The sequence below is a fragment of the Melospiza georgiana genome, chromosome 28 (genome assembly GCF_028018845.1).
Source record: "Melospiza georgiana isolate bMelGeo1 chromosome 28, bMelGeo1.pri, whole genome shotgun sequence".
Taxonomy (NCBI): domain Eukaryota; kingdom Metazoa; phylum Chordata; class Aves; order Passeriformes; family Passerellidae; genus Melospiza; species Melospiza georgiana.
In genome coordinates this window covers 399,536-531,067 of record NC_080457.1, presented here as the reverse complement: position 1 = coordinate 531,067, position 131,532 = coordinate 399,536, and the positions used below count along the sequence as shown (strand labels likewise).

Sequence of the window (131,532 nt, the reverse complement as noted above, 5' to 3'; positions counted from 1 at the left end):
CTTTATCCCAAACTATTCTGGGACTTTCTGAGGAGATTTTGAAGGAGAATCCTAAAACTTCTCAATCCTCTTCACAGGAGGACAGGATTGAAGCCTTTTCCATGGATTTTTATGGGAATATTTAAGGACTTTTAAGTAGGGATACTTGGGAATATTTAGTATTATTTAGATCGGGATATTTGGGAATATTTAGGGATATTTAAATCAGGATATTCAGCAATATTTAGGGATATTTAAATTGGGATACTTAGGAAAATTTAGGAATATTTAAAAATGAATACTTAAGGATATTTTATTAAGGGCATTCAGGAATATTTAGGAATATTTATAATGGGATATTTGGGGGTATTTAAGCTGGGATATTTAGAGATATTTAGGAATATTTCTGTAGTAATATTAGGGAATATTTAGGGACATTCACAAACATTTGGGGATATTTAAATACAGATATTTTGAGATATTTAAGGACATTTATACAGGGATATTTGGGAATATTTAGGAATATTTAGGAATATTTAGGAATATTTAAATCAGGATTTTTAACATTTATTTGGGAAAACCCCAAATCCAGCAGTGGGAAACAGAAGCAGATCCGAGATCTCCCTCTTCCCTTTTATCCTGAGCTCCGCATCCTCTTTTCCCCTTTATTTCCAGGATTCTCCCGGAATTCTCCCAGGAATCCGGGGGCTGTGTGAAAGAGGAGCTGTCCCTTTTTCCCAGGATGAATTCCCGGCGCCCGGGGCAGGGTCAGGGATGCTTCAGGGATCCGTTTTCCAAGGGAAAAAAATGGGAATGCTGTAAAAAAGGACGGATGGTGCCGGTGTCCGTCGGGCGAGGTCATTCCGCGGTCAAATCCAGGCCATTCCCGCCTGGAGTTCACGGCCTCGGCTTTTATTGGGAATTCTAGGAAGGATTGGGAAGGCTGCGGGTTTTCCCTTGGCAACTGCACGGGGCTGGAGCTCCCAGCGCGGCTTTGGGGGGATTTGGGAATGCTGGGGAGGGTTTTAAGGGAAAATCTGTCAAATCTGTGGAAATGGGAAGGGAACAACAAAAAGGGTTCAGTTTGGGGCAGGGAGAGGGATTTTCTAACCCCCATCCCACAGGATTTTCCAGCCCTGATCCCACAGGAATGATTAATTCCCATTAAAAATAACCAAGGAATAAATCCAGTAAAAACCTGGAAAATTCCAGCTTTTCCTCTTCTTTTCCAGAGGAAGTTTGAAGGGAAAGGGTTTTATGGGAAAGGTGAACACAGGGAGAAATCTCATCCCGGATTTGGGAAAGGAGGCGGATTTGGGGTGGGAAAAACCCAGGATTTTGTTTTCTGGGAAGAGCTGGAGTGGGGTTTTCCTGTAATTCTGCTATCTTCAGGATTTGGGATTCTAAAGGTGCCGGGGTCCTTGGGAGTTCTTAAACCTTTGGGATTCTGAAGCTCCCAAGATCCTCAGGAATTCCTGAACCTTCAGGATTTGGGATTTCCCAAGATTGTTGGGAATTCTTAAACCCTCGGGATTTGGGATTCTGAAGATGCTGGGATCCTCAGGAATTCTTGAACCCTCAGGATTTGGGATTCTCTCCCTAAAAATTCCGTATATTTTTTGCATCCCTGCTTCAGGATACGGAATTTCCTGCTCATTTTTCCCTCTTCCCATCCCTGCATCCCTCAATCCCAGTGCTATAAATGTTTCTCCCAGGTCTATCCCAGCAATTTTGATGCTGTTGGATCCCACTTGGGAGTTTTCCTGGAATTCCCGAGCTCTGGATTCTCCTCCCGACTCATCCCTCTGGATTGGGATTGGGAAAGACCAATCCTGGGTCTGGGCTGAATCCCTGGGAAAGGCTTTTCCCGGTTTTCCCCTGCCTCCGGAATGGGCAGGGAAAAACCAAATCCTGAAGAGAAGTCTGGGGATGAATTCCCGGTTTCCCAGCTAAGGGGAGAGAAGGGTCAGGAATTCCAGGCTGGGATCCGGCACCGGGAACACCGGGAAAAGCCCCGGGAGAGGGGGAGGAGGCAACGCAGATCCCAAAAGCACGGCAGGAGCAGGGAATGCCATCCCTGGGAATTCCCATTCCTGGGAACGAGGGTCCGAGGAGGGATCAGGGAGTTATTCCCAAGGTTTTTAATTTCCTTGGAATGTCAGAGCAGGAATGGCTTTTCCTGCAGGATTTCTCCCTGTGGATCCTTGGATTTGTGGGGTTTTCCAAGGGGGCCTTTGGAAAAACAGAAGAATTCTGGAATGGGAGGGAATTGGAGGCTCCGCTTGGAATTTTCGAGGCGCAATCCCTGATCCATCATTTTCTGCGAATGCAATGAAGCCGTGGCACATCCAATTCTCATTCCAGGATTTTCTCAGGGATTGGCTCCATCCCTGCCCCGCTGAGGGATTTTTTGGTGTCAGTGTATCCATGGAAGGGGAGAATTCCCGGTGTTTTTTGGGGGGTTCATTCCCGGCCCTTCTCCTCTTCCCACTTTGGAGATTTCCAGCTGGGAATGTTCTCCGGGAAATGGCGACACTGCCCCCTGCCTGCGGAGCCGGGAGGGACCGGGATACGGGATTTGGGATATGGGATTTGGGATAAGGGATGTGGGATACGGGATTTGGGATATGGGACTGGGATAGAGGATTTGGGATAAGGGATTTGGGATAAGGGATGTGGGATACAAGATTTGGGATACGGGATTTGGGATATGGGACTGGGATAGAGGATTTGGGATAAGGGATTTGGGATAAGGGATGTGGGATACAGGATTTGGGATACGGGATTTGGGATATGGGACTGGGATAGAGGATTTGGGATAAGGGATTTGGGATATGGGATGTGGGATATGGAATTTGGGATACGGGATTTGGGATACGGGATTTGGGATATGGGACTGGGATAGAGGATTTGGGATAAGGGATTTGGGATTTGGGATCTGGGATTTTTCGCTGGGAAGGGAATGGGCTGGGAAGGGAATAAGGAAGTGCTCAAATTCCAAGCACGGAATGAGCCGGGAATTTTTCAGCACCTGGAATTTCTTGGATCCTCCAGGCTTTAAAAAAAAAAAGGAATTTCTGGGATAAAGTTTTGCTTCCCTGCTCCAAACCCTCTGGAAAAGGTGGATCTGGGATAATCCCAGGGATCAGTGTGTTATTGGAAATTCAGGGAGCTTGGAATACGACCCAAATAATTCCAAGGAGAATTTGGAGTGGCATCTGATCCTATGGAAAATCCAGGATGGATGGGACGTGGGAAAAATGTGGGATAAGGGGATTTAACATCCAGAAAAATCCGAGGTTTCAGTATTTTAATTTTGGAATATTCGGGATGAGGCTGCAATCCCCGGGAGCATCAGATCCCGGGAATTTGGGGAGTGAGGATGGGCTGGAGATGGAGATCCTGTTTCTCTTTGGAAATGGCAGGGAAAAGCAGCTCCTGTTGCAATCCCAAGGCTGGGAAATAATTAGGGAATAGTGCAAAAAATGCAGGATTTGAAGTGGGAAAACCAACCTGGAACACTGATTGATTGATTGACTGATTAATTAATTAATTAATTCCGAGCTCTGCTCCCAGTTAACACCTCCAGAATTAATGGAGTCGCACGGGAGCGGGAATCACCGGGATAATTTTATTAGGAATAATCAGCAATGCATAACATCTTCAACTCCCTATCAACATTCCTGATTTTTCCACCCACACCACCTCCCATTCTGCACCTGAACATGGGAACAACTCCTGGATTTTCCCACCATTTTTCCATAATTTTCCCACCATTTTTCCACCTTACTCCAGGTGGAAAAAGCCGCCATTCCCGAAAATCCGGAGTTGGTTTTCTGAGCAGGGAAGGATTTCCACGGAGTGGGACCCAGGAATCCAACACATTTTCGATTCCCTATCAACATTCCCAATTTTTCCACCGACACCTCCCATTCTGCACCTGCACATGGGAACAACTCCTGGATTTTCCCACCATTTTTGCACCATTTTTCCACCATTTCCTCCCATTTTTCCAGGTGGAAAAAGCCACTATTCCCGAAAACCCGGCGTTGTTTTTCCGGGCGGGGGAGGATTTCCACGGAGCCCGGATCGTCGGAGCTAATTAGCGGAATGGCCCCATTATTTATCCAGGGACACGGAGTCCAATAATTGCTATTGCAGCTCGGAAGCGGCTCCGGGATATTAATTCCCGATTTTTCCTGTCAGCTCCGTACAGTAAAACTTCCAAATGGGCCCCCGAAGGTGCAGAAGCTCATTTTAATCCTCCTTTTTCTTTGGAATTGGCAGAATCTCCTTCCATAAAAGCCGGAAAAAAAGCGGGAGAACGGATAATATTTTGCTCCGAAGGAAGCCGTTAGAAAATCTTATTATTTTTCCACTCCCTGACCTTTTCCCGGCTTTCCGCTGGAGGAAAAGTTGCCTCGGATTTGGGGGTTGTGCTGTGGTGAAGATTTTTGGGGGGGAATCCAGGGAATGGGTCGGGTTCATTCCCTCTGGAAGCGGGGAAAGGATGGATTGGTGTCCCATGGAAAAGATTTTGGGTGGTTCCCATGGCACGGAAGATTTTGGGATTTGCTTTTCCCAGGATTTCTTGCCGTTTGTCCCATTGCATTTCCCATCCCTGTACCTCATTCCCATGACATGGAAGACTTTGGGATTTGCTTTTCCTGGGATTTCTCGGAGTTTTCCCCATTTAATTTCCCATCCCAGCACTCCAGGAAGATTCCCAAGGGATTCTCTGCTCTTTGGGGCTGGATTTTGGGTGGGAATTTGGGGTTTTCCTCACCCAAATTCCTGAAGGATTCTCCACTGGCTGTGCCTGGATTTTGGGTGGGAATTTGGGGTTTTCCTCACCCAAATTCCTGAAGGATTCTCCACTGGCTGTGCCTGGATTTTGGGTGGGAATGAGGGTGGGAATGAGCGGCTTTTCCCACCCACATTCCCAAGGAATTTTCCCCTTGCTGTGCCCAAACTTTGGGTGGTTTGATCTTTTTTTCCCAACCAGGATTTTCCAGAGAATCCTGGCTGATCCTTGAATGAAAACCCTGGGAACAGCACCAGGAATTCCCTTAAAATTCACCTGATTTAAACCAACCCCAAATCCCGGAACTCCCACAATTCCCCCCAGGAAAAATAGTGGGAAAAAGGTGATTCCTGGCTGAGCCCAATCCTGAAAATTCCTTGGTGGGCCGGGGAGGCTCCGACGGAAGAAATAAAGGCGGGAAGATCCCGTTTTCTCGGGGAAACTCGTAAAGTCGGTCGGAATCCGACATAAACCACAATTTACACCCGGCATTTATCCTGGAAATTGCGGTTCCGTGCGGCTCACGCAGGCGGATAAATCAAATTTTATGGGATTCTGCGGAGTTCTTCCAGGGAAACGGAAATTTAGTGGGATTTGAAGGCTTGGGAAAACAGGGGCCGTTCATCCTGGGAAACATCAGCTCCCACATGGAGAAGGATAAAAATCCATCCCTCGGGATTGGAGCTTTTCCTTAAAAAATGGCTTGGTTAAACATTCGAAGGATGAGCCTGGAAAAATTCCCAGGTTTTTTTGGTGTGTTCCTGGTTTGGGGTGGGAAAACTGGGCCTCAGTCTCCCCAAATAAAGGGATTTATGGATGATTCCCAGGTTCCTGTGTTCCTGCAATTTGGGAAATAGCTGGAGCACCCCAAATCCCAGATTTCAGCTCAATTCCTCCTCCAAATTCCCCATTTTTATCTCAGATCCCTCTAAATCCTAGCTAAAACCATTCCGGGACATCCATTCCCTGGGCAGGACAGGAAAAACCTTTGGAAAACTCTTGGAAGCGGAGGCTGCTTTCCCTAATTAATGCCAGCTTGTCATTAATCAATTGTTGATAATTAGGAGCTTTAATTAATCCCAGGATTTTGGGATTCCTGCTGCAAATATTCCAGAGGTTTTCCCGGGATGGGATCCAGGGGCTGCTCCAGCTTTTCCTGGTTTTTTGGGCGGGAATGGGATTTTTAGGGAAGGGGCTGTTCCCGTTCCCAATAAAAACAAGGATGGAGCCAAAGGCTCGGAATTTGCTCAGGGAAGGAGGAAACGTTCCCAGCTCTGGAATTTCCATGGGATGGGCCCGGATTTAGGGCCGGAGGCTCCGGTGGCACTTCCTTCCCTTTGGGGTGGGATTCCAGGCTGCTCCCAGGGCAGGAAGGAAGGAAGGAAGGAAGGAAGGGAGGAGATCCCGGTGGGATCCGTGGGCACCGGGAACGCCCCCGGATCCGAGGTTGCTGGGTCTGGAAAAGCCAGCTCCGGGATATTTGTGTGGGATTTTTTTACCCTCTCTTTTTCCCGGTTTTCCGTGGTTTTATCCATGGATCAATGGTCTGAGCCCACTCTGGTGGAAGGGGGTTGGAAGGAGATCCCTGAGGATTCCCAGTTCCTGGAATTCTGGAATTCCGGGCTTGGGGGTCACTCCCATTCCGATCCCATTCCGTGATTCCATGGATCCTCAAGGATCATGGATCTTTCCAAAGCAATCCTCCCGTGGAGCCAAAGATATTCCTGCTCCCTTTTCCCAAGGAAAAGAGCTGGATCAGGCTGGATCATTCCCATCCTAATTCCTGGAATACCAGGGAAAAATTCCAGATGTTTTCCGAGGATAATCAGGCCCTTCCCAGGAGGAGCTCTCCGGTGTTATCCCGGTTTTCCAGAAGGAGAAAACCCATCATTGGAGAGATAAATTGGATTTTCCAGCTTTTCCCGGGATCCAGCACCAGGCAGGGACATTCCCCATCCTTTGGGGTGATATCCTGGACATTTTCATTGGGAATTGGGATGACAGGACAGAGAGGATGTGTTCCAAGTGGGAAAGGAGGAGTTCAGGTGGGATTTTGGGATTCCCTGGCTCCCTGGAATTCTCGCAGGCCGCATTGGAGCACCGTGGGATAATGGGAATTGTCCCTGCACGCGGAATGGGATGGGAACAGGATGGGATTTAAGGCCCTTCCATCCCAAACCATTCCACCATCCCCTATTTGGGATTTTCCCTGATTTTCCAGCAGAACACCGCGGAGAAAACCAGCACGGATTTCTGGGAGCAGGTGGAGTTCTCCCCCTCTCCCCCCTCAGCTCCAGGACAATATTCCATCAATATTTGCTCGGGGAAATGAGGAGGTGCCGAAAGAGCCCCGGAGCAGCCGGAAAAGCTCCGGGAGGAGCAATGCAAACACACCTGGAGCGGGGATGGATCCGCGCCCGTCGCCACGGCGATAATCGGGATCCTCCGGGATGGCGGGAGCCGCTCCAGAGTGGGAAAGGGATAAACCCTGATGGACGCTGGGCAGGCCTGGGGCTGGGGTTTGGGGCTGGTTGTAGGGTTGGTTTTAGGATTTTGGACACGCTAGGGCTACTTTGAGCTTTTCCAAAGTGGGAAAGGGATAAATCCTGCCAAATGCTGGGATCCAAGGTGGTTTTAGGGCCGGTTTTAGGGCTGGTTTTAGGGTTTTGGGAATCTTGGGGTCACTGGGAGATTTTCCAAAGTGAAAAAGGGATAAATCTTGATGGAAGCTGGGCAGGTCCAGGCTGGGTTTAGGGCTGGTTTTAGGGCTGGTTTTGGGGCTGGTTTTGGGGCTGGTTTTGGGCTGGTTGTAGGGTTTTGTGGATCGTGAGGTCACTGTGAGCTTTTCCAAAGTGGAAAAGGGATAAATCCTGCTGGATGCTGAGATCCAAGATGGTTTTAGGGCTGGTTTTAGGACTGGTTTTAAGGTTGTTTTTGGGGCTGGTTTTACGGCTGGTTTTGAGGTTTATATCACCTTGAGGTCACTGGGAGGATTTCCAAAGTAAAAAAGGGATAAATCCTGCTGGATACTGAGATCCAAGATGGTTTTTGGGCTGGTTTTAAGCCTGATTTCGGGGCTGGTTTTAGGGCTGTTTTTACAGCTGATTTGGGGATTTTTGACACCTTGGGACCACCAGGAGCTTTTCCAAAGTGAAAAAGGGATAAATCCTGCTAGATGCAGGGATCCAAGATGGTTTTAGGGCTGGTTTTGGGGCTGGTTTTAGGGCTGATTGTAGGGCTGATTTCAGGGTTTATGACACCTTGGGGTCACTGGGAGCTTTTCCGAAGCAGGACTGGACAAGTCCTGCTGTACTGAGCAGGTTTGGGGTGATTTTAAGCCCGGCTTTAGGATCCCGAGCCCATCCCCTCCCCGCGGCCGCGCTCCGCATTCCCCGGCAGCCGCGAATCCCCGGGATAAAAAATGGGAAGCGTTTAAATGGTGAATGGGTTTCATGTTCCTGTCAGCGCCGAGGGTTTGTTCCCGTTTATAAACTCATCCGTTTGGAATGACATCGGTTTTATGGGAGCCATCAGCCCTGGGTGACGGCGTTCCCGTGTTCCACCATTACTGCCCGATTGGATTTGCAGTAAAGAACGGGAATGGGAATCGTAAATCTCCCGCCAGGAGATTTAGGGCTCCTGGAAGGGGGAATGGAGCCGTTCCCAGCGCTCCTGGAAGGGGGAACGGAGCTGATCCCGGTGTTCCTGAGGGGTGGAGGGGTGGGAAGGGGTGGGAGGTGGGTGTAGGGCAGGGAGAGGTTTGATCCCACTCTGAAATTCCACAAAAAAATGGGGGAAATGGGGAAGAGAACACGGTTTAATTCTGTTCCTTAAAATTCCACCAGAAACGGGGAAAGTGTGGAACAGAAGAACACTCTGGGAGGGAAAATCCTGCTCTGGCTTGGGGTGGGAATGTGGGTGGCAGGCAGAGGTTTGATCCCACTCTGAAATTCCACAAAAAATGGGAGAAATGGGGAGCAGAAGAAAATCCCAGGAGGGAAGATCCTGCCCTGGCTCGGGTGGGGCTGGGATGTGTCAATGCCAAACTTTGGATCCGTAGGCAAAGGGATGAAGGAGCTGGAAACCCACGGGAATGGCCCTGGAATAGCCCTGGAATGGCCCATTCCAGCTTTCCCCTCTCCAGGTTTCCAAAGGAATTTTAGGAATTCTCCATGGTCACTGGTCCTTCCTTGAGTATTCCAGGAAAACTCAGGATGGCTCTGCAGGCATTTCCAAGTGCTGCCCTTTGCTTTGCCCCAGCTCATTCCCACCAATCCAGGAATTCCTGTTGTGTATTCCCAGAGTTTTCCACGCCTCGGGAATGCCATCCCAATCCCTGGAAATACCATGGATTCCTTATCCACCCTTCCCATCCTCCCTCTCCCATCGCTTCATTGTCCTCGTGTTTTCCAAGGATGTTTTTGGGATTTGACGGCACTTGGCGGATTCCTCGTTCCTGGAGATCCCTCAATCCATGCAGGACCCTCCCGGTGTGGAATTCCAGCCCCTCTGGAAGCAAATCCAGCATTTTTTAACCCAGCATCAGCACAAAGACTCCCCCTGCTCCGTGGATTTTTTTTCCCCTCTTTCTCTTTTCCTTAATTCACTGCCCAGCGAGTTCCTGATTGACTCCGGCACCAATTAAAGGAAAATTTAATGGGAGAATGGATGAACTCCCGGAGCTTTCCCAGCCATCCATCACTTTTTTATAGCAGGAGCCGGGAAGGAGCTCAGAACTTCCCGCTGGGAATGGGATAATGAGGAGGGCACGGAGAGGATTCCCGGGGATTGCCGGGATGCTGCTCCAGGCTGGGATTCACCGCCTTGATCCCGGTGTTCCAGGCACTCCAGAGACCCCCAGGGAGGCTGGAAAATGTTGGGATCATGGGGTGGATCCCGGAAACCATCCCGGATCCGTCTGGTTCCGGAGTGAGGTGGAAGCGTTGGCTCCGTGTTCCCCCATTCCATAAATCCCAGGGATCCACGTGTCCCAGACGTGCTCCAGGCTGGGATCTCCTGTCCCAGTCCTGGCTCCCAGCAGCTGGAATGGGAGCTGGGATCGCGGGATGGATCCCAGGAACCATCCCGGATCTGTCTCATCCCGGTTCTGAGGTGGGATCGAGGATTTGGCTCTCCTGGTGTTCGCCCATTCCATAAATCCCAGGAATCCCAGGAATCCAGGCAGGGAGATGGGGGCAGCAGTGGTGACACCACCAAGGCCCTGGCAGGACATCGGGAATTCTGTCCCAGTGGGAATCCTCTCCCAGTCTGGGACTTTGTGGGGATGAATTTGTCTTTTCAAGGGTCAGGAGGGGCGTGGGGCTCCCAAAATCCCATCCTGGAGATTTGGATCTCCCAAAATCCTGTCCTGGAGATTTGGGGCTCCCAAAATCCCATCCTGGAGATTTGGATCTCCCAAAATCCTGTCCTGGAGATTTGGGGCTCCCAAAACCCCATCCTGGAGATTTGGATCTCCCAAAATCCCATCCTGGAGATTTGGAATTCCCAAAATCCCATCCCAGAACCCCGAGGCTCTCAAAATCTCATCCCAGAGATTTGGGGCTCCCAAAATCCCATCCTGGAGATTTGGGATTCCCAAAATCCCATCCCGGAACCCCAAGGCTCCCAAAATCTCATCCTGGAGATTTGGGATTCCCAAAATCCCATCCTGGAACCCCGAGGCTCCCAAAATCTCATCCCGGAGATTTGGGGCTCCCAAAATCCCATCCTGGAGATTTGGAACTCCCAAAATCTCCATCTCAGACCTGTGGGAATCTCTGGGATTCCCAAAATCCCATCCTGGAACTCTGGGGCTCCCAAAAACCCATCCTGGAGATTTGGGGCTCCCAAAATCCCATCCCAGAGCAGAGCCAGGCCCTTCCCATCCCCACCCAAATCCTGCTTCCCATCCCGGCAGGATTTGATCCAGAGGCAGCAGGAAAGGGAAAAACCCCGTAAAAAACCCTGTAAAAAACTGTGAGGAAATGGAAACCAGCCCAGGTCCCATTTTTCAGCCGTAACTCCATAATAAAAATAACGGGATAATGATTTTTTTTTTTTTTTTTTGGTTTTCTGGGATGATATTAAAGGCCGGGATATCGATCCCACATTTGCCGGGCCTCGGATGGAGCCGCGGGTTTTGACGGAGAGAGCAATAAAATCCTCACTTTCCCAATTTCCCATAAACGTCAGCTCCGCGTTACAAATTCCCGGTGATGTTCCCGTCCCTCCCTTCCCAGGGAATGGGGGAACGGGGGAACGGCCCCGAGGGGAAAGTTTGGGAGCAGATCCGGGCTGGGAAGGGGCTGCGCTCCCATGGGATCCCGTTCCTGCGGTTCTGTTCTCTCCCAAATCCCTGGAATTTGGGGTAAGGGCTCAATGTCTGCCCTGGATCCTGGAGCCCTGATCCCACCTGGATTTCGGAGTCCTGGAGCTCTCTTTAAACCCAAATTTTGGGATAAGGCCTCAATGTCCCCCTTGGATCCTGGAGTCCGGATCCCACCTGGATTTTGGGGTCCTGGAACCCTGATCCCACCAGGATTTAGGGATAAGGTCCCATGACCCCCCTGGATCCCAAAATCCTGATCCAGCTGGGATTTTGGGGTCCTGTAATCCTGATCCCACCTGGAATTTGGGCCCTGGGACCCTGGTCCAACTGGGATTTTGGGATGGGGGCTGAATATTCCCCTGGATCCCAAGCTCTGATCCCCCCTGGATTTTGGGTTACCAGAGCCCTGATCCCACCTGGATTTTGGGATCCCAGAGCCCAGATCCAACTGGGATTTTGGGCTCCTAGAGCCCTGATTCCACCTGGATTTTGGGCTCCAGATCTCTGATCCCACCTGAATTTTGGGGTCTGGACCTCTGATCTCACCAGGGTTCCTACCCAACGTTCCCCAATCCCCGTTTGGAGCTTTCCTCCCGACCCCCCACGTCCCGGATTTACGGCTCTGCGGGAACCCGAGCTGCCATAAAAAGCCGTTCCCTGTTTTTCCGGCCCCGCCATCCGTTATCCGCTGTCATTCCCAGTGCTCCCAGAGGCGGACGCGGCCGCAGCGATCGATGTTTTGTTTTATCTCCCTTTTTTTCCCAATAATTTTTTTAATCATTTCTCCCGCGGATAAATAATTCCCGGGAAAGCCGCGCTCAGCACTTTTGGAGAGGGGGGGAAAAGTGATGAGGTCAGGAGAGGGAGAGGGAGGGAGAGGGGCTGGAGCTTCCCACGGGGTTCCCAGCGGGAATGGGGCATGGAGAGGGCACCCCAAAAATGGGAAATGGGGTTTGGGGGGACTGGGGTGGGATGGGATCAATGGGATGGGATGGGATGGGATGGGATGGGATGGGATGGGATGGGATGGGATGGGATGGGATGGGATGGGATGGGAAAAGGGACAGGGATGGGGACAGGGACCTGTCAACCCCCATCCACTTCCTGTGGAATTCCCAGCAGGAATTGGACACGGAGCTGTCACCCCAAAAATGAGAAAAGGGTTTTGGGAAGACTGGGATGGGATGCGATCAATGGGATTGGGATCAATGGGATGGGAAAAGAGACAGAAAATGGGACGGGAACCTGCCAACCCCCATCTGCTTCCCATGGAATTCCTAAAGGGAATGGGGCATGGAACTGCCACCCTGAAATGGGGCAAAAAGGGTTTGGAGTGTCTGGGATGGGGACAGGGATGAGGAAAAGGACAGGGACAGGGACAGGGACCTGCCAACCTCCTCTCTGCTTCCTTTGGAATTCCCAGCAGGAATTGGAGATGGAATTGCCACCCTAAAACTGGGGAAAAGTGGGGGTCTGGACCCCCCTGGGCCAGGGGATTTTAGGGATCAGTACAGCCCCTTTTAGGGATAGGAAATTTGGGATTTGGGATCCCAGCCGGGGTTCCCAGCCCCTTTTTGGGGTGGGAAATTTGGGAATTGGGATCCCAGCCCCCCGCTGCCGCTCCCGCCGGGGCCGCTCCCTCTCCCGGCTCCAATCCTGAGCTTCTGCTGCTTCCTTGTGGCAAAATCTTGGAATGACACGGCCTTTCCCTGAGTTCCTGGCCCGGGACGCGACCCCAAACCCCGGGAGAATCCCTCGGGAGCAGCTCCAGGGTTGGGATCTCCAGCCCTGGAATCCCGGGAGGGAAATCCTTCAGCCGGGTCCACCCCTGCGCTGACCTTTGGCGGCTCCTGGAGAATTCCAAGTGGGAATTGTGCTGGCCAGCCCTTCCGAGAGGCCGTAAATATTCCCGGGAAGGTGATGGAGGTGCTTGATTTTCCTGGGATACGTTTTTAAAGAGCTGGGATGTAACCCCGGAGTGCCCATGGGAATTCCCGGGATATTAATGGCACGAAGGTTCTTTCATTCCCTTCCTTTTATTCCTGAATTTATGCTCAGGATTAAAGGTGGAATTCCCACATCTGTGACACCCTCAACTCCCCAGAATTTAGGATTTTCCCTGGGATTGCTGCCCCTGTTGGGAATCAGGAAAAGGAGGTGGCTGGGTGGCAGGATCCCACCGGGATTTGGGATTTACTCCCAAGGTTCAGCATCCCAAATTCTGTTTATCCATGGCCGGGGGAGCTTCATCCCTCTGGGGTTGACCCAGATGGAAAAAAGGGATGGGATGGATGAGGGCTGTGACTGAAGAAAAAGGGGAAACTTCTGGAAAACCAGGAATGAGCGGCTCCAGTTTGATCTCCAGGTGCCCCAGATCAGCTTTGCCATGGGGAGATTGGGAATAAATCCCAGCAGGAATGGGGCTCATCCCTCCCATTCCCTCTCTCTCCTCCACTGGTTCCATTTGGGGCTGCGGGTTCCTGGAGGGGCTCAGGACCCTGTGGAAAACCGGGAATGAGTGGGAAGAGCGGGACCAGTTTGATCTCCAGGTGTCCCATATCAGCTTTCCAAGGGGGAATTAGGGAACAAATCCTGGCAGGAATTGAGGTCACTCCTCCCTCCCTCCTCCTTTGGGGCCGGGAGGTCCTCAGAGGGGCTTGGGACCCTCTGGAAAACCGGGAATGTTGGGGGAAAGCAGCACTGGGAGTTTGATCTCCAGCTGCCCCACATCAGCTTTTCCAAGGGGAAATTAGGGAACAAATTCCAGCGGGAATGGGGGTGGGGTCTCCCTCCCTCCCTCCCACCGGAGCCGGAGCCGTGGGGTGAAAGCTGAAAGTTGAAGAGTCCAAAGCCGTCAATCCCGACTTTCAGCCGGCGCTGGGAAAGGGAAATATTTGGATAAGGCGCGATCCGGAGCTGCCGCTGTTTACAAATCCCGATCCCACATCAAACGCGGCTCCCTTTGGGAAGCGCTTCCCTCTCTCCCGGCTCCTTTTGGGAGCTGTCACGGGAATTATTTGATGTTTCCCTCTCTCCTTTGTTTGTTTACGTTCATTAAAGCCGGGAGAATCCATCAAATCCTTGGCTGCGGTCACCGCGGAGCGCGCGCGGCCGCAGGTGCGGAGCGGCCGGCGATGATGGAGGATCCATTTATCCCGCGGGGCGTGTGGAGGGAATGACACATTCCCGATAAATCCAGCCCCGTTCCCGCCCTCCTGCCTTCCCCCGGCCCTGATGGATGGGTTCCTTATCGGGAACACGGAAAAGCCGCGGTCGAGCCCCGGCCGCGCTTCCCGGCCGGATGCGGGGGCTGATCCCGGCGTTCCGCGGGTTCCCGGGATGAGCCGGGATTTATGGAAGCCGTTCCCCAGCCCTGCTAAACGTCATCTTGGGCAGAATCCCAAAAAATGCTGGATCCCCCCTGGATTTGCCCTGCTGCGGGGAGTTTTCCCAAGTTTCTTGCCTCTGGAATTCCCAAATTTGTTGCCTACGGAATTGCGGAGATTTGTGTCTCCGGAATTCCCAAGTTTGCCGCCTCTGGAATTCCTGAGTTTGCTGTGCCTAAAATTCCCACATTTGTCGCCACTGGAATTCCCCAGTTTTCCCAGAATTCCAAACTTTTTCCCAAGTTCGCTGCCTGCAGAATTCCCAAGTTTTCTGCGTACGGAATGAGGCCTCCAAGGCCATTCCCAGGAAAATGAGGCCTCCAAGGCCATTCCCTAGAAAATGGGGCTTCCAAGGCCTCACCATTCCCGGGAAAGCGAGGCCTCCAAGGCCATTCCCGGGAAAGCGAGGCCTCCAAGGCCATTCCCGGGAAAGCGAGGCCTCCAAGGCCATTCCCGGGGAAATGAGGCCGTCGGGCTAACGAGGAATGGTCGGAGCACACCTGAACGCTCCGGTGGAGCCGGAGCAAAAGTCGGGATTTACGGAGTCCCCGCGCGGACAGGAAAGGACGGGAAGTTTATCATGGATTAGGGAATTAATGGGGATGGATTCCCGCCCGCTGATGGATGGGGTGGGCGCTCCATTAGGGAATGATTTAGGATTTTCCGGCTCATTGTGGATCAGGGAGGGCTCGGCCGGGCAGGGCCGGGGTCGGAATGTTGGGATTGGGGAAGGATTGGGGAACAGGGGAGGAATTCCAGGGATTTTCAAGTTATGGATCAGTATGTTTATATTTTTATATTTTTATCTCCATATTTTTTACTTTTATGTGCATTTATTACGAGACAATTTAGGATGGAAAGGATCCTAAAGCTCATCCAGGGTCACCTCCCACTATCCTAGGATTCCCAGGTTTTTCGGATGAGCTGGGAATGGCAGAGCCCTTCCAGGCTCCGGGATGAGATTCCATGGGCAGATCCTCCATGGGAATTGGGTTTTCCATGTCCACAACCCAACCAGATTCCAGGGAGAAAGGGCAGCTCCATCCTCATCCCGCTGAATCCCAGAATTCCAAGACCCTGTTCCCTATTCCCAATGATGGGAATATCAGCAGGATTGGGATAAATTGGGATTTACACCCCAAACGTTTCTTCCCCAAAGGAAGAGGCTGGAAACCTTGGAATGTGGGGATGGGAATGGCAAATTCCAAGATTTTCCTTTGCTCTGCTCCCTGCAGGCCTGGAGGAGATCCCACGGCCCTTCCAGGATTCCGGGAATATTTTGAAGCAAGGATACCTGGAGAAGAGATCCCGAGGTAAAAGCAGGAATTCCAGGAGAAGATCCGGGGCTGCCATCTGAGAATTTGGGAAAATCCCCAATTTCCAGCCTAAAAAACCCCAGGAAAAATCAGGAAATCCACGGATTTCCACCGGCAGGAGCTTCCAGGTTTTCCAATGCCTTGCTCGGCTCATTCCCTTTTCCAGAGCATCCAAATTAAATCCTGGAATTAAATTAAGCCCAGCCCAGGCCTGGAGGGCAAAACTAATGAGGAGAAAAAGCCGGGAAAAGCTCCAGGGATTCAGGATCATCCCACATTTAATGCGGAGATAAGAGCCGGGCTTGGAATCAGCCTCGGCCTTATCTCCCTTTTCCCGTGAAAGCCACAAATTATTCCCTTCCCTAATGGGATTTTCTCGGGAATTATTGATGGGGAGAGGCAGAAACAGCTCCTGGCTTTTCCCTGAGCTCAGCTCGGAGTTGGGCCTGGCTTAACTCCCGCTAATTTCTGATTTAACGACATTTCCCAGAGATTTAACCCCAAACACGTTCCCTGGCTGCAGCGAATCCATGAGAAACACATCCCAAAGGAATAAAATGGAGCCTTTTCCCTGCTTTTCCTCATTTTTCCTGACTTTTCGCATCTTTCCCTATTTTTTCCTGTTTTCCAGAGCCCAGCTTTTTCGGCTCAGACTGGCACAAGCGCTGGTGCGTCCTCACCCAACGGAATTTCCTCTACTACGCCAACGAGAAAAGTGAGAGGGGAAAGAATTCCCAACTTTTGGGTGGAAAAGTGGGATCTGACCATGGAAAACTGCAATTCCCAGCTCCTGGATGGGGAAATCCCAGCTGGATTTGGGGTTTTCTCCATTGGAGCAAAGAGAAGTTTCTGGCCATTCCCCTCTCCCAGAATTTTCCAGCCATTTCCCTTTCCCGGATTTTCTGGACATTCTCCTTCCCTGGAATTTTCCAGCTGTGTGCCTCAGTTTCCCTCCATGGATAAACCCCCCTGAGCTGCATCCAGGGGTGGAAAAAAAGCCGGAAAATCCCAATTTTTGCCCAATTCCCTTTTCCCAGGCAAGCAGCCCAAAGGCTCCTTTCCCATCGAGCGCTACCAGGCCCACCTGGATCCCCAGCTCCGGAAAGATTCCCGGAAAAAATGCTGCTTCCAGCTGTTCTGTCCCGGAAAACGCTCCTACGAGGTGGGGAATGGTGGGAAAATGGGAATTCTGGGGGGGAAAATGGGAATTCTGGGGGGAAATGGGAATTTCAGGGGAAAAAATGAAAATTTTCTGGGGGAAAATGGGAGCTTGGGGGGAGGCAAATGGGAATTTTGATGGAAAAATGGGAATTTGGGGGTTGAAACAGGAACAGCGGGGGAGAAATGGGAATGGGTTTCCATGGATTTCCATGGATTAGACCTGACAGCTTTCCTGGGACAGCCTGGCTAGGGCTTCCATGGATTTCTGTGGGTTTTCATGGGTTTCCATTGATTTCCATGAGTTTTCATGGAATTACATCGATTTCTATGGATTAGGTTTTCCAGCTTTCCTGGGATATTCTGGCTGTGCTCCGCTCCCACTTGGAGCCAGGAGATAAATCCCAGGAATGGCTTTTCCCGGTGGCCTGGGGTTGGGAATGGCGGATCCCTGTCCCCTCATCCCAAATCCCAGATCCCAGATCCCAGATCCCAAATCCCAGATCCCAAATCCCAGATCCCAGATCCCGGGATAACAGATTCTCCCGGCAGTTCGCAGCTCCGAGCCCGGCCGAGGCCCAGGATTGGGTGGAGCAGATCCGGTTCCTCCTCAGGGGTGAGTCTGGAGCCGTTCCCGGTTTTTTGGTTTTTGGGATCTTTGGGAAGCATTTTCCCACCTGGATCGGGGCTTTCCGTCCTCCCATGTCCGGATTTGCAGGGGTTGCTCCAGCTGGAGGCAGAGAAAATTCCAGAAACCCTCTGGAACCCTCTGGAATTTTCCAGAACCCCTGGCTGTGTCCCTTCAGGATTCATCCCTGAATTTGGGGTTATTTCCTGGGATTTTCCATATTTCCTTGGGTTTTTCCATCTTTCCTTGGTTTTTCCTTTGTTTTTTTGTTCGTTCTCAGGTGCAGGATTTGGATCCTGATCCCACCCCTCTGGAATCGGGAGAATTCCCACTTTTCCATCCCTTTTCCCCTCTTTCCCGGCAGACCTGAGCTCCCTGACCATTCCCTGCGATGAGGATGAGGAGGAGGAGGAGGAGGAAGAGCTCTCCAAGGACCGGGACAGCTCCGATTCCATGAACAATTCCCAGAATTCCACCCTGAACCCCGAGGAACAGGAGCTGGAAGACGAAGACATCTACGAGGTGATGCCAGGTGAGATCCCAAATTCCCAACTTTTCCTTGGAAAAATGTGAGGAAACCTCAGCCGGTTTGCGCCGGTGCCATTCCAATATCTCCGCTTTTAACCCACCCAAAATTCCAAGGTTTTATCCCATTTCTTTATTACGAACTTTTGATGGACCTCCCAAATCCAAAACTTGTTTTTCTGGGAATTTTGGATCTGGGGATTCTGCTGGAGCAGCCCTCAGAGTTTTCATGGATTTTCATGAGGTTTCAGAGATTCCCATTATTTTCCATTAATTTCCATGGGTTTTCATGGTTTTCCATGGACATCCATGAATTTCCATGGATTGGCCTTCCCAGCTCCCCTGGGATAACCCAACTCTTCATCTTGGGAACTTTTGGGATCTTCCTCCATCCCAAACCCCCCAAAACCCCTGGAAAATCCCCAATCCCATCCTCCCTCCACCTCCTTCTCCCTCCTTTACCTCCTGACCAAAAACCACGGAAAAAAAACCCGGGAGACGGGAATAAAAAAACCGGGAAAAGCCACGGAGAGATAATTTCCTCGGCGTTAATGAAGTTTTACAAAAACAGACGCGGCCGAGGCCAAATAAAATTTCACAGGTGATAAATTTTTCCAATTTCCCGGGAAGGATTCGATGGGAATGTTAAATCAGGAGTGAAGGTGTCCGTTCGGAAGCGCCGAGCGCTGCCGGGGAATTTTATCGACTGGAAAATTGAATCAAATTGCTCCATTAAAAACTCGGCTCCGCAGAGATTCCAAAGCTTCCCGGGATGCGCCGGCGGCTCCGGACCCCCGGGATGAGGATCCCAAAAGTGGGGTGGGAGGGAGAAGCGGAATTTTCCAAAGTTTTCCAGCTTCTCGCTTTGATTCCGTCCTGGAGAATCCAAGTGTTGGGTGGAGTTGGGAAGGCAGAGCTTCACTTCCAGGCCTGATTCCAGTAAAACCCTTGGATCCATTGGATTTGATTCCAGGAAAACATTTTGATCCATCCAATTTGCTTCCAGGAAAACCCTTGGATCCATCAGATTTGACTCCAGGAAAACCCCTGGATCCATCGGATTTGATTCCAGGAAAACCCCAGGATGGTGGGGAGGGTCTTCTCCATCTCCATGGATCCCATTCCTGAATTTCCCAGCTGCAAATCCTCCAGGAATGTGCCTGGGAACGGGACAAGGAGCAGGCAGGGATGTCTGTGGGAAGGGAAATGGGTTTTCCATGGATGAGGATGGAAATTTGGGATGCTCTGCCCAGCTCCACTCCCTTCCCATTTTTCCAGGCCTTCCCAGCCCCTCTGGAATCCACCTTTTCCCCGGGATCATTCCTTCCTTTCCATCCTTTCCTCCCTAATTCCTCCTTCCTCCCTCTCATTCCCAGCCTGGAATTTCCCCTCTGGAATTTCCTCTTCCTCTCTTCCTGCAGGAATTCACAGATTTGTTTTTCCCAGTGCCCACAACAATTCCGGTTTCCCATGAAAATCTTCCCCGATACTTCCTCTCCCCACCATCAATCTGGGAATTTTTTATTCCCAGGATTCTCTCGGAGCCCTGGGCCTGCCGCAGCTGCCCAATTCCCGGATTTTCCCTGATTTTCCCTCTGCTTTTCCCGGATTTTCCCACTGTTTTTTCCCTCCACAGATGAGGAGCTGCCTCCGCCATTCCCGGAGGATGAGGAGGATTTCGGGAGCGAGGAGGGTAAGGTCCCAATCCAAAGGATTCCCAGGATATGGATGGGGGGAATATTTTGGGATTTTGGCCACTTTGGAGCACCCTGGGCTGCGGAAAATGTGGAGAACAGGAAAATTCCTGGGATTTGACTCCTCCCACTGGTGGAATTCCACTTGGGAAGACTCTTCCTGATGGGATGAGGAGACATCTCCCAAAATTCCTGGGATAAAGGAGGTGTTTGGGATTTTTTAAGTGGGATTTTTATCCCTAAAAAGCCAGGGAGGGATCCCACAGGAATTTTGGGATCCAAACCCCCAGAATTCCATCAGATATTCCAGGGATGCTTTCAACGCCCTCCTGTCCCTCTGGGGAGCAGGAGAGGAGCTGGGATGAGAATTCCTGGGAAAGGAATCCCTGGAAAACAGGGACCAAACTCTTTGGGGAGCACCAATCCCTCAGCCAGCCAGTCCGTGATGGAATTCCATGGAATTCCCAACATTTCCCAACCTCAACATTCAACATTCCTGATGGATTTGGGGCCTTTCCCATCCCAGAGAAGCTCCAGGAGAACTTTCAGCTCTGGAATCACCTCCATGATCCTGCGCCTATAAATCCCTCACCAACCTGACACTTTTTTCCCTTTTTCCCAGAAAATTCCGACTGGGATTATTCCAATTACTACCAGGGATTGTGGGATTGCCACGGGGACAATCCCGACGAGCTCTCCTTCCAACGGGGCGACATCATCCACATCCTCAGCAAGGTAGGAGCCGGAATTTTTGGGGAATTTTTGGGAATTTTTTTGGAATTTGGTTCTTTTCCCATATTATTTCCCATTTCCAATGGGGTGACTTTATCCGCATCCTCAGGGAGAGAGGAGCAGGAATTTTTTTGGATCCAAGCTCATTTTCAAGGCCAAAAGGTGCCAAAATCACCCAAAATTAAGATTTAAAAGTAAATTAATGACGTCACGAGAGGGAGTTATTAGTTTCACTGGGTTTTACTGGGTTTTATTGGGTTTTACTGGTTTTTACTGGGACTGGGGGCTATTTGGGCCTTGCTTTGGGGTTGGAGGAGCAGCTTCCCCTCCTGATCCTGCACCCAGCTCTGGAAACCTGCAAATTCCCCATTTTTGGGGATTCCCAATTTGGGAATCTGGGGAATTGCCCGTGCTGGGATCTTCCCAGGCCGTGTTCATCCAGGGGTGAGGAGAAGGAGGAGGAGGAGGAGGAGGAGGAGGAGAAGGAGGAGGAGGAGGAGGAGGAGGAGGAGGAGGAGGAGGAGGAGGAGGAGGAGGGAAAAGGTTGGGAATGTTCACTCAGCTGCGCCTTAATTTCCTTTTCAATCTTGTCCCAATTAATTTCACGGAATTAATCTCGCGGCGCCCGCTGGCTCCGACCACGGAATAGCGGCTCCTATAAAATCCCATCTGGCGCCTTCCCGGCCTGGCATTCCCGGGAAATCTGGGCCCCGGGAGTGGAATGGGTTCAGGGAATGGTGGAATTGCCGAGGCTGGATCTGGGCGTGATCCCCAGTGTGGAAACTGGCCCTGTCCCGGTGTTCCTTGGGCAATTCCAGGGAAATCGGGCCCTGTTTGATGCCAGGAATCCCGGGAATGCTGATCCCAAGGGATCCTGGATGTGGGAGGTGCAGGGTGACAACCCCAGAGGTGCCAACGGCTCTTTCCAAAAATCCCTGTCAGGAGAGAACACTGGGAATTCACTTGGGAAAAGGGAAGAGTCATTCCCATCCCCAATTCCCATCCCCAATTCCCATCCCCAATTCCCATCCCCAATTCCCATCTCTGGAAGAGTCCAAGGCCAGGCTGGGCTGGGATAGCAGGAGGGATCCCAGACCATGGCAGGGCTGGGAATGGGATGGGGTTTGAGCTCCTTCCCTCCCACCTCATCCCGGAATTCCATAATCCCAACAAAACTCCGTTCCCATATCCCCATTCCCGGCCCTGCTCCCTTTTTCCTGTCCCAGTGGTTCCTCCTCCGGGATAATTGTGGGAATGTGGGATCCGTTCATTCCCTCCATCCCTGCGGGTAGAACCGGGATCCGTTCATTCCCTCCATCCCTGCCGCAAAACCGGGATCCGTTCATTCCCTCCATCCCTGCCTAAACTGGGATCCGTTAATTCCCCCCATCCCTGCCGGTAAAACCGGGATCCGTTCATTCCCTCCATCCCTGCCCTAAAACCGGGATCCGTTCATTCCCTCCATCCCTGCCGCAAAACCGGGATCCGTTCATTCCCTCCATCCCTGCCTAAACCGGGATTCGTTCATTTCCTCCATCCCTGCCTAAACCGGGATCCGTTCATTCCCTCCATCCCTGCCGGTAGAACCGGGAGAGGGAAGCGCCGGCAGAGCATTCCCGCTCCCCGCGGCTGCCGAAGGCGCGGGGTGACATCTAGTGGCATTTTCCGTGGATTTGGGGACGGGACCGGCTCTGAGCTCCCTCCCCGCTCCGTCCCCGGAGGCGGAGCGGGATGAGCTCGGCCCGGGCTCAGCTGCGCCCGGTGCCCGCAATGGTCCCGCTGGGAACGGCGGCAGCGCCGGGATGGCGGCAGCTGGGAGGCAGCGGTCACCACTCGGTCACCACTCGGTCACCCCCCGGTCACCCCCCGGTCACCCACCGGTCACCTCCTGGTCACCTCTCAATCACCCCTTGGTCACTCCTGGTCACCCCGGTCACCTCTGGACACCCCTGGTTACCCCTGGTCACCCCCAATCATCCCCTGGTCACCCTTGGTCACCCCCTGGTAGCCCCTTGGTCACCCCTCAATCACCTCTCGGTCACCCCCTTGGTCACCCCTCGATCAACCCTTGGTCATCCCTTGGTCACCTCTGCTCACCTCCAGAGGTGATCCCCTGGTCACACTTGGTCATCCCTTGGTCACCCCTTGGTCACCCCCTGGTTGTCCCCTTGTCACCCCTAAGTCACTCTATGGTCGCCCCTCGATCAACCCTGGTCACTTCCAGACACCCCTTGGTCACCCCCCGGTGATCCCCTGGTCACCCTTGGTCATCCCCGGTCACCCCCGGTCACCTCTGGTCACTTCCAGTCACCCCTGGTCACCCCTGATGACCCCCTGGTCACTTTTGGTCACCTCTGGTCACTCCTGGTCACTCCTGGGTCAGGGACAGGGACAAGGACAGGGATGGGTTTGGGGACAGGGACAGGGACGAGGCTGATCCCAAACCGTGCCCAGCCCTCAGGGCCTCCCCTGCGCATCCCCAAATCTGCATCCCGGATTTTCCTCATCCTCAGGAATGAACCCTGCGCGTTCCTGATCCCAAATCCCGAATTTTCCTCATCCTCAGGAATGAACCCTGTGCATCCCTGATCCCAAATCCCGAATTTTCCTCATCCTCAGGAATGAACCCTGCGCATCCCTGATCCCAAATCCCGAATTTTCCTCATCCTCAGGAATGAACCCTGCGCGTATCCCTGATCCCAAATCCCGAATTTTCCTCACTCGGGGCCTCACCCGCGCATTTCCGATCCTGAATCCCAAATTTCCCCCTGTCCATCCTCACCTGCCCATCCCTGATCTCCATCCCAAATTTCCCCTATCCGCAGGGAATCACCTGCACGTTCCCAGTGCTCCATCCCAAATTTCGGTGCTCCATCCCAAATTCTGGTTCTTCATCCCAAATCCCAGATGCTCCAACCCAAATTTCGGTGCTCCATCCCAAATTTTGGTGTTTTATCCCAAGTTTCGGTGCTCCGTCCCAAATCCCAGATGTTCCATCCCAAATTTCCCCCCTCCGCAGGGATTCACCCGCCCATTCCCGGGATAAACCCCCCAGGAGAAGCCGGAATTCCATCCCCGTTCCCAGGAATTCCGGGATAAACTCGGGTCCGTTCCTCATCCCGTAAATCCCGGGAATGCCGAGGCCGTCGGGGCTGGAATTCCCAGGAATTCCGGGATAAACTCGGGTCCGTTCCTCATCCCGTAAATCCCGGGAATGCTGAGGCCGTCGGGGCTGGAATTCCCAGGAATTCTGGGATGTTCCCAAATTTCCTTGGGAATTCACCACTGGGAATCCCAAAGGGTCCTGGAAAACCGGGAGGGATCTGGGATCAGCGCCTCGGGAATTTCCTGGGATGAGCCCCGGGTGGGAAAATGAATTCATTTAATAAATGTCATAAATTTAATTAATGAATGGAATGAAAGGTCTAATTAATAAATAGGGTAATTAATAAATTCTATATTAATTCTTAATTATTAAATAAGGAGGTGGGTTAATGATAAATTAATAAAAATCTGGGAAAGAAACTACTTATAAATTAATAAATAATCAGGTAAAATTAATGTCAATCAATTAATAAATAATCAGGTAAACTAACGTTAATTAATTGACAAAAACGGAAATAAATTGATTATAAATTAATAAATTAACAAGGAAACAAACAGGTAAATTAATGTTAATTAATTAATAAACAGCTATTTAAATCCAATATAAATAAATACATAAAGAGGTAAACAAACAGATAAATAAATGTTAATTGATTCATTGTCAATCACTAAATAAACAGGTAAATAAACAGGTACATGAACCCATTAATTAATTATTAATTCATTATAAATTAGTAAATAAACATGTAAACAAAGAGGTCAATAAATGTTAATTCATTATAAATTACTAAACAAACAGGTAAACAGAGAGGTAAATTCATGTTCATCAATAATAAAAATTAATTCAAGAATAATTATTAATAATAAATAAAATTTAAAAGTAAGAAAATTGCTATTAAAATAATGACAAATAATATTTTAATTTAATAAATTGTACTATTAATAAATAAACAGGCAAATAAAACAAATTCATGGATCCCCGCATTAAAACCAGGATTTTTCTCTGGGGTTTGTTCTGGGGCTCAGCAGAAATTCGGGGTTCGGGAGCGGGGGAGGCTCCGGGGGCTCTTCCCAGCCTGGAAATTCCCGGATTTTCCTGGAATCTGGGAATTCCATTCACTCCTGGATGTGCTCCACAGAACGGGGGATTTTCCATTGCTTTTCTGTTTTTCATTTAATATTTTATATCTAATGTCTTGTATTTTGTACTTTATAATTTCTATCTTATATTTTAAAACTTAAATTTTAGTTTTACTTTTTCATTTTTTTGTACTTTACATTTTACGTTTTATATTTTGCATTTGATATTTGAATTTTTATATTTTATTTTTAAATTTCACATTTTAAATTTGACATTTTAATTTTTATATTTTATCTTTTACATATTTTAAATATATTTTTTATATTTTCTGTTTTATTGCTTATACTTTATTTTTTACATTTTTTAATCTTATTTTTATATGCTATACTTTGCTCCTTTTTTACATTTTATATTTTCTTTGTTATATTTTTAATTTTACGTTTTATACTTTATAATTTAAAAATTTTTATAATTTTTATATTATATTGTAATTTTTGCACTTTCTATTTTCTATTTTCCACTCGCTGTACTATCTCCATTCCATCCATCCGCACCCACCCCTGCCGGCAGATTCGGGAATTTTTCCATGGAAAACCGCGGGAAAAACAGAGAAACTGCGGGGATAAAAAACCAATCCCCGAACATCCCAGAAATCCCAGAACATCCCCGAAATCCCGGAACTGACCCCAAATCCCGGCGGGAATTCCGCTCATTCCGGACATTCCCGGGCTCCGCTCCCCCCCTCTGGAATCCGTGGAATTCCCGGAATTCCCGAGCCCTTCCCGCAGATCCCGAAAAAAATCCCGAGTTTAAAACGATCCCCCCCAAAAAAAAAAAACCAAAAAAACCCAAAACAAAACAAAAAAGGAGTGGTGGGAAATCCGGGATGGGGGGAGCCCGGATTTGGGGGGAAAACGGGAATTTCCCGGTTCCAAATCCCGCTGATCCCACCGGGGTTGACCCCCAGGGTCCCTCCCCTTTTTCCCCACATCCCCAAATTCCCAACCCTGAAGGAAAAATCCCCGAAATTCCCAACCCTGAAGGAAAAATCCTGGAATTCCCAATTCCAGGGGATTTGGGATCGCCCAATAACCGGGATCAGGAATCCTGCTGGAAAAGGAAGCGGTTGGGATGGGATTGGGATTGGGATTGGGAACTGGATTGGGTTGAAAATCTAGGAAAAAAGGGGCGGTTCAGAAATTCCCTATAAATTTGTGACGTGTCCGCGTCCCCTTCCCCAATCCCCCTCCAGGGTTGTCCCCAAATCCCCTTTCCCTGCCCCAAATCCAGGGAATTTCAGGGAACAATCGCGGTGGCTTTTGGAGCGGGAAGCGACGCCGGGGTTTTGTCTGGAAAGCGATTTTTGATGGGATTTTAATGGGATTTTAATGGGATTTTTGGATCGGATTTTTAAACGGAAATTTAATAGGACTTTTAAAGTGGGATTTCAAATCTGATATTTAAATGGGATTTTGGATCTGATTTTTGATCCGGTTTTATTTCGGATCCATCCCGGAACCGGCACTTGCCACTCCCAAATCCGCACCCCACTCCCTTTTTGGGGGATTTGGGATTCGGGGTTCGGGATGGATGCGGAATTATCCCAAACCCTCCCTCAGCTCCGACCTCCTCCGGCCGCGACTCTAAAGCCGAAAATCATCGGCCTCAGAGCAAATTTCGGAACCGGAGGAGCGTGCTATAAACCAAATAAAAATCACTCCCTTTCGCTTTTTTATTTCATTTAATTTCTTTTTTTTTTCCCTCTTTTTTTCCCCCCTCCCCCCGCTGGGATAGGCGGGAAAGGTTCATTTTTTTTTTTTTCCCTCCCTCCCTCCCTCACAACTCTGCCATTAACTCGAGTCGGGAAGTTTTTCCCCGTGAAAAACGGCCAATTTTGGTGTTGTTCTCCCCGCTCGGCAGCGGCGTTATTAAAATGCTAATTTAAGAGCGGAAAAAAAAAAAAAAAAAAAAAAAAAAAAAAAAAAAAAAAAAAAAAACCACTGAAAAAAAGGGAAAAAAAAAAAAAAAAAAAAAAAAAAAAAAGCCGGAGCTAAATATCTGGCGGTGCCGCAGCCTAATTGCAGCCCATAATGAGCTCTGGAAATGCGAGTGCCCCCGACACACGGAGAGCATCAACAGCCGCCGACACCTCATTAGCGGCCGCCTTCATTAATTCTGCCGGCCCCGCGCTGACCCCGCCGGGGGCCGGGGGGCGCAGGTGGAGCCGCCCGAGCGGCCCCGGGGACCGGCGGCGGGGCCGCTCCGGTTGCCGCGGCAACGCGGGGGATGCGGCAGAGCCCGAGCGCTCCTCGGGGCGCCCGGGCCGCGCTGCCGAGCGCGGGGTTCAGAGCGGTGCGGCGGGGAGGTGCGAGCGCCGGTTATGGGGCGCTTCACCCCGATTCGGGAGAGATTCACCCCGATTCGGGAGTGTTTCACCCCGATTCGGGAGCGTTTCACCCCGATTCCTGCATCCCTGAACCTCCAAATCCCCCAGTTCAGCGCCGGTGCTGCCGGGGAGGTGCGAGCGCCGGTTACGGGGTGTTTGACGCCGATTATGGGGTGTTTCAACCCGATTCGGGAGAGATTCACCCCGATTCCTGCATCCCTGAACCTCCAAATCCCCCAGTTCAGCGCCGGTGGGGCGGGGAGGTGCGAGCGCCGGTTATGGGGTGCTTCACACCATTCTGGGGTGTTTCACCCCGATTTCGGCACATTTCACCCCGATTCCTGCATCCTTGAACCTCCAAATCCCCCAGTTCAGCGCCGCCACTCCTGGAGAGGTGAAAGCCCCAATTCTGGGGTGTTTCACCCCGATTCCAGAGTGTTTCGCCCCGATTCTGGCACATTTCCCCCCAGTTCCAGCACATTTCCCACCAATTCCTGCATCCCTGAAGCTCCCAATCCCCAAGTTCATCACCACCACCCCGGGAGAGGTGAAAGCCCCGATTCTGGAGTGTTCCCCCCAATTCTGGTGCATTCACCCCAATTCTGGCACGTTTAGCCCCCAATTCCTGCATCCCTGAAACTCCAAATCCCATGGATCCCGCACATCCCCCTGCTCTCTGCTCATCCCTGCACCCCCAAACCCTCCCTGCACCCCCGGCTCCTCCTGAACCCCAAAAATTGCTGAATCCTGAGCACCCCCCCAATTCCTGCACCCCTGAACCCCCAAATCTGGCATTCCTGCCCCCCCCAGATCGTCCTGGACCCAAAACATTCCTGAATTCTGAGTATTCCCCACAATCCCGATATCTCTGAACCCCCAAACCTTCCCTGCACCCCCAGCTCCTCCTGAACCCCAAACATTCCTGTATCCAGAGCACTCCCCAATTCCTGCACCCCTGAACCTCCAAATCCAACATTTCTGCATCCCCCCGGCTCCTCCTGAACCCCAAAATTCCCGAATCCTGAGCATCCCCCAGTCCCTGCACCCCCGAACCCCCAAACCCAACATCCCTGCACCCCCAAACCCTCCCAGCCACTCCCTGCAGATTTTTATTTCCATTTTTTCCTCACTCCCTCCCTCCGTCCCCCTGCAATCCTGAGCGCTGCTCAGGCCCCCAAATCCCCGGGAATCCCGGCCGAGCCGCGGCCCTGCCCTCCCGCTGCCCTCGCCGTGCCCCCCGTTCCGCCGTGCACTCCAGATGAACCGGCGCGGCGGCGGCAATGGCCCTTGAAGCGCGCCGGGGAGGTGATTTAGGAGAATATTAAAGGCGATGCGGAGCTGCGGCGGCGCCTCTCTCGGGGCGAGCGGCAGGAGCGCGCGGCACAGATGGGCCCGGCAGATGAAACATTTCCGTCACATCGTCCCCCAGCCGCGCTCGCCGCCGCCTCGGGCTCCGCGCCGCGCCATAAAGAGCAGCCCCGCGCTTCCCGGGCCTGGGACGGGGATCCGGGATGGAGCCTGGGCCTGGTGTCACCTCAGTGTCACCTCAGTGTCACCCTGGGGTCCCTCGGGCAGGGCGGGCTGGCGGCAGGGCTGTGGTTGGGTGTTTTTATGGGGAATCGTTAATTGGATAAATCCTGGGGCTCTGGTTTGGTGTTTTTATAGGGAATGGTTAATTGGATAAATCCTGGATCTTTGGGACGTGTGGGTTCTGATGGGCTGGGATGGGACACGTGGATCCTGGTGGGATTGGATGTGGAGACCCCAGTGAGATGGGACAGATCGTGATGGGATTGGACATGGTGACCCTGTTGGGATGGGATGGAACCTGTTGGGATGGGACACACGGATCCTGCTGGGATTGGATGCAGAGACCCCATTGGGATGGGACATCTGAACCCTGTTGGGATGGGACATGGAGACCCCATTGGGATGGGACACCTGGACCCTTTTGGGGTCAGACAGATCCTGGTGGGATTGGACATGGAGACACCGTAGGGATGGGATGGATCCTGGTGGGATGGGACACCAAGACCCCGTTGGGATGGGACACCGAGACCCCGTTGGGATGGGATGGATCCTGGTGGGATTGGGCAGATCTTGGTGGGATGGGATTCCCAGTTTGGGGATTCCTGGGATGGGTAGGACAGACTCGGGCTGACCTCAAATCCCATTCCCAGCCATTCCAAATCCCATTCCCAGGAATTCCAGTGACCCCAAATCCATTCCCAGCCCTGAAAGACTCCCAGATTCCCAATTTCCCCGTTCCTGCTGATTCCTGGGAACAGAGAAGAGGCTGCTCCACTTCCCAGTTGTTCCCAGTGCTCCCAGTGCCCCCCACACCACTCCCGGGATCCCTTTCCCCACCCATCCCCTCCTTTCCAATCCTTCCCATAAAACCCCCCAAAATTCCCATAAAACCCCCCAAAATTCCCTCCCCGCCCAACGCAGCAGAGCCCTCATTAAGCCCTAATTAACCAGACCGCAACAAAACCCCATCCTCCTCTTCCTCCTCCTCCTCCTCGCGCTCCCCCAATCCCAGGAATTCCAGCGGGCCGGGAAGGAGCGGAGCAGGGTTCAGGCGGCTCCGCCGTGCCAGGGCTCGGCGTTAATGATTTAATAAAAATTAGCATAATTAACGAACATCTGCACGAGGCGGCGCGGGGCAATTTGGCAGCGCCAGCCGAGGCGCGAGCGCCGCTGCCGCGAGTTTTTAATGCGCTTTTAATTCTTCCTGCGCCGCGCGGGGGGAACGCTGCAGCTGGGCTGGGGAGGGTCTGGGGGCTGTGCCGACCCCGAAATCCCGGGGTTTGGGGAAATTCAGGCTGGATTTGGGGAAATCCGGGCTGGATTTAGGGCCAGGTTTAGCCCCAGATTCGGCAGAGAAGGAATTGGGTTGTTTTAAAATTGGGATTTCCGAACGGCGCAGTCTGTGGGGTTTTAGGGATAAATTCGGATTTTAGGGATCAATTTGGGGGTTTTTTTCCATCCCCTCAGATGCTGGAAAATCCTGGGATTTAGGGAAATTTGGGATTTAGGGAAATTTAGGATTTAGGCCCGGGTTTAGCCCCAGATTCAGAGAAGGAATTGCATGGTTTTAAAATCGGGGTTGGGATTGTAGAACGGCCCAGCCTGCGGGGGTTTGGGGATAAATTTGGATTTTAGGGGAATATTTGGGGTTTAGGGATCAATTTGGGGGTTTTTTCCATCCCCTCAGATGCTGGAAAATCCCAGAATTTAGGCCCAGGTTTATCCTAAGATTTATCCCGAGATTCAGTAGAGAAGGAATTGGTTTAAAATTGGTTAAAATTGGTTAAAATTGGGATTGCTTTGAAATTGGCATTGTGGAGCAGCCAAGGTGCAGTACAGCCTGCGAGGTTTCAGGGATAAATTCAGATTTTAGGGATAAATTTGGATTTTAGGATTAAATTTGGGTTTTTTACCCCTCTGGCACAAACCCCAAATCGTGACCCAGGGGATTTGGGGTAGTTTTGTGGGATTTGAGGGTTATTTGGTAGGATTTGGGGGTTTTGGTGGGATCTGGGGTATTTTCTGTGGGATTTTGGGTATTTTTGCAGGATTTTGATCGGTTTTTTTGTAGGATTTGGGGTATTTCTGTGGGATCTGGGGTATTTTCTGTGGGATTTGGGGTGAGATCCCCCAGGAAGAGCCTGACCGCAGTGCTGGTCCCACAGGAGTACCCCGGGTACGGGTGGTGGGTCGGGGAGCTCGGCCGGGACATCGGGATCGTCCCAAAGGAATTCCTGGTGCCCGCCTTCGACCTGGAGCCGTGACCGGGACAGGAACAGGTGAGGGGCGCGGGGTCGGCTCTGGGGCGAGGGGTCAGGCGTGAGATTTGGGGTCTGCGGTCAGGTGTGGGGTTTGTGGTGCACGGCTTGGAGTTTGGGGTGCGCGGTTTGGAATTTGGGGTCATGTTTTGGGTTTGGGATTTGGGATTTGGGGTGTGGGGTTGGGGGTTCAGGATTTGGGGTTTGGGGTCAGGTTTGGGGTTTGGGGTCAAGTTTGGGGTGTGTGGTTTGGGGTTGGGGGCTTGGGGTCAGGTTTTGGGTTTGGGATTTGGGATCAGGTTTGGGGTTTGGGGTCAGGTTTGGGGTGCAGGGTTTCAGTTTGGGGTCATGTTTTGGATTTGGGATTTGGGATTTGGGTTGTAGGGTCATGTTTGGGATTTGGGGTTTGGGGTTTGGGGTCAGGTTTGAGATTTGGGGTGTGAGGTTTGGGGTGTGGGGTTTGGGGTTTGGAATTTGGGGTCATGTTTGGGCGCTGGGGTTTGGGGTTTGAGATATGGGGTTTGGGGTTGCGGTCAGGTTTGGGGATTTTGGGTCAGGTTTTGGGTTTCTGATCAGGTTTGGGGGTTTGGGATGTGGGATTTGGGATGCCTGATGTGGGTTTGGAGTTTGGGATTTGGGGCCCCAGGTCCATCCCCAGGTGTCCGTGGTGTCCTTATGTCCATCCCCCATTTTCCCTGGAGCAGGTGGGACCGGGAATGGCAGCGTGGGGACAAGGCCACCCACGGCATTCCCTGGATCACACAAATCCCACAAATCCCACAAATCCCATGGGATTCCCACAGCAGAGCCACACACGGAGGACCCAGCGCTGGCACCGAGCGGATTTATCCCAGAAATCCCTCCCGGAGCCACTCCACGGGGAAACTGAGGCACGCATCCTGCTTTTCCCAAAAACCCCAGATCCCCTGGAGATCTCCCGCTCTTGTTATCCTGCTTCTCCTGGGTCAGTCCCAAATGCCCTGGAGATCCCAAATCCAGGTGTTCCCCATTCCCAAATCCAGGTGTTTTCCCTCAATAAATCCCTTTTTACTCTCCAAATTTGGCTGCTCCAGGAATGGTGAGGAATTCTCTGGAATGGTTGGGAATGATCTGGAATGATCAGGAATGGTCGGGAATGGCCCCTTTGCTGTCAGGGTGAACCCAGTGCATCCTCCTCCTGGTTTTTTCCTGTTTTTTTCTGTTTTTTCCTGGTTTTTCCTGGTTTTTCCTGCTTTTCCCGCTCTCTCTCCCCTCCCGCACTGATGGTGGCGGGGCCCTGCCGGCCCCAGTCCCTCCGGAATTCCCAAATTTCGCTCGGATCCCTCTGGAATTCGGCTCCGATCCCTCTGGAGCGGATCCCTGGATTGGGATCAGATCCCTGGATTCAGAACGGATCCACAGCACCCGGGTGGATCCCTGGATTCCGATCCGATCCCGGCCACATCCGTGCCATGGCAGCGCCACGCTCATGAATATTAATGAACGTTGTGAATATTAATGAGGGGACCAGCCAATCACAGCCATTCCCGCTGCCCCCAAGGGATTCCAAACATTGCTGGGCCTTCCCTGGCGCCAAAACCTCCCCAAAATTCGCCCCTGGGGTGAGGAATTTCCGAATTCCCAAATCCCGAAATTCCCGGCACTTCTCCACCCCCCCGAGCCCGGCAGAACCCAGAAAATCTCCACTTCCGTTTTGAGTTCTATTCATTTCTTTTTATTTTTATTTAATTTTTATTTCCTGCCCACACCAAGTGCTGAGGGAGGGGAAGACACCAAAGCCACCCGAGCTGCTCCTGCTTCCCCAAAAATCCCTGGAGCAGCCCCAGAGGGAAGGGGGACACGAATCCCAGCCCCAAATTCCGTTCCTCCCTTTTCCCGGTGGGAAGCTCGGCTCAGATCGTCCCAGTTTGGGAATTCCAGAGGGATCTGAGCCCAGTTTGGGAATTCCAGAGGCATTTGAACCGAGCCTGGGGATTCCAGAGGGATCTGGGCAGGAGCAGAGTGAGGAAAACCCTGCTGGGAATATCAGGAATGTGCTGGGGAGGAGCTCGGCCGTGGCTGGGGCCGCATTCCCAGTGCTCCCAGTGCTCCCAGTGCGGCCATCCCAGTGGCGCTGATCCCTCTCCCAGCGAGGGCTGCGGGGCCTGGGGGTGTCCTGAGGGGTCACTCAGTGTCCAGGTGGGAATTTCGGGAATCCCAGGCTCTCCTTAGAGGTCACTCCATGTCCAGTTGGACGCTCTGGGCTGTCCAGAGGGGTCACTCCATGTCCAGTTGGACACTCGGGGCTGTCCAGAGGGGTCACTCCATGTCCAGTTGGACACTCTGGGCTGTCCAGAGGGGTCACTTGGTGTCCGGCCGGACGCTCGGGGCTCTCCGGCCGTGTCTCGTCCATGCCCAGGTCACCCCAGTAGGGGAAGCTCTCCAGGCAGCCCTGGGCGCTGCCCAGGCTGGCACAGCTGGGAAACAGAGCAGGGAAAGGGAATGACCCAGGGAATATCAGGATTTTTTGGGCACAGCTTCACCCCAGCTGGAAAAGGGGGGATATTCCCATCCCAGGGACACTCCAGCTCTCCTGCCTGGGCTCCTGTGCCCTGGGATCCACAGGGAGGAGCCGGGGCTGTCCCGGGCTGCTCTCCCCCTGTCCCGTGTCCTTTTCCCACCACAGTCCCAGCTCGGAGCAGGTCCCTCCCCTTACCTGGCTGTCCCTCCCCTTACCTGGCTGTCCCTCCCCTCTCCATGCCGGTCCCTGCCCTCACCTGGCCGGGCCCAGCCCCGCGCCGTCGCTGTCCCCGCGCTGTCCCCAGGCGGGCCCGGCCATGGCGTAGTGCAGGATGGCCTCGGTGACCGAGTGGGGGCCCCGGCCCTGCACGCAGGCCTCGATGGCGGGCACGGGCAGCTGGCTCTGCAGGAACAGGTGCAGGCGGCTGTCGGAGAGCAGCACCGCGCTCTGCACCACCCTGGGGACAGCGACAGGACAGGGACAGGTCACCTCTGCTGGCACCCCGCAGGGACAGGGTCACCTCTGCTGGCACCTCCCACCCTGGGCACACAGCGACAGGTCACCTCTGCTGGCACCTTGTCACCTCCCAGCCTGGGCACACAGACAGGAAGGACAGCAGGGACACCAGGGGGGCAGGAGTGGCACAGGAGGGACAGCAGGGACGCCAGGGGGACAGAAATGGGACAGGAAGGACAGCAGGGACACCAGAGGGACACCAGGGACAGCAGGGACGGTCACCAGGGCCACCACCCAGCCCTCCCTGCTGCCACCTCCTGGCCACCCCCGAGCACTGCACCCTCCCCAAATCCCATCCCCTAAACCCCAAATATCCCAAATACCAAATAACCCCAAACCCCAAGTATCCCAAAGCTCAAACCATCTCGAATCCTAAACCACAAATCCCAAATATCCCAAACCCCAAACCATCCCAAACTCCAAACCCCAAATAACAATCCCAAACCCGAAACAACCCCAAATATCCCAACCGTGCCCACCTCTCCAGGAAGTGCTGCAGCCCCTGCCGGCGCCTCTCGATGAACTCATCCGTGCTGCCCACGAAAAACGCGGATTTCCCCGGCAGCTCCGGCACCGGCCTGGAAAAGCCGGGGTGAAACTTTGGGATGGGCCCTGTGGGGACCCCAGACCCCGTGGGCTCGGGGTGGGAGCCCAGAGCCCCCCGGTTCAGGTGGGACCCCAGAGCCCTTACACCAGGCCGGCGTTGCGCTGGAGCTGCCGCCGCAGCCACACGAACTCCCGGTAGCGGCGCCGCACGCACGAGGTCTTGGCGGTGAAGGCCCTGCTGTTGGTCTGGGAGAGACCAATGGGACGGGAGAGATCCCTCAGGGATCATCGGAGGGATCCTCAGGGATCATGGGAGGGATTCTTGGGAATTATCCCTGGGAGGGATCCCTGGGAGATCACTGGGAATGGTCCCTGAGGATCCCTGGGAGAGATCCCATTGAGAGATCCCTGGGAATGGTCCCCAAGAGGGATCCCCAGGAATGACCCTGGGAGGAATCCCTGGGAACGGTCCCTGGGAGAGATCCCCGGGTGGGATCCCTGGGAATCGAGGGCTGAGGGGTCCAGGATGGGGATGATGCCCCTGGGATTGATCCCTGGGAGTTATCCCTGGGATCAAGGGGCTGGATCTCAGCCACCGAGGGTTCCAGGATGGGAATTATCCATGGGAATTACCTGGGGATCGAGGGGCTGGATCTGGCCTGGACAGAGGAGCCAGGATGGGAATCATCCGTGGGATCAAGGGCCAGGATCTCAGTCCCTGCGGGATCCCCTCGATGCTGGATCCAGGAACCAACCCAGGGCAGGATCCCGAGGATTCCCACCCCCTCCATTCCCCCTCAGGACATTCCCACCCCAGAGCCCGTTCCCGGGGCTCTCCCCACTCCCAGCTCACGTGCAGGAAGATCTTGTAATCCACGTAGGAGTTCCAGGAGCCCTCGTTCTGCACGCGCGGATCCTGCACCCGCACCGTGGTCAGCTCCTGCGGGGGAACGGGGTCGGGGATTCCAACTGAGCCCTGCTTCCCTGGGATGGCACTGGGAACAGGGATCCACCCGTTCCTGCTGTCCTGGAACGGGACTGGGGGCTCTGGGACCAGGGATCCACCCCATTCCTGCTTTTCCAGCTTCCCGGGAATGGCACAGACAGCTCCAGACATTCCCATCCCCGCTTTCCCAGGCATTCCCACTCCCATCCCCAGTTTTCCCAGGCATTCCCATTCCCGCTGGCCCCACCCAGGACTCGGCCCCACGCTCTCCCAGGAATTATCCAACGGAGATGGAATTCCCAAGAATCCCGGGGTTTGGGAATAACCCAGGGCTGCTCCTCACTTCCTCTCGGTTCTCCAACATCCTAGAGCCAGAGCCCAGCGGGAAACATCTGGGAAAGGGAAAAAAACATAAAAGGGGTTTAGAGAAATCCTTTCTGTGGGTTTTCCACGGATCCTGCATCCCCCAGAATTCCGGGATACTGCAGGTTTTTGGGAAGAATGGAAATCCCTGGAATTTGGGGAAAGCCTCAGTTTAAGGTGCTCTGGGATTCCCAGTCTGGGGTTATTTCCCTCAGATTCGGGATTTTCCAAGGATCTGCTGCCTCTCACCTGCCCAGGATTGGGGTTCAAGGAGAGAATTCCAGGGAAATTCCTCATTTCCAGGGAAATGCCTGCCAGGGAAAGTGCCCATTGTTATCGCAGGCTCCTTATCTTCTATCCTGACCCGCCCCTGAAAACCTTTCCCAACCCTCTGGAGCAGCAGGAATCCTCACTCCCACCCAGAGCCAGAAAAACGGGAATGAACCCCAGTTATTCCCGATTTTCCCTGCAATGGGTGAATTCCTGAGGATCTTCATAAACCCCACTTATTCCCCGTTTTCCTTGCACACACTACAACATTGGAAATTAGGTTTTCGGGATTTTTTTTTTTCAGGATCTTTTGCCTCGCGGGGAAGGAGAGGATTCCTCATACCGCCCCATTGCCCCTTCTCGGGGATGTCCCAAAACCAGGAAAAGCCGGAAAAACGGGAATGAATCCCGGTTATTCCCTTCCCACGCTTGTAAAACACCGCGGGGGGAATTCCCGAGGCTGTTTCGCCTTTTCAGGGAAGGAGAAGATTCCCCGGGACGGGGACCGGAGCCGGCCCCGGCCCCAGCCCTGCTCCGGGCCGGGAGAGGCCGCGGAACGGGGGCGAGGCCCGGCCCAGCGCCGCCGCCGCCTCCCGGGGGTTTGGGGACACCGGGACCGCCCGAGGGGACACCGGGAGGCCCCAGGGGACACCGGGACCCCCAAATGCGCGCCCTCCCCTCAGGGCCCCCTCACCTCGCACAGCCCGCGGCACCTTAAAGCGGCGGAGGCCAGCGCGCGGATTTATAGCGCGGGCGGTGCCGGAACTTCCGGTGCGGGGTGTGCTGGGAGTTGTAGTCAGGACGGGCCTCTGGTGGCGGGTGCCGCCCCCGCCCTGGCACGAGGAGGGGCTGGAGCAGCTGAGGGATGTGGGAATGTTTATCCTGGAGAAAAGAGGGAACGGGAGGGACCTTCTGGATCTCCACGAGTCCCTGACGGACGGGGCAACCGTGGGGTCAGGCTCTGCTTCCAGAGGATGGGGACAGGAGGAGAGGGAATGGCCTCAGGCTGGGCATCAGCAGGAATTTCTCCGTGGAAATGGGGAAACAACCGTGGCACAGCTGCCCAGGGCGGCGCTGGAGTCCCCATCCCCAGAGGAATGGTTGGGCTTGGTGATGTCAGAGGGCTTTTCCAGCCCGAGCGATTCCAAGATTCCCTAAATAAGATTATTTATGGAACCCCTAAACAGGACCCGTCCCTGGGCACTGGCACAGGTTGGGCACAGCCCACTGGAGGTGGCACTCGGGGCTCTGACCTGAGGGACAAAGGCGCTTTTGGGTCACGGCTTGAACTCAAAGACTTTCTCCCCGTTGATGACTTTATTTAATTAACAACGAGCAGATCGGAGAGGCCTGATCACCCCTGACTACACCTCCCATCAAGTCCCGCGAGCCCTGCGGACTACACCTCCCATCGCACCTCGCGCGTACGCAGGGCGGCCTCTCTCCGCTGACTACACCTCCCATCACACCTCGCGCCCCTCAACGGAACGCAGCGCGGCTCGGCGGCGGCGCGGACTACAGCTCCCGGCGTGCCCCGCGCGGGCACGGCGCAGGCGGGGTGCGCGCGGCGGGCAGCGGCGCTGGCCGGGCTCTTTTGTTCAGGGCGGCGGACGGAGCGCGGCCAGGCCCGGGCCCCCCCCCGACCCCCGAGCGCGCCCCCCGCGCCCCTTCCCTCGGACACCGGCGGCGGGGCTGTGCAAGGTCAGCGGGGAACCCGCACCGGCCGCGGGGGGGGCGCGGCGGCCACCGGCGGCGTGGGGGGGTCGGGGGTGAGGGGGGGCGGGGCGGCCGTGGGGGAGGGGAGGGGGGGAAAGGGGGGCTGGGGGGGAGAGGAGTGGGGGGGGGGGGTTGGGGAGGGGAGAGGGGATGGGGTCAGTGAGGGGGTTTGGGGCTGGGGTCAGTGTAGGGATGGATTTGGGGCGATGGGATTAGTGTAGGGATGGATTTGGGGTGATGGAGAGGAGATTTGGGGCTGGGGTCAGTGTAGGGATGGATTTGGGGTGATGGAGAGGAGATTTGGGGCTGGGGTCAGTGTAGGGATGGATTTGGGGTGATGGAGAGGAGATTTGGGGATGGAGTCAGTGCAAGGGTGGATTTGGGGCTAGGGTCAGTGTAGGGAGGAATTTGGGGCTGGGGTCGGTGTAGGGAGGGATTTTGGGGTGCGGGGATGGTCAGGAGAAGGGATGGGAGAAGATTGAGGGGGGATTTGGGGATCAGTGCAGGGACGGATTCTGGGTGATGGGGAAGGGGTCAGTGATGGGCTTTGATTTGTGAGGGAAAAAAACTGAAATTTGTGGAGGAAAAAGGGGGAATTGTGAGGGGGAAAAAAAAAGCGGGATTAGCGAGGGGAAAAGTGGAGCTTGGCACGGGGAAAAACTGGAATTTGTGAGGGGAAAAAATTGGGATTTGTGGAGGAAAAGGGGGAATTTGTGAGGGGAAAAGTGCCATTTGTGAGGGGAAAAGTGCCATTTGTGAGAGAAAAACCTGGGATTTGTGAGGGGAAAAGTGCCATTTGTGAGGGGAAACGTGCCATTTGTGAGGGAAAGACCTGGGATTTTTGGAGGAAAAGGGGGATTTGTGAGGGGAAAGTTGAATTTTCGAGGGGAAAACCTGGGATTTGTGAGGGGGAAAGCGTGGTTTTGGGGCACGGGGCTTTAAAAACCCCTTGTTATGAGGGGCAGGGTCCGGATGGGGAGCGGGAGCTTTTGGCGGGAAACGGGAAAAATCCCGGGAATGCGGGCTCGGAACGGGAATCCGGAGCAGGAGCTGTTTTGGGGTGAATCTGCGGGATTTTGGGAGCTGGGAAAGGTTTTTCGGGTATCTGTGTGTGTGTCCGGAGAAGGAGCTGGGAAAGGTTTTCCCCGGGAAAAATCGGGTTTGGAATCGGGGTTGTCCCGGGAGTGTTCCCTGGGGGAGTTTTGGGTGGGAGAAAAGGGGATTTGGGGCTGAAGAAAAGGGGATTTTGGGGGCGAGGAAAAGGGAATTTTGGGGTGAGGAAAAGGGAATTTTGGGGTGAGGAAAAGGGAATTTGTGGTGGGAGAAAAGGGGATTTTGGGGGTGAGGGAAAGGGGATTTTGGGGGCTGAAAAAAAGGAGTTCTCCCTGGAACGTGAATGGGGGGACGCCAGGGATGGGTTTGGGAGCAGCTCCATGTGTTCCCGTAGAACTGAGGGATTCCAGGATAAAAGTTGGGATTGTGGCGAGATAATCCTGGGATTTGCTGTGGAAGAGGCTGGAAATGTGGGAAGGGAATAGGGAGGGATAATCCCCAAATTCCTCAGGAAATTGAGAGGGGAGGGTCGGGCTCCTGGAATCCATGGAATTCAGCTGGGAAGTGCTGGTCCTGCCGCTGGGAATGGGCTTGGAATGCAGCCCTTGGGAATCTGGGAGAAAGAGATCCCAAAAATGCCCCAAAATGTCCAGAATCCGGGCTTTTCCCACCTCTGGATCCAGAGTTTTTCCAGCTCGGAATCCAGGGATGTCCTGGCTCCGAATCCAGAATATTCCCAGCTCCAAATCCAGAATATTCCAAGCCAGCGCTGGGTGGGATTTCAGGAGTTTTTGATTCTCCCAACAGCTCTGGGATGAAGGGCTGGATGAATATCCCAGAGCATCCGTGATCCCGGCTTTTTTTTCCCCTGTTTCTGGTGGGAATATCCCAGTGTTGCCAGTGGGGTGGGGAGAAAAAATCCTGGCAAATCCCAGTGTGCCAGGGTGGGAGTATCCCAGTGTTCTGAAGGAAAATCCCAGTGTTCCCAAGGGTTTCCTATCCCAGGGAAAATCCCAGTGTTCCCAAGCAAAATCCCAGTGTTCCCAGGGAAAATCCCAGTGTTCCCAAGGAGCTCCAGCAGGGCAAGAAGAGAGGAACCTGGGTGGAAAAATCCCAAGAAAAATCCCGGTGTTCCCAGGGAAAATCCCAGTGTTCCCAAGGGTTTCCCATCCCAGGGAAAATCCCAGTGTTCCCAAATAAAATCCCAGTGTTCCCAAGCAGAATCCCAGTGTTCCCAATGAAAATCCCAGTGTTCCCAAGGAGCTCCAGCAGGGCAAGAAGAGAGGAACCTGGGTGGAAAAATGCCAAGAAAAATCACAGTGTTCCCAGGGAAAATCCCAGTGTTCCCAAGGATTTCCTATCCCAGGGAAAATTCCAGTGTTCCCAAATAAAATCCCAATGTTCCCAAGCAAAATCCCAGTGTTCCCAATGAAAATCCCAGTGTTCCCAAGGAGCTCCAGCAGGGCAAGAAGAGAGGAACCTGGGTGGAACAGTACCAAGAAAAATCCCAGTGTTCCCAGGGAAAATCCCAGTGTTCCCAGGGAAAATCCCAGTGTTCCCAGGGATTTCCTATTCCAGGGAATATCCCAGTGTTCCCAATGAAAATCCCAGTGTTCCCAAGGAGCTCCAGCAGGGCAGGGAGAGGAAATCCCAGTTGTGCCAGGGTGGGAAATCCCATTCCAGCCTGGAAACAGCTCCTGGAGGATTCCCCATCAATCCCAGTGCCCCCTGGCTCATCCCAAACTCCACGCCCACATTCCCAGCACCCCAGTGACCTCAGATCCCGGGTATTTTCCCCCCCTGCAGCAGCCCGGGAAAGCGGAGAAGCTGGCCAGCACAATGGGAAAGAAGCAGAACAAGAAGAAGGTGGAGGAGGTGCTGGAGGAGGAGGAGGAGGAGTACGTGGTGGAGAAGGTGCTGGACCGGCGCGTGGTCAAGGGCAAGGTGGAATACCTGCTCAAGTGGAAGGGCTTCTCCGAGTGAGTCATTCCCGAGGGATCCGGCGCTGGAATGGGGCTGGGGGCTTCTCCTGCCTGCGGGTGGTGGGAAAAGGGGAAAATCCCCGGTGGTCCCAAAAAAAAAACACGCTGGTGTTCCCACAAAAATCGTGTTGTTCCCAAGGATTTCCCATCCCAGGGAGAGCAGGGAGAAAAAAAAAACATGTGGGAAATCTCAGCGTTCCCAAGGAAAATCCCGGTGTTCACAAAGAACTCAGCCAGAGCAGGGAGAGAAAATCCTGCATGGGGAAATCCCGGTGTTCCTAAGTATTTCCCATCCTAGGCAGAGAAAATCTTGGAAAATCCCGGTGTTCCCAAGGAAAATCCCGGTGTTCCCAAGGGTTTCCCGCGCCAAACAGGGAGGAGGAGAAAATCCTCTTAAATCTCTATGCTAGGGTGGGAAATCCCATTCCCACCTGGAAACAGATCCTGGAGAGATTTCCCCCCTCAACCTCAGTGTGGGACCCAAGGAATTGAAGGAATTCTGTCCTGATAAGGGAATTTCCTCCCTTTCCTCCAAGCTCTGAATCCAGAGTTTTCCCAGCCAGTGCTGGATGGATTTTTGGGAATTTTTGATTCCCTGAGCAGCTGTGGGAGCTGAGAAAAACTGTGGGGTGAAGAGGTGGATCAATATCCCAGAGTGTCCACGATCCAGCAAAGGGAATGTCCACGGGGAGGTCGGGATTTGGGATTCCCACCTGGATCAGCCCAAACATCCCAACGGTGCCACAGCCGGGGTTTTCCGGGCTGGGAAAAGCAGGAAAATGAGGGATTTGTGTTTGCTGGCAGCGAGGACAACACGTGGGAGCCCGAGGAGAACCTGGACTGCCCGGATCTGATCGCCGAGTTCCTGCAGTCGCAGAAAACCGCGCACGAGAGCGAGAAATCCGAGGGCAGCAAGCGCAAGGCCGAGTCCGACACGGAGGACAAGGGCGAGGAGAGCAAACCAAAGAAGAAGAAGGAGGAGGTGAGGCCGGAGCGGGGTCCTGGCACAAGGGGTCCAAGGAAAATCCATGGAAAAGCCGTTCCAAGGGGAGTTTTCAAGGAATGGTTGGGAAGGTGGAAGGAGGGGATGGCTGAGCTTGACTTGGCCAGTTCCCCAGCTTGGGTTCCCAGTCTGATCCCAGTTTGGGTTCCCAGTTTAGGTTCCCAGTTTGGGTTCCCAGTCTGTTCCCAGTTTGGGTTCCCAGTTTGGTTTCCCAGTCTATTCCCAGTTTGGTTTCCCAGTCTGTTCCCAGTTTAGGTTCCCAGTCTGGGTTCCCAGTTTGGGTTCCCAGTCTGGTTTCCCAGTCTGTTCCCAGTTTAGGTTCCCAGTTTGGGTTCCCAGTTTTGTTTCCCAGTCTGGTCCCAGTTTAACCAGTTCCCAGTGTCCTGTCCCCCCATCCCTCATCCCAGTCCCTCTCCAGCTCTCCCTGTGTCCTTCCCTTCTCCAGCTGGGCATTCCCAGCTCTCCTGGAGCCCTGGGACCATCCCCACATCCCCGGAATCCCGGCCTGATCCTCCCCGCCCATCCCAGAGCCGGCAATGTCACTCTGGGAATTCACAAATGGAATTTTTTTTCCCTTTTTCCCCTTTCCCAGTCGGAGAAACCGCGCGGCTTCGCCCGGGGCTTCGAGCCGGAGCGGATCATCGGGGCCACGGACTCCAGCGGGGAGCTGATGTTCCTGATGAAGTGGTGAGGGCTCCAGGGGACCCTCCATCCACGGGATCGGGGATTGTGTGGGGTCAGGGACTGTCCCTCTGTGCTCCTGGAGAGGCTGGAGCGTGGCCAGGGAAGGGCTTGGAGCTGCAGGAGCGGGAATGTTGGTCCTGGAGAAAGCAGGGATCAGGAGGGACCTTCTGGATCTGCACAGGAGGGGACATCAGGCTCTGATCCCAGGGAAGGGTTTGGGGTTGGGGTTGGGGTTAAGGTCAGGCTTTGGGGTCAGGGGTCCATGGGTCATCCTGAGCCCCTCGGGAATTCCATTCCCCTTCTGGGCCCTGATTTTTCCCATTCCTTCCTTTCTCCCCTCCCTGACTTCTCTCTCCTTTTGCATCCCAAGAAGCATTTGGACAAGGCTGACCTGGTGCCTGCCAAGGGTCAGGGTTAGGGGTCAGAGTTTAGGGTCAGGGTTTAGGATCAGTGTTTGGGGTTAGGGTTAGGGGTCTGTGGGATATCAGGAGAGTCCCATTCTCCTGTTCCCTCCCTGACTCTCCTTTCCCCCTGTAGGAAGAACTCTGGCCCACCTGGTGCCCACCAAGGGTCAGGGTTTAGGATCAGTTTAGGGTCAGGGTTTGGGGTCAGGACCAAGGTTTAGGATCAGGGTTAGGGGTCTGTGGGATATCAGGACAGTTCCATTCTCCTCTCCTGTCCCCTCGCAGGAAGAACTCTGACGAGGCCGACCTGGTGCCCGCCAAGGAGGCCAACATCAAGTGCCCGCAGGTGGTGATCTCGTTCTACGAGGAGAGGTTGACATGGCACTCGTACCCCTCAGAGGACGATGACAAGAAGGAGGACAAGAACTAAGCCCCGCTGGCCCCGCTCCGGGCGGCTCTGGGGGATTTTTTTGGGAAGAAGATCGGAACTTGAGCGGGCTGTGAGCACAGGAGGGGTTTGGAGGTGCCCTGAAGAGCCCCCCCAGGCCGGGCCCTGTGCCCTGCAGCCGCTCCTCTGCTCCTGCCGTGCCCACATTCCCACAGGATCCCCTGGGATTGCAGATCCCGCTGGGATGGGGGGAGGCAGAGCCAGGGGAGATGGAGGCTGGGGTGGGTGGGAGTGTGGGGTGGGGAGGGGTCTCAGAGCAGGGGGAGCGGAGGCAAAGCCCCTTCCATGAAGGACTGGCCGGGCTGGGGCTGCGGCTGGCATTGGGATTGGGGATGCAGATGGATCCTGCTCCCCCCCAGAGCCCATCCCACAGCCCAGCCCTGGTCCCAATAGTGTTAACTCTGCATTTCTAAGGCGTAGCATGTGTGTAGGTCTTTTGATTCGGATTCTTATTTTCCTTTTTTTTTTTCCCCCTTTGTTACCTTTTTTTTTTTTTTTTTTTTTTTCTTGGCTATTTCCTGGTGTTATCCTTTGGGAAGGAAGGGAGGGATTTTGGGGGGAATTCAATCATTTTTAATCAAGGAGGGAAATGAGGTCTGGTGATGACATTCCCAGATTCTTTCCATATTTTGGGGTTGTTTTTTTTTTTTTCTTTTTTTAAAAAAAACCTGAATTCAGTTTTTTTTTCTAAAAATAAAACCTGAATTCAGCAAAGAAAATCAATGGATTTAAAAAAAAAAAAAAAAACTAAGGGAGAAAGGGAGAAGATCCCAGAATTGCTGCCAGACCTGGGGACAGAGACACTGAAACTGTGAAAGTCCAAAATCTCCGGAGTTGATCCTCGAGCGATTTTTAGGGGGAACTTTTGGGGGAAAATGGGGAGGGAATTTTTGGGGCGGGAGGGGACAAAGGGGAGACTTTGTGAAAATGCAACTTTGTGATTCTGTATCGTCCTGCAGCAGAACTGCCACTCCTGACACGTGCATTGTATGGGGAGGGATGGACTTTAACCCTTTATTGCCTTTTTAACCCTTTTTTTTTTTCCCATTCTAAGGTGCTATTTCTCCAAATTAGGGGGGAAACACCCCCCCAAAAAAAAGAGATTTCCTGAATTTCTGACCACTCCTTCTTTTTCCCACTCTGGATTTTCCTGCCCAGCCAGCAGGGAGGGAATGTGGGAGGGAGAGGAACCAACAGCAGCACAAGCAGAAATCCAGTCAATCCCAATTTCCCCCCAAAACGGGGCTGGGGGCTGCTTTCCCAGAACCTCAAGGGGGTTTTGATTTTTGAAATCAGATTTATTTCCCAAATCCTGAACTATTTAAGTGACTCCAGGGGTGGGATCTCGACGTGCATTGTACAAACCTTTTTTATGAGCATGTGTTTGGGTTCCTGTGCAAAAATCCGTGTGCAAATGTAAAAGTTCGTGTTTGGATTTTAACTTCATACCGAGCTCTGTCCAGTTTTTATTTTGGTTTTTTTTTTGTTTTGTTTTGTTTTGACATTTTTTTTTGTCTCAATAAAATTTTAGATTTATAATCCTGATTTTAATAATTTTTTTTTTAAATATTGTTTTTGAATAGTTTTTTTTTTTTAATGGTTTCTTTACCTTGCTGCCTTTCCTCCAGCGATGAGTGCCCATCAGGTAGAGCAGGCCGCGGAGGGAAGGTGAGCCCTGAGCCAGGTTAGAGCTTTGCAGAAGGTTCTGGAGCAGGTTCTGGAGCAGGTTCTGGGCTCGTTCTGGCCTCCAGCTGCAGAGGAGAGCCCTGGGCCTGCCGGGGAGCACGGAGTGGGTAAGTGACCCCCAGTTCCTTCCCTTGTCTGCAGCGCGGGGCTGGGAGGGACCCACGGATGGAGGGGATGGAATCGGGGAGCTGAGGGCTGCAGGAGGAGGAGGAGGAGGAGGAAGATGGTGGTGGTGGTTCCTGGAGGAGAAGGATTGGGAGTTATTGGTGGAGGAAGAGGAGGGTTCTTGGATGAGGGTCGTGGTTCTGGAGGAGGAGGATGGTGGCTCCTGGAGGAGGAAGAGGAAGGTTCCTGGAGGAGGAGGATGGTGGCTCCTGGAAGAGGAAGGTTCCTGGAGGAGAAGGATGGTGGCTCCTGGAAGAGGAAGAGGAAGGTTCCTGGAGGAGGAAGAGGAAGGTTCCTGGAGGAGGAAGAGGAAGGTTCCTGGAGGAGGAAGGTTCTTGGAGGGCGAGGAGGGGGAATGGTTCTTGGATGAAGATGATGGCTCCTGGAGGAAAGGCCTTGGAGGATGACGATGGTTCTTGAGAACGATGATGGTTCCTGGATGAGGATGGTGGCTCCTGGAGGAGGAAGAGGAGGAAGGTTCTTTGAGGACAAGGAGGGGGAATGGTTCTTGGATGAAGATGATGGCTCCTGGAGGAGGGGTCTTGGAGGATGATGATGATGGTTCTTGGGAAGGATGAAGGTTCCTGGAGGAGGAAGGTGATGGTGGTTCCTGGAGGAAGAGGATTGGGGGTTATTGGAGGAGGAAGAGGAAGACTCTTGGACAAGGAGGAGGAAGGTTCCTAGAGGAGGAAGATGGTGGTCCTCGGAGGATGATGATGGTTCCTGGATGAGGATGGTGGTTCCTGGAGGAGGACAAATGTTCTTGGAGAAGGATGGTTCTGGAGGAGGATGATGGTTCCTGGAGGAGGATGATGGTTCCTGGAGGAGCACGGTGTCTCCGGGAGGAAATGGCGGCTCCTGGAGGAAGAGGATGGAAGCTGAGGCTGGATCCCAGGAGGAGCAGTGGGTCCCTTCCCCATGAGCTCCATCCCAGGGAATCCCTGGGGGATTTTGTGCCTGCTGGGATCCCACCCTAACCCTGGCCCTGAGGAACATCGGGGATCATCACCCACGAGGAGAGCGGGGAGCACCTTGGGCCCAGTGTGGATCCAGTGTGGAGTCACTGCGGAGCTCGTGTGGAGGTTTCTGCTCCTCCTTCTCCTTTTCCTTCCCCTTTTCCTTTTTCCTCCTTTTCCTCCTTCTCCTTTCTTCTCCCTTTTCTTTCTTCTCTTCTCCTCCATCCCTGCAGGGCTGGAACAGCTCCCTCCCATCCAAGCTGGGCCTGGAGCTGCAGTGATGGCAGAAAATCCCCGAATTCCCACAAAAATTCCACCCCAAATCCCCAATAAAACCCCTGGAGCCGAGGCTGGTACAGTGAATAAGCCGTTTTTATTTTTTTGTCCTGTGCTCACAACAATCTCTCTTCTCTCCCTGACAGGTCACAGATCATTCAAATCAAAACAAGTTTCTAAGAGGAAACAAAAAGAAATAATTTACCCACACGCACAGGGCTCTCTCTCCATCCCAACCTCCCCACATCCCAACTTGTGCTTCATTCCCGGGGGGCCGGAGGGGCTCGGGGCCCCCATCCAGCCCATCCCAGCTCCAAGCATTCCCAAAAAACCATGAAAACATTCCCACAAACCCACACACATCTTGCCGGCGGGCCTTCCCTGCTGCTCTCCCAGGTGGAAGCGCCACCCTGGGATCCTGCCTGGATCCCGTGCACAGGACTGGCTCGGAAAAGCCATTTATTTTCATTTTATTCATTTTATTTATTTTTTTAAGCTTTTTTTTTCCTTTTTTTTTTTTTTTTTTAATTTCTATTTTTTTTTTCTGGTTGCTGGTAAAGTCAGAACACTCCCAGCTGTGCTATATGGAAATACAGCTCTAGGATGGTCTCCGAGGTGTGGAGACCTGACAGTGATCAAGGCACTACCCCCACCCCCCTCCTGAAAAACAAAGGAAGTCAGACCAACACCTCTAGGGACAGAAGAGAATCCTATAATGTGATCACACGGTTACACGGAATCTTTATGGCAAAGAGAACATTGAGCAGCTTTGAACGTTTGGGCTTCTCCCTTTTTTTTTTTTGGCTTTTTTTTTCTTTTTTTTTTTTTGTAATTTTTTTTTTGTTTTTTTTCTTTGTTTGTTTGTTTTTTTACTCAACACAAGCACTTCTAGACCCTAAAAGGGGGAGGAAAAAGTCAAGGCTGGAACCCCCAGAAAACCCAAGCGTGGTTGTGGGACGGGGACCTGCAGCTGTTGGGTGCTCGAGGTGAGGCCCCAAGGCCGGGGCTGAGGTTGGGATCGGGGTCCCAGCGCTCCCCTTGTGCTGTTCCTGACCCAAAATTCCTTCCCGGGAGAAGCAGGCGGGGCCGGGTGCTCCGCAAGGGATCCTGCAGCCCCCTCCTCCCTGCCTTCCCCTTCCTCCCACGATGGATTCCTTGCCCTTTCCCCAGGCAGGAAAGGGTTAACGGGAGTCGCCCCCGGCTCTGCTCCTCCTCGGGCTGGAAAGGGTTAATGGAAGTCACGCCACTTTTTGTGTCTCTCCACGTGTGCCCTGGTCTGATCTCCGTCGAGGAAGGAGAAATCTGGAATATCTCACACACACCGATGGCAAAAACGGGCTCGGGATGAAAGGAAAAAAGGGAGAAAAAAACCAAAAAATAACCAAAAGAAAAAAGAAAAAGGGAAAAAAAAATTAAAAACAACCAACTACCTGAAATCACAGAACTTTGGAAGTTCAGAAAAACGTCTCTCCTATAACTTGGTTTGAAGTCCATTCGCTTAAATCTCTTTTTTTTTCTTGTTTTTTGTTCTTTTTTTTTTTCTCTTACTTAAAGCCAGTTCCTAACAGTAGTTTGTATTTTTTTTTTTTTTGTGGGATTTTTTTTTTTGTGGTTTTTTTTTTGTTTTATCCACCTCGTGCCAACCTCCCCAGCAGCGATGCCAGCTCGTCCCTGCTCTCCCAGCACCCGGGGGTGGCCGGTGGCAGCTGGGCTCGGGCTGGGCCCCGTCCCGCGCTCGGGGACGGCCGCTCGCTCCCGCAGAGTCCCCGGCGCCGCCGGCGCCGCGCGCGGCCCCAGGAGACAGGATCGGATAAGAAGGCATCAAAGTTCCCTCCGCAAGCACCTCCAGGCTCGGCCCTCGTCCCAGCTCTCCCTTCCGCCGCCGCCTTCACTTCCTCCTGTCCTTCTGCTTGCGCTCCGGGCGGCGCGGCTGCGGCTCGGCGGGCGCGGGCGCGCGCGGGATCAGCAGCACGCTGCCGTCGCTGCCGTACTGCAGCGCGTAGCGGCTGGGCGAGTAGGGCCGGCCCTGCTCGTCCCGCAGCCGCCCGAACACCTCCTGGTACAGGCTCTGCACCTTCTGCTTCATCTGCCGGATGGACTTGAGGAACTCCACCTTCTCCCTGAGCAGTTTGGACTTGTCGCGCTGCAGCTCCTCCACGTCGCGCTCCAGGTTGAGGATGGTGTCCAGCTTCCTCTTGCGGCAGTTCTGCGCCGCCATCTTGTTCTTGCCGCGCCGGCGGATGTCGCGGATGAGGCTGAGCTGGGCCTCGCTCAGCTGGTACTTGGACAGGAGCTCGTTGAACTCCTCCACGGGCAGGTTGATGATCTTGTCGTTGGTGAAGGGGATCTTCATGGCCCGGGCGCGGTGCTCGTCGCGGCTCAGCTGCTTGTCCAGCAGCTCCGACGGTTTCTCCTTGCCGCTCTTCTTGCCGGCGCCGGGCGCTTTGGGCTCCTCGGGGTCCAGGGCGCCCGGGGCCATGTTGTAGGTGTGGTTGTGGCCCACGTGCTCCAGGTAAGGCAGGTAGTGGAGCTGCGCCGGGTCCTGGTAGCTCATGCGGCAGAACTTGCTGTACTCTGGCTGGTAGCCAACCGCCCCTTCCGCTTCCTCAAAGTCCACGTTCTCCGAGTCCGAGCTGTAGCCCACGGCGCCTTCCTCGGAAAACGAGGAGGAGGAGGAGGACGAAGAGGAAGAGGACGACGAGGACGAGGCTTCGGAGCTGCTCAGGGACGCGGGGCTGTGGCCGGAATCCAGGGAAAGACCTGAGTCGGAATCGAACTCCTCCTCCAGCTGCGAGGCCTGCACGGGGTTGAAGCCCTCCTCGATGGCCAAGTCCATCAGGCTGATCTCATCCAGCATGGCCTCGTCCAGCAGCCCCCCCAGCGGGTCGGGCAGCTCGGGCCCGGCCGTCTCGTTGGCCGTGCCGTTCATCTGGGGCGGGAAGAAGATCCCGCTCAGGTTGGTGGAGCCGAAGGTGCTGTTGAGGCCGGTGGAGTTGTCGGGCGCCAGCTGCAGCAGGGCCGAGCCGCCCGCCATGGAGGGGCTCTCCATGTCCGAGCTGAAGAGGGAGAAGTCCTGGGAGCAGCTGCCCAGCGAGGCCTGATGCAGGCTGACGTTCTGGTTGATGGGCGTGCCGGGGGCCAGGCTGTAGTTGGACGCCAGCAGGTCCCCGCCCGTGCCGCCGTAGAGGCTCTCGGCGCTCGTGCTGTTCACCTCCATGGCCTGCAAGAGACAGGCGCAGCTCAGTGGAGGAGCCCCGGGGCCAAGGACGCTGCCAGGTCCCACCCAGGAGCTCCCAGGTGGCACGGGGATGGCACAGTGTCAACGTCAGGACCTAAATTCACACCTGGAGGGACGAGGCCCTTCCCACCCTCGTGGAGCTCACCTGCATCTCCATGATGGACATCAGGTCCTGCCACTGCTGCTCCAGGTCGAAGGGCGACTCGGTCTCGGCCAGCAGAGGGGACAGCAGGCCGGGGGCGCCGCCCGGGGCCCGGCTCTGCCCGGGCACGGCCTCGCTCAGGGCCGAGACATCCGCAGCTGGGAACTGAGCACACCAGGCAGTCAGGGCTGGCACCGCGGGCACGCGCGGGGATGAGCGGGGATGGACACTCAGGGACGCTCAGGGATTCTCAGGGATTCTTGGGGACATTCAGGGATGCTCAGGGATGGACACTCAGGGATGCTCAGGGATGGATGCTCAGGGATGCAGCCCCCCCCCCCCAGCCCAGGGCCCTTCCCGCCCGCTTTCCCATGAACTGACGAGGAGCAAAGCCAGGAGGTTTTAATGAACCACAGCCCCCCCTCCCCGCGTGGTTTCTCAGGGTGCCTGGAGCCTCCTGGAGCAGCCAAACCCAATTTGCTGCTGCGGGAGAAGCACAGGAGGCACCAAAACCCCAGCGAGCGAGGCAGGGAGAGCCTGGGGATCCACCCCGCGGGCTCACCTCGGAATTGTCCCCGAAGGGGAAGGTGGCCTCCAGCAGCCTAAGGCACTCCTCCAGGGACAGGGCTGTCTGATCCTCCGCTCCGGGCACCTGGGGGACAGCAAACACAGGCCATGGCAGCCACGGGCTGCGGGAGCTGCTGCTGAGGGGGAACCAGCTCCCTTCCAGCAGGGCTGGATCGCAGCGCATCCAAAAAGAGCCAGAGCCCCACCCAGTGCTCCTGTGCTGGCTCCATCCTCCCGCTCGCTCGCTCGGGGCTACGGGAGAGCGCCAACCAGCGCCGCCGCTCCCGGCCAGCCTGCTGTCCCTGCCGTCCCTGCCGTGCCTGGTGTCCCCTGATATCCCTGATGTCCCTGCTTTCATTGCTGTCCCCTCCGGCCACACAGGCCAGGGGGACACGGCCCTGCCCAAATCTCCTGCAGCCACCTGGGCAAGCCCTGCTGCCGCCCTGCCGCTGGAGCAGCCCCGCACAGGCGCCGGCAGAGCCGCAGGGCCCCGGGAGCGCAGCCCCAGCCCGGCCGGCCCCGGGCGTTACCTGCGCAGGGAAACTCTCCCCGGTCTCTCCATCAACTAGCGGGATTCTATCCAAGACCTCATCCCCTGCACTCCTCCAGCTGTCCCCGCGCTCCCTCCCATCGCTCAGCTCTTTGTCCACTTCGCTCTCTTTCTGACGGTGGCTGTAGTCAAAAATCTCTCGCCCAGCGCCGAGATCAATATCCTGTCTCCACAGGATGTCAATCAAATCGATGTCCTGCAAGACAGACCACATTTCCTTCAGCGCCCTGGCCTGCCCCGGGGGGTCCCCGCCCAGCGGCCCCTCCCCGGGGCCCCCCGCCCGCCCGTCCCGCAGCCCACCCGCCGGGCCCCCCTCGGCCGCCGCCGGGGCTCGGGAGCCGGGCGGGCCCGGGAGCGGCTCTGCGGGCTCCGCATGGCCGGCGCTGCCCTGCCCGCCGCCCATGGCCGCCCGCCCGCCGCCGGGGGAGGCGGCGGGGGCCGCCCGGGCCCGCGTCGCGGCGGTGGCTGCGCCGTGCCCGCCTTGCATCAGCCCGTGGTGCCATCCCGGCCATTTGCATAAGGGGTGGGGTGGCAGGAAAATCCCCGCATTCCCACCCACCTGATGCAACTTGAGCCGCCGCCGCTCCGCCGGGCCCCGGCCCGCTCCCCGCCGGCACCGGGCTGCCCGCGGCCCCCCCCGCAGCCCCCCGCTCCTCGGGGCGGCCCCGGTACCTTTCTCATGTCCCCAGCTGCCGCCCGGGCCGCGGCGCACGCCGATCATGGTCCCCGGGGGAGGAAGAGGAGGAGGCGGCGGCGGCGGGGCGGGCTGGCCGGGGCGCGGCGCCGCGCACGCATCGCCGGCCGGGGCGGCGGCGGCAGCGGCGGGGGGAGCCGCGCTCCGCTCCGCCCCACCGGCCACAGGTGCCCGCGCGGCCCCGCTGCGGCGGCAGCGGCCGCCCCCGCCCCCGGTGCGGAGGATGCTGCTGTGGCTGCGGCGGCGGCCCCGGGCGGGCGGCGGGGCCGGGAGGGGCTCGGGAGGGACCGGGAGGGGCTCGGCGGGGCCGCCCCCCCCCCCACCCTCCCCCCGCCGTTCCCGGCTGCGGCGGCCGCCAAGCCCCGCCCCCTCCGCCAGGCCACGCCCCCTCCCTGCCGGGATGCGGCGCTCCCGGACCACGCCCCCTCCGCCGATGGCCCCGCCCCGCCCCGGGCGGTGGCCGCGACCAATCAGCGCTAACGGGGGCCGCCGCCCTGACCAATCGGCGCCGGCGGGGGCCGCCCGCTCAGCCAATCAGCGCCCGCGGGGCGCCCACCGGGCCGCGCCCCCGCCCTGGCGCAGCGAGGCCGCCCCCCCCCCCCCCCCCCCGGCCCCGCCCGCGCCGCACCGGGAATGGGGAATGGGGATGGGGGCGGGGAACGCCGGGACCCCCGGCCCGGAGCCCGCACTGCCCGGGGTCACCTTGGCCCGGCCCCGGGACACCCCGGCCCGCACGGCGCGACCCCCGCCCCTCCTGCCCCGGGGCTCCTCGGCCCGGGCACGCCCGGCCCCGGTAACCGCGGCCAAGTGTAAGGAGATCCCCCGGGCGGGGGGGACGGCGCGGAGCCCCCGCAGCTCATCACATGCCCCACGTATTTTTATCCTCGTGTTGTAGAAACGGCCCCGGGCACGGCGCCTCCGCCGCCCTCCCCACCCCCAATGCTGCAGAGGGAAGCGCCGGGATTTAATCCCAGCTTTGTCTTTAGCCCCGGCTCAGAATGGGCATTTTTTTATCCGTGGGATAAAAATCAGGAGGATTTCATAATTCCCCTCCCGCCCCGCCCGCTCTCCGGGTGCTGCAACGCCCAAAAAGGAAAAAAAAAAAAAAAAAAAAAAAAAAAGAGAAAAAAAAAAATCCCGCACAGCATTCCCGGAGCGAGCTCCAGCTCTTCCCAAAATTATTTATATCGCCCGTGTTCCCCCGGCAAGGTCGCGCCCGGCCCGCGCACAACCCAGCAAAAGTCATGGAAAAATTTCCAATTTCCAGGCCGGGCCCCGGAGCCATCCGCAGCCCGGGGCCCGCCCGGGGATACCGGGAATACCCCGGGGGGAAAACCCAAAAGCCGCGGCTGCCCCGGGGGAGCCGGGCTGGGGAATCGCCCCCCGGAACTGCCCCGCAACGGAACCGGGGGCGGAGGGCGCGGGGTGGGCCCGGGAGGGACGCGGGAGCCAGACGGGATCGCCCGGGGCCGCCGCCGCTCCCGGCCCGCAGCGCTCGGGAGCCGCGGAAAACGGAGCCGGGGATGGGGGGAATCCGCGATCGGGGGGGAAATGATGGAAAACAGAGCCTGGAGGGACGGGGATGGGGGGAAGCTGGGACTGGGGGGAATCGTGGAGAACAGCCTGGAGAGTGATGGGGATGGAGGAAAAGCCGGGATCGGGGGGAAATCAAGGAAAGCGGAGCCCTGAGGATGAGCAGAGATCATGTCCGGCACGGTTTTGGGGGAAATAACGGGAAACAGAGCCTTGAGAACACGCAGGGATGCGGGAAAAGCCGGGATCGGGGGGAAATGAAGGCAAACAGAGCCCCGAGGATGAGCAGGGATGCGGGAAGGGCCGGGATCTCCCCACCCACCCCTCCCTGATTCCCAGCCCGGGTTCCACTCCCAGCACGGCCAGGCCCCTGGAGGCCTCTGCAAACGGCAGCTCCGGCTCCTGTGTGCCCAAATTGCCCAAAATCTGCCCCTGCCTTCCCTGCCGAGAGCTCCTCGGGGCCAGGAATCCCCAGCTGGGGAAGGGCGGCGGAGCCTCCCAGGAGTGACCTTGCCCAAGGATCCGCCCGGTGCCATTATCCCCGAGGCCGGGAATGGCCTCCCGGGGAATGCCCGGCACCAGCACACGGGGATGCTCGGCCTCGCGTCCCTCTGGCACCTCCAGGGTCGCTGCTGCCGGCCCAGAGCGGGGTTTGCCCCCTGGGAACGGGCAGGGAAATCGGGATGACATTGCCGGGGCCGGCTCCATCGCCTCTGCAGCGCTCCCCTCACGGCTGCTCCCACAGCCCGACCCCGATCCCGATCCTGATCCCGATCCCAATCCCTGCTGCAGACCGTGCCAGCAGCTCCCCGTGCCCTGCCGGGAGGGCAGAGCCCTGCTGGAAGGACCTGGGGACATGGAACACCACTGACACCCTCATTCCATAGACCTGAAAGGACCCAAGGCCATGGAACCACCCCTGACACCTCAATTCCATAGACCTGGAAGGACCTGGGGACATGGAACCCCACTGAGACCCCCATTCCATAGACCTGGAAGGACCTGGGGACATGGAACACCACTGACACCCTCATTCCATAGACCTGAAAGGACCCAAGGCCATGGAACCACCCCTGACACCTCAATTCCATAGACCTGGAAGGACCTGGGGACATGGAACCCCACTGAGACCCCCATACCCCCATTTCACAGCCCTGGAAGGACCCAAGGCCACGGATCACCACTGACACCTCAATTCCATAGACCTGAAAGGACCCAAGGCCATGGAACCACCCCTGACACCTCAATTCCATAGACCTGAAAGGACCCAAGGCCATGGAACCACCCCTGACACCCCAATTCCCTGACCCTGGCAGGACCCAAGGCCATGGATTCGCACTGACAGCCCCATTCCACAATCCTGGCAGGACCCAAGGCCGTGGATCAGCACTGACAGCCCCATTCCACAATCCTGGCAGGACCCAAGGCCGTGGATCAGCACTGACAGCCCCATTCCACAATCCTGGCAGGACCCGTGGATCAGCTCCCATGGAAGCCGGGCTGTGCCGTGACCGAGGCAGCCCTGCCACAACCACGGCAGCAGCTCCCGGGGCCTGGAATCGCATCCCAGCCCTCCCAAAGGTCAGGGACAGCAGGAAAACCAAACCCAGCCCAGCCCAGCTCTGCCCACACGGATGGGGAGGGAAACTGAGCGAGGAAAGGAATCCTGGGGAGGGAAACTGAGTGAGGAACTGAATTTTGGGGAAGAAAACTGAGTGAGGAACAGGCTCCTGGGGCGAAAATTGAGTGAAGAATGGAATCCTGGGGAGGAAAACCGAGTGAGGAAATGAATGTTGGGAAGGAACACTGAATGTGGAACTGAATTTCAGGGAAGAAAACTGGGTGAGAAAAGGAATTCTGGGGAGGAAAACTGAGTGAGGAAAGGAATTCTGGGGAGGGAAAGCGAGCAAGGAACTGGATTTTAGGGAGGGAAACTGAGGGAGGAACTGAATTCTGGGGAAGAAAACTGAGTGAGAAAATGAATTCTGGGGACGAAAACTGAGTGAGAAAATGAATTCTGGGGAGGGAAACTGAGGGAGGAACTGAATTCTGGGGAAGAATACCGAGGAGGGAGGAGCAGGCTCCCGGGGAGGAACACGGCGGGAGGAGGAGCAGGCTCCTGGCCAGGCTCCAGCCCAGCAACCCAACACCTGCTCCACACCTGGGCCAGGCTCTTTCCCAACAGCCCTGTTTATTTCCCAGCCGGGCCGCTCGCTTTCCCAATCGCCAGGGTCACGAGGGGCCCTGGCTCCTTCCCCCTCCTTTCACTGCCGCTCTGCAGCCAGAGCGGAGCCGACAAAAAGGGAAAATCACCCCGGGAGCGCTGAAACCCGGCCCAGCTCCCGGATTGCGCCATCCCCGGGCGCCAAACGCGCCAACACCACCCAAACCCACCCCAAACCCACCCCAAACCCGCCGTTCCCTACCTCCTTGGTGAGGTCCCCGTTGGCGGGCGCCGCCACGGCTCCCAGGTCCTCCAGCTCGTCCCCAAAGCCCTGCTCGGCCCCGGCGTCGCGGTCGGCGCCGCCGCCGCCGTCCTGGGGCGCCTCGGGCTCGCGGTGCACCAGCCAGGCGCTGAGCTCGGTGCTGGGCACCCGCAGCCGGTCCAGGGCGCGCACCTGGCTCAGCAGGCGGCGCGCCGAGAAGAAGGAGTCGAGCTCGACGCTCTTGGGGTGGACGCCATAGCCGTGCAGCGTGTTCTGCAGCTGGTGGAACTGGGTCTGCGCGTACGCCGAGCTGGGGCCCAGGATGATCTCGCGCAGCGGCGGCAGCTGCGAGCTCAGGTAGCTGTCCACGTCCACGCGCACCCCGACCAGGCTCAGCAGGATGGTGAACTGGATCAGCCCCTCCGTGAAGTACTTCTTCAGGGAGAGCATCTCTGCGGCGGGGAAAGCCAGGAAAAAAATAGATAAAAGTTAAAACCGAACAAGGGTTGGGGTTGGGGATGGACATTTCTTCAGGGAGAGTACCTCTGGTGCGGGAAAAATTAAAACATAAATAAATAAAAGTTAAAACCAAACAAGGGTTGGGGTTGGGGATGGACAGCGAGGAGCTATTTCTTCGGGGAGAGCATCTCTGGGGTGGGAAAAATTAAAACATAAATAAATAAAAGTTAAAACCAAGCAAGGGTTGAGGGTGGGGATGGACATTTCTTCAGGGAGAGCATCTCTGCGGCGGGGAAAGTCAGGAAAAAAATAAATAGAAGTTTAAAACAAGCAAGAGTTGAGGGTGGGGACGGACATTTCTTCAGGGAGAGCATCTCTGGGGCAGGGAAAATTAAAAATAAATAAATAAAAGTTAAAACCAAACAAGGGTTGGAGTTGGTGATGGACATTTCTTCAGGGAGAGCATCTCTGCGGCGGGGAAAATTAAAACATAAATAAATAAAAGTTAAAACCAAACAAGGGTTGAGGTTGGGGATAGACAGCAAGGAGCTATTTCTTCAAGGAGAGCATCTCTGGTTCGGGAAAAATTAAAAAAAAATTAAATAAAAATTAAAAACAAACAAGGGTTGAGGTTGGGGATGGACAGCGAGGAGCTATTTCTTCAGGGAGAGCATCTCTGGTGCGGGGAAAATTTAAATTAAATAAATAATAACTAAAAACAAACAAGGGTTGAGGTTGGGGATGGACAGTGAGGAGCTGGCAGAGGGCGAAGCCTCCGCACACAGCACCCAACAGGTTGGGTGGGTTTGGCTCTGCTCTGCCCCACTTTCAAACAATCATTTCTGCCCTTCAGGGCAGAGCTGAAAGCCAGGAGGAAAGTTTAAAGAACGCTCAGAAGGTTTTCAGTTTGGTTTTGCTCAGAAAAGGCAGGAAATTGGTGCGTGCAGAACCGGAGAAAACCAAAGTTCAAAGCCGGGAACTCTCGCCGGCAGCTCCACCCTCGCCTCCCCTTTTGTTTTTACCCCGCGGAATTCCGCGATCCGTGCGACTTACTGTCCGAAAACTCCTCATGCAGCGCCGCTGTGCGCGCCCCTGCAGCTGCCCCGCTCCGGACCGGGCTCTGCTCCCTCCTCCTGCCTCTCCTTCCTCTCCTCTCCTCCTCCTCCTCCGCAGGAGCCTCTTATGAGTCAAAGGTCCCGAGCATGGGAAGGTCCAAAGCCTCCAACGCTGGCGGCTGCGATTTCATCAGCAGCTGCAATGTAACCAGAGAGCAAACGCGGTGGCACCGGGGCTCCACCCTGCCGGCACCGCGCCTTCCCCCGCCGCTGCCGGGGGTTTCACCGCGATCGCGCTCCCGCCGCCCCGGCCGCGTTACCTCCGGCCGCAGCCCCGGCCCGCGCTATTCTTAGGCCGGCGCGTCAGCTTCCCGCGGCCCGGAGGAATCCGGTTCCCCGTCCCTGCTCGGCGCGGCTCCGGCCGGGCCGGGGCTGTTCCATGGAGCACCGGCCCCGCTCCCGGGCCCGCCCCGCGCCGCCCCCAGCGCGCCGGGGCGGCTCCCGCGGAGCGGAGCGCTGGGCCGGGGGATCCCGAGCGTGGGGGGTGCCCGGTTTCGGGGGGGTTTCCCGGTTTTGGGGGTCCCCGTGGGCCCCACGTGCGCTCCCCGTTCCCGGGGCCCTTTAAGGCCCCACGTGACCTCACACCCCCCCCCCCCTCCGGCGCGGCCACGTGACCCCGCCCCACCCGCGCGCGCGCTCCCGCGGCCTCGCCGTCCCCCTCGGCGCCGCCCGCCCCGCCCCGCGCGCGCCGCCGCCGCCGCCACCCGCTCGCCGCCACCGCCTCCCCGCACCCTCCGCCGCCACAGATTCCGCCCCCGTCGGTACCCGCCGGGCTCCGCCGCCGCTCCAGCCCCGCCGCCGCCGCCGCTCCCGTTCCCCGCCCCGGCCCAACCGCCCCCCCCGCCCGCCTCGCGCGGCGCCGCCGCCAATCACCGCCAGCCGAGGGCAGGCGGGAGCGAGGCTCGGGCCAATGGGAAGCGGGCGGCGGAGAGTTCCTCCCGCCTCCCCCGCGCCGCTTTGATTGGCAAGCGAGCTGACCAATGGATATGCGAGGAGGCGCGGGCGGCCCTCGCGCTCGGCGCTGCCAAGCCAATGGGAAATGAGAAACTGACAAGAGGAGCGGTCCCCGCTCTGTGATTGATTGACAGCATACTCACCCAATGGCGCGCAAAACCTTTACTGAGTGACAGCGGCAGAAACCAATGAGAGGACGCGCAGGATTCGCGCGCTTGAGTGGCAGCGGCGCGCACCAATGGCTGCGGCGCGGAGGCACCGCCCCTTCAGCGCCCCGCAGCGGTTGCCACGGCAACGGGAGGCCCGGGCCGTGAGCGGGGCGAGGCCGCCATGGCGGGGCCTGAGGGGGCCGCACCCCCGGCGGGGCCCGCACCGCGCCCGGAGCTGCTCCCGAGGCCGCTCCTCAGCCTTGTTCCCCTCGGGAGCACCCCCAGGCCTCGGGCATGCAGGGACATCTGGGGGTGACAGCCCCGGTGTTAGTGACTGCTGGGTGTCAGCAGGCGAGGGCCAGGCTGGGGCCCTTCCCAACCACCTCGGCTGCCCAAAAATCTGCTCCGGGCCGGGATCTGTGTGAAAAAAGGTGGAAAAGGGCCGCTGGCATCACGCCCTGGCCCTCCCTTTCCCTTCCAGGGTCATCAACCCCTAAGCCAGCCTGAAACCCCGTAACCCAATTAAACATCAGCCGCGGGGCAGGGTTCAGAGCCGGAGCGGGTCACTCACCCCGGCCTGCATGGATCCGTGTGGGATTCCTGGCCTTCCCACATCGATCCGTGTGGGATTCCTGCCCATCCCTGCCCCATTTGGGATCCCTGACCCTTTTCTCCTTCCCACACAGATCCCTGTGGGATTCCTGCCTGTTCTGCCCTTCCCTCATGGATCCGTGTGGGATTCCTGCCCATCCCTGCTCCATTTGGGATCCCTGACCCTTTTCTCCTTCCCACACAGATCCCTGTGGGATCCCTGCCCATCCCTGTGCCCCGTTCCTGCCCAGACCGGTGCCAGCGGGGCAGGTGGGCGGCTGGGGCAGCACCACCCCGATCCCCGTCCCGATCCTGCCATTCCTGCCCGTCCCAGCCACCCCTGCCCTGCCCCAGAAACCCGCCGGGACAGACAGCATGCCACAGACGCTGCTTCATCCCGGGGAAAAAATAAATAACATGGGAAAAGTGGTGTGGGATCCGACAGGGGTGAGGCTGGCCGGGTTATCCCGGGGTTTCCAGGCTGTTTGTGCCCCCCTGAAACCTGCAGAGAGCCAGGAGTGAGCCCAGGGAGACAAGGGAAGGTGTTTGAAGGGCTGGAAGTGCCCGGATCCCGGAGATTTTGGGTCATGTCCTCCCCAAACCATCCCTGGATTGGATTTTGGGGTGTTTTCCACCCTAAACCCCCCATAGGATGAGGATTTGGGGTTGTTGCCCACCCTAAACCCTCCCGGCTTTGGATTTTGGGGGTGTTGCCCACCCTAAATCCCCCCGAAAGGGAACAGGGGGTGTCTGGCAGCCCCCCAAACCCCTCCCGTGCCAGTTCCCAGCTGGGAACCCGAGCTGGGCTGAGCCTCTCCGGGTTATTTTTGGTGTCCCCAGGGCTATTTGGGGACAGCTGGCCCTGGCCCCGTGCCCACCTCGTGCCACTGGAGGGGGGCACGGAGCCCCTTCCCCACTATTGCCCCTACAGGAAAATGCCCCAGCCCCAAAAATAAAAGGGAAAATCTTCCCAAACAAGGGAAAATTTGGGTGAGTGTCCAGAAAATTCCGGGCTGGGAGGGCTCAGGGAATGGGAACAGGGGCTGGGGTTATTTGGGACCCCCAAATCCGGGATGCCCCGAATCCAAGAGCCCCTTCCCCGTTGTTTCTCCTGCAGGAAAACGCTCCACCCCAAAATGAAAGCAAACAAGGGAGGGTTGGGGTGAGTCACTGGAACATTCCAGACTGGCAGCGCTCAGGGAACGGGAGCAGGGCTTGGGATTGCTTGGGATGGGGCCAGGAGCCCCTTCCCAGGCCCGGGCTCCGCCCCCAGCCTTGATTACACCCAGGGATTAATTAGGCACTAATGAAGTTTGTCCTTCCCAGCTGCATCCAGCCACCATTAAAGATTTTCCTGCCCAATCCAGTGTCGGGGTGGGGTTTTGGGATATTTATGGGGGTTTTTTTGTTAAATGTTCTGGATGTTCCCTACAGACCCCACCCAGGCTTGGGACAACTATCCTAAGGGCACCCCACACTGGGGTCACCCCCTTTCTGGGGACCCCCACCCCGGTTTTGCCTCATTTCCGGGTAACCCCAACCCTACAGAGCCCCCCAGGCTGGCACAGCCTGTGCCGGGCACATCACGCCCCCGTGGGACCCCAAAATCCATCCCTGGGACCCCAAATCCGCCCCTGCTCCCCCCGAGGCCGCGGCCCCGGCGCGCCTCTTTCCCAATGCGCCTTGCGACACCGCGCTTCATTTGCATAGCACCGCCCATTACAGCATACATTATCCTTATAAGGAAAATAGCCACGCCCATCGCGCTGTGGCTCCGCCCCTCGTGCCCCGCCCCGTGTCGCGCATCCGCGGTCCTGCAGCGCCACCTGCCGGCGGCTCTGCGGCTGCGCGCGGGGCCCCGCCCTGACCCCCCCAAACCGGGACCGCCCCTCTGAGACCCCGCCCTCACACCCCCAAACCGGGACCGCCCCTCTGAGACCCCGCCCTGACCCCCCCAAACCGGGACCGCCCCTCTGAGACCCCGCCCTGAGCCCCCAAACCGGGACCGCCCCTCTGAGACCCCGCCCTGAGCCCCCAAACTGGGACCGCCCCTCTGAGACCCCGCCCTGAGCCCCCAAACCGGGACCGCCCCTCTGAGACCCCGCCCTGACCCCCCCAAACCGGGACCGCCCCTCTGAGACCCCGCCCTGACCCCCCCAAACCGGGACCGCCCCTCTGAGACCCCGCCCTGACCCCCCCAAACCGGGACCGCCCCTCTGAGACCCCGCCCTGACCCCCCCAAACCGGGACCGCCCCTCCCTGATCCCCCCCAAACCGGGACCCTGTCCTCATCTCCCAAACAGGGACCCCCACTCCGGGACCCCTTCCGGACCCCCCAAACCCCGTCCTCATCCTCCGAACCGGGACCGCCCCCTTCGGGACACCCCAAAACTCTGCCCCGAATAACCCCCTTCCCCTCCTGGGGACCCCCCTGTCGTAGCGCCCCCCCTCAATCACAGGGGGTTCCCCCGGGACACCCCAAACCCGGGCACCCCCCCTGCACACCCTGGGGACCCCCAAAGCGGCACCAACCGGGGGTGGCGGCACGAAGCGCCCCCCAAACCCCGCCCTGCCCCCGTTTTGGGGGTGTCCCCATCCCTGGGGGGCTCTGTGTCCCCTCGGGTGTACCCCCTCCCTCCGCAGCCCGAGAACAAAGAGGGGCAGCAGCAGGAGGAGGAGGAGGAGGAGGAGGAGGAGCGCGAAGGCCCCGGCGGTGACAGCTGGTGTCCCCCGGGTGACACGGGGACAAAGGCAGCGCTGCCGGCGACAGAGGGGCTGAGCGGGGGGGACAGGGCGGGGGGACAGCGACCCCAAAACACCCCAAACATCGCACAGCACCCCACAGCACCCTACAACACCCCGCAGCACCCCACAGCACCCCGGTTTGCGGGGAACAGCGGTCACAAAACAGGGCGGGAGAGTTTTGGGGTCCCCCCACAGAAATGCTCAGGCTGAGCCTCCCCAGCTCATCGCACCCATGGCGGGGTGAGCCCCCCAAAAATGACCCCGAAGGTTTCCCCTCTCTGGTGCCTCGGCTGTTCCCTGACTCCCTTCCCGTCCACAGGATGGACGGAGGGATGGACAGAGGGATGGACAGAGGGATGGACAGAGGGATGGACAGAGGGATGGACGGAGGGATGGGGAGGGGGATGGACAGAGGGATGGACAGAGTGATGGGGAGGGGGATGTGGGAAACAATGCCAGGAGAGCTGGAGGGACGCAGGGACGGACAGAGGGACGGACGGGGAGCGCACAGGACAGGCGGGGCCGGGGTGGCCGCGGGGACATTTGGGGACATTTGGGGACAGCGGGAGGGGCAGCAGAGCCGCCCCCAGCTGGCGGGGGGGTCCCGGCGCTGATGGGGACAGGGCGGGACAGATGGAGCGACATTAATTGGTAATTAAACCCTCCCCGGCGGGGAGAGCGAGCGGCAGCCGGGCCGGGGGAGGGGACACGGCCGGGGACAAGGGGACACTGCCGGCCCCCCCATCCCCGCCGGGGACCCTCCGCGGCTCCATGACAGGCGGCGGGTAATTAATGAGGCCGTTAATCACCGGGAGTGCGGTAATGAGGGGCTGCCGGAGCCCGGCTGTCAGCGAGCGGGGACAGGGATGGGGACAGGGACAGGGATGGGTTTGGGGACAGGGATGGGGACAGGGACAGGGATGGGTTTGGGGACAGGGACAGGAGAGTGAGGAGCGAGAGCTGGAGCCGGGCTGGGACCCCAGAGCCCCAAATCCGCTCCCATGGCACCGGGACCCCCAAACCCCTGAGCGGACGGGGCTCTCTGTGCCCCACATGGTCCCCCCATGGCGGACAGACCCCCAGGGCCGCACCCCCTGTCCCCTGTCCCTGTCCCCTGTCCCTGTGCCCATCCCTCTCGGTGACACACACTCCTCTCCCCCGATGTGACACAAATTTGGGTTTATTCACCGACAGCCCCAAATCCCAAAGCACCCCCAGGTGGGCCGAGGGGCTGGGAGGGACCCCCGTGTCCTTCAGGGGCCTCGGGCTGATCAGGGGTCACACACTGGTGTCCCTTAGGGGTCACAGGCTGGTGTCCCTCTGGGGCCAGGGGTTGATGTCCCCCAGGTGTCACAGCCAGGTGTCTCTCAGGTGTCACACGTTGACGCCCATCAGGTTCACCGGGCGCCCCCCGTAGCGTTTGGAGATGTCGGCCTCGATCTGCAACGAGGCCGGGGGGGGGATCAGGGGGTGCTCCCAGGGCTCAGGGGGGTCCCCGGTGTGCCCCCCGTCCCTCACCAGCCTCTGCAGCTCCCTGGCTCTCTCCTGCAGCTGCTGCAGCCGCGGCTCCAGCGCTCCCTGCTCGGCCAGGGCCTGGCGGCGCCGCCGCCCCAGCGCCTCCCGCTTGGCCAGCAGCAGCTCGGCCTGGAGACTCTGCTGCCGCAGCAGGGCCGTGACGCGCTCCACGTACCTGGGGACATGGGGACAGAGGGGTTATGGGGACAGGGACAGCGACAGCGGGGACATGGGGACAGCAGGGACAGCGGGATCAGCAGCAGCTCGGCCTGGAGACTCTGCTGCCGCAGCAGGGCCGTGACGCGCTCCACGTACCTGGGGACAGGGGGACAGTGGGGACAGGGACACAGGGTCACACAGCACGGCTTGGGGACACGGGCAGAGGGGACAGAGGGGTCACACTGCAGGACACGGGAGGGACAGCAGGGTCACACTGCATCATCTGGAGACAGCAGGGACAGTGGGGACACACTGCAGGACAGGGGCGGAGGGGACACGCCGCATGGTCTGGGGACAGTGGGGACAGAGGGGTCCCACTGCAGGACAGGGGACGGGGACAGCGAGGACACATTGCAGGGCACCCCTGGTTAAGGGCCGGGTTAGCGCTATTTTAGGGGCTGTTTTGGGGGCTTCTTTAGGGTTATTTTGGGAATTATTTTAGGGGCAAGTTTGGGGCTATTTTAGGGGCTGGTTGGGCGCTATTTTAGGGCTATTTTAGGGGATGTTTTGGGGCTATTTAGGGTCTGTTTTGGGGGCTTCTTTAGGGCTCTTTTAGGGGCTGTTTTAGGATTATTTTAGGGGCTGGTTTAGGATTGTTTTAGGGTCTGTTTTGGGGCAGTTTGGGGCCTGTTTTGTGGCTATTTTAGGGTCTGTTTCGGGTCGGGCAGGCACCTGGGCGAGGCGAGGATCATGCAGAGGTGCTGCACGCTGCGCGAGCACAGCTGCCCCAGCAGCTCCCGGGCCGTGGCCAGCTGGGCCCGCAGGCGCTCGGGGCTCTGGCCCTGCAGCACGGCCGGCGCCGCCTGGAACTGGCTCAGGGCCACCACGTCCGGCGCCGCGTCCTCGAGCTCCAGCAGCCGCTGCGCCAGGAACAGCTCCAGCTGCGGGACAGCAACGGGGACAGGGTCAGGGATAGGGTCAGGGACACCCCCAGGCCCACAGGTGTCCCCGGTGCCCACCTCCATGAGCTCGTCGATGAACTGGTTCCGAGTCTCGGGGTTCTCCAGCAGGGTCAGCGCGTCCGAGCCACGGGCAACGCCCTCGGGGGCTGCGGCGGGGTGGGACCCCCAAAGCCTGCTCAGCTTCACCCCAAAATCCCTGCCCGGAACCCAGACACACTGCCCGGAACCCGAAATCCCTGCCCAGCGTCCAAAAACCCTGCCCAGAACCCAAACACACTGCCCAGAACCCAGAAACCCTGCCCAGCATCCAAAAACCCTGACCAGAACCCAAAATCCCTGCCCGGAACCCAAACACACTGCCCAGAACCCAAAATCCCTGCCCAGCATCCAAAAACCCTGACCAGAACCCAGAAACCCTTACCAGAACCCAAAATCCTTGCTCAGAACCCAAAACCCCTGCAGAGCACCCAAAAAACCCTGACCAGAACCCAAAATCCTTGCCCAGAACCCAAAACCCCTGCAGAGCACCCAAAAACCCTGACCAGAACCCAAAATCCCCGCCCAGAACCCAAAATCCCTGCCCAGCACCCAAACCCCACTCCCTGCCCAATGCCAAACCCCTCTGGGGGTTCCAGGGGCACTGGGAATGGGGAATTTGGGGGGATTTGGGGGAATTTGGGGGGATTTGGGAGCTGCCTGTGCCCCCCAGCCCTGCTCACCCTCCGTTCCAGCCTCCACCACCGTGATCGTCCCCTCCTGTCCCCCTGTGTCACCCCAGTCGATGGCACCGTCCCCCTGGGGAGCAAAGGGTGAGTGACAAAGAGCGACAAAGGGGACATCAGGGGGATGTGGGGACACAGGGACACTCCCCTGGCCATGGGGGTGTCACAAACCTGGGGCTCTGCTGTGATTGTCCCCTTCTCTCCGTCACCCCAGTCAATGCCATCCTCCCCCTGGGGAACAAAGGGTGACAAAGGGGGATTTAGGGACACAGGGACATCGCCCCAATCAATGCCACCATGCCCCTGAGGGAGGAAAGGTGACACAGGGGAGGTCTGGGGACACAGGGATGTCACCCACCTGGGCACTGAGCTCTACAGTGATTGTCCCCTCCTGTCCCTTCTCTCCATCGCCCCAGTCGATGCCATCCTCCCCCTGGGGAGCAATGGGTGACATTAGGTGGGTTTGGGGACACAGGGACATTGCCCCAGTCAACGCCACCATCCTCCTGATGAATGAGAGGTGACAAAGGGTGACATGGGAGGGTCTGGGGACACAGGGACGTCACCCACCTGGGCGCTGGGCTCCACCGTGATGCCCCAGTCGATGTCCCCACCCTGGGGCGGCTCCGTGGGGAAATCCCCCCAGTCGATCTGTGGCAAAGACCCCAAACCCCCTGAGACACGGCCCGAACCCCAAAGCCCCAAACCTCAAACCCCAAACCCCAAATCCCCAAACCCCAAACCCCCTGAGGCACGGCCCGACCCCAAAGCCCCAAACCCCAAACCCCCAAACCCCCAAACCCCAAACCCCCTGAGACACGGCCCGACCCCAAACCCCCAAACCCCAAACCCCCAAACCCCAAACCCCTAAACCCCAAACCCCAAACCCCTAAGGCACAGCCCCAAACCCCAAACCCCCAAACCCCAAACCTCCAAACCCCAAACCCTGTGAGGCACAGCCCAGCCCCAAACACGCCCAGCAGTGCCAGGGGGCTGTCCCCGTGTCCCCCCATGTCCCCCCGTGTCCCCCCGTGTCCCCCCGTGTCCCCCCGTGTCCCGGTGCCCCTGCCAGCACGCACCGTGTCCTGCGGGGGCGGCTCCGGGGCCTGCGGAGCCGCCTCGGGCCGCTCCAGCCGCAGCGGCTCCTGCCCCGTGCGCCAGCGGAACACGGACGAGTTCCCGTGGGCCACCACGTGCCGGAGCAGCGGCAGCGCCTCCGCACCGGGGCTGGGACACGGGGACACGGGGATGGCACCGGGACATGGGGACATGGGGATGGCACAGGGACATGGGGACATGGGGATGGCACCGGGACACGGGGACACGGGGATGGCACCGGGACATGGGGACATGGGGACATGGGGGACACCATGTGCCAGAGCAGCAGCAGCAGCGCCTCCGCACCGGGGCTGGGACACGGGGACACGGGGACATGGGGATGGCACCGGGACATGGGGACAGGGGGATGGCACAGGGACATGGGGACATGCGGACATGGGGACACCACGTGCTGCAGCAGTGGCAGCGCCTCCGCAGCGGGGCTGGGACACCAGATAGGGACATGGGGATGACATGGGGACATGGGGGACACCGTGTGCCGGAGCAACGGCAGCGCCTCCGCCTCTGCATTGGGGCTGGGACAGGGACAGGGACATGGGGATGGCATGGGGACATGGGGACATGGGGACATGGGGGACACCACGTGCCGGAGCAATGGCAGTGCCTCCACCTCTGTACCGGGGCTGGGACAAGGACATGGGGATGGCATGGGGACATGGGGACAGCAGCGGTGATGGGGACAGCACGGGGACATAGGGACATCACCGAGGACATGGGGACAGGGAGCACGGGGACAGCATTGGAGATGGCATCGGGCATGGGGACATCGGGGTGGGGACATCAGGGGTGGGGACACCTCAGCACCCGCAGTGCCGGGGTTCGGAGGGACCAGGAGCTGTTGTGGGGCAGTTTGGGGAGCCGGGGCTGTTTTAGGGTAGCTGAGGGATGTTTTGGGGCTGGTTCGGGGATGATTTTGGGGTGTCAGGGCTGTCCCCACCTGTCGCACACGAAGCCCACGCAGGCCTGGTACAGCTCGATGGCGTCCCCGAGGGCGCTGGCGCCGTCCCCAACGCGGGACAGCAGCGACGGCAGCGCCTGCACCTGGGCCAGCAGCTCCCGGCGCACGTCCTCGCCCTGGGGACACCGAGGGGACACTGGGGACGTGCTGGGGACACCGAGGGGGGACGCTGGGGGACATTCTGGGGGCACTGAGGGGACACTTACGGTCTGTTTTAGGCTCTGTTCAGGGGTTATTCTGGGGCCCATTTTGGGGTTATTCCAGCCCTATTTGGGGCTGTTTCAGGCTCTGTTTGGGGCTATTCTCAGCCCGTATTGGGCTCGCTCTGGGGCCATTCCCAGCCCATTTCAGGCTCTCTCTGGGGTTATTTTCTGGCTCATTTGGGGCCATTCCCAGCCCGTTTCAGATTCCCCCCCGGTGGTTCCCGTGGCATTCATGGCGATGCCATACCATCCAGGCCTGTTTCAGGCTCTACCTGGGGCCATTCCCAGCCCCATTTCAGGCTCTGCTCGGGGTTACTTTGGGGCTCATTTTGGGTTATTTCAGGCCCATTTCAGACTCAGAGCGATGCTGTACTGTCCAAGCCTGTCTCAGGTTCTGCTCAGGACCATTCCCACCCCGTTTCAGGCTCTATCTCGGCCATTCCCACCCCGTTCCAGGCTCTCCCCGGGGTTACTGTGGGGCTCATTTGGGGCCATCCCCAGCCGGTTCCAGGGCGCCCCGGCACTCACGGCGATGCCGTACTGGCGGCAGGAGCCCAGGAAACGCTCGCGGAGCTCCCCTGCCCGCGCCTGGCACTCGTCCTCGCGCCGCGCCAGCTCCTGCTGCGCCTGCAGCCACCGGGCCCGCTGCCTCCGCATTGCCGGCAGCTCGTAGCTGATGCTGCGCCCCAGCAGGCTGGAGAGCTCGGCTGGGGGCACAGGGGGTCACCCCGGGGCTCGGGGGGCGCCCGGCGTCACCCCGGGGGCTCCTCCTGCTGGGACTGGGTGTCCCCATGGAGCCTGGGCTTTGGGTTCAGTGCCGTGCTGGTTTGGGGCTGAATTCAGCTCTAAATCCTGTCCTGGTTTGGGGCTGAATTCAGCTTTAAATCCCATCTCATCTCATCTCATCTCATCTCATCTCATCTCATCTCATCTCATCTCATCCCATCCCAGTTTGGGGACTGAATTCACCTTTAAATCCCATCCCATCCCGGTCTGGGGGCTCAATTCACTTTTAAATCCCATCCCATCCCATCCCATCCCATCCCAGTTTGGGGACCGAATTCCCCTTTAAATCCCACTGGGATTTGGCTTTCCCACAAATCCCATCCTTTCCCACCCTGGTCCACCCCAGTTTGGGGACTGAATTCCACCCACCCAGGGGGTTCTTTGGGACACCTCGGGGAATTCCCATTCCCATTATTCCCATTATTCCCACGATTCCCATTCCCATTATTCCTGTTATTCCCGTTATTCCCATCCCCTCTCACCCAGGTAGGCGTTGTCCTTCTCATAGAGGGACACGATCTCCTGCCAGTCCTGGGGAAGGACACGAGGGTGAGGAGGAGGAGGAGGAGGAGGAAGAGAATGAGGAGGAGGAGGAGGAGGAGGAGGAGGAGGGCGCTCCCACCTTCATCCTCTGGGACGAGTAGCGCCCAAAGAGGTTCTTGGTGGAGGCCTCGGTGCCCTTGAGGATCTCCACGATGCGCAGGCAGTGGAAATAGTGCAGGTCTGGGGGGAACAATGGGGTCAGGGGGGCTTTGGGGGATCCCTGGGCGCTTTGGGGGATCCCCAGGAGGTTTTAGGGGAACCCCAGGAGGTTTTGGGGGGTTCTTGAGCTGCCACCACCGCCCCTTTGTGAACAACCCTCCCACCCCAAATCCTGGCTCTGCAGGGGGGGTAGATCCGTGCCCAAAGCCAACATCCAAAATCCCCAAATGCCAAAGCCCTAATCCCAGACCCCAAACCCCCAAACCCCAAACTCCCAATCTCCAAACCCCAGACCCCAAATCCCAAACCCCAAAATCCCAAATCCAATTCCCAAATCCCCAAACCCTCAGTTCCCAAACGTAGATCCCAGACCCCAATTTCCAAACCCCCAAACCCCAAAGCCCCAAACCCCCAATTCCCGGTGCCGGAGCACTGACAGGAGCCCTGGAGCAGCTCTCGGATCTCGGGGTGCTCGGGCATGTCCTGCAGCGCCGCCCGGATCCGCTCCCGCACCTGCGCCACCTGCGCGGGCCAGCGCCGCCCGCAGTGCCGCCGGTCCAGCAGCCAGTCTGTGTGGGGACATGGGGACACGGGGACATGGGGACACTGCAGGGACATGGGGACACTGCAGGGACACCGGGACAGGGCCAGCGCCGCCCGCAGTGCCGCCGGTCCAGCAGCCAGTCTGTGTGGGGACATGGGGACACGGGGACACGGGGACATGGGGACACTGCAGGGACACGGGGACATGGGGACACTGCAGGGACAGGGCCAGCGCCGCCCGCAGTGCCGCCGGTCCAGCAGCCAGTCTGCGTGGGGACAGGGGATCACCGGGGGACACTCGGGCTCTGGGGACAGCGCCGGGCTCCGGGGACACGGGGGACAAACAGCGGGAGGAATTCCCGAGCCTCTTCCCAAAGCCTGGGACGGATCCCCAGCTGGAGGGAGAAGCGGGAACTGGGCTGGGATAACCGGGGTAAATCCCGGTCCCTGCCCCGTCTGGAGGGAACGGCGGGAACTGGGCTGGGATAACCGGGGTAAATTCCCGGTCGCTGCCCGGAGCAGGGGTTCGTTCCCGTACCCAGAAGCTTGCTGGTCTGGATGTCGATGGGCACATTCCGGTAGTCCTGGGGAGCCTGCGGGGAGAACACGGCAGGGGCGGGGCTGCGGCAACCGGAACCGGCACCGGGAGCGGCACCGGGAGCGGCACCGGGACCCTCCGCTTCAGTGCCAGGCCCGGGCTGTCCCCGCTGCCCCGCGCCTGGACCCGATCCCGGGCCCTTCCCCGCTCCCGGTCCCGTTTCCGATCCCACTCCCGAACCCAATCCCGTTCCGGATCCCCATGCCGGTCCCAGCCCCTTCCCCTGTCCCGGTCCCTGTTCCGGACCCTTCTCCGCTCCCGCTCCCGCTCCCGATCCCGCTCCCGCTCCCGCTCCCGCTCCCGATCCCGATCCCGATCCCGGTCCCGCTCCCGGTCCGCACCTGCATCTTTCCCGGCCCCGCCTCTCCACTTCCGCCCTCCCCGCCCCAGCCAATCGCCTCCCTCAGCGCCAGCGCCTCGGCCAATCAAAACGCGCTCCGCCCAAAGGTCGAACTCCCGCCAATCAGAAAGCGGCAGCTCGGAGGCAGCGCCACGTCCCTGTGCTTCCATTGGCTGGATGGGAAAGGGGCGTGGTCAGCCCGGACCAATCGGAGCGTGCGGTGGGAGTTTCTGGGGTCCCGGTCCCGGTTCCAAACCTGGCGCCAAAGCCCGGTCCCGGTCACAGTCCCGATCCCGGTCTCGGCCACAATCCCAGTCCCGATCCTGGAACCAATCCCGATCCCGGCCACAATCCCAGTCCCATTTCCAAGCCTGGTCCCAGTCCCGATCCCAATTCTGGCCTTAGTCCCGGTCCCGGTCCCAAACCTGGCACCAGTCCCGGTGCCGGTCCCAAGGTCCCCCCCAGCCGTCCCGCGGGGATGCCCCGGAGGCTCCCGAGGGGATCCCAAACCCTGCGGGATCCCCATTCGTCCCAGAGGGGAGCCCAGATCCCCCCAGGTCCCTCAGGGATCCCCCCAGAACAGGTCCCGGATCCCTTGGGATCCGCTGGGAGCCCAGCACAGAGCCGGGGTCCCACTGGGAGCCCCAGGACACATCCCGGCCACCGGGGGCCATCCAGAGCCATCCGGGGACACCCGAGGCCACTCGGAGCCATGCGGAGCCACCCAGAGGTGCCCAGAGCCACCCAGAGCAACCCGGAGCCACCCAGGGCCACCTGAGGCCACCCAGGGCCACCCTCCCGGGGCTGGCACCGCTCCCCGTCATGAATATTCAGCCGTGCCTGGCCCGGCCCCGCTGTTTGCTCCGGCAGGAGGGGTTTGGGAGCGGGTTCACCTTGACGGGAACACGGGGACAGCCGCAGGTGAGCGGCACCTGCCCGTGCTGCCCCCCGGGACACCGGGACACACCCGGGACACACCCGGGACACACCCGGGACACCCCGGGACAACCCAGGGAAAACCCGGGACCCCCGGGACCCCCGGAGGCGGCAGGAGCAGGTACCGGGGTGCGGTGTCCGGGCTGGGGATGGGCTGTGGGAGCCCCGGGGACGCTCTGGGGACACGGCCGGGGACGGTCCCCCCTGGCTGTGGCACGGGGAGGTGGCGCTGGGGACACGGGTGCCACCGGCGGGGCGGTGGCCGCGGTCTCCGTGCCCCTGTCCCCGTGCCGCCGAGGGAAAAGGGGTTTTTATCCCCAAAGCGACATCCGGGAGGGCTCGCTGGTGGCCGAGCGTCACTGGGACAGGGACGGGGACACGGGGCAGGGCTGGCCCCGGGCCCTGGGAATCCCCTCCGTGCCTCCGGAGCCCTCCCGCCCCTTCCCGGAGCCTCCCCCGGTCCCGGCGGGTACCGGCGAGCCCCGAGGCCGGGCTGGGGCGGGGGGACCCCGGCAGCGCCCCCGGCACTCCCCGGTGCCGCCACCTGCGCCCCGGTTCCTGTTCCTGTTTGCCCTCCCGCCGCACGTGGCCGATAAGGGCAGCTCCCGGCGCTGCCCGAGGCCCTTTCCCCGCTTTTCCCGGAATCCCCGGGATTCCCGGGCCGCGCAGCGCCCGCCCCGCCCCGGTGCCCCCGGGGATCCGCCCCGAGCGTCCGCGGGAGGGCAGCGCCGCGCCCCCGATGCGGCCCCGGGAGCGCCGGCCGGAGCCGAGCCCCGGTGCCGCTCCCGTGCAGGATGGCCGACGGGCACGGCTGGTGGAAGCTGACGTTCCTGCGGAAGCGCCAGGCGGCGGCCCCGGTGCTGTACGAGAGCCCCGAGGGCCCCGCGGCGCCCGGCGCGGACGGCGCGGACGGGAGCGGCCCCGAGGGCAGCCCCGGCTTCGCCGCCCGCCTCGAGAAGATCGTGGACAAGAGCACCAAGGGCAAGCACGTCAAGGTCTCGCACTCCGGCCGCTTCAAGGAGAAGAAGAAAGTGCGGGCGACGCTGGCCGAGCATCCCAACCTGTGCGGGGCCGGCGAGCGGCAGGAGCAGTGACCCGGCCGGGCTGCGGGCCCCGGGCACCGGGCAGGACTCGGGATGGGATTTGCGGAATCGTCCGCGGGATGATCCCGGAGCTGCGGGACCGACCCCGGGGCGCGGCGGGGCCCGCGCTCCCCGTCCCTCCCTGCGCAGCGCGGACCGGTCCGTACCGGGATGAACGAGGACACTCCCCCCGATCCCGATCCCCAATCCCCTCCTCCCGTCACTTTTTGGGGCCGAGCCCCGCTCGTGTCCCGATCCCGAGGGGCTGCGGAGCCGCCGATGGCCGAGTGTCCCCCGAGAGGGGATGCGACACTTCCCTGTCCCCAGGGAACGAGCGGCAGGACCGATCCCCGGGGATCTCACCCGGAGGAGCCGCGTTTCCCTCGGGAATCCCTCCCCGGAGGAGCCCCGTTTCCCCGCGGGTCGCACCCGGAGGAGCCGCGTTCCGTTCCCCGGGGATCTCACCCGGAGGAGCCGCGTTTCCCTCGGGAATCCCTCCCCGGAGGAGCCCCGTTCCCCGCGGATCGCACCCGGAGGAGCCGCGTTCCGTTCCCCGGGGATCGCTGCCCGCTGCTGGAAGCCGGGGTCCCACCCCGCTCGCGCCTGCCGCTAATTAACTGTGGTTAATAAAGCGAGCCTGGGAGCGGCGGCGGCTCCGGGGGAGCTCCGCGGATCCCGGGATCCGGCCCGGAACGGGGGAAGGCTCCGGATGCGGCGGGACGCGGAGGGAGCGGGGCCGTGCCGGGGAGTGCCGGACCGGGGCAGGGCGGAGGGAGCGGACGCGGATCCCGAAACCCGGCATGGGGGGGTGGGAAAGCTCCAGAGCCACCAGGGGCTGTGACAGTGCCACGAAGGCGGTGACAGCGCCGTGGCCACCGTGCCTGCGTGCCAGGGCTGGCCTGGCATCCCCCGGGACAGGCACGGTCCCGCTCCGGGACAGCAAACACAGAACCGGGGCTGGGTCCACTCCGGGACAGCAAACACGGAACCGGGGCTGGGTCCACTCCGGGACAGCAAACACGGAACCGGGGCCGGTTTTGGAGCTGGTTCCAGCCCGGGATTTGCTCCAGCTGTCCCAGGAGAGCCCGGCCCTGCCTGGTTAAACGTTAACCCGGTACTAAATAACCAAAGGCTCCACGCCTCCACATAAATCCCGATTTATTGTTCTTTTCCGGCATCTGGAGGAGGGGACGGGCCGAGGGTTGGGGTCTCACGGCCCTGGGACGGGGCACGGCAGCGGTGACACGATTTAAGTTAATTAAACAACAGCAGTAATGACCTGGGACTTGAGCACGATTCCATGCTAAAACAATTGCCACGATTCCAGCCAAAACACCGAGAGAGAGGTGGCAGTGGTGGCACAGCGACAGTGACAGGGGGCTCACAGCTGGTGCCTGCACGATCATTAACACGATTAATTAACCACGGGGAGTGGGTGGAGACAGAATTGGGGACACTCTGGGTGAGGGAAGCTCTGAAGGCATTCCCAGCACATGGCCAGGGACAGGGACGGGCACAGGAACAGGGGGATCACTGGGGTCACAGCTGGACCCTGCACAATCATTAACGCGATTAATTAACCACCGGCAGCGACTGCAGACGGGGCGGGGGCAGCTCCGGGCCCATCCCCAGCACACAGCGAGGGACGGGGCGGGGCGGCTGCGACACTTGGGGCCGTTCCGGGACCATCCCGGACCATTCCCGGGACCGTTCCGGGACCATCCCGGGCCGTTCCGGGGCCATTCCGGGACCATCCCGGGCCGTTCCGGGACCATTCCCGGGACCATCCCGGGCCGTCCCGGGCGGGCTCACGGCGACAGGCGCTCGTACACCCAGTCGCCGTGGCCGCGGCGGGTCATGGCCCCGAGCGGCGCCGCGCGGTCCCGCAGCCGCCGGAACACGATCCGGTCGTGCAGCCGGTTCGATTGGCCCTGCCAGAACTCCACCAGCTCCGGCTCCACCACGTACGCGCCCCTGCAAGGGACAGCCGCCATCGGGGGCGGGGGGTTCGGTGGGATTTGGGGTTTCGGGGGGATTTGGGGGGTTCGGGGGGATTTGGGGGCTCAGGGGGGCTCAGCCCCCCCAGTCTCACCAGTAGTCCGGCCTGGGCACCGCCTTGTCCCGGTACAGCTCCTCCAGCTCCGCGTTCTTCTTGCGCAGGTACTGCGGGGAGCGAGGGGAACAGCGGGGAGTGAGGGGATCACAAAGAGAAAGGGGATCCCACAGGGAACGGGGAGTGAGGGGGTCCCCAGAGGGAAAGGAGATCCCACAGCCGATCCCAAAGGTGAATGGGGACCCCAGAGCCGGTCCCGGCCCGGGCTCACCTCTCTGTCAGGGATGACCGAGCTCTGCCGGCTCACCAGGGCCCCGATCTGGCTGCCCCGGGGCCGGGAGTGGAAATAGCGCTCGGATTCCTCCTCGGGCAGGCGCCGCACCGAGCCCTCGATGCGCACCTGGGGACGGCACCGAGACCTCAATGCGCACCTGGGGACAGCCCCGAGCCCCCAGCCCTCACCTGGGGACAGCCCTGAGACCCCAGCCCTCACCTGGGGACAGCCCCGAGCCCCCAGCCCTCACCTGGGGACAGCCCCGAGCCCCCAGCCCTCACCTGGGGACAGCCCTGAGACCCCAGCCCTCACCTGGGGACAGCCCTGAGCCCCCAGCCCTCACCTGGGGACAGCCCTGAGCCCCCAGCCCTCACCTGGGGACAGCCCTGAGACCCCAGCCCTCACCTGGGGACAGCCCTGAGCCCCCAGCCCACACCTGGGGACAGCCCTGAGCCCCCAGCCCTCACCTGGGGACAGCCCTGAGCCCCCAGCCCACACCTGGGGACAGCCCTGAGCCCCCAGCCCTCACCTGGGGATGGCACCGAGACCTCGATGCACACCTGGGGACAGCCCTGAGCCCCCAGCCCTCACCTGGGGATGGCACCGAGCCCCCAGCCCTCACCTGGGGACAGCCCTGAGCCCTCGATGTGCACCTGGGCCAGCACAGCTCCCAAGGGGCTCCCGGACATGGAATTGCCCCATTCCCTGACTTTTTCACCCAAAAAGTGCACGGATCTCATGCCTGCTGGGCACCACCATCCCCGGGGCTCGGGCCAGTGGCGTTAAAGGGGCTCCTGAGCACAAAACCCCCTCATTCCCCCACTTTTCCCCCAAAACCGCACCCGCCCTGCCTGCCCACAGCGCCCACCGGGGGCGGCCCCCAGCCCCAATTCCCCCCCAGGATTTGGGGACCCCCCCTCACCTGCCGGCAGAGCGGCTCCCAGTAGAACACGAGGGAGGCGAAGGGGTTGGAGTCCTGTGGGAACAGAGGGAGCTGAGGCAGAGCCGCGCTGTTCTGGGCCTGAATTACGCGTTTATTTGGGTTTATTTATTGGGATTTGTCGGGGTTTATTTATTGGGATTTATCGGGATTTATTTATTGGGTTTTATTTATTGGGATTTACTTATGGGGATTGATTCATTGGGATTTATCGGGATTTATTTATTGGGATTTATTTATTGGGATTTATTTATCAGGATTTATTTACTGGGATTTATCGGGATTTATTTATCGAGATTTATTTATCGGGATTTATTGGCATTTCTCAGGATTTATTCCTGGTGTTTCTGGGTCCCTGGTCCCTCACCAGCTGCAGGAATTTGGGATTTATCGGGGCTGATTTACTGGGATTTCTCAGGATTGATTTCTGGGGCTCTCCGTGTGTCCGTGTGTCCCTCACCAGCTCCCGGAATTTGGGATTTATCGGGGCTGATTTACTGGGATTTCTCAGGATTGATTTCTGTGTGTCCGTGTGTCCCTCACCAGCTCCCGGCCCTTCCTGCTCTCGTAGTTGGTGAAGAAGCGCAGCCCGTCCGGCCCCAGCCCCTTCAGCAGCACCATGCGCGCCGAGGGCCGCCCGTCCCTGCGGGACAGCGCGTGTCACCCCCTGTCACCTTGTGTGTCACCTGTGTCACCTCTGTGTGCCACCTGTGTCACCCGTGTCACCTTGTGTGTCACCTGTCACCTCTGTGTGTCACCTGTGTCACCCTTGTCACCCCTGTGTCACCTTGTGTGTCACCTGTGTCACCCCTGTGTCACCCATGTCACCCCTGTGTCACCTCTGTGTGTCACCTGTGTCACCCCTGTGTCACCCTTGTGTGTCACCTGTGTCACCTCTGTGTGCCACCTGTGTCACCCTTGTCACCCCTGTGTCACCTGCATCACCTCTCTGTCACCCCAGTGTCACCCGTGCCCCCCCTGTGTCACGTCTGTGTGTTACCTGTCCCAGCCCAGTGTCACCTCAGTGTCACCCCGTGTACCGTCCCAATGTCCCCCCTGTGCCACCCCCCCAGTGTCCCTGGTGTCCCCCCCCCCGCACACACTGGGTGACCCTGTGTGTCCCCCCTGTCCCACTCCCTGTCCCCCCATTGTCACCTGGAGCAGGTGGCCAGGCACACGGCCCCTGTCCCAGCCCCTGTGTATCCCCCATGTCCCCGGTGTCCCCCCTGTGTCCCCCATTGTCACCTGGAGCAGGTGGCCAGGCACATGGCGTTGGCCTCGGCGATGTCCGGGCACTGCAGCGCGTCCTGCAGCCAGGCCCGGAACTGCTCCAGGGGATCCAGGGACACCAGGTGGCACTCCTCGAACGCCTGGGGACATTGGGGGGGTCAGAGGTCACCCAGGGGGGTCAGGGACACCAGGTGGCACTCCTCGAACGCCTGGGGACACCGGGGTGACGAGGGGAAGGTGGGGACACCGCAGGGCTTGGGGACATCCCGGGGGTGTCACCCTGGCTGGGGGCTGTCCCCGAGCCTTGGGGACATCCCGGGGGTGTCACCCTGGCTGGGGGCTGTCCCCAAGCCTTGGGGACATCCTGGGGGTGTCACCCTGGCTCGGGGCTGTCCCCAAGCCTTGGGGACATCCTGGGGGTGTCACCCTGGCTCGGGGCTGTCCCCAAGCCTTGGGGACACGCTGGGCAGCGGCCGCGTGGGCGGTCTCCCCGTCCGAGAGGGGCTTCTCCGGGCCTTGGGGGGGTAATCCCGGGGTGCCCCCGTGCCAGACCCTCCCCGGTGTCCCCCCGTGTCCCCCCGGTGTCCCCGCTGTCCCGGTCCCACCTCGCTGTCCCCCCGGTAGCTTTTCCGCAGCTGCTCCAGCTCCATCGCGGCCGCGCCGAGCCCCCACCGCGCCGGAGGCGTGGCTAAGGCGGCCACGCCTCCCACAAGCGCGGCCACGCCTCCCAGAGCACAGCCAATAAGAGAAGGCAGAGCGCGCGCGCCTCTGTAGGAGCTGGCTGCCCATTGGGGGGAGGCGAAAGGGGCGGGGACAAAAGACCCGGAAGTAGTGGCTGGGTTTAGAGAGGTGCGGGGGCTCTTAAAGGGGCAACGATGGCGGGAGGGGGACGCGGGGACATGCAGGGGACAGCGGGGACAGCAGTTTGGGGATTTGGGACATTTGGGGACATTCGGGGCTCGGGAGGCGGTGACAAGGGGCTGAGACACGGTGGGGACAGGGATTTGGGGACATCGAGCACAGGGATGTGGGTATGGCGTGTTTGGGATGCTGCGACAAGGGACGGGGATTTGGGGACAGGGATTTGGGGACGGGGGTTTGGGGACAGGGCATGTGGGGATGACAGGGCATTTGGGGACGGGGATTTGGGGACGGGGGTTTGGGGATGGGGATTTGGGGACGGGGATTTGGGGACGGGGATTTGGGGACGGGGATTTGGGGACGGGGGTTTGGGGACAGGGCATGTGGGGATGACAGGGATTTGGGGACGGGGATTTGGGGACGGGGGTTTGGGGATGGGGATTTGGGGACGGGGATTTGGGGACGGGGATTTGGGGACGGGGATTTGGGGACGGGGGTTTGGGGACAATCCCCCAGTCCCGAGCCAGCAGCTCACAGCAGGAGCTGAACCATTTCCTGCTAAAATTCCTCAATTTCCCACCAATTCCCCCAAATCCCATCAATTCCTCCAAATCCCATAAATTCCCCCCAAACCTCCCAAATCTCATCAATTCCTCCACATCCCACCCAAATCCCCCAAATCCCATCCATTCCCCAAACCCCATCCATTGCCCTAAATTTCATAAATTCCCCCCAAACCCCACCAATTCCCCCCAAACTCCATCCATTCCCCCAAACCCCAGCAATTCCCCAAAATGCCCCAAATCCCCCCAAATCCCCGGATCCGGAGGCGCCTCGGGGATTTTATTGAGCAGGGGAAGCCCAGGAACGCCCTGGGACGGGCACAGCACAAAAATAAACGGAATTTCTGTTTAATTTAAAGCTCCAAAGCAATAAATCTATGATACAATGTACACTGTACACGGGGGGCACACGCGGGGATGGGGAAAAGGAAACAAAAAGGGAGAGGGGAAAGGGGAAAAATAATAAAAAACTAAGGGAGGAAAAGGGGGTGAAAATAAAAAAATAAGGAAGGGAAAATGGAGGAAAAATTTAAAAAAATTGTGAAGGGAAAAAGTGGGGGAAAAAGAAAAAATGAGGAATGGAAAATGGGGAAAAATAAGGAAGAGAAAAGGGGAAAAAGAAAAAATATGGAAGGGAAAAGGAGAAAAAAAATAAGGAAGGGAAAAGGGGAAAAAAAATAAGGAAGGGAAAAATAAGAAATAACGAAGGGAAAAGGGGGGAAAAGAAAAGGAAGGAAAAAGGGAAAAACGAAGAAAAAAGGAAGGGAAAAGGGGGGAAAATAAAAAAATAAGGAAGAAAAAAAGGGGAAAATGAAAAATAAGGAAGGAAAAAGGGAAAAAAATAAGGAAGGGAAAAGGGAAGGAAAAAGGGATGAAAATAAAAAATAAGGGGAAAAATAAAAAATAAGGAAGGAAAAAGGGAAAAAAATAAGGAAGGAAAAGGGGGAGGAAAAAAGCAAAGAAAAAGGGGCGAAAATAAAAAATAAGGAAGAAAAAAGGGGAAAAAAGAAAAAGAAAAAAAAAAAAGGAAGGGAAAAGGAAAGAAAATAAAAAAGGGATGGAGTCCAAAAATTGCAAAAAAAAAAAAAAAAAAAAAAAGGGGAATTGCCAACGTTGCTCGGAAACAAAAACTGGGAGAGAGGAATTGGCCATGAGGGGGGACAAAGGGAGTTTTGGGGGTTAAATAGATTAAAAAAGCACTCATGATCCACGGGGCGGGCGGGACGGGGGAGCGTAAGGCAACGACTGATAGAAAACAGGGCTGTCCCAAAGGGGATATAGATATTTATAGCTATTTATAGACTTTAAATATAAAGTAGGAATGTGCTCTGGAGCCGCTCCGGGGCTCCTGCCCCACACCTGGGGGGGGAAAACGGGGGAAAATGGGGGGTCACACCAAGGGTCTGGGGGACCCCATCAGCCTGTGGGGGCACAGGAGGGCTCTGGGTCACAGGGGAGGGTCTGGGTCACCCCCTAAACCTGTGGGGTTCACAGGGGGGGCTCCGGGTGACCCCTAAACCTTCCTGGGCCGTAGGGGCACCCCCTGAGCCCGCGGGCCCCTGGGGACGCCCCCAGCCCCGTTTTGGGGGTGCTCGGCGCGGTCGGTCGGGCAGGGACGTGCCCAGGGTCCCTGCCTGGAGTGCTGCAGGTGGCCCCGGGCTGCGGGGCCGTGGGTCTGGGGGCGCAGGGGGTGCCCCCCGTGCCCTACAGGTTCTTAGTGACCAGGTGTGTCTTGTAGTGCTTGGTCAGGTGGTCGGAGCGCATGAAGCGTTTCTGGCACTGCGCGCACTCGAAGCGTTTGTCACCTGCGGGGACAGGGACACCGGGGTCACCCCAGGGGCCTCAGGGCAGGGGGTGACACCCCCAGGACACGGCCCTGTCACCAGAGACCCCCCCCAAAACCCTCCAGAGCCCCCCAGACCTGCCCAGGATCATCCCGGTGGCTCTCAGGGCGGTGACACCCTCATGTCCCCTTGATGGCCATCCCTTTCCGTGACACCTCTGTCACCAGAGACCACCCCCCAAAACCCTCCAGAGCCCCCCAGACCTGCCCAGGATCACCCCGGTGGCTCTCAGGGCGGTGACACCCTAAGACATGTCCCCTTGATGGCCATCCCTTTCCGTGACACCTCTGTCACCAGAGACCACCCCCCAAAACCCTCCAGAGCCCCCCCAGACCTGCCCAGATCACCCCAGTGGCTCTCAGGGCGGTGACACCCTCATGTTCCCTTGATGGCCATCCCTTTCCATGACACCTCCATCACCACAGACTCCCCCAAAACCCTCCAGAGCCCCCCAGACCTGCCCAGGATCACCCCAGTGGCTCTCAGGGTGGTGACACCCTAAGACACGTCCCCTTGATGGCCATCCCTTTCTGTGACACCTCTGTCACCACAGACTCCCCCAAAACCCTCCAGAGCCCCCCCAGACCTGCCCAGATCACCCCGGTGGCTCCCAAAGTGAACCTGGGGGTCCCCCAGCCCCGTTTGGGGGGTGCTGCCCTGGGAACGGGGACACTCCAGGGATACCCCAGCCCCGTTTGGGGGCGCTGCTTTCGGAATGGGGACCCTGCAGGGATATGCCAACCCTTTTGGGGGTTCTTCCCTGGGCACAGGTGACACCCCAGCCCCATTAGGGGCTCTGTCCCTGGCCCCATGTGCCCCACAGGGTTGTGCAGACCTGTGTGGGGGTGCTGCCCTGTGAACAGGGGATACCCCAGCCCCATTAGAGATGGTTCCTTGGGCACAGGGGACACCCCAGCCCCACGAGGGATAGTTCCTTGGGCACAGGGGACACCCCAGCCCTGTCAGAGGTGGTTCCTTGGGCACAGGGGATACCCCAGCCCCATTTGGGGGTGCTGCCCTGTGAACAGGTGACACCCCAGCCCCACGAGGGATGGTTCCTTGGGCACAGGGGACACCCCAGCCCCATTAGGGATGGTTCCTTGGGCACAGGGGACACCCCAGCCCCATTAGGGATGGTTCCTTGGGCACAGGGGACACCCCAGCCCTGTCAGAGGTGGTTCCTTGGGCACAGGGGATACCCCAGCCCTGTCAGGGATGGTTCCTTGGGCACAGGGGATACCCCAGCCCCATTTGGGGGTGCTGCCCTGTGAACAGGGGATACCCCAGCCCCATTAGGGATGGTTCCTTTGGCACAGGGGACACCCCAGCCCTGTCAGGGATGGTTCCTTGTGCACAGGGACCCTCCAGGGACACCCCAGCCCCATTAGGGATGGTTCCTTGGGCACAGGTGACACCCCAGCCCCACGAGGGATGGTTCCTTGGGCACAGGGGGCACCCCAGCCCTGTCATGAGGGATGGCTCCTTGGGCACAGGGGACACCCCAGCCCTGTCAGGGATGGTTCCTTGGGCACAGGGGATACCCCAGCCCCATGAGGGATGGTTCCTTGGGCACAGGGGACACCCCAGCCCCATTAGGGATGGTTCCTTGGGCACAGGGACCCTGCAGGGACACCCCAGCCCCACGAGGGATGGTTCCTTGGGCACAGGGGATACCCCAGCCCCATTTGGGGGTGCTGCCCTGTGAACAGGGGATACCCCAGCCCCATTAGGGATGGTTCCTTGGGCACAGGGGACACCCCAGCCCTGTCAGGGATGGTTCCTTGTGCACAGGGACCCTGCAGGGACACCCCAGCCCCACGAGGGATGGCTCCCCAGCCCCCCGGGCGCGGTGCAGACCTGTGTGGGTGCGCGCGTGCCGCTGCAGCTCGTCGGAGCGCGTGAAGCGCTTGCCGCAGAACACCCAGTTGCACACGAAGGGCCGCTCGCCCGTGTGCAGCCGCACGTGCGCCCGCAGCAGCGACGTCTTGCGGAAGGTGCGCCCGCACTCGGGGATGTGGCAGATGTGCTTCTTCTTGCCGCCGTCGCCCGGCCTGGGGACAGCAGGGGACAGCAGGGGACAGGAGACATCAGCACAGACAGGCGGGACAGGGGGATAAAGCGCTCCGGGTTAGACCCGGGACAGGCGGGGCCAGGGGACTGAGCTGCTCTGGGTTAGACCCGGGACAGGCGGGGCCAGGGCACTGAGCTGCTCTGGGTTAGCCCGGGACAGGCGGGGCCAGGGGACTGAGCTGCTCTGGGTTAGACCCGGGACAGGAAGGGACAGGGGACTGAGCTGCTCTGGGTTAGACCCGGGAGAGGAAGATCCAGAGGGATAAACCGCTCCAGATTAGCACTGGACAGGCAGAGGCAGAGGGATGAACTGCTCCGGGTTAGCCCGGGACAGGTGGAGCTGGGGGATGAGGCACACCCGGGACAGGCGGATCCAAGCAGGATGAACTGCTCCGGGTTAAAGCCAAGAGAGGCAGATCCAAGTGGGATGAACCACTCGGGTTAGACCCGGGACAGGCGGATCCAAGCGGGTGATGAACCACGCCCGGGACAGGTGGATCCGGGGGGACGAACCACTCCAGATTATTCCAGGAAAGGTGGATCCGGATGGACGTACCACTCCGGGTTAGACCCGGGAGAGGTGGATCCACGCGGGATGAACCGCTCCAGATTAGCCCAGGAGAGGCAGATCCAGCGGGATGAACCACCCTGGTTTATTCCAGGAGAGGCAGATCCAGCGGGATGAGCCCTTCCCACGTTCAGAATCACTCCAGGAGAGGCAGACCCAGTGGGATGAGCCCTTCCCACCGTCAGCGCTTTCAGCACCCACCGTTTGTCTCCGTCCTTGCAGTTGGGGCAGGTGCAGGCCATCCTCCTCCTCTTCTCTCCGGGCTGCACGTCCCCGGACAGCGCCTGCTCCATCTGCAGCTGGATCTGCGTGGGGCTCAGCCCGCTGATGGTCACGTTGCTGCCCGACACGTTCTGCACCGTCAGCTGCTGCTGGCCTGGGGAAAGGGGAAAGGGAAAGGGCAGTCAGGATCCATCTGCACCCTCCAGAGCGGGGAGCACGCCGAGTTCACCCCCACATGCAGCACAGCCCCCTCTGCCACGTGCCTCTGCTGGTAAGTCCCCTTTTTCCTGAATATACTGTGCGGTTTTTCAAAGTTTTCAAAAAAAAAAAAAAAAAAAGTCGTCTCTCGACCCTTTTATGGGGGCGGGGAGTAAAAAAAGGGCTCAAAAAGAGGAAACAAAAAAAAGAAACTTTGAAAAAACGTGCAATATATTGAGCAAAAAAACGGGACTTACCCCGCAGCCTAAGGGCCGCTCCAGGCTCGGGCGTGCCGGGCAGCCGCGACAGGGGCTGGAAAGAAGAACAGGGGTCAGCGTCAGCAAGCGGGGCTGGGGCTGGGACTGGGCTGGGATTGGGCTGGGATTGGGGTGGGATTGCTGCTCCCGGGGCAGCACCAGCAGCAGGAGGAGGAGGAGGGGAAGAACGAGGGGGATCGGCAGGAGCAGAGCAGCAGGGAGGGAGGGAGAGCAGGCGGGGAAGCGCCAAGCGAGGGGAGGCAGCGCTGGGCACGGATGAGCTGAGCCCCGGCTGGGCTCGAGGGCAGCAGGTCCTGCCAGTCCCCTCCGTGTTAATTGGAATGGCTAATTAAACTCAGTCCCCCGCACAAAGGCAGTGCTGGCAGGACGGCACAGTGGGAAAGGGGTTGGGATTCCTGCTGACAGTGGTGAGGAGCAGCAGAGCCGGGGCTGGGGCACCGAGCAGGCAGGCAGCAGGGCTGGGCTGATCTCAGCGAGCAGATAAAGCTCCCCACAGAGACAAATCACCCTGCCCTCGGCTCTGCAGAAGGGCTTGGCCCTGCAGTGGGGACAGGGCGACTGCAGGGACGTGACACTCCTGGCACAGGGAGCAGCGGGGCCATGTCTGGATGGTTTGGGGTTTGGGGAGACCCCTGAGTGATTCCTTGGAATGATCCCTGAGTGAGGGGTTCAGGTGATCCCTGAGCGAGGGGTTCAGGTGATCCCTGAGCGAGGGGTTCAGGTGATCCCTGAGTGAGGGGTTCATTCCTTGGAATGATCCCTGAGTGAGGGTTCACCCCTGGAATGATCCCTGAGTGAGGGGTTCAGGTGATCCCTGAGTGAGGGGTTCATTCCTTGGAATGATCCCTGAGTGAGGGGTTCACCCCTGGAATGATCCCTGAGTGCGGGGTCACTGCTGGAACGGCGATCCCTGAAAGTGGAGCTGGACAAACGGAGCTGGGTGTGTGAATGTGCCTCTCCTGGGTTTGGGAGCGTGGCAGAGCTCCTCGTTCCTCTGGAAGCTCAGCGAGCTGCCCACAGTCCCTGTTCCCCTCAGGGATCTGATTTAATCTGATCTGATCTGATCCATTGATAACCCATCCTAGGGGAGCTCAGGGAGCTGCCCCCTCCATGCTGCCCCATCCATGGCAGCAGTGCCACCCACCTGCGCTGTTGGTGATGGTGACGGGCACGCCCTGCACCTGCCCCTGCCATGTCCCCATGTCCCCATGTCCCCATCCATGCCATCAGTGCCACCCACCTGCGCTGCTGGTGATGGTGACGGGCACGCCATGCCCCTGCCATGTCCCCATCCATGCCCATGTCCCCATGTCCCCATCCATGCCATCAGTGCCACCCACCTGCGCTGTTGGTGATGGTGACGGGCACGCCCTGCACCTGCCCCTGCCATGTCCCCATGTCCCCATGTCCCCATCCATGCCATCGGTGCCACCCACCTGCGCTGTTGGTGATGGTGACGGGCACGCCCTGCACCTGCACGCCGTTGATGTTGATGGTCTGCATGGCCTGTGCAGCTGCTGCCAGCTGTGCCGCGCTCAGGCTCAGGATGCCCCCGGCCGGGGCGATCTTGGGCAGCGGCCGCTCCTTGCGCGGGGCCGGCCTGCGGGCGCTGCCGGTGCCGGAACCGGGGCCGGGGCTGCCGCACGAACCGCCCGGCGGCACCGGGATGGACGAGGCCTCCTGCAGCAGCACCGACTGCAGCTCCCCAGAGGGGGTCTTGAAGTAAACCTGGGGGCAGGAGGGAACACGGGTGGGGTTGGTGGGGATGGGAATCGTGGAATGGTTTGGGCTGGGGGGGGGTTGTTGTGTTTTAATTTCCTTCTGCTGGAGCTGGGCTGGGACACTTCCAGGGCTGGGGAAATCATAGTTTTTCAGATAAATACAGCCCGGCTCCTCCCCACCCTCACTGGGAAGTGAATCCAGACCTTTGTAAGACCCCTGGAGAAAGGAGAAGGCCTCTGGGTTTTGTCCAAGGTGACACAAAGACACCAAACCTGTCCCACCTCCCTTTGTGTCCCAGGAGGGTGATCCCAGCCCCAGCTATGGGACACTGAGCTCCTCCATATCCTACAAAAGAAGCTGGAGCTCCTAAATCCCTGCAGAGGGCATGGCTGCACTCCTCATCTCCACTCAGCAACGCCCAAACAGGGAATTCCAACTCACAAACCCCTCATCCCCCAAACCCCGGCTGAGAACCAGACGGGAGCGCCACGGAGGCCGTACCTGTGTGGGGGTGGGCTCGGCCGCCTGGATCTGGAAGTTCTGGGACGGCTTCTGGGGCACGGTGGGCAGCGTGGCCGAGGCCGCCTGCACCACGCGCAGCGCCTGCTGCGGGATCTGCACCACCTGCGGCTCCTGCTTGGGCTGCACCACCTGCAGCTGCTGCAGCACGGCGGGCTGCCCCGCGCCCGGGCTCTGCACGATCAGCAGGTTGCTGCCCGCCTGGATGATGTTCTCGGCCGTGGTCTCGATCAGCACCGTCTCCACCTGCTCGGCCACGGCCACGGCCGCGGGCTGCCCCGGGGACGGCGCCTTCTTCCGCGGCTTTTTGCCGCCCTTGGAGGGGCTGTCCGTGAGCAGCTGGGGCTGCCCGCCCGCCTCGGCGCCCACCAGGGCCGGGGGCAGGCTCAGGGTGACGTTGGCACCCGCGGGCAGCTTGACCACGCCGCCCGCTGCCGCCGCCTTCTGCGCCGGGGCCGGCTTGATGGGCACGGGCTTGTGCGAGGAGGAGGAGGAGGAGGAGGAGGAGGAGGAGGGCGTGAGGATGGCCTGGCTGGTGCCCGGGATGATCTGGATCTGGTTAGGCTGCACCTGGATGGTCTGAGCGCCGCTGGGCTGCAGCTGCGGCACCGCCTGGTACTGGATGCTGGAGGAGGAGGACGAGGAGGAGGAGGAGGAGGAGGAGGAGCGCGAGGCTTTGCCCAGCACGGCCGCGTTCTGGATGGCCAGCACCAGCTGCCCGCCGGGGTAGGAGGCGCCCAGCTGGGAGCCCTGGATCTGGAGGAGGCTCCCCTTGGAGGACAGGATGCCGATGCCGCCCTTGGCGGCGCCCAGGGGCAGCGGGGCGGGCTTGATGGGCACCAGCTTGCGGGGCGCGGGCTGCGGGGGCGCCGGCGGCGCCGCGGCCGCCTCCACGGCGGGGGGACCGATCTTGCTGCATGTGGCCGCCAGCAGCGCCAGCGGCGACGGCTGCGAGTCCTGGGGGCACACGGAGAGAGGGGACAGTCAGGGCAGGAGCGGCCAGTGGGGCAGCCCTGATTGAGGGAGCTCTTAATTACCCTGATTGAGGGAGCTCGTTAATTACCCCTGTGGGGCGGGACGCCCGAATAACCGAGGCTGGAAAGGGTTTTGGGACGGCCCGGTCCAGCCTGGGGATGGCTCTGCCACCCCAGCACGGCACTGAGGGCCACGTCCAGTCTTTCCAGCCCATCCCAATGCTGGCTTTTCTGTGAGGGAATTCCTGCCCATGTCCAGCACCCCAGGGCTTCCAGCAGTGCTGACACTGAACATCCCATTCCTGTGTCCCTAAATCCCTTTAAATCCCATCCTTGTGTCCTTAAAACCATCCTAAAGCTTAAAACCATGCTTAAAACCATTCTTAAAACCATCCTAAAGCTTAAAACCATGCTTAAAGACATTCTAAAGCTTAAAACCGTGCTTAAAGCCATCCTTAAAGCTTAAAACCATCCCAAAGCTGTGGATATCCTGGGAACTCTCCCTGGTATTTCCCCCCTGGAACATCACAGGCAGCTCAAATCCCAAAGCCAGCCTGAGATAAGGGCTGGGAACATCAGAGATGCTCGGGGAGGAGGAAGGACGCTGGGATGGGGACAGCCTGGCTGCCCCCCAGCAGGGCTGGGCTCACCTGAGAGGGGCTGGGCTCACCTGGGCAGGGGCAGGGCACACCTGGGCAGGGGCAGGGCACACCTGGGCAGGGGCTGGGCTCACCTGGGCAGGGCTGGGCTCACCTGAGAGGGGCTGGGCTCACCTGGGCAGGGCTGGGCTCACCTGAGAGGGGCAGGGCACACCTGGGCAGGGGCAGGGCTCACCTGGGCAGGGGCAGGGCACACCTGGGCAGGGGCAGGGCTCACCTGGGCGTTGGCGCTGGCGGGCTGCAGGTACTCGCTGGGGCTGACAGCAGCAGTGGCAGCCATGCTGGGCTGTCCCTCGAGCTGTGGGCACAGAGCAGGGGGGCATCAGCTCCTCAGGGATGTGCCCGGTGCCCCCCAGAGCCGCCCCACCCCACACCGGGGGGCTGCCCCCCATGTGTCACCTCGTCCCCTCCCCAGGGGTTGGCCTTTGGCTGGTTCCCGAGGGAACAACCCCAAGGAGCATTCCTGGATAAATTTGGGAATCATCCCGAATCCCACCAGGAAAATGAATCCCAAGGAAATTAATCCCATAAGGAAAAGCAGCCCAAATCCCATCAGGGAAATTAATCCCGTAAGAAAATTTGGGAACCAACCCGAATCCCATCGGAGGAATGAATCCCATAAGGAAATTTGGGGACCCCCCGAGCATCCCCAGGACCCTCCGAGCATCCCGGGACCCCCGAGCATCCCCTGAGCATCCCGGGACCCCCGGGCGGGGATGAGGCCACGACCCCCGAGGGCCCCCCCGGGCTCCCCCCGGAGCTCCCCCGGTCCCCCCGGGCCGCCCCCGCCGCTCCGGGCGGTCCCGGGGGAGGCGGGTCCCAAAGGCGGGGCCCGCCCCCGACCGGGCCCCGCTGCCGGAAGCGCCGCCCGCCCGCCGGGCGCTGGGGGAGGGCGGCTCGGGGCGGCCGCGGGCCCCTCCCCGCCCCGGCGGCCCCGCAGCGGCCGCGGCCCGGCCCCGCTCCCCCCGCACTGACCGGCCGGGGGCGGCGGCGGCTCCGACCCGCTCACGGCGCCATCTTCCTCCGCCGGGCACCGCCCTGCTGCGCCCGCCCACAGAGGGGGTTTGAGCCAATCGCCGCCCGGCTGCTTTGCGAGCTGGCCAATGGGGGGTGAGATGGTGGAGCGGCGGCCAGTCGGCGGAGGGGGAAGGGTTGATGGGCAGCTGCGCCGAGCAGTAAGGCGCGTGATGGAGGGATGGCTCCGCCAATGGGCGCGGAGCTCTGAGGTGACGGACGGCAGCGGAGAACCAATGGCAGGGAAGATTTCTGATTGACAGCACAGACAGCCAATGGGCGCAAGCCCAGCCAGTGGGCATCCGCTGTTTGATTGACAGACCTTCAAGGGGGCGGAGTACCTCTTGGGCGTGACCCACCCAAAATATGCCTTGTGATTGGTCATAAAAATTTGATTGACAAATTGATGAACCAATGGAAGGCGCGAGGCGGACGAGCTGCGCTTGCGATTGGTGGAGGGGGGAGTATGGGCAGCCGAAGCCGGATGACGTCACGGGGTCCCCCGGCGGGTGGGGAGTCCCGGGGATCCCCCTCGCCCCCCCCATCAAAGCGGGCACGGAGGGGATCCCGGGGTCCCAGTGAGGGGGGTCCGGGGGGTCCCGGGGGTCCCGGGGAGGGGATCGGGGGCACCCGGGGGTCCCGGGGCGATGGCGCCCCCGAGGGACTCCAACCCCCGCTTAGAGCGGGCACAGCGGGGTTCGGGGGGTCCCTGCAGAACTTGGGGTGCCCGCGGGATGGGGATCCCCAACCCCGCACAACAATCGGGGTGGGCGGGGAGGATTCAGGGTCCCGGAGGGGACCGGGGTTCCCTGAGACGATGGGGGTCCCCATTCCCCTTGCAGGGATTCGGGGATTCGGGGAGCTTTGAGGGTTTTGGGGTGTTCAAGGCGCTAGAAGGGATGGGGGTCCTCAATCCCCTTTTAAATTTTGGGGGTGCTTGGAGAGCTTTGGGGTGTTCAGGCTGCCAGAAGGGCCAGGGATCCCCGATCCCCTGCAGAATTTAGGGTCCCCAAAAGCGAAGGGGATCCCCAGCCCCTCCCAAACTCCGGGATGTGCTCAGTGTCCCGCAGGGGTCACCCCCACCACCCCATCACCCCATTTTGGGGGTCTCTCACCCTCCCGGGGTCCCCTCGGCGGTGCCGGCGCTGCCGCCCGGGGGTGCCCGGGGGTTCCCGGGGGTGCCCAGCTGGCTCCAGCCCCCACGGGCCCGGCAGCTCCGGCTGGAGCCAAATAATTGCCCGGTGCTTTGTTGTGCCGTGTCTGTGGCCGTGGGGCCTCCATTTGCGGGCAGCAGCCGCGGCCAGCGCCGCCCTCCCCGCCCTCATCCCGCCCGCCCCGCTCCGCTTACTCACCGACCCCCGCCCCGAACCCTCCCGGGTACCCCGGGCCCCAAAACCCTCCCGGGTACCCCCGGCCCGGCCCCGGGGACAGTGCGGGGGCCGCGTTGGGTCTCTGTGCTGGGGACATCTGTCCCTGTCCCCCGTCCCTGTCCCTATCCCTGTCCCGCTGTCCCCTGTCCCTGTCCCCACTGTCGCTGTCCCCGCTGTCCCCGTGTCCCTGTCCCCATCCCCATATCCCTGTCCTGTGCCCATTCTTGTCCCCATCGCTCTCCCTCCGTGTCGCTGTCCCGCTCTGTCCCCTGTCCCGCTGTCCCCCCGTGTCCCTGTCCCGCTCTGTCCCCCGTTCCGTTCCGGTTTCCCGGGCCGTGTGTGACAGCGGGCCCGCTCGGGCGCAGATACGGCGGCGAGATTAGCGCGGCGCTAATTAAAGCTCAATTAAAGCTGCTCGCGCTCAGGGCCGCTCCGAGCCCCAGCCCCGTCCCGGCGCTCCAGTCCCGACAGCGCCCGCTGAGGAAACGCCGCCCGCGGGCACGCGCTGCGGGCAGGGCAACCCCGTCCCGTCGCGATAATCGCGATAGAGATCTCGGCACGGGCTGGCGGCCGGCCCTGGCCTCGGGCAGCGGGGGGGCAGCGCCAACCGTGCCAGCCAGTGCCAGGTGTGCCAATCGTGCTAGGTGTGCCAGCTGTGCCAGCTGTGCAACCGTGCCAGGTGTGCCGATCGCGCTAGGTGTGCCAGCTGTGCCAGGTGTGTCAACGGTGCCAACCGTGCCAGATGTGCCAGCCGTGCCCCGGGCACCGCGCACGGGGGTGTCCTGGCGGGTGTTGGGGCACCCCCGTGGGGACCGTGACACCCCCGTGGTGCCCGTGCCCCCCCCCCGGTGCCACCCCCGTCCCTCGCTCCCTCCCTGGCACCGTCCCCGGGCGCCACCCGCACAGTCCCGGTGCCCCCCGGGCTCGGCCGCTCCAGCGCCACCCCCGCGTCCCCCCCCGGGCCCGTCTGGGCCCCCCCGAGCCGCGGGCGGGATCCGCAGCTCCGCCCGGGCCCGTCTGCGCCCCGCGGGCACCCCCGGGCCGGGCCCCAGGCACCGGGCGGCCCAGACGGCGCGGCCCCGCGGCACCGGGAGAGACACCGGGAGAGGCACCGGGCGAGGGGGGGCACGCAGGGACGGGCTGGGGACAGGGACGGGCTGGGGACAGGGACGGGCTCGGAGCCACGGTGTGACATCCCTGGGACACCATTGGGACACCATTGGGACACGGGGACGGGGACGGGCTGGGAGCCACGGTGTGACATCCCTGGGACACCATTGGGACACCATTGGGACACGGGGACAGGGACGGGCTGGGAGCCACGGTGTGACACCCCCGGGACAGCCGGACAGGGATGAGTTCGGAGCTGTGCTGGGACACCCCTGCGACACCCGCAGCGCCACCCGCAGCCCTGTCCCCTCCCTGTCCCCCACCGAGGGCCGCGTCCCCCCCGTGCCGGGCTCCGGGGACACCCCGAGTCCCCGCTGCAGTTTTGGGGAACCCCGACCCCTCCTGTCCCCCCTCCTGTTCCCCCTTTTCTTCCCCCCCCCCCGCTGCCGGATCACTCGGAGGGATTGGCGGCATTTGCCTCTTGCCTTATAATTTATGCAAATGAGCTGTAATTAGCAGTAATTTCAAGGCACGGCTCGGGGTTGCAGACACTCGGATCCCCCCTGGGCTGCGCCGTGATTCCCTGCCCTGGGTGGTCCCAGCTCTGCCTGGGGGGGCTCCAGGAGCCCCCAGAACCCAAATGCTGCTGTCCCCAGTGCCCCCAGTCCCCCCAGTCCCCCCAGTCGCCTCCTCCTGATCCCAGACCCATCCCAGCAGGATCTCAGCCCATGATCTGATTTTGGGGTGGGTCCTGAGGGTCCCAGGGGGGTTTTGGGGCGCGGTGCTGTGGGATGAGGGGGTCCTGGCGCTCCCAGACCCCCGTCCGTGTCCCCTCGTGTCCCCCCACATCCTCCCGCCCTGCAGCCCCTTCCTGGAGCGGGAATGGCCAGGACTGGGACTGGGATGGGGATGGGGTTTGGGATGGGAATTGGGGACGGGAATTGGGATTGGGGACGGGAATTGGGATTGGGATGGGAATTGGGGACAGGAATGGTGTTTGGGATGGGGATTGGGGACGGGAATTGGGATTGGGACTGGCAATGGGATTGGGATGGGAAATGGGGATGGGGACTGGGGTTGGGATGGGAATTTGGATTGGAATGGAACACAGTGGGACGGACCCTGGGGTTGGGGTGCGCCCCGATGCCCCCAGATGTGCCCTGCAGAGCCCCGTGTGTGTGTTCACCCCCATTTCTGCACAGCCAGGAACCCAAAGGGGGCTTGTCCTGCCCCTTCCCACCCTGGGGTTCCCATTGCAGGATCACCCTTCCCATCCCGGTGTCCCCATCCCGGTGTCCCCATTCCCATCCCAGTGTCCCCATCCCCATCCCGGTGTGCCTATCCCTCTGCCCCCATTCCCGGTGTCCGCTCCCGGCGCACCGGGCAGCCGCGTTTCGTTGGCATTGGCATTGGCATTGGCACTGGCACTGGCATTGGCATTGGCGGCGGGCCGCTCCGTGCCGGGATGATGAAAACCGGCCGAGCTTTCCCCGGGGCCAGGGCGGCGCTCGCTGCTCCCTCCCGGGGCCGGGCCGGGCTCTCCGGGCTCTCCGGGCTCTCCGGGGCTCCCACGCGCCGGCCGCGATCGCGGCGCTGCCCGCCCGGCCCGGCTCCGCCTTTTCCCGTGGGTCTGGGGGCTCCGGGACCCCCCCGTGCCCACCGGGCTCCCCGGGGTCCGCGGGGCGGGCGCAGCGCTGGAAATGGGGACACGACGCGCCGGTGATTCAGTGGCTCCAGCGGGCGCGGTGCTGTCGCCCGGCGGCGCGCGGGGTTTGTCCCTGCCGCAGCCTCGGGGGGGACACGGCAGACGGGGGTGGGACACCCGGGCCGAGCCGGGACAGGCTCAGCCAGAGCCTCCGCGGCGCTTCTGGGTCACCCCAAACCCACCGGCGTCACGGTGGGCGCTGCGTCCCCCTCCCTCCCGCCAGCCGTGACCCCACAATTGTCCCCCGTGTCCTCCCCGTGCCACAGAACCGAGGGGCAATGGGGGCGCTGAGCCCCCCAGGGGCACAGGCGACATCCCCGCGGGCAGGAGCAGGTGCCCAGCCCTGCGCGCCACCCCCGTGCGTCACCCCTCGATGGGGGACACGTCCGGGGGTCCCGAGGGGTGGCAGCAGGACAGGGCGGCCGCCTGCGCGTCCCCAACAGGGGAGGGGGCGCCTGGAGGGGGTGGGGACACGAGGGGCGCCCGGGGGTCCCCGGGGGCGGCGGAGGAGGCGGCCGGGGCCGCGGGAGGAGGCAGGGAGGGAGGGAGGCGGTTGTTGCTTTCTTCTTTAATTACCCCCCTGTTTGCGGTGTCTGCTGCGAACTTCCCGTCCCCTCCCTCCGCTTTCATCCGCCGGATCCTGAGACCGGAGCCGGCTCCTGTCAAGCGCCGGGGCTGCGGCTCTGCCTCCAAGGGTTAAAATCACCGTGCCGGGGGTGGAGCTGGGCGGGGGGGCGGAGGGAAAGCCGGCGGCCGGGCTGGGACCCGGCCATTCCTGCTCGCCCGGCCCAGTGGGTGCCCGGTGCCTGCGGAGCCGCGCGGGTCCCTCGGCTCCCCTCGGCAAGCAGCGCCCGCGCCCATGCGGACGGAGCCGCCGGGCCCCCGCCGCCGCCGCCGCTAGAGCCGTACGTACCCCCGGTGCGCCCGCGCGGTCCCGGTCCCGGGGCTGCCCTGAGCGCTCCGCTCCCCGCGGGTCCCCGCCGCCCACCGCGCCCCGCGTTCCGTCCCCTCGCTCCGAGCCCCAGCGCGACCCCCGCCCCTCGGCTCCCCGGTGCCTCCGAGACCCCTCCGGTGCTCCCGCGTCCTGCGGGGCTGCCCGGGCTGGAGCCCCCCGCCCGCGCCGCCACCGGAGCGGCGCCGTTCCCCTCCCGAAAACCGCCCGGGGGCTCCGCCGCGGCTCGGGGGGGACGATCCGGATCCCGCAGCGTCCCCCCGGCCCCCGGGCATCGCCCCCAAAGCCGCGGCATCCCCGCGCCCGCCCCGCCGCCGCCCCCGTCCGCCCCGTCGGGGCTCCCGGTGCTGGGGGCAGCGGCGCCCGGGCGGCCCCGCCGCGGGGCGAGGCACCGGCCGAGCTGGAGACGGGGCCGCGCCGCCCGTGCCCAGCCCGGGCCGTGACTCACGGGACGCTTCAGCCGCCGCTGCCTCAGTTTCCCTGCGGTGAAATGGCCAGCGCGTCGCTGAGCCCCGCCAGGGAGGGAGGGAGGGAGGGAGGACGCTGCGGGCCCCTGGGGATTTTTGTCATCGTTCCCGGATGGAAAATTGTCCTGGGAGGCTCCGTGCCCGGCCCGAGCGGGGGGGCTCTCCCGGCGCTCCCCCAGCCCGGTCCCGGCCCTTTCCCGGTTTGGGGCTGGGGCGGGGGTCGGTGCCGCCGGTCACGGTGGGGTCGGTGGGACCCCCGAGCCGGGGGCATCGCTGGGATCGGGGCGTCCCGGGAGAGCCCCGTGCCGGATCCCATGGGGTGGGAGCGGGCCCGGAGCGCCCCGAGGGTCCCTGCCCTCCCGTGGGGGTGCGGGGGCTGGGGGCTGTCCCCAGATCTGGGGGTCCCGGGGGCCCGTGAGGGGCTGGCACTGAGGCACTTTGTGTGCGTGACCCCAGCTGGGAGCAGGGTCTGGGGGCTCAGGACCCCCGAGCGCGGTGTGTGTGTGTGTGGGGGTGACGGAGCCGGCCGTGCCAGCCCCTCCCGAGCCCACTCGTGTCCCCGGGGGCCGGGGACGGTCCCGGGGCTGGCGTGGGCACGGCTGAGCCCCCCGGGGCAGCAGGACCCCCAAACCTGCTCAGCTGCCCCGGGGGGCTCATCCTGCCACCGGCTCCAGGCTGAGCCCCACCTGTGTGGGCAGCACAGGTACAGGTGGGACCCTCAGGGGCATTTTGGGACCCCCCGAAACTCCCACGCCGACCTTTGGGGTCCCCCTGCCTGCCCGGGGGACGCTGGCGGGGGAGAACGGGGTCCCCACGCGGCTGAGGGGTCTCCAGCACTGTGGGGAGCCCGGAATCCCAGCGTGGGCTTCGGGGAGCGCCGGGGGTCCCATCGGGGGATCCCCCTGCCCAAATCCCCCAGCACCCCCCAGGCGTGTCCCCGAGGGTCTGTCCCTGTCACCAGGGGTCTGTCGGTGTCCCCGAGGGTCTGACCCTGTCCCCGGGGGTCTGTCCCTGTCCCCGAGGGTCTGTCCCTGTCCCCGAGGGTCTGTCCCTGTTCCCGAGGGTCTGTCCTTGTCCCCAAAGGTCTGTCCTTGTCCCCGAGGGTCTGTCCCTGTCCCCGAGGGTCTGTCCTTGTCCTAAAGGGTCTGTCCCTGTCCCCGAGGGTCTGTCCTTGTCCCCGAGGGTCTGTCCCTGTCCCCGAGGGTCTGTCCTTGTCCCCGAGGGTCTGTCCCTGTCCCCGAGGGTCTGACCCTGTCCCCGAGGGTCTGTCCCTGTCCCCGATGGTCTGTCCTTGTCCCCGAGGGTCTGTCCTTGTCCCCAAGGGTCTGTCCCTGTCCCCGAGGGTCTGTCCCTGTCCCCGAGGGTCTGACCCTGTTCCCGAGGGTCTGTCCCTGTCCCCGAGGGTCTGTCCCTGTTCCCGAGGGTCTGACCCTGTTCCCGAGGGTCTGACCCTGTCCCCGGGGGTCTGTCCCTGTCCCCGAGGGTCTGTCCCTGTCCCCGAGGGTCTGTCCCTGTCACCAGGGTCTGTCCCTGTCCCCGAGGGTCTGTCCCCGTCCAGTGCAGACCCTGGGGATGGCCGGGGCCGGGGGAAGGCGGCGAGAGCGGCCGGTGGGAGGGGGTTCAGGGACGGGGGTGTCCCGGCGCCGCCGCGGGGAGCCGGGGGGCGGGAGCCGGTGGCGGCAGGTGGATTTCGACACCGGGGTGGGGCCCGTCCCCAGCCCCGTGGGGTTTGCGCGGCTCCCGCTGAGTCACGGCCGCCCGGCTGGAGGCTGCGGCCGCCCGGGGGTCCGGGGGTGCCCCGGGGGTGCCCCGGGGGTGCCCCGGGGTGCGGGGGGCGCCGGCCCGACCCGGCTTCAAAGCTTAGCCGGGGGCTGTGCCCGGGGCTGCGCTGCCTCAGCCCGCTGCCAGCCAGCCCGGGGGTGCAGCCCCCCCAGAAGGGCCCGAGGGCTCCCGGCGGGGCCCGGCCGTGGGGCGGGAGCGAGGGGGGCGAGGCTCCCCCAGCCCGGCTGGGGTGCGGCACGGACAGGCTGGCCTCGGGGCGCCGTGTCCCCCTCGGGGCGCCGTGTGCCCCTGGGGGTGCCGTGTCCCCTCCGTGGGTCTGGGGGTGCCGTGTCCCCCTCGGGGTGCCGTGTGCCCCTGGGGGTCTGGGGGTGCCACCTTGGCCCCCTTGGGGACCCGGGCAGTGCTGGGGACACAGCTGGGCAGGTGATCCAGCAGTGTCGGAGGTTCCCTCGCAGTTTGGAGTCAGGCACCGACCCCTCCGGGCTGCAGACGTGACCGAGCGGCACCGGGGGCTGGCACAGGGGGCGGGGACGGCGTGAGGGTGCCCCCCCCAGCCGGTGCCACCGTCCCGGTGTCACAGCGGTGTCGCAGCAGAGCGGCACAAGCCCCGGCTGGGGGCTCAGCGCCTCCCAAGCCGCGGCGCCGGTGCGGGCGGGGACGGGGGGCGCGGAGCTGCGCCCCCTCCTCCTCTCACAGCTCCTCTCCCCTCCCCCGGGCCCCGCTCGGCCCCGCAGGTCCGTGCGCGCCGCCCCGCGATGCTGACGGCGGTCTGCGGCTCGCTGGGATCGCAGCCCTCGGACGCGCCCCGCGCCTCCCCGACGCACCTGGACCTGCAGCCGCTGCAGCCCTTCCAGCCGCACGGCCCCGCCGCCCCGGGCGCCGCCGACTTCGCCTCGCCGCTGCCGCCGCCCGAGCTGCCGCTGCCGGGGCCCGAGGACGCCGCGTTCGCCGCCGCCGCCTACGAGCCCCATGGCCCGCCGAGGTTAGAGCTGCCCCCCGAGGGCCCCGCCGCGCCCGCGGCCTACGCCAAGCTGCTGCCGGCCGCCCCGGACATGGCGCACCCCTACGAGCCCTGGTTTCGGCCGCCGCACCCCGGAGCGCCCGGCGAGGAGGGCGGCGGCGGCGGCGTCAACTGGTGGGAGCTGCACGCCGGGGCCGGCTGGATGGAGCTGCCGCCGGGGCAGGGCGCGGGGCTGGCCGTGCCCGCGCCGCCCGGGCTGCCCGCGGCGCTCGGCGGCTACGGCGGGGCCGAGCACCAGCTGTGCGCGCCCCCCGCGCACCTGCTGCCGCCGCCCGCGCAGCACCTGCTGCCCGCCGAGGCCGCCAAGGCGCTCGAGGGGCCCCCGGAGCCGCGCGGCGCGGAGGGCGAGGCCGGGGCGCGGCCCAAGGGGGCCCGGCGGGCCGTGCCCCGGGGCGGGGGGCAGGCGGCGTGCCGCTGCCCCAACTGCCAGGAGGCCGAGAGGGGCGGCCCGTGCCCCGAGGGCGCCAAGCGCAAGCACCTGCACAACTGCCACATCCCGGGCTGCGGCAAGGCCTACGCCAAGACCTCGCACCTGAAGGCGCACCTGCGCTGGCACAGCGGCGACCGGCCCTTCGTGTGCAACTGGCTCTTCTGCGGCAAGCGCTTCACCCGCTCCGACGAGCTGCAGCGGCACCTCCAGACCCACACGGGCGCCAAGAAATTCTCCTGCCCCGTCTGCGGCCGCGTCTTCATGCGCAGCGACCACCTGGGCAAGCACATGAAGACGCACGACGGCGGCAAGGACGGGCCCGAGCCCGAGGGCAAAGGCGCCGGGGACGCGGCGGCCGCCAAGGGAGGCAAGAGGGAGCCCGAGGGGGGCCCGGCCGCCCCCACAAACTGAGCGGCTGAGCCCCGGGGCCGGGGGAGCCCTCGGGGCCGCTCCGCGCAGGGGCCGGGGCGGGCACGGGCGCAGGGCTGGCTCCTTGTGCCGGCCAGCCCCGCCACGGCCCCGGCGTGGGGAGCGCCGCAGCCGGAGCTGCCCCGCGGCGGTTTCACTTGTCCCGCTGCCGCTCTCCCGCCCCGCTGCTCCCTCCCTCCCTGCCTCCCTCCCTCCTCCCCCCGCACTCGTCCTCCCCCGGCTTCCCAAATCTTGCTTTCGGGAGGCTGCTGGCAGGCGGCGGGGCTGTTTGGGAGGAACATCAATGGGAGCCGAAGGAGCGGGAGCTGCCCGGGCACGTCCAGCCCAAAGGGGAGGAAGGAGAAGGAGAAAGGGAGACGGGAGAGCAGAGGAGGAGCCCGGGAGCCTCCGCTCGGGGGGCGCGGCCGCAGCCCCCCGGGCCCTCCCCACGCTCCCCTCCGAGCTGCGGCTCCCAGCCGGGCCAGCCCCGCTCTCCCGTCGCCCACGAGCGACACGGGGGGACCGGGGACATCCCCCTGCCCCGGCTGGGGCCGCAGAGCCGGCGGGGGTCCCCCACCCTCGGAGCGCCGCTTTGCTTGTGCGGCTCGAGGGTGCGAAACCCATTTTCGGCCCGAAGCGCGGCTAAAATGGGGAAAAAGGGGAAGCAAAGCAAGAGTTGCTGCGGGAGCGCGGCCGCGGGGAGCTCGGGGGGCTGCGGGGGCCGCGGCGGGCGGCACCTGCAGCGTTCCCACGCCCACCCAGCCAGCGCGGCCCCGGGCGGGAAGCACCGGCGCGGCCGCGGGCCCGGGAGAGCCGGGGCGGCCGCATTCCTCCGGCCCGGCACGGCCGCGCTGCCCGCCCGCGACCCCCGCCCCGCCCCGCCCCTCCCTGCGGGCGGGCACCCCCGCCCGGGCCGGCTGCCCGCGCCCCCCGTGTCCCCCTGGGGACCCCGGCCACCCCCGTGTCCCCCCGGTCCCCCCGGGACCCCGTGTCCCCCCGTGCATGCTGCCCGTCCCCGCGGCCCCGTCGCCGTCCCCCCGGGCCCCCGCAATTCCAGGGAATTCCGCCTGGCCCCTGCATGCTGCCCGTCCCCCCGGGGACCCCCGAGCTGCCCCTTCCCTCCCGGGGACCCCCGGGCTCCCCCCGCCAGGGACCCCGTAGTTTCCCCGCCCTGGGGTCGCCCCCCGTCCCCGGGCACCCCGTCCCTGTCCCTCACCCCTGGCTGGGGGTCCGTGATTCTCGGTTTTTGGATCTTTTGGGGTCTTACACCCCGGTTTTGGCAGAAGCCCTCGGACACAGAAGGAGAAGCTGGAGCGGGGCCTGGGGAGGGGTTTGGGGGGGATCGGGGTTCGCTGGCTGCTCAGGGCACCCGGGGGTCCCCCCGGCGCTGCCCCCCGGCCAGCAGCAGTGGGAACCAGTTGGGAATCTGGGGAGGGGGGATCTGGGGGGCGCCGAGCCCCGCTCCGGCCCCTCCTGCGGTTCTGGGGGGGCTGCCCGGGCTCGGAGCACCCCGAGGTTCGGGGCGGGGAAGGGGTAGAGGTGAAGTCGAGTGGGGTCCGTGCCCAGAGGGCGCCCCGAGGCCTTCGGTTTTGAGTGTTTTATTATTATTATTAATTATTAATTATTATTAATATTATTAATTATTAATTATTAATATTATTATTTTATTAAGGTGAAGCCAGGATGGGGAGGGCTCGGGCCCCTCCGAGGGTCCCCATGGCTGTCCCCATGGCTGTCCCCATGGCTGTCCCCTCGCTGTCCCCTGGCTGTCCCCATGGGCGATGAGGGGCTGGCGCAGGCCCCCCGTGCCCCGGGGCCGGGACCCCCAGCACGAGGTGAAGTCTCGCTGGGGAGGGGTCTCGGGACGCGCCCCCAGCCCCAGCCCGGCCGCCGCTGTCCCCCCCGGGCTGTCCCGGCTCTCCAAGGACGCCCCCGACTCCGGAATTTGCCTTTTCCAGCACAAAATTCCCCCTCGGGGTCCCCCAGGTGGGATCTCACCTCCCGAGGGGACCCCGGGTGGGGGCTCAGGACCCTCCCAAAGTCCCTCAGAGCGGCACCAAGGGGACCTCAGCGGCTCCGGATTGTGGGGGGCTGCGCCGGGGGCACCCCACGGCCGGGGACTCGGGGTTCAGCCCCAGCGAGCTGATCCAGCCTGGGGGGCTGCGGGGGGGGACCAGGTGAGCTGAGCCCCCCAGGTGAGCTGTGCCCCCACCCCCCAGGTGCGCTCAGCCCCCCAGGTGAGCTGTGCCCCCACCCCTCAGGTGTGCTCAGCCCCCCAGGTGTGCTCAGCCCCCCCAGGTGCGCTCAGCTCCCCCAGGTGTGCTCAGCCCCCCAGGTGAGCTGTGCCCCCACTCCCCAGGTTTGCTCAGCCCCCCAGGTTTGCTCAGCCCCCCCAGGTGAGCTGTGCCCCCACCCCTCAGGTGAGCTCAGCCCCCCAGGTGCGCTCAGCCCCCCAGGTGCGCTGTGCCCCCACTCCCCAGGTTTGCTCAGCCCCCCAGGTTTGCTCAGCCCCCCCAGGTGAGCTCTGCCCCCACCCCTCAGGTGTGCTCAGCCCCTCAGGTGAGCTCAGCCCCCCAGGTGCGCTCAGCCCCCGCAGCCCCGGGGCTCTGCCTGCCGCGATGGGGCAATGAAGGCTGTAAAACCGGGCGGGGAGGGACGGCGGCCGGGAAACCAGTCCAGCCTGCTGCGGCGTGGGGATCCCGGCCCCGCGCCCCGAACCGCCGCGTCCCCCGCCCGCCCCCGGGGCTGGGAGGCACCGCCGGGCCCCGGGCTGGGGGCGGTCCCGGGGATGGAGCCCCCGGCCCGGCCAGGGGAGCGTGTGTGCTGTGAAGAGGCTGCGGGGCTGCGGGGTTTGGGTTTTGTACTGCAATAAACGCCGCGTGTTTTCCACGCTCCGGCTCTCCGGCTCCATCCCTGCCCGAGGACGCGGGGCTCCGAGACCCCGACCCCAAATCAGCCCCGTCAAATGGTTCAGGGCTTCGGAAACTCGGCCCCAAATAGGCCCTGCCGAGGGGCTCGGGGGTCGGGAACCCCGACCCCAAACCTTCCTCACCAAGGGACCCAGGGGTCCGTAATCCCGACCCCAAATCATTCATTCCAAGGGGCTCGGGGGTGTGGGATCCCGACCCCAAACCATCCCCACCGAGGGGCTCAGGGGTCCCCCAGCCTGGCCTCGGCTCTCCAAGCCTTCCCAGCGCGGGGGGACCCCGGGAGCCGCTGGTGTGGGGGTGACGCGGGCTGGGACCGCCCGAGCCCCCCCGAGGGTCCCATCCCGAGCCCCCCGGGCCGGGCGGGTGCTGCCCACGGGGGGCTCTGACCCACGGGGGGCTCTGACCCACGGGAACCCCCAGCACACCGTTCCTGCCCCAGGGGAGGAAAGCTGGGACCCCCGACTCCGGGTTCTTTTGGGGAATTCCCACCCCGACCCGCGCGGCTCCCAGTGCCGGTGCCATCCCGGTGCCATCCTGGTGCCATCCCGGTGCCGGTGCCGGTGCCCGCCGCTGCCGCCGTGCGGCCTCCGGCCACCGGGCGCCGCCGTCGCACGGCCGGGCTGGACAGGGCGGGCCGGGGCTGGACAGGGCGGGCCGGGGCGGGCCCGGGCAGCGGCGGAGGAGGCGCGGAAGCGGCGGCAGGTCCGTGGGGACGGGAGGGCCCCGCGGGGTCCCGGTTACCGGCGCGGGAAGGGAGGGAGGGAGGGAGGGAGCGGGTCCCGTCCGCGGTCGGTGCCGGGGGTCCCGGTTCCCGGGGCTGCGGTCGGTGCTGGGGGTCCCGGTTCCCGGGGCTGCGGTCGGTGCCGGGGGTCCCGGTTCCCGGGGCTGCGGTCGGTGCGGAGCCGCGGGGTCTCGGGGTGCTGGGGGTCACCCCGCCATCGGGTCGCTGATGTCCCCCAGGGTTCAGGGACCACGTCAGCCCCTCCGTGCCCACCCCAGAGGGACCCTGGGGACACAGCCGGGACAGGGACAGGGGGCTGACATCGCCCTCGGTGCCCGCCCTGACCCGGTTTAGGATGGCGGGGCACGGCCCGGTGCCCTCGTCCTGCGACTGCTTCGTGGCCATGCCCCCGCACACGGCGTTCCCCGCCGTCATCTTCGCCAAGAACGCCGACCGGCCCCGGGACGAGGTGCAGGAGATCGTCTATGTCCCCGCCGCCACCCACCGGCCTGGGGACAAGGTCCAGGTGAGGCCGTGCTGGGGCCAAAGGGGCTGCGGGGACAGAGCACCCGGTGCCAGCTCACCCAAGTGTGTCCCCGAGTGTGCAGGGCCAGGGTGGCTGCGGGGACAGAGCGCTCAGTGTGCCAGGCGCCACCTCCATGTCCATGTCACCCCTGTGTGCCAGGGTGGCTGAGAGCACTCGGCGTGCCGGTGTCACCGGTGTCCCCCGTGTCCCCCCGTGTCCCCGCAGTGCACGTACGTGCAGATCGAGCAGGCCGAGCGCACCCACGCCGTGCTGCTGAGCCGCCCCGCCTGGCTCTGGGGCGCCGAGATGGGCGCCAACGACTGCGGGGTCTGCGTGGGCAACGAGGGCGTGTGGACCCGCGAGCCGCTGGGCGAGGCCGAGGCGCTGCTGGGCATGGACCTGGTCAGGTGAGGAGGGGGAGGGTGATGAGGATGGTGAGGACAGCCCCGTGTCCCCATGTCCCCATGGTGAGGATGATGAGGATGCTGAGGATGGTGAGAACAGCCCCGTGCCCAGCCCCGGCTCTGTCCCCACGGTGAGGACAGCCCCGTGCCCAGCCCCTGGCTGTGTCCCCACGGTGAGGACAGCCCCGTGCCCAGCCCTGGCTGTGTCCCCACGGTGAGGACAGCCCCGTGCCCAGCCCCGGCTCTGTCCCCAAGGTGAGGACAGCCCCGTGCCCAGCCCCGGCTCTGTCCCCACGGTGAGGACAGCCCCGTGCCCAGCCCCGGCTCTGTCCCCACGGTGAGAACAGCCCCGTGCCCAGCCCTGGCTGTGTCCCCACGGTGAGGACAGCCCCGTGCCCAGCCCCGGCTCTGCCTGACGGCCCCGCTGGCACAGGCTGGGTCTGGAGCGGGGCAGCTCGGCCCGGGAGGCCCTGGAGGTGATGACGGCGCTGCTGGAGCGCCACGGGCAGGGCGGGAGCTGCAAGGAGCAGCCGGAGCCCTTCGTGTACCACAACACCTTCCTGCTGGCCGACCGCAACGAGGCCTGGCTGCTGGAGACCGCCGGGCGCTACTGGGCGGTGCAGCGGATCCGCGGTGAGCGGGCACCGGGGGCACCGGGGGCATTGGGGGGCACCGGCGGGGTCTCACAGCCCCCCGAGTGACCCCCGGGCCCCCCCGGCACAGAGGGCAGCCGCAACATCTCCAACCAGCTGAGCATCGGCAGCGAGATCACGGTGGAGCACCCGGGGCTGCGGGAGCGGGCGCGCAGCCAGGGCTGGTGGAGCGGGCACGGCGAGTTCAGCTTCGCCCGGGCCTTCTCCCTGGAGAAGGAGCCCCCGCGCATGGAGGCTGCCAGGGCTCGGCTGAGAGCGGGGACGGAGCTGCTGCAGCGCCACGCAGGTGGGGCAGGGCGGGGATGGCGTGGGGACAGCGTGGGGACGGGGTGGGGACAGGGATGGGGACAGGCTGGGGATGGGGATGGGATGGGGACAGTGTGGGGACAGTGTCGGGATGGGGATGGGATGGGATGGAATGGGGACAGGACAAGGACAGGGATAGGAACACGATAGAGACAGGAAGGGGGATAGAACAGGGATAGGGATGGGGACAGGAATGGGGATGGGGACAAGATGGAGATGGTGACACGGAAGGTGACAGGACAGGGATGGACGTACTGATCCATGGCTCCCCAAGGGCTGCTTCCACACTGGCATGGAGCTCTAGTGGCAGCACTCAGGTGGGGACAGGGATGGGGACAGGAATGGTCCCGTGGCTCCCCAAGGGTTGCATCTGTGCTGGCACACCCCCAGTTCCTGGGGACAGGGCCTGGCGTGGGGACAGCCACCCACAGCCACCCCAGTGTGTCCCCAGAGCCACCCACTGCCACCCCGGCGTGTCCCCGCTGCCCAGGGCCGGGCTGGCGGCGCTGAGCCGTCCCTGTGCCCGCAGGTCACATCACGGAGGAGACGCTGATGTCCATCCTGCGGGACAAGGCCGGCGGGATCTGCGTGGACAGCGCGGGGTTCCGCACGGCGGGCAGCATGGTGTCCGTGCTGCCCCGCGACCCCGCGCTGCCCTGCGTGCACTTCCTCACGGGCACGCCGGACCCGTCGCGGTGAGCGCAGCCCGCGGCGGGCGCGGGACACGGGACGCGGCGCTGCCCCGGGGCCGCTCCGTGACCCCCGGCCCTCCCCAGGTCCGTGTTCAAGCCCTTCGTGTTCGTGGCCGGCGTCCGGGCGGCGCCGCAGGTGCGCTCGCCGAGCTTCCCGCAGGACCCCGCCCGGCAGATCCCGCGGTTCCGCAGCTCCGTGGATCGGCGGCACGAGCTGTACCGGCGGCACCAGGCGGCGCTGGAGCTCATGGAGCGCGACCCGGTATACCGCGCACCCCGCGGATCCCGCAGAGCCCGCAGAGCCCAGAGCCCACAGAGCCCACAGATCCCACAGATCCCATAGATCCACCCTGCAGATCCCACAGAGCCCACAGAGCCCCCAGAGACCCCACGGAGCCCACGGAGCCCACAGATCACAGAGACCCCACTGGCCCCGCAGATCCCAGAGACCCCACAGAGCCCACAGAGCCCAAAGAGCCCACAGAGCCCACAGATCCCATAGATCCCACTGACCCTGCAGATCCCAGAGATCCCACAGAGCCCAGAGACCCCACAGAGCCCACAGATCCCAGAGACCCCACAGAGCCCACAGATCCCAGAGACCCCACAGAGCCCACAGATCCCAAACACCCCACGGATCCTGCAGACCCTGCAGATCCTACAGACCCCACAGATCCCATAGATCTTGCAGACCCTTCCTCACCTTGCAATGGGATCAAACCCTGATCTCTCCAGCCCCTCCCTGCAATGGGATCAAGCCCTGATCTCTCTGATCCCATTCCGGATCCCCAGATCTCCCTGACCTCTCCCTGCAATGGGATCAAGCCCTGATCTCCCTGATCCCATCCCGGACCCCCTGACCCGTCCCTGATCCCTGCAGGAGCGGGGCCAGCGGCTGCTGGGCACGCTGCAGGAGCTGGAGCAGCAGGGCCTGCAGGGCATGCGGGAGCTGCTGCAGGGCACCGTCAGCCCCAGCCCTGGGGAGCTGGCCGACCTCTTCCTGGACTGCGTGGAGGCCGAGATGAAGTTCTACAGCTGAACCCCACAGGTGGGTGGGCTCGGGTGCCCCGTGGTGTTTGTCACGGACAGGGAATCCCAAATCATTCCCAGAGCCCAGCCCTGACTCTTCCTGGGTGCCAGCCCAAGGTTTGCCCTGGAGCAGTGAGCTCAGGCTGGAATGGGGTGTGAGGGGAAAGGCAGGGATATGGGATATGGGATGTGGGATGTGGGATATGGAATATGGGATATGGGATGAGGGATATGGAATATGGATATGGGATGTGGGATGTGGGATATGGGATATGGGATGTGGGAGATGGGATATGGGATTGGGGGTCCTGCCCACCCCACTGTGTGTGCTTTCCCCATTTCCAGCCCCTCATGGTGGCACCAGGCCGGACTGGAATGGGGATAAACTCTTTATTCCTGACTGCTGCTGCTGCAGGGTGTTGGGGGTACCTGCAGCCCGTTTCCTGCTCCTCTGGCACAGGTTCCCCATTTCCAGCCCCTCATGGTGGCACCAGGCCGGACTGGGATGGGGATAAACTCTTTATTCCTGACTGCTGCAGGGTGTTTGGGGTACCTGCAGCCCATTTCCCCCTCCTCCGGCACGGCTCTCTCTCTGCAGAGCCTGGCCCGGGGGCTGGCTGGAGGCGCTGGGTGCCCGCAGCGGTGCCAGCGGAGCCCCGGGGCAGCCCTGGGGACACGGTGGGGCTGTGCCGCCCTGCCCCGCGCCCAGCAGCTCCCGCAGCTCCTCCAGGCGCGCCCGGTGCTCCTCCAGGCTCAGCGCCCGCCGCAGCCGCGCCCGCCCCGCCAGCTCCCGGCGCAGATCCCCCAGGAAACCTGCCCGGAGGGACGGCAGCTCCAGCAGAGCCGGCACTGCCAGCCCCGGCGCCGTGCCGCGTGTCCCCGCCGCCCCCGGGCACCTCTGTCCACCGTGAAGGGAGCCCTGAGCGCCGCCAGCAGCTCCTCGTCCTCATCCTCCTCATCCTCGCTGCTGCAGGAGCCTCCTCCTCCCTCCTCCTCCTCCTCCTCGGCCGCGCTTGCCCGGACGGGCTGGGAGTCCAGCTGCAGGAGCCGGGGCAGCGCTGCCAGCACCCCGTCCCTGTGGGGAAATGGGAGGGAAAACCAAATTTCCTGCAGCTGTGGGACTGGGAGTGGGGGTCCCGTCCTGCCTCAGCCCCCCAGAGCTGAGGGGGGAGAGGAGAGATTCAAATCCCTGGGGTTTGGAGAGGAGAGAGTCAAATCCCTGGGGTTTGAGCAGGGATTGACATCCCTGGGCTTTGCAGAACAGGGATTCAGATCCCTGGGGTTTGGAGAGGAGAAAGTCAAGTCCTTGGAGTGTGGAAAGATTCAGATCCTTGGGGTTTGGAGAGGAGAGATACAGATCCCTGGGGTTTGGAGAGGAGAGAGTCAAGTCCTTGGAGTGTGGAAAGATTCAGATCCTTGGGGTTTGGAGAGCAGGGATTCAGTCCCTGGGCTTTGGAGGGCCACGCTGTGTTTGATATTCCATGGAGTGGTTCGGGAGGGAAGGGACCTTAAATCCCCTCCAGTTCCATGCAGTGACACACATCCCACTTCCCAAACCGTCCCGGGGCACTGCCAGGGACCCGGGGGCACCCACAGCTCCTCTGGGAATCCCATCCCACCCAGGGATTCCTTCCCCAGATCCCCTCTGGCAATGCGAACCCATTCCCCTTCTGTCCAGAATCCCTTTCCCGGCCCTCCAGCAGGCACTGAAAGGCCACAACCAGGTCGCCCCGAGGCTCTCCCAGGTTTTTGGGGGGGCTGTTTCTCCCCTCGTGCCCCACCTGTACCCCTCCTGCTGGGTGCACTGGTTCCCTGCCAGGTCCAGGATGCGCAGGCTGCGGGGCAGCTCCTCTGCCAGGAGAGAGCAGGGGAAGCAGAGCTGGGGGGCAAAATCCCTGTCCCCAAAATCCCCCTCAGCTCCCCTCAATCCTGAGACAGCCCCAGGATGGAGGGAAAGCACAGGGGGCTGAGCTGGGGGCCAAAATCCCTGCTCCCCAAATCCCCCCCAGAGCTCCCCTCACTCCTGAGGCAGCCCCCAGAGCCAGGGAAACTGAGGCAGGAGGGCGGGAGTGGGAGTGCAGCCCACCCCCGAGGGGTCCCTGCTCCCACCTGTGTGCAGCACCTGGATCAGGTTGTGGGACAGGTCCAGGAGGCTGAGCTGGAGCAGCCCCTGCAGGTTCTGCACCCTCTGGATGCGGTTCCCGGCCAGGCACAGGAACCTGCGGGGCTCAGGAGGGTGGGCAGGGGGTGTCACAGCCCCCCGGGAGGGGCAGGGGGTGTCACAGCCCCCCGGGAGGGGCAGGGGGTGTCACAGCCCCCCGGGAGGGGCAGGGGGTGTCACAGCCCCGCGGGGACACCCGGCCCCCCCTGCCCCAGCCCTCCTGCTGTACCTCAGGTTGGGAAAGCACTCCAGGTTCTCCAGCTTCTCAATTTGGTTCTGGAAAATAAAATAGAGGGGAAAAAAAAACACCACCAAAAAACACAAAACAACGTGGGGTGGTGTTGTTTTTTTGAGTTTTTTTTTTGTGGGTTTTTTTTTTTTTTTTTGACTGCCGACTGAAAATTCACATTTTTGGGAACGCTCTGGGATTGCTCCAACCAATCCCGGGGGCAACACAGGAGATTCTGGGGTGGGGAGGACATGGAGACGTCCCAAAATTCAGAGCCCTGAGTTATCCTCATGTGGGTTTGGGAGCACTGGAATCCCAGGGGGGTTGGAATAGGGGGCAGGCTCGGAGACCCCCGGGCGTGGGGGGGACTGGGGGGGACACTGGGACAAAACCCTCAAGGGTGGGGGGAACTGTTCCCTTCTGGAGATTGGGGAGGGGAAACAGGAGCAGAATTGGGGGGTGTCTGTGGGATCAAAATTGGGGTGTCTGTGGGATCAGGACTGGGGGGTGTCTGTGGGATCAAAACTGGGGGGTGTCTGTGGGATCAGGACTGGGGTCTCTGTGCCCCCCAGTATCAGGATTGGGGGTGTCTCTGTGCCCCCCAGTATCAGGACTGGGGTCTCTGTGCCCCCCAGTATCAGGATTGGGGGTGTCTCTGTGCCCCCAGTATCAGGACTGGGGGTGTCTCTGTGCCCCCCAGTATCAGGATTGGGGGTGTCTCTGTGCCCCCCAGTATCAGGACTGGGGTCTCTGTGCCCCCAGTATCAGGACTGGGGGTGTCTCCGTGCCCCCCAGGATCAGGACTGGGGTCTCTCCGTGCCCCCCAGCTCCGCACCTGCTGCAGGTAGAGGCTGTGGATCCCTTCCTGCCCGCGGCTTTTCCCGATGCAGGAGATGTTCTCCCGGTCCAAGCGCAGCGTGCCGGTGGGCAGCGGCCCCGCGGAGCTAAAGGGGGCACAGGGGGGGGTTTGGGGGTGCCCTGAGCCCCCTCCCTGCCCGCCTGGGGGGCTCTGGGGGTCCTCACTCACCGTGTGCGGGTGCTGATGAGGCTGTCACTGAGGGTCACTCCTGGGGGCTGCGGCTCCTCGGGGGCTGCGGGGATTCAGAGTGGGGGTCCAGGGCAGCGGCAGCCCCTCCTGCAGGGAGGAGCCCCCCCAGTGCCTCACTCACCCCCACAAAGGGCGTCCCCTTGCTCAGCCATGGCCGGGTGGCCGGGGGTCCTTGTCCCCTCTCAGGGGTGATGGAGGAGCAGGGTCTGAGGGAACAGAGGGTGACAAATCTGTGGGCTGGGGACGTCACTGGGGATTGCTGGGGTGGGACCCCACGGTGGGCAGAGGGGCTCTGTACCCAGGGGGATTATGGCACTGGCATTGCGGGGATCAGTGGGACCGGGAGCCCCGGTCTGGGGATCTCAGAGACCCCGGGATGGGGCTGGGGGTCACCGGGAGCAGGCCCCGCTGGATGGGGGCTCTTAGAGACCCCTGAGATGGAGCCAGTGCTGCTCAGCGGGACCGGGCACTGTGGTTTCGGGGCTCAGAGACCCCTGGATGGGCCAGGGGGGCTCACCGGGAGCGGTTCCCGGCTTTGGGGCTCGGTGTCCCTCACTTTGGGGCGTTCCGTGCCCCCGGTTCGGGCTCCGAGCAACCAGGCCGCACGACGCCGTTGCTATGGAGACGGGCGCGCCGAAAGTGACTAGTCCTCCACCTTCCCACAGGCCCTTGCGCCGGCGCGACCAAGATGGCGGCGCTCAGCGGTGGCGGGACGCGATGGCGGCGGGGTGAGAGACGGGAACGGGATGGGACAGGGGCCTGGAATGAGAATGGAAACGGGAGTGGGAATTGGAGTGGGACAGGAATGGGAATGGGGTTGGGAAAGGAGAAGAATAGGAATGGGAGGGAGAACGGGACAGGGACAGGAATGGGAACGGGAGTGGGACAGGGATGAGAACAGGACTGGGACGGAGGTTTGGGATGGGAACGGGAGTGGGACAGGGGCTTGGAATGGGACTGGGAACGGGAGGGGGCAGAGACCGGGAACGCGAGCGGGTCCGGGGCACGATCAGGAACCGGGGCCAGGCCTGGGGCTGAGTCCGGGGCAGCCCTGGGCAGCCCGGTGCCGGTGCCAGTATCGGTGCCGGTATCGGCGCGGGTACCCATGTCACACGCTGTCCCGCAGGCTGGCTGCCCGCCCTGCAGCTGCTGCGGCACGGCTCCAAGGCGGTGACGCGGCACTGGAAGGCCATGCACTTCCAGCGGCAGAAGCTGCTGGCCCTGACCGAGTACCTGCCCCCGCGGCCCGCCCCGCCGCCCCGCTGCCTGCCCCGGCCGGTGCCACGACAGCAGCAGGTACGGCACGGCCTGGAATGGCACGGGATGGCACGGCACGGCTCCAGGGGGCGCTCCACCGGGACAGGGCACGGGTGGGGGACACAGCCCTGCTGCAGCTCATGGACCACCATGGGGTGGGATGTGGGAGCTGGGAAACAGGTGAGACCCCATGTGCAGGGTCTTGAGAGCTGGGGGAGCACCTTGAGATCCATGGGAACACCTTGAGATCCATGGGGACAGCTCAAGATCCATGGGATCACTTCGAGATCCATGGGATCACCTCGAAATCCATGGGGACAGCTCAAGATCCGTAGGATCACTTTGAGATCCATGGGATCACTTTGAGATCCATGGGATCACCTTGAAATCCATGGGATCACCTCGAAATCCATGGCATCACCTTGAGATCCATGGGGGCACCTTGAGATCCATGGGATCACCTTGAGATCCATGGGAACACCTCAGGATCCATGGCAACCACTCAAAATCCATGGGAACACCTTGAGATCTTGGGGGGCACCTTGAGAAGCATTGGATCACCTCGAGACCCACGAGAAACCCTTGAGATCCACGGGAACACCCCAAAACCCACAGCGCCCCCTCACAATCCTTGGCACCATCTCCCCCCAGCCCCTCCAGGCGCAGGGTCCCACCAGGGCTCCCACCCTGTCCCCGTTTCCCACACGTGGTGTGCGCCCCGGACGATGGCTGTGCACGGGTGCTGTGGCACCGGGGCTGTGGCACCGGGGCTGTCCCCCCGTCCTGCAGCCACATTCGGTGTCCCCGCACTGACGTTCCCCGTCCCCAGGAGGACGGCTACGCCCGCGTGCTGCGTGCCCAGCTGGAGGCCACGCTCCGTGCCAGCCGCATGGTGGCCGTGTGCCAGTACAACGCCATGGCCGACGAGGACGTGGCCACGCTGCGGCACTTCCTGCGCCGCCACGACATCCACGTCAAGTTCGTGCTCAACGAGGTGGGGCTGGGCCTCAGGGGGGCTCGGGGGGTGTCACAGGGGCTCGGGGGGTGTTCTGGGGGTGTCCCAGGGGCCCCAGGTCTCACGCCAGGTTCTGTCCTGTCCCAGGTGGCCCGGCCGGTGCTGGCGCAGTCCAAGCTCAGGAATTTGCTGCCGCTGTTCGTGTGCAGGAACATCCTGCTGGTGAGCCCGGAGCCGCGGGCCAGGGAGATGCTGAGAGTGCTCAAGGGGGTGCCCCAGGTCATCCTGCTGGGTGAGAGCCTGCCCTGCTCCCCCCGGGGCTGGGAGTGGGGGGAATGGGGATGGGAGTGGGGGAAATGGGGGAATGGGGATGGGAATGGGGGAATGGAATGGGAATGGGGAATGGGGATGGGAATGGGGGAATGGGGATGGGAATGGGGATGGGAGTGGGGGAATGGGGCTGGGAGTGGGGGAAATGGGGATGGGAGTGGGGGAATGGGGATGGGAATTGGGGAATGGGAATGGGGGAATGGGGAATGGGGCTGGGAGTGGGGGAATGGAGAATGGGGCTGGGAGTGGGGGGAATGGGGATGGGAATGGGGGAATGGAAATGGGAATGGGGGAATGGGGCTGGGAGTGGGGGAATGGGGATGGGAGTGGGGGAATGGGGATGGGAATGGGGGAATGGAATGGGAATGGGGGAATGGGGATGGGAGTGGGGGAAATGGGGATGGGAATGGGGGAATGGAATGGGAATGGGGAATGGGGATGGGAATGGAATGGGAGTGGGGATGGGAATGGGGGAATGGGGATGGGAATGGGAGTGGGGGAATGGGGATGGGAATGGGGAATGGAATGGGAATAGGGGAATGGAATGGGAGTGGGGGAGTGGAATGGGAATGGGGGAATGGGGATGGGGATGGGAGTGGGGGAATGGGGATGGGAATTGGGGCACAGGGCTGGGAATGGGGATCCAGGGCTTGGGAGGCTCATCGGGACTGGGAATGCTGGCCCAGGGCAGGGAATGAGGCCCCTGGCAGAGCCGCGTCCGTGCAGACAGGGCAGGGCAGCCTGCGGGCTCCAGCAGTCGATTCCCTCCCCGTGGGGCTCTGCGGTTCCATGCCCAGCTCCCTTTCCCAGGCGCCTGCATCGACGACACCATCCTGAGCCGGCAGGGCGTGGAGAGCGTGGCGCGGCTGCCGCCGCTGGAGCTGTGCCGGGGCCAGACGGCGGCGGCGCTGTCCGCGCTGCCCGCGCAGACCTGCTCCCTGCTGCAGCGCGGCCCCGCGCACCTCGCCGCGCTCCTGGAGCAGCACCTCCGGCAGCTGCGGGGCGCGGGCGGGGCCGCGGAGCCAGCCCCGGGCCCGGGGAAACAGTGACACCGGGCACCGGGACCGGCTCCTTCCCTGCGGGGCCTGGGCACCGGGAATCGGTGACACCGGGCACCGGGACCGGCTCCTTCCCTGCGGGGCCTGGGCACCGGGAATCAGTGACACCGGGCACCGGGACCGGCTCCTTCCCTGGCCACGGGAAACGGGGAGCCCCCCGCATGGGGGGCTGGAGGGTCATGGACACAATCCCCATGGGATTCTGCAGCTCCACGGAGAATTGGGGTGGGGGGTTTGGCGCTGAGGGTCCCGTGCCCCCCCCCAGTCGTGGCCGGTCCCCCTGTGCTCCCTTGCGATCGTCCCAGCAGTGTTGCAGCTGTGCTCGTTGCAGCTGTGGTCGTTGCAGCTGTGATTGTCCCAGCTGTGATTGTCCCAGCTGTGCTCGTTGCAGCTGTGATCGTTCCAGCTGTGATTGTCCCAGCTGTGATTGTCCCAGCTGTGATTGTTGCAGCTGTGATTGTCCCAGCTGTGGTCGGGGGTCTCTGGGAGCAGCCAGAGGAGGAGCAGGGGCGGGATGGGCCCTGCAGGGGGATTTGGGTCCATCCCCGGTGCCTTGGCGATGGGGCTGTGCTGTGACGCTGCCCCCGCCCCGGCTCCCTGCCCTGCCCATTAAAGCGTCCGTGTGGAGATGCCGAGGCCTCGTCTGTGATTTTGGGGGGTGGTCCTGCCCCCCGAGGGTGGGGGGAGAGGCCAGGGCTGCTCTGGGGGTCCGGGGGAGCAGAGCTGGGGCTGGGAGAGGGAAATGCCAGGGTGGGAATGCCCCGGGACCACCGTGGAGCCCGGACACCCCCGTGGGTCAGGGACTGCCGGGATCCCCATGGGATGATGATCCCGAGACCCTCAGACATCCATCCTGAGACCCCCGTGGGTCAGGGACTGCCGGGATCCCCATGGGATGATGATCCTGAGACCCTCAGACATCCATCCTGAGACCCCCGTGTGTCAGGGATTCCCGAGACCCCCGTGGGCTGCTGATTCCCGGCATGCCGGTGGGTCAGTGATCCCTGAGACCCCCGTGGGTTGGCAATCCCCAAGCCATGCACGGGATGACGATCGTGAGACCCTCGGACATCCATCCTGAGACCCCCGTGGGTCGGTGGTCCCCGGGATCCCCGTGGGTCGGTGATCTCCGGGACCCCCGTGCGGCGCTGCCTCTCCCCATCCCTTTCCCCGGGGCTGCTCTCGCTGGGGTCCGGAGCTGCCCCGGTTCCGTGCGTGCGTTCCCGGTGTCCCGTCTGTTCCCGGTGTCCCGGCGGCTCCCGGTGTCCCGGTGTCCCGGCGCTGGCCGCTCCCGGCGCTGGCGGCTCCGGTCCTCCACGGAGCAGGGGGCAGAGCCGAGCGGCTCCGGACCGCCCTCCGTGTTCCGCTTCCTGCCGCCGCCGCCGCCGCCGGGCAGGATGCGCCCGGCCCCCGCCGCCCGCCCGCCGCCCGCCCAGGTGAGCACCGGCACCGGCACCGGGGGAGGCTCCGGCCGGGCCCGCGACCCCCGGCCCCGCTGCCCCGGGGGGTGACACCGGCGCGGGGACAGCGGGACGGGCTGAGCCCCGCCGGGGGACGGAGAGCCGGGGGTACCGGGCAGCCCCGCTCCGATCCGCGGGAGGGAGGGAGCCGGGAGAGCCCCGGTGCCTCCCCCCGGAGCCGCCGTTACCGGTGCCGGGTTATCTGAGGCGGCGTGGCTGCCTGCCGGTGCCGTGGCCACCGTATCGGTACGGCGGTGACGGTGCCGCGTTACCGGCACGGTGCTCACCGGCGCCGGGGCTTGGCCGCTGTCCCGGGGTTATCCCGGGATCCATCCTACGGCGGCGGCCGGGACCCGTGGGTGCCCCGTTAGGGACAGCGCCAGGGGGGTGGCAAGGCCAGGAGACGCTTCCCGTGCCTCAGTTTCCCCCTCCGGAATGGCGAAGGGCAAAGGGAGCGAGCGCCGTGCCCGGAGGGCGAGCGGCCACACCGGGATTTGCAGGGGTCGGTGCCGGTCCTTGTACCGGTGCCACCCCCGGGCTGTGCCAGGCTGGCCCCGTGCTGCCCGGTGTTTGTACCGGTGTCACCCGGGGCTGTGCCAGGCTGCCCGGTGTTTGTACCGGTGCCACCCCCGGGCTGTGCCAGGCTGGCCGGTCCTTGTACCGGTGCCACCCCCGGGCTGTGCCAGGCTGGCCCCGTGCTGCCCGGTGTTTGTACCGGTGCCACCCCCGGGCTGTGCCAGGCTGGCCCCGTGCTCGCCAGCCGTGGGGCGGCGGGGCCGGACTCTGGACCCGGGCTGGGTGGCACAGCAGCCGCGGTGGCGCCGCCGGGTCAAAGGCTCCGGCTGACGCAGAAGGTTCTGGGTGCCGGCGGCGCTGCCATGCGGAGCCCCCCGCGGGCCGGGCACGGCGCCGGCCCCGAGCGCCCTGACCCGCCGTGCCCTCCCCGCAGCGGCTCCCGCCGTGACGGCCGAGCCCGGAGCGGCTGCACGGCCCCGTCGGGAGCGGGGGCCCGGCCCGGTGCCCGCCGCCCCCTCTGCTCGCCGGCCATGGGCAGCCACGAGAAGGACCCGAGCTCCCCGAAAGGGGCCCTGTCCCGCTCCAACAGCACCGTGAGCTCCAAGCACAGCAGCGTGCAGCAGGTCAGAGGGTTTGCACCCGGATCTGGGGGCTGTGGGTACCGAGTGTCCCTGCCTGGGGACAAGGTGGGCAGCAGCCCGTGGTGCTCAGGGACCCCCGCGCTGCCCCCTGTGCCCGCAGGGCTCGGAGAGCTGGGAGGTGGTGGAGGAGCCGCGGGGCAGCCCCGGGCAGCGGCCGCAGCGGCACGAGGGGTACCTGCTCAAGAAGAGGAAATGGCCCCTGAAGGGCTGGCACAAGGTAACGGGCACAGCTGGCACCAGGAGCCGTGATCCTGGCAGGGTTTGGGCAGGGGGGGCTGGCTCTAGGGGCTGCCGTCTGCTCCCCCTCCCCAACTAACCTTTCCTCTCCATCCCCAGCGGTACTTCGTGCTGGAAAACGGGATCCTGAAATATTCCACCACGCGCCAGGACGTGAGTGTGTGCCCAGGCTGTGCCCACGCGGCCTCCCCGGGGGCTCAGGGCTGGGGGCACCCCTGAGGAGGGGGCTCCGTGCCCTGACAGGCGGCCCTGGGCTCCCCAGGTGCTCAAGGGCAAGCTGCACGGGGCCATCGACGTCCGTCAGTCCGTCATGTCCGTCAACAAGAAGGCGCAGAGGGTTGACCTGGACACGGAGGACAACATTTATCACCTCAAGGTGCCGCTGGGAGGCTGGAGCTGGGCTGGGACGGGCTTGGGGCCGTCGGGCGCTGTCCCGTCCAACCCGGCCCCGTCCCCAGATCAAGTCCCCGGAGGCGTTCTCCAGCTGGGTGAGCAGCCTGTGCTCCCACCACCACGGCGAGCGGCCGGGGCCGTGTGCCCCGGGGGGCTCCACGGGGACCAGCACGCAGGTGGGTGACGGCTGGGGGTGACGGCGCCGGGCGGGGCCTGGGCAGGCGGCTCCCGACGCGATCGATGCCCTCTGTGCCCGCCGCAGGGCCAGTGGACGCGGATGCCGCCCTCGGGCAGCGCCCCCGCCCTGTCCACGCTGGCCAGCTCCCGCGACAAGGTGAACGCCTGGCTGAAGGACAGCGAGGGGCTGGAGCGCTGCTCGGCCGGTGAGCGGGGCCCCAGGGGGCTGTGGGGCCGGGCAGGGTCCCCGCGGGCCCCCCTGACCCCCGTGCCCCCGGCAGAGCTGTCGGAGTGCCAGGCCAAGCTGCAGGAGCTGACGGGCATGCTGCAGCACCTGGAGGCCCTGCACCGCATCCCCTCGGCCCCGCTCATCTCCGGCGGCCAGGTGAGAGGGACGGGTGGGTGAGAGAGGGGGGTCCCGGGCCCCCCTTCCCGGGGAGGGTCCGGCTGCAGCCCCTCCTGTCCCTCACAGCCCTCAGCTGCCACGGAGAGGCCCAAGAAGGGCCGGAGGAGCACCAAGATCTGGTGCACGCAGAGCTTTGCCAAGGACGACACCATCGGCAGGGTGAGGGTGAGCTGGACCCCCGCCCCGAGCTCTGCCCGGGCACGGAGCCCCCGGGAGCGCCCCCTGAGCGCCGTGTGCCCGCAGGTGGGCCGGCTGCACGGCTCTGTCCCCAACCTGTCCCGCTACCTGGAGGCGCCGCAGAGCCAGCTGCCCTTCAGCGTGCCGCCGGAGTACAGCCAGCTGCAGCGCAGCTTCTGGGTGCTGGCGCAGAAAGGTGCGGGCTCCCGGGGGTCCCGGGGGTCCCGGGGCGGGTTCGGGGTGCCGGGGCTCAGCCTGACCGCCCCGTGTCCCCCCGCAGTGCACGGCTCGCTCAGCAGCGTGGTGGCGGCGCTGGTGGCCGAGAGGGCGCGGCTGGAGGAGATGCGGCGGGCGCTGGACCGGCAGGGCCCGGCCCCACGGCCCGGCAGCGCGGGCACGGCCGGGGTGAGGGGCACGGGGGGCTGGGGGGCTGCTCCGGGGGTCCCCTGGCCCTGCCAGCCCTGTTCTGGCACAGCCGGGGTGAGGGGCACGGGGACTGGGGGCTGCTCCGGGGGTCCCCTGTCCATGCCAGCCCTGTCCTGGCCGGGGTGAGGGGCACGGGGGCTGTTCTGGGGGTCCCCTGTCCATGCCAGCCCTGTCCTGGCACGGCCGGGGTGAGGGGCACGGGGGCTGCTCCGGGGGTCCCCTGTCCATGCCAGCCCTGTCCTGGCCGGGGTGAGGGGCACGGGGGCTGGGGGCTGCTCCGGGGGTCCCCTGTCCATGCCAGCCCTGTCCTGGCACGGCCGGGGTGAGGGGCACGGGGGCTGGGGGGCTGCTCCGGGGGTCCCGGTCCCTGCCAGCCCTGTCCTGGCCGGGGGTCTCGGCTCAGCCTCCCCCTCCCCGCAGCCCGCCCTGCGCCGCTTCCACTCGCTGTCCGTCTCCTCCGACACCACGCTGGACTCCTTCGCCTCGCTGCACCCGGATGAGGTCAGGGCTGGGGAAGGGGCGCTCCGGGGGTGCTGTGGCCCCCCCCGAGGCGGCGCTGAGCCCGTGGCTGTGCCCGCAGCCGGACGCGCTGCCCGCCAAGGGCCGGGAGCAGCAGCTCTCCAACCGCAGCATCGTCTCGCTGGCCGACTCGCACACCGAGTTCTTCGATGCCTGCGAGGTTTTCCTCTCGGCCAGCTCGTCTGAGAACGAGGTGAGGGGCTTGGGGGGCTCTGCTGGTTGGGGGGGCTGTGCTGGCTGGGGGGCTCTTTACTGGTGAGGGGCTCTGCGGACCCCCCGCCACCCCTCGCTGCTCTGGGTTCATCTGTCCCCTCTCTCTCCCCCGTCCCACCTCATTAGCCGGTCCAAAAGCCCCTCCCGGTGTCCCCCCCAGCCCCCGGATGCCCCCCACACCCCCCCGTGTCCCCCGCACCCTCCCGCAGCCCCCTCCCTCCCCGCTCTCGGGGTCTCTGCAGTCTCTGAGCCCGGGGACGGCTCTGGTGCCGCCCCCGCCGCTGCTCCCCGGTCCCGACACCCCCATCCCACGATCCCGGGGCTCCTCCCACCCTCCCGGGGGGGCCCTTCCCGGTAGCGCCCCGCCCGCCCCCTCCGTGGGGTCCCCCCCGCATCCCCCCGGGACCCCGAAGCGGCCGACGGTCCCTGCGCCCCCCCAGCCCTCGGAGGACGAGTCGTGCATCAGCGAGGTGACCACCGGCGTCTGCGAGGAGAGCACGGAGCCGGGGGGGCCGCCGGGCCGCCCCCCGACAGGTACGGAGAGCACCGGGCGGGGGACGTGGCTTGGGGACATGAGGGGCTTTGGGGACAGGGTGGGCACTGGGAGGCTGAGGGCACGGGAGGTGGGGGGGCTCAGGGGACACTGGGGGACACGAGGGGACTTGGGGAGTTTGGGGATTTCGGGGAGCCCAAGGACGTGTGGGGACGGGGAGAGTCTGAGGATTTTGGCGACACGGGGAGGGCACCGGGAGGGCACCGGGGAGGGAGCGGGCACCAGCGAAGGAGCGGGACGGGGGAACCGAGGCGGAGGCGGCTCTGCCCCCCGACAGGGGGAACACGGGACGGGGGAACGGGGCAAGGGGCGGCTCTGCTCCCCGACAGGGGAAAGGGGAACAGGGGACGGGGGAACGGGGCAAGGGGCGGCTCTGCTCCCCGACGGCCCCGGGCATTGGGGGGCTCCGTCCCAGCGGCCGCTGCCCGGCAGGAGCGGAGCGCCCGGGGCCGCCGGCGGAGCCGCCGCCGCTGGAGCCGCCGCTGGAGCTGCCGGGGCCGGACCTGCGGCGGAGGAGCCGCCTGCCCGCGCCCCCCGCGCCCTCGGGGGACGTGAGCCTGTGGGGGCTCCTGCGGAGCAGCGTGGGCAAGGACCTGTCCCGCGTGGCGCTGCCCGTGCAGCTCAACGAGCCGCTCAACACCCTGCAGCGCCTCTGCGAGGAGCTGGAGTACAGCGAGCTGCTGGACAGGGCCAGCCGCGCCCGCGACCCCCGGCAGCGCCTGGTCAGGGGGCACCGGGGACACCGGGGGGGAACCGGGACACCGGGGGGGAACCGGGACACCGGGGGGAGCCGAGATATCGGGGGGCACTCGGGGACACTCAGGGTTATGTGGGAACAGGAAGAATTTGGGGATTTTGGGGACACGGGGGACCCCAAAGTCATGTGGGAAAAGGGGGAATTCGGGTATTTAGTGAGCTCAGAGGTGCCTGAGGACACACGGCTCTCCTGGCACTTGTGGGAATGGGGAAGGGCGCAGTGCCGGGCGTGGTGACAGCGTTGTGGTGGCCATGGTGACACGGTGACGCGGTGACAGGTGTACGTGGCCGCCTTCGCCGTGTCCGCCTATGCCTCCACCTACTACCGGGCGGGCAGCAAACCCTTCAACCCCGTGCTGGGCGAGACCTACGAGTGCGTGCGGCCCGACCGCGGCTTCCGCTTCATCAGCGAGCAGGTGGGCACGGGGAGGGTCCTGGGGGGCTCCGCGAGCCGGGCGGGGCGCTGGCATGTCCCTCCTTGTCCCCACAGGTCTCCCACCACCCTCCCATCTCCGCCTGCCACGCTGAGTCTGATAATTTTGTCTTCTGGCAAGGTGAAAGCCCAGGAGGGCATTGGGCACTGGGAGGGTCCCACCAGGGTGGGGGGGACTGGGGGGGGTCTCACCTCACCCTCCTCCTCCTCCTCCTCCAGACATGAGGTGGAAGAACAAATTCTGGGGCAAATCCCTGGAGATCGTCCCCATGGGCACCGTCAATGTCCAGCTGCCCAGGTGAGACCCCAGCCCCACAGAGGGGCACCCCCATATCCCCACCCCGGTGTGCCCCCTGCCATCCGTGCCCACCCGCGAGGGCGCTGCCCGCAGGACCGGGGACCACTACGAGTGGAACAAGGTGACCACGTGCATCCACAACGTGCTGAGCGGGCCGCGCTGGATCGAGCACTACGGCGAGGTGCTGATCCGCAACACGCGCGACGCCTCCTACCACTGCAAGCTCACCTTCTGCAAGGTGTGCCCCGCCCCTTCCTGCCCGGGCCCCGCCCACACTGCCCTGACCCCGCCCCACTGCGTTATCATGGCCTGAGCCCGCCCCTCATGTGTTATCGTGGTCTGGCCCCGCCCCACTGCGTTATCATGGCCTGACCCCGCCCCACTGTGTTATCATGGCCTAGCCCCGCCCCCTCAGGTGTGGCGCCACCCTATCACTGAATTGGTAATTAAACACTGTGTTGTTGCCCCGCCCCTTGTCTGGCCCCACCCCTCACTTATGGCTCCACCCCTTCCCAATAGCCCTGCCCTTTCCAAACTACCTCACCCGTCATAGCCCCACCCTTTCCCATTGACTCCACCCTTTCTAGAAGCTTCCACTACCTATCACTCATTGCCCCTCCCTTTTCCAATGGCCACACCCTCTCCCAGTGACCCCACCCTTTCCCAGTGTCCACGCCCTTTTCCAGTTACTCCGCCCTTTCCAGAAGATTCCTCCTCATGGCCTCAACCTTTTCCTACGGCCCCACCCTTTCCCAATGGCTCCGCTGAGTTCCAGAAAGCTCCTCCCGTCACTCCTGGCCCCACCCTTTCCTAGGACCCCACCCTTCCCATGTGACCCCACCCTATCATAGCCACTCCCTCTAGCCCCGCCCCTTCCCGTCGGCCCCGCCCTTTCCCGGTGGCCCCGCCCCACCGTCCCGGTGCCGCCGCAGGCCCGGTACTGGGGCGCGGGGGCCAACGAGGTGCAGGGCGCCGTGCTGAGCCGCGCCGGGACGGCCGTGGAGCGCCTGGCGGGCAAGTGGCACGAGGGGCTGCGCCGCGGGCCCGCGCCGGGCCAGTGCGTCTGGAAAGCCAGTAAGGAGCGGGGGGCAGCGCCCGGGGGGTCGCCCTGCCTTTGGGGGGGCTCTCTGACCGCCCCCGCGCCCCCCGCGCAGACCCCATGCCCCGCGACCACGAGAGGAGCTACGGCTTCACGCAGTTCGCGCTGGAGCTGAACGAGCTGACGCCGGAGCTGCGCCGGGTGCTGCCCTCCACGGACACGCGGCTGCGGCCGGACCAGCGGTCAGCAGTGCCCCGGGGCCGGGCCGGGGGTCTCTGCCGCGTCCCGGGGGTCACTGCCACATCCCGGGGGTCACTGCCGTGTCCCGGGGGTCTCTGCCGCGTCCCGGGGGTCACTGCCGCGTCCCGGGGGTCACCGCCATGTCCCGTGTGCCCGCAGGTACCTGGAGGAGGGGAACGTGCCGGCGGCCGAGGCGCAGAAGCGCCAGATCGAGCAGCTGCAGCGCGACCGGCGCCGCGTCATGGAGGAGAACAACATCACCCACCAGGCCCGCTTCTTCAGGTCTGGGGGGCTCCCGGGGCTGGGGACCGCCGGGTCACGGGGTGGGGAGGCCTTCTGCGGGGCCTGAGGGCAGCCCTAGGGTCGGGGGGCTCTCAGGGAATGGGAACCCCCCCCGCCCCGGGAGTCCCAACCGTGCCCCCCGCCCGGTGCCAGGCGTGTGACAGATGCCAGTGGCAAGGAGTCGTGGGTCACCAACCACACCTACTGGAAGCTGCGCCTGGACCCCGGCTTCTCACACCTGGACGGCGCCGTGCTCTGGTAGCCCCCCGAGGCCGGGGGGTGCTGAGCCCCCCAGCCCCTCGCAGCAGCGCCCAGCAGCGGGGCAGGTCCCCCCAGCACTGGGGGTGCAGAACCCCCCCACACCCCTTTCCGAGCCATTTTGCCGCCGTTTCAGTAAAACTGTGATGTAAAAATGGGAGGGGGGCGCTGGCAATGCCTCCCCCCGCCCCGGGGCAGAGCCTTGGGGACGCCTGAGGCACTTTGGGGCAGGGGCTGGCGGTGCCCCCCTGCCCAGGGGGCACAGGGTGATAAGGGGGGTGTTCAGGGGGTCGCAGGGTGCCCGCGGGCGGGAAGACCCCACTGCCCCCCCCCCCAAATTGTGCACAGGGGCTGCTCAATAAAGGCTGTGAAGAGTCGGGGTGTGCAGAGAGATTCCTTCTCCTCCCCACACATCATTACCTCTGGGGGGCTCAGGACCCCCTCCCAAATCAGGCTGGGGACGCCCAAGCCCTCCCACCCCCCCCCCGTGCCTCAGTTTCCCTCCCCACACGCGCAGAACTGCCCAGAGCCGTGTCCCGCAGCGCCCCCTTTATTGCGATATGCTGCTGCCCCCCGCCCCACACTGGGAGCGGGTGGGGCTCAATAAATACTTCAGCATTGACCCCCCTCCCTTAAAAACCACCCACGCCAAAAAACCCCCTCCCCACCGTCCCCTCCCCGCCGTCCCCTCCCCGCTGTCCCCGCGGCCCCTCTGGGCGGCCCCGGGGGCTGATTGTCAGGATCTGCGGGGCTGTGGGGGCGCACGGGACCCAGGTTTGGGGTCCCGGGGGGCTCTGGCGCCCCTCGCCGCCCCTCAGGTGCCGTAGTAGCCGTAGTAGCCGCCGTCGGGGAGCGGCTCCTTGTCGTAGCTGTCGCCGTTGCGGGCCGGGGGCGAGCTCTCGGCGCTCGAGGGGAACGGGGACACGCGGCGCCGCTTGCACTCGTAGAGCCCCGAGTCCGAGCCGTCCCCGGCGGCGGGCGGCTCGCCGGCCCAGCCCTGCGGCTCCCGGCCCTTCTCCTCGCGGGGCTCCCGGTACCAGCCCAGGCCCGCGGCGCCGCCCTTGTGGCCGAGCTGCGCGGGGCTCCAGCCGCCCCCGAAGCCGCCCGGCGCCTCGGGGTAGTAGGGCAGGGCGGGGGGCAGCGGCGGCAGCGCTTTCACGCCGTAGGGCAGCGCTTTGCCCCCGCCGTAGCCGCCCTCGAAGCCGCCGTAGTCCAGCGCGCCGGGGCCCGGCGGCGGCTGCGGGGGGAAGAGCCAGGGCGGGGGGTCCTTGGGGGGCAGCGGCAGCGCGGCCGCGCCCCGCTCGCCCCCGAAGAAGCGGCCCGGCGGCAGCGGGAGCTGCTCGGGCAGGAAGGGCTGGAAGCGCGGCAGCAGCTGCGGGCAGCCCGGAGCCTCGGGCGGGGACGGCGTCAGGCGCTCGCTCTCGGGGCCCGGGTACATCCTGGGGAGGGGGACACGGAGGGGTTGGGGGGCTGCTGCTGCCGGTGAGGCCGGGGGGGCACGGGAGGGACGGGAGGCGGCGGCACTCACGAGTCAAAGTTGTCCCGGAACCCTTTGGCGAAGGGGTTGTGGTCGATCTTCAGCTGCGTGATCTGGGGGGGACGCGGATTTTGGGGGGGCTTGTGCCTCCTCCGGGGTGTCCCTCCCGCCGCCCCTTTCCCCCCATCCCACCGGAATGAATGCCACCCTTTGCCCGGGCAGGGGGCAGGGGGGGCTGAAGGGGTTCGGGATGGGGGTCCTGGGATGTGTGGGGTGGTCCTGGGGGGGTAACGGGGAATCCGGGGGAGACCGAAGGGATCAGGGGGAGGGTCTGGAAATCCGAGGGGATGTGAGGGCACTGGGAGGCCGCGGGGATGCTGAGGGGATGCAGGGGGAGATGCTGGGATGCTGAGGGGATGCAGGGGGATGTCTTTGGGATGCTGGAGGGATGCAGGGGGAGGTCCTGGGATGCTGCGGGACGGTTCTGGAAGCGATGGTGGGATGCTGAAGGGACCAGGGGGTGGTTCTGGAAGTCTCAGGGGACACGGGTGGCACTGGGAGGCCTCGGGGATGCTGAGGGGAGGCAGGGGGAGATGCTGGGGTGCTGCGGGGATGTACCTGGGGTCCCGGGGATGCTGAGGGGATGTACCTGGGGTCCCGGGGATGTACCTGGGGTCCCGGGGATGCTGAGGGGATGTACCTGGGGTCCCGGGGATGCTGAGGGATGTACCTGGGGTCCCGGGGATGTACCTGGGGTCCCGGGGATGCTGAGGGGATGTACCTGGGGTCCCGGGGTGCTGGCAGAGGGGGCAGCCTGGCCGAGGCCAGGGGGGGTTCCCTGATGCAGCTGGGCCATTAACGGGGCTGCTCCGGTTTGGGGCGGGTTTGGGGCGCTGTGGTGGCACCGGGATATCCCAGCTGGTTTCTGGGGGGACGCTGGGGGGGTCGCTGGGGTTTTTGTGCTGTTGGGGGGTTTTTGGGGGGCTGCACGCTGGGGGCTGGCAGGGGGTCCCGCACTCACGTCGGCGTTCTGGTAGGCGGTGACGGCGATGAACTGCGTCTCGGGGAAGGCGAAGGTGTGCGTGTGTGGGGAGGGGTACCCGTCCTCCCCCTCGCCCTCCTTCACCTCCGTGACGTGCAGCCGCGGCTGGTACTTGTGCAGCGACTGCAGCACGATCATCTGCGGGGTGCAACGGCACGGCGAGCGGTCAGGGGGGGGTCCCGGCGGGCTGCCCGGGCGGCGGGACCCTCCCCTCACCTGCCCCACGTTGTTGGAGGCTCCCTTGTTGTTGGTGAGCTTCAGCTTGCCGAAGGACACCTCCTGGCGCATCCAGTGCGCGCCCGTGTTGGGCGAGTCGGGGTGCAGGTACAGGCGGTTCCCTGGGGGGGGAAAAGGCGGCGTCACCCCCGCCCCGGCGGGGCAGGAGGGTGCGGAGGAGGAGGAGGAGGAGGGGATGAAGGGCCGTACCTGGCACGCTGCCCTCGGCCTTGCCGCACTGCACCCACTTCCCGCCCTGGTAGCGCCAGTGGTGCTGGTCCACCAGCACCACGTCCACGCAGACGCTGTAGTGCGCCGCGGGGTTGAGCCCCGAGAGGCTGAAGCTGAGGAAGGGGAACATTCGCCTGGGGAGGGGACAGAGGCACAGACACCGTCACCCCCCCGCCCGGCCCTCGGGCACCTTGGCGCGGTTTGGGCGGGATGGGTGTGATGGGGAAACTGAGGCAGGCGGTGCCCGCCCCCCTGCCGCGGCCGTGCCCGTGGGCAGCTGAGTGACCCCGGCAGCTGGGGGCTGCTCTGGGGCCGAGCCCCCCCGGCATCTCCCTCCCCCTCCCCAGGCACCTTCCGGATCGGAAACCAACACCGCTGCTATTTCGGGCCGGGCGCCAGCCCGCGCCAAGGGCAGGAAGGGGACACGGTGGCACCGGGGGGGACCACGGGGTGGCAGCTGCCAACCCCCCCCGGGCTGCCCCCCGTGTGTCCCCTCAAACCGCGCTGGGAGAGCTCTGCTCGCTGCTCTGGCCCTCGTGGGGACCCAGCCCAGTGGCACCAGTGGCCCCAGTGTCCCCAGTATCCCCCAGTGTCCCCAGCAGCCCCCAGTGGCCCCAGTGTCCCCAGTGTCCCCAGTGTCCCCAGTAGTCCCGGTGTCTCCACTGTCGCCAGTGTCCCCAGTAGCCCCGATAGCCCCCCAGTAGCACCAGTAACCCCACAGTCCCAATAGCCCCAGTGCAGTGTCCCCAGTAGCCCCCAGTGCCCCCAGTGTTCCCAGTGGCCCCAGTGTCCCCAATATCCCCCAGTGCCCCCAGTAGTCCCAGTGGCCCCAGTGGCCTCAGTGTCCCCAATATCCCCCAGTGTCCCCAATATCCCCCAGTGTCCCCAGTGGCCCCAGTGTCCCCAGTGGCCCCAATATCCCCCAGTGTCCCCAGTGTCCCCAATATCCCCCAGTGTCCCCAGTGTCCCCAGTGCCCCCAGTGTCCCCAGTAGCCCCAGTAGTCCCAGTGGCCCCAGTGGCCCCAGTGGCCCGCTCAGGTTGCCTCTGGGCACCGGTTCAGCCCCCCCGCGGCTCCCGGCCATGGAATTTTGGCAATTTCTGGATCCCCGATGGCCGGAGCTGGACACTGACCCCCCCCCCCCCTTGCTGTCCGGCCACCCCATTAATGTCACCCCCTGCAGAACGCCACCAGGGCCGCCCCCCAGCTCCCTGCGTGCGGGGTGCCCCCCAATGCTCACCCCCAGCTCCTGAGGGGAGGGGGCGCGCCAGGGGAAATGGGGGTCCGGGCCCTGCCCCCCGCAGGAAGCGGGGCCGGGGGAAGAGCAGTGGAAAGGAAAGTCAGCGGGTGGAGGCTGACTCAAAATTGCCCTTGCGAGACAGTGGGGAATAGAAAAAGAAAGAGAAGAAAAATAGAAAGAGAAAGAATAAAAACGAGGAGAAAAGAAAAAAAACCCAGAAAAGTTAAAGAGAAGAAAACGAAGATTAAGAAAAAAAAAAAAAAAAAGGGGGGGGGGGAAGGAAGATAAAATGGAAAAAAAAAAGAAGAAAAGGGAAGAGAAAAATGAAAAATAATGAAAAAAGAAGAGGAAAAAATGAGGAATCAGAAGGAGAAGAGAAAGAAGGAGAAGATAAAGACTAAAAACAAGAACACGAGAATAGTAAGAATAAGAATAAAAAGAAGATAAAGCAGACGATAAAGAAGATAAAGATAAAAAGAGAAGCAAAAAGAGAAAGAAGCGGGGCCAGCAGCAGCTGCACGTGCTCAGGGCCGAGGCTGGCCCGGAGCATCCCGGGGTCCCCCCGGGTCCCCCCGGATCCCCCCGTGTCCCGCAGGGACCGTCCCGCGGGCTCGCATCCCCTCCGCAGCGAGCGCAGGGGGGCTGCAGCCGCCGATGGCAAATCGCCTCCAAACCGCACCGAAAACCACCCGGGAGCTGCAGCCGAGCCCCGGCCGGGCCGCGCTCCCAGCGCCCTCCCCGCTGCAGCAGCCGCAGCTCTGCAGAGGAGCCAGCAGCGTCTCTGCTGCTTTCGGGCCGGCTCTGGGCGCCTTTGGCTCCCACGGCGCGCTCCCCGCTGCCAGCCGGGCCCCGGCGCTGCACGCTGCGGGCAAACCGCGCGGCCCGGCCGGGCCCGGGGCGGGGGCAGCGCCCCAACCGCGCCCGCCTTTATTTTTAACGCCGAGCCCGAGCCCCGGCCCGCTCCGCTCCCCCGGGCCCCGTGCTGCGGTTTGGGGGGTGCCACCCCTCAAAGGCACCGCGGGTCTCACCCTCGGGCTCGTCCCGGTGCGAACTGCTCGGTTCGGGGAGCGGGGACACCGGGGGGACAGCGGGGGACAGCTGGGGACAGACAGGGACACTGCGGGGCTGGGGACACCGGGGGGACACCGAGGGGACACTGCGGGGGACAGCTGGGGACAGACAGGGACACTGCGGGGCTGGGGACACCGGGGGCACACCGAGGGGACACTGCGGGGGACAGCTGGGGACACATAGGGACACTGCGGGGCTGGGGACACCGAGGGGAAACCGAGGGGACACTGCGGGGGACAGCTGGGGCACTGCGGGGCTGGGGACACCGAGAGGAAACCGAGGGGACACCTGGGGACACTGCGGGGCTGGGGACACTGCAGGGTGGTCAGGAGGGAGCAAAGGAGGGCTGGGGGCTCCAAGCTCCTGGCAGAGCCTCCCCAGCTCCCGGCAGGCCTCAGGGGGCTGCGGCTTCCTGAGCTTCCCCCTCATCCTCCTCATCCTCATCCTCACCCGGCGGCAGCGCGGGGACGGCAGGAGCCACCGGGGCTGCGTGGGACATGGGACACAGGACACGGGACACAGGACACGGGACACAGGACACGGGACAAGGGGCACGGGGACAGGACACGGGACAAGGGACAGCCCCCACTTCATGGCAGGCACAGGGCTAGGGCTGGGTGACATGGCAGGGTGGCGCAGCAATGCACAGCATGGTGACATGGCACAGTGGTGACGCACCAATTCATGGCACGATGACATGGCACGGCTGCTGGAGATGGCACGGTGACATGGCACGGCTGCTGGACATGGCACGGTGACATGGAACAGCTGCTGGACACGGCACGGTGACATGGAACAGCTGCTGGACATGGCACGGTGACATGGCACGGCTGCTGGACATGGTGTGATGACATGGCACAGTGGTGACACAGCAGTGCATGGCACAGTGACACGACATGGCTGCTGGACACGACACGGTGACATGACATGACATGGCGACACGGCACGGTGACATGGCAATGCGCGGTGACATGGCCATGCAGGCCGTGGTGCCACAGCACGGTGACACAGCTGGACGAGTCCCGGTGGCACCCGCTGGCGCTGCTGCGTGGCACGGCACATCTGCACAGCACAGCTGCACCGCCCGTGTGGGGGACAGGGCACAGCCAAATGTCACGGCACAGCAGGACACGGCGACGAGTCACAGCACGTCTGCGCCAACCCCGCCGAGCCGCCAGCCTGGCACTGCGTGTCCCCAGCCCGGAGTGCCATCCCAGTGTCCCCAAAGGCGCTGCCACCTCTGGGGTCCCTGCCCCTGCACGGCCACCCCTCAAATCAAAGCCACTTTGTGTCCCCGAGGCCACCCCAGTGTCCTCTCTGAAGGCAAAGCCGTCCCTGGTGTCCCCAAATGCAGAGAGAGCCCCCGCACCCCCAAATGCAGCCTGAGCCACCCCCAGGTGCAGGGACAGCCCTTCTGTGTCCCCAGCGACAGGGACAGCCCCTCGTGTCCCCTGGAAAGGCAAAGCCAGGCCCTGTGTCACCCCAAAGCACGGGGCCAGCCCTTGGTGCCACCCCAAAAGCCAAAGACGGGCCCTGTGTCGCCTCAAAATGCAAAGACGGGCCCTGTCCCAAAAGGCAGTGCCCCAAAAGATCCCAAAAGGGAGTGCCAGCCCCTGTGCCACCCCAAAGAGCAGTGTCACCCCTGTGCCACCCCAAAGGACAGTGCCAGGCCCTGTGTCACCCCAAAGGACAGGGCCAGCCCCGGCAGGAATTCCCCGTGCCCGGCGAGTCCTGGGGGTTTCCGCAGGAATCCTGCCCTGCTGAGCCCCGAGAGTCACGGGGGACACAGCGGGGACAGGGACAGGGACAGGGATGGGACAGGGATGGGACAGGGACAGGGACAGGGACAGGGACGGGACAGGGACAGGGACAGGAAACCAGCCGGGGACTGTCGGCACGGGGGGGATGGCCCAGGACAGGCCGGGGTGGCCCAGGCTGGCCCGGGACAGCAGGAACGGTCCCAGCAGGGTCCATCCCAGGCCTGGCCAGGCTCACCCCAGTGCCACCGTGTGCCCCCCAGCCTCAATTCCCCCCGGGGGTCCTGCACCCATCAGCGCTGAGGAACGGGCGGGACGGGGCTGCAGACCCAGAGCGGGATGGGACCGTGTGCCCTCCGTGCCCCCGAGCCCCCGGCCCGGGGTTTGGGGTCCCGTTTGGGGCTCACATCCCCCCCGAGCCCCCAGCCCGGGGTTTGGGGTCCCGTTTGGGGCTCACATCCCCCCGAGCCCCCAGCCCGGGGTTTGGGGTCCCGTTTGGGGCTCACAACCCCCCGAGCCCCCAGCCCGGGGTTTGGGGTCCAGGTCCCCCCTCGGGTCCCGTTTGGGGTTTGGGGTCCCCCCCGGGTCCCGTTTGGGGCTCACATCCCCCCGAGCCCCCAGCCCGGGGTTTGGGGTCCAGGTCCCCCCTCGGGTCCCGTTTGGGGTTTGGGGTCCCCCCCCGGTCCCGTTTGGGGCTCACGTCCCCCGAGCCCCCAGCCCGGGGTTTGGGGTCCCCCCCCGGTCCCGTTTGGGGCTCACATCCCCCCGAGCCCCCAGCCCGGGGTTTGGGGTCCCCCCCCGGTCCCGTTTAGGGCTCACATCCCCCCGAGCCCCCAGCCCGGGGTTTGGGGTCCCGTTTGGGGCTCACATCCCCCCGAGCCCCCAGCCCGGGGTTTGGGGTCCCCCCCCGGTCCCGTTTAGGGCTCACATCCCCCCCGAGCCCCCAGCCCGGGGTTTGCGGTCCCTTTTGGGGCTCACGCCCCCCGAGCCCCGCCGGGCTTTTCCTGTCTCAGCGGCGCTGCAGCCCGGCCCTGCGCGCTGCACCAGCAGCTCAGGGTCGGGGAAACGAGCGGATGTTCTGTGGCTCGGCTTTGACGCTTTCCCCGGGCCGGGCTCGCCTGAGCCCCCCCTGCACCGAGCGAACCCCCCAGACCGCAGCCCCTCCGTGCTGGGGACGGGAAAAACCCCAAAATCGGTGATTTCAGGGTGGGAGGGAAAAGCAGAGGCGCAGCGGGGCGCGGGGTGGGATTCGTGGGGCCACCCCAATTTCCAGACCCTCGGCTCCGGCTCTGACAAGGCAGGGAGGGCACGGCCCCGGCGCCCAGCTGGGAAAGAGAGCGGAAAATGGGGGAAAAAAGCGGAATTTCAGCACATTCCTGCAGGGCCTGAGGCGTGGCGGGTGACAAACACCAAACTGGGGGTGTCCGCCCCCCCCGCCACCCCCTGGGGACGCGTCCCCCGCTCCGTGCCGGGCTCGGAGCGTCCCCGGGCTGGGCCGTGCCAAACCAAGCGGCCCTAACGCGTTTAGACTGGCGGCACATCCAGCAGGTCGGGCTCGGCATCGAAGTGACACCGGCTGTGTGCGGCCGGGGGGGGGCTCGGAGGGACCCCTGGGCTGGGCAGGGGGCAGCAGGGGCTGGGGGAGGCTGTGCCAGCTGCTGAGGGGCTGGGGGAGGCTGTGCCAGCTGCTGAGGGGCTGGGGGGGCTGTGCCAGCTGCTGAGGGGCTGGGGGAGGCTGTGCCAGCTGCTGAGGGCACACAGAGCGGGGTGCAGCCCTGCTCCCCCTTGGCTCGGGGTTTTGGGGCCCCTCGGGGCGATCTGGGGGCGGCAGGGCTGTGCGTGATCCCTGCCGTGATCCCACTGCAGGGAGACCCCAAAGCGCAGCCCAGGGCGGGTTCTCCTCATCCTCATCCTCATCCTCATCCTCATCCTCATCCTCATCCTCATCCTCATCCTCATCCCCCCAGTGTGGGGCTGAAGGGCGGGGTTACATTTTGGGTTCCCCTTGCTCCACATCGTGGAGGGGGTGTGTGGCACCCAGAGCCCCCAGACTGGGGTTCGGCAGAGCCCCCAAAGCCCCCCGATGCTCTCCAGCCCCAGAAGTGCAGCCCAGCCCGGAGGGCGCAGCCAGCGCCCGCTGTGGCGGCACCAGGGGCGGCTTTGGCAGCCAGGACGTGCCCAAAGCGCTGCCCCGTCCCTGCTCACGGGGCTCGGGGGGTTCCCAGCCCGGAGCGGGGACAGGGAGGGGACAGGGGGGCGTCACCCGCGGCGCTCGGCGGCGGCAGCGGCTCCTCCGCACTTGTTGCAGCGCCCGGCCCCGGATCCGGCCCGCGGGCTGGCGCCGGATCAAAGCTGCCCGCGGGCCCCTGGCAGCGCCGCCGCCTCTGCCGCCTCCTGACACCGAGGGTCCGGCCCCTGTCCCTCCCGGTGCGGCTGGGGACGCCCCCAGACCCTTTTCTGCTTCCCACGGGCCTCAGCTCCCCAAGGAAACAACACCGGGAAACGTCCGGGACGCTTTGCCTCCCCTCCCAGGCTTTCCCTGGAACACACGAGGGCACGGGGGGGTCTCACCTCCCACACCCCCGGCCCCACAAACACCTCCCACCCTTCACAGCCCTTTGGGGAGACGACGCAGAACCGTCCCGCCCCTCACGGGGGTCTGTCGCACCCCGTCACTGCTGTGTCCCCACTCCCGCCCCCCCGGTGCCCACTGGGGACTCCCGGTGCCCACACGGGACCCCCGCCATCCCCGGTGCCCGGTGGCGCTGCCCATCTCTGTGGCGGTGCCCCGGCGCTCTCAGGTTCCCCTCGGTGTCCCCACCTCGTCCCCTCCGTCGCCTCGCGCGTCCTGCGACCCTTCCCTGTCCCCGCTGGTCCCCGGCCCGCTCCGTCCCCGTCCAGCGCTCCCAGTGCCCGCCGCCCCCAGCCCCGCTTCCCCCCGGTGCCCCCGGTGCCCCCGGTGCTCACCGGCCCTGCTTGGTGATGATCATCTCGGTCTGGTGCTTGTGGAACTTGGCCCAGAGCGGGTAATTGTTGAGCATCACCTGCACCTTGCCGGCCGCGCGGTACCCGGGCAGGGCGCAGAGCGGGGGGCACAGCGCGCCGCCCCCGCCGCCGAATCCGCTCTCGGCGCCCCCGTAACCTTCCACCGGCGGGGCGGGGGGCGGCGGCGCCCGGTACGGCGGGCACGGCCCCAGGAACCGGCCGCCGAAGCCGCCGGGAGCGCCGTACGGGAGCGGGGGCGCTCCGGGTTCCGGGGCCCCTCCATCCCCGAAGAACGCGGCGGCGGCGGCGGCGGCGTCACGCGGGCCCGGCGGCTCCTTGGCGAAGGCGGCGGCGGCGCCGAGCATGGGGGCGGCGGGCCGGGGCGCTCCGGTGCCCGGCTCCAGCGCGCCCATGGACGGGCGGGGGGCGCGGGCCCCGCTCAGCCGCTCATGGGGGTGCCCCGGGGCCGGCGCCGCTCAGCGCTGCCCGCCCGGCCGCGCTCCCGCCGCCCGCTCCATGCCCGGTGCTGCCGGGGGGCCCCGAGCGGCGGCGGCGGCGCCGGGACAGCCGGGAGGGAGCGGGGGCGCAGAAACAACCCCGCAAAAATACCCGAAAGCGGCCGGAAAAACCCCGAAAGTGCCGCGGGGGTTCCGCGCCCGGTGCCGGTGCCGGTGCCGCTGCCGGTGCCGCTGCCGGTGCCGGTGCCTCACTCGCTGCACCTGCCCGGGCCGCGCCTCTTATCCAA

The 131,532-nt window shown here is 62.4% G+C and overlaps 14 protein-coding genes across 22 annotated transcripts; 7 read left to right on the top strand and 7 right to left on the bottom strand.

Annotated features, from left to right (window-relative positions):
* The first annotated feature begins 15,677 nt into the window (after positions 1-15,677).
* Positions 15,678-30,916, top strand: SKAP1 (src kinase associated phosphoprotein 1). Its single transcript, XM_058041461.1, has 8 exons — positions 15,678-15,810; positions 16,445-16,528; positions 16,851-16,975; positions 17,524-17,587; positions 17,964-18,131; positions 19,761-19,817; positions 20,441-20,553; positions 30,818-30,916. The coding sequence occupies exons 1-8, from the start codon at positions 15,678-15,680 to the stop codon at positions 30,914-30,916; spliced, it is 843 nt and encodes a 280-aa protein (XP_057897444.1).
* Positions 30,917-32,630: 1,714 nt separating this feature from the next.
* SNX11 (sorting nexin 11) lies at positions 32,631-36,823 on the bottom strand. 3 transcript variants are annotated; one of them, XM_058041874.1, is made up of 8 exons: positions 36,746-36,823; positions 36,031-36,092; positions 35,762-35,810; positions 35,326-35,412; positions 34,618-34,718; positions 34,406-34,504; positions 33,667-33,867; positions 32,631-33,366 (listed from the first exon to the last, which is right to left on the bottom strand). In XM_058041874.1, exons 3-8 carry the CDS (start codon positions 35,780-35,782, stop codon positions 33,078-33,080), a joined length of 798 nt encoding a protein of 265 aa, XP_057897857.1. In that variant the 5' UTR covers positions 35,783-35,810; positions 36,031-36,092; positions 36,746-36,823; the 3' UTR covers positions 32,631-33,077. The 3 variants fall into 3 exon arrangements, with proteins under 3 accessions (XP_057897857.1, XP_057897859.1, XP_057897858.1); XM_058041876.1 differs by lacking the exon at positions 36,031-36,092 and having other exon boundaries at positions 36,746-36,784; XM_058041875.1 differs by lacking the exon at positions 36,746-36,823 and having other exon boundaries at positions 36,031-36,541.
* Positions 36,824-37,682: 859 nt separating this feature from the next.
* Positions 37,683-43,551, top strand: CBX1 (chromobox 1). The gene is made up of 5 exons (XM_058041883.1): positions 37,683-37,752; positions 40,627-40,799; positions 41,607-41,784; positions 42,398-42,492; positions 43,179-43,551. Exons 2-5 carry the CDS (start codon positions 40,660-40,662, stop codon positions 43,321-43,323), a joined length of 558 nt encoding a protein of 185 aa, XP_057897866.1. The 5' UTR covers positions 37,683-37,752; positions 40,627-40,659; the 3' UTR covers positions 43,324-43,551.
* Positions 43,552-46,502: 2,951 nt separating this feature from the next.
* Positions 46,503-57,964, bottom strand: NFE2L1 (NFE2 like bZIP transcription factor 1). Of its 4 annotated transcripts, none has more exons than XM_058041862.1 (7): positions 57,914-57,964; positions 57,087-57,285; positions 55,575-56,026; positions 50,902-51,117; positions 50,367-50,456; positions 49,808-49,969; positions 46,503-49,644 (listed from the first exon to the last, which is right to left on the bottom strand). In XM_058041862.1, the coding sequence occupies exons 3-7, from the start codon at positions 56,022-56,024 to the stop codon at positions 48,313-48,315; spliced, it is 2,250 nt and encodes a 749-aa protein (XP_057897845.1). In that variant the 5' UTR covers positions 56,025-56,026; positions 57,087-57,285; positions 57,914-57,964; the 3' UTR covers positions 46,503-48,312. The 4 variants fall into 4 exon arrangements, with proteins under 4 accessions (XP_057897845.1, XP_057897846.1, XP_057897847.1 ...); XM_058041863.1 differs by lacking the exon at positions 57,914-57,964 and adding an exon at positions 57,409-57,471; XM_058041864.1 differs by lacking the exon at positions 50,902-51,117.
* Positions 57,965-62,760: 4,796 nt separating this feature from the next.
* Positions 62,761-70,201, bottom strand: CDK5RAP3 (CDK5 regulatory subunit associated protein 3). The gene is made up of 17 exons (XM_058041460.1): positions 70,196-70,201; positions 70,101-70,139; positions 69,795-69,849; positions 69,151-69,282; positions 68,634-68,734; positions 68,494-68,542; positions 67,754-67,932; positions 67,002-67,138; positions 66,025-66,172; positions 65,516-65,596; positions 65,304-65,378; positions 65,117-65,176; positions 64,943-65,018; positions 64,281-64,369; positions 63,994-64,202; positions 63,106-63,277; positions 62,761-63,027 (listed from the first exon to the last, which is right to left on the bottom strand). Exons 1-17 carry the CDS (start codon positions 70,199-70,201, stop codon positions 62,962-62,964), a joined length of 1,674 nt encoding a protein of 557 aa, XP_057897443.1. The 3' UTR covers positions 62,761-62,961.
* A 1,723-nt stretch (positions 70,202-71,924) lies between these two features.
* Positions 71,925-72,224, top strand: PRR15L (proline rich 15 like). Its single transcript, XM_058041885.1, has one exon. The coding sequence runs from the start codon at positions 71,925-71,927 to the stop codon at positions 72,222-72,224; it is 300 nt and encodes a 99-aa protein (XP_057897868.1).
* Positions 72,225-73,942: 1,718 nt separating this feature from the next.
* PNPO (pyridoxamine 5'-phosphate oxidase) lies at positions 73,943-77,401 on the bottom strand. The gene is made up of 7 exons (XM_058041880.1): positions 77,315-77,401; positions 76,725-76,849; positions 76,023-76,122; positions 75,462-75,515; positions 74,537-74,665; positions 74,305-74,375; positions 73,943-74,186 (listed from the first exon to the last, which is right to left on the bottom strand). The coding sequence occupies exons 1-7, from the start codon at positions 77,357-77,359 to the stop codon at positions 74,021-74,023; spliced, it is 690 nt and encodes a 229-aa protein (XP_057897863.1). The 5' UTR covers positions 77,360-77,401; the 3' UTR covers positions 73,943-74,020.
* Positions 77,402-79,404: 2,003 nt separating this feature from the next.
* SP2 (Sp2 transcription factor) lies at positions 79,405-88,209 on the bottom strand. Its single transcript, XM_058041866.1, has 7 exons — positions 88,163-88,209; positions 87,405-87,485; positions 85,537-86,511; positions 84,750-85,041; positions 82,817-82,991; positions 81,835-82,028; positions 79,405-79,938 (listed from the first exon to the last, which is right to left on the bottom strand). The coding sequence occupies exons 2-7, from the start codon at positions 87,465-87,467 to the stop codon at positions 79,838-79,840; spliced, it is 1,800 nt and encodes a 599-aa protein (XP_057897849.1). The 5' UTR covers positions 87,468-87,485; positions 88,163-88,209; the 3' UTR covers positions 79,405-79,837.
* Positions 88,210-96,336: 8,127 nt separating this feature from the next.
* SP6 (Sp6 transcription factor) lies at positions 96,337-97,449 on the top strand. Its single transcript, XM_058041884.1, has one exon. It carries the CDS (start codon positions 96,343-96,345, stop codon positions 97,447-97,449), a length of 1,107 nt encoding a protein of 368 aa, XP_057897867.1. The 5' UTR covers positions 96,337-96,342.
* Positions 97,450-101,040: 3,591 nt separating this feature from the next.
* On the top strand, positions 101,041-105,540 carry SCRN2 (secernin 2). Of its 4 annotated transcripts, none has more exons than XM_058041870.1 (9): positions 101,041-101,078; positions 101,337-101,623; positions 101,849-102,030; positions 102,461-102,660; positions 102,751-102,966; positions 103,516-103,681; positions 103,763-103,940; positions 104,559-104,726; positions 105,306-105,383. In XM_058041870.1, exons 2-8 carry the CDS (start codon positions 101,453-101,455, stop codon positions 104,715-104,717), a joined length of 1,272 nt encoding a protein of 423 aa, XP_057897853.1. In that variant the 5' UTR covers positions 101,041-101,078; positions 101,337-101,452; the 3' UTR covers positions 104,718-104,726; positions 105,306-105,383. The 4 variants fall into 4 exon arrangements, with proteins under 4 accessions (XP_057897853.1, XP_057897850.1, XP_057897852.1 ...); XM_058041867.1 differs by having other exon boundaries at positions 101,051-101,078; positions 101,452-101,623; XM_058041869.1 differs by lacking the exon at positions 101,041-101,078 and adding an exon at positions 101,092-101,112.
* Positions 105,057-108,748, bottom strand: LRRC46 (leucine rich repeat containing 46). The gene is made up of 10 exons (XM_058041459.1): positions 108,663-108,748; positions 108,267-108,351; positions 108,125-108,188; positions 107,933-108,041; positions 107,098-107,144; positions 106,817-106,926; positions 106,489-106,558; positions 105,604-105,782; positions 105,261-105,520; positions 105,057-105,077 (listed from the first exon to the last, which is right to left on the bottom strand). The coding sequence occupies exons 2-10, from the start codon at positions 108,295-108,297 to the stop codon at positions 105,057-105,059; spliced, it is 891 nt and encodes a 296-aa protein (XP_057897442.1). The 5' UTR covers positions 108,298-108,351; positions 108,663-108,748.
* A 67-nt stretch (positions 108,749-108,815) lies between these two features.
* MRPL10 (mitochondrial ribosomal protein L10) lies at positions 108,816-111,758 on the top strand. The gene is made up of 5 exons (XM_058041752.1): positions 108,816-108,873; positions 109,272-109,441; positions 110,232-110,396; positions 110,505-110,649; positions 111,498-111,758. The coding sequence occupies exons 1-5, from the start codon at positions 108,834-108,836 to the stop codon at positions 111,734-111,736; spliced, it is 759 nt and encodes a 252-aa protein (XP_057897735.1). The 5' UTR covers positions 108,816-108,833; the 3' UTR covers positions 111,737-111,758.
* Positions 111,759-114,195: 2,437 nt separating this feature from the next.
* On the top strand, positions 114,196-121,095 carry OSBPL7 (oxysterol binding protein like 7). Its single transcript, XM_058041619.1, has 22 exons — positions 114,196-114,344; positions 114,463-114,579; positions 114,699-114,752; positions 114,862-114,975; positions 115,058-115,168; positions 115,255-115,375; positions 115,451-115,554; positions 115,642-115,734; positions 115,819-115,948; positions 116,033-116,157; positions 116,599-116,679; positions 116,759-116,890; positions 117,351-117,503; positions 117,940-118,185; positions 118,498-118,635; positions 118,710-118,773; positions 118,872-118,950; positions 119,044-119,188; positions 119,883-120,024; positions 120,105-120,231; positions 120,389-120,511; positions 120,665-121,095. Exons 1-22 carry the CDS (start codon positions 114,252-114,254, stop codon positions 120,771-120,773), a joined length of 2,601 nt encoding a protein of 866 aa, XP_057897602.1. The 5' UTR covers positions 114,196-114,251; the 3' UTR covers positions 120,774-121,095.
* A 488-nt stretch (positions 121,096-121,583) lies between these two features.
* TBX21 (T-box transcription factor 21) lies at positions 121,584-131,200 on the bottom strand. The gene is made up of 6 exons (XM_058041458.1): positions 130,770-131,200; positions 123,715-123,869; positions 123,505-123,626; positions 123,268-123,426; positions 122,298-122,359; positions 121,584-122,208 (listed from the first exon to the last, which is right to left on the bottom strand). Exons 1-6 carry the CDS (start codon positions 131,198-131,200, stop codon positions 121,584-121,586), a joined length of 1,554 nt encoding a protein of 517 aa, XP_057897441.1.
* Between the last annotated feature and the right edge of the window lie 332 nt (positions 131,201-131,532).

Excerpts from the sequence above, each read along its gene's own strand:
- SKAP1 (XM_058041461.1), top strand. The coding sequence starts at position 15,678 with ATGTGGGGATGGGAATGGCAAATTCCAAGATTTTCCTTTGCTCTGCTC. Across the intron at positions 16,529-16,850 it reads CTACTACGCCAACGAGAAAA|GCAAGCAGCCCAAAGGCTCC; the intron begins GTGAGAGGGGAA and ends CCCTTTTCCCAG. Across the intron at positions 16,976-17,523 it reads CCGGAAAACGCTCCTACGAG|TTCGCAGCTCCGAGCCCGGC; the intron begins GTGGGGAATGGT and ends TTCTCCCGGCAG.
- SNX11 (XM_058041874.1), bottom strand. The coding sequence starts at position 35,782 with ATGTTGGAGAACCGAGAGGAA. Across the intron at positions 33,868-34,405 it reads CTGCAGCACTTCCTGGAGAG|GGTGGTGCAGAGCGCGGTGC; the intron begins GTGGGCACGGTT and ends CGCTGTCCCCAG. Across the intron at positions 33,367-33,666 it reads GCGGGGCTGGGCCCGGCCAG|CTGTGCCAGCCTGGGCAGCG; the intron begins GTGAGGGCAGGG and ends TCTGTTTCCCAG.
- CBX1 (XM_058041883.1), top strand. The coding sequence starts at position 40,660 with ATGGGAAAGAAGCAGAACAAGAAGAAGGTGGAGGAGGTGCTGGAGGAG. Across the intron at positions 40,800-41,606 it reads AAGTGGAAGGGCTTCTCCGA|CGAGGACAACACGTGGGAGC; the intron begins GTGAGTCATTCC and ends GTTTGCTGGCAG. Across the intron at positions 41,785-42,397 it reads CAAAGAAGAAGAAGGAGGAG|TCGGAGAAACCGCGCGGCTT; the intron begins GTGAGGCCGGAG and ends CCCCTTTCCCAG.
- NFE2L1 (XM_058041862.1), bottom strand. The coding sequence starts at position 56,024 with ATGCTCTCCCTGAAGAAGTACTTCACGGAGGGGCTGATCCAGTTCACC. Across the intron at positions 50,457-50,901 it reads GGGAGAGTTTCCCTGCGCAG|GTGCCCGGAGCGGAGGATCA; the intron begins GTAACGCCCGGG and ends GCTGTCCCCCAG. Across the intron at positions 49,645-49,807 it reads TGTCCATCATGGAGATGCAG|GCCATGGAGGTGAACAGCAC; the intron begins GTGAGCTCCACG and ends TGTCTCTTGCAG.
- CDK5RAP3 (XM_058041460.1), bottom strand. Across the intron at positions 68,735-69,150 it reads AGAGCTGCTCCAGGGCTCCT|ACCTGCACTATTTCCACTGC; the intron begins GTCAGTGCTCCG and ends TGTTCCCCCCAG. Across the intron at positions 64,203-64,280 it reads TCATCGACGAGCTCATGGAG|CTGGAGCTGTTCCTGGCGCA; the intron begins GTGGGCACCGGG and ends GCTGTCCCGCAG.
- PRR15L (XM_058041885.1), top strand. The coding sequence starts at position 71,925 with ATGGCCGACGGGCACGGCTGGTGGAAGCTGACGTTCCTGCGGAAGCGC.
- PNPO (XM_058041880.1), bottom strand. The coding sequence starts at position 77,359 with ATGGAGCTGGAGCAGCTGCGGAAAAGCTACCGGGGGGACAGCGAG. Across the intron at positions 76,850-77,314 it reads GCTACCGGGGGGACAGCGAG|GCGTTCGAGGAGTGCCACCT; the intron begins GTGGGACCGGGA and ends CAATGTCCCCAG. Across the intron at positions 75,516-76,022 it reads GCAGGAAGGGCCGGGAGCTG|GACTCCAACCCCTTCGCCTC; the intron begins GTGAGGGACACA and ends CTGTTCCCACAG.
- SP2 (XM_058041866.1), bottom strand. The coding sequence starts at position 87,467 with ATGGCTGCCACTGCTGCTGTCAGCCCCAGCGAGTACCTGCAGCCCGCC. Across the intron at positions 82,029-82,816 it reads TGCAAGGACGGAGACAAACG|GCCGGGCGACGGCGGCAAGA; the intron begins GTGGGTGCTGAA and ends TGCTGTCCCCAG. Across the intron at positions 79,939-81,834 it reads GCACGCGCGCACCCACACAG|GTGACAAACGCTTCGAGTGC; the intron begins GTCTGCACCGCG and ends CTGTCCCCGCAG.
- SP6 (XM_058041884.1), top strand. The coding sequence starts at position 96,343 with ATGCTGACGGCGGTCTGCGGCTCGCTGGGATCGCAGCCCTCGGACGCG.
- SCRN2 (XM_058041868.1), top strand. The coding sequence starts at position 101,453 with ATGGCGGGGCACGGCCCGGTGCCCTCGTCCTGCGACTGCTTCGTGGCC. Across the intron at positions 101,624-101,848 it reads GGCCTGGGGACAAGGTCCAG|TGCACGTACGTGCAGATCGA; the intron begins GTGAGGCCGTGC and ends GTGTCCCCGCAG. Across the intron at positions 102,967-103,515 it reads GCTGCTGCAGCGCCACGCAG|GTCACATCACGGAGGAGACG; the intron begins GTGGGGCAGGGC and ends CTGTGCCCGCAG.
- LRRC46 (XM_058041459.1), bottom strand. The coding sequence starts at position 108,297 with ATGGCTGAGCAAGGGGACGCCCTTTGTGGGG. Across the intron at positions 106,559-106,816 it reads GATCCAGGTGCTGCACACAG|AGGAGCTGCCCCGCAGCCTG; the intron begins GTGGGAGCAGGG and ends CTCTCCTGGCAG. Across the intron at positions 105,783-106,488 it reads ACCCAGCAGGAGGGGTACAG|GGACGGGGTGCTGGCAGCGC; the intron begins GTGGGGCACGAG and ends ATTTCCCCACAG.
- MRPL10 (XM_058041752.1), top strand. The coding sequence starts at position 108,834 with ATGGCGGCGCTCAGCGGTGGCGGGACGCGATGGCGGCGGG. Across the intron at positions 108,874-109,271 it reads CGGGACGCGATGGCGGCGGG|GCTGGCTGCCCGCCCTGCAG; the intron begins GTGAGAGACGGG and ends GCTGTCCCGCAG. Across the intron at positions 110,650-111,497 it reads GCCCCAGGTCATCCTGCTGG|GCGCCTGCATCGACGACACC; the intron begins GTGAGAGCCTGC and ends TCCCTTTCCCAG.
- OSBPL7 (XM_058041619.1), top strand. The coding sequence starts at position 114,252 with ATGGGCAGCCACGAGAAGGACCCGAGCTCCCCGAAAGGGGCCCTGTCC. Across the intron at positions 120,025-120,104 it reads CCAGTGCGTCTGGAAAGCCA|ACCCCATGCCCCGCGACCAC; the intron begins GTAAGGAGCGGG and ends CCCCCCGCGCAG. Across the intron at positions 120,232-120,388 it reads CGGCTGCGGCCGGACCAGCG|GTACCTGGAGGAGGGGAACG; the intron begins GTCAGCAGTGCC and ends GTGTGCCCGCAG.
- TBX21 (XM_058041458.1), bottom strand. The coding sequence starts at position 131,200 with ATGGGCGCGCTGGAGCCGGGCACCGGAGCGCCCCGGCCCGCCGCCCCC. Across the intron at positions 123,627-123,714 it reads GGCCGAGGGCAGCGTGCCAG|GGAACCGCCTGTACCTGCAC; the intron begins GTACGGCCCTTC and ends TTCCCCCCCCAG. Across the intron at positions 123,427-123,504 it reads CCTCCAACAACGTGGGGCAG|ATGATCGTGCTGCAGTCGCT; the intron begins GTGAGGGGAGGG and ends TGCACCCCGCAG.